General features: G+C 41.0%; 1 protein-coding gene across 6 annotated transcripts; it reads right to left on the bottom strand.

The window, feature by feature from the left end:
- Positions 1-36084: 36084 nt before the first annotated feature.
- On the bottom strand, positions 36085-137278 carry LOC104479118 (TLE family member 4, transcriptional corepressor). 6 transcript variants are annotated; one of them, XM_086769966.1, is made up of 20 exons: positions 136466-137278; positions 136005-136102; positions 134822-134885; positions 133368-133412; positions 103399-103461; positions 94071-94145; positions 80727-80931; positions 80322-80338; positions 50395-50514; positions 49799-49852; positions 49011-49163; positions 47627-47759; positions 47193-47386; positions 46926-47002; positions 42990-43239; positions 41659-41906; positions 40564-40711; positions 39854-40004; positions 39453-39529; positions 36085-37814 (listed from the first exon to the last, which is right to left on the bottom strand). In XM_086769966.1, exons 1-20 carry the CDS (start codon positions 136508-136510, stop codon positions 37707-37709), a joined length of 2325 nt encoding a protein of 774 aa, XP_086626092.1. In that variant the 5' UTR covers positions 136511-137278; the 3' UTR covers positions 36085-37706. The 6 variants fall into 6 exon arrangements, with proteins under 6 accessions (XP_086626092.1, XP_086626095.1, XP_086626093.1 ...); XM_086769969.1 differs by having other exon boundaries at positions 47642-47759; XM_086769967.1 differs by having other exon boundaries at positions 80727-80928.
- Between the last annotated feature and the right edge of the window lie 6901 nt (positions 137279-144179).

Here is a 144179-nt window from a genome sequence, read left to right as displayed (position 1 = left end):
AGCAAGTATGCTGCTTTTCATAGATGAATACACCCAGATCACCCTCTCACTGTTAAAATGGCCATTGACAGCCATTAGTTGACAGCTGTGAATATCTTTACTTCTGTAAGTCCTTTCCCGCATACATAAGAGTAGCTCCTGGTTCATCAGTTGTTTGCTCCATCCTGTCTGGTGGATTTATATCTTCTGACTATGATCGTCTTTACAGTGTTGTGCAGTTAATTAAGATACATGTGCATTCTATTCCTCGTGTGACTGAGAGCAGAATCATGCCCACAGGTTCTAATTTCTTTCACATTACAACAAAACATGTTTCTGTCTTTTTTGAGAAGAGATGCCTGGTTTTGCCTCATGTTTTCTGCTTATTGCTCATGTTGGCCTAACTCCTTACAACTGATTTTACAAAAGGCTTTTAATTAAAAAAGATGTTATGCAGTTCCTTGTGCTGCTCCCTTTCTTTCCCCCGTGATCCTAGCTGTCACAGACAGAATGTTTTGGAATTTTAATTTCCTTTTATTGCGAAGTTCTTCTGAATTTTCTCCGTAATCCCTGCAGCCAGTTAGTGAGTGTCTGGAAGCTGGGAATAACACATAATTTGGTTAATCAGGCATTTTTGCAAGTCCTCTGCCTCAAAGAACACGTAGCAGAATTATGCCATACAGTGCTGACTGAGCTAGAAGTTAAATAATAACCATTTGAAATAATTATTTTTTTGCCTGCTGTTTTATAGAGAGACTTTCCCTTCCCTGGTTTTATGATGTTGCAGTTAGCCTGTGAAAGCCAATCTATGGAAAGTAGGCCTTGTAATGGCTTCCTGCCTCCTGAAAAAGGGAAAAGAGTGGGCCCAGATGGGAAGTTTTAATGTCTCAATCCAGGATAGCTGTTCTGCTTAAGGAAAAAGGCAGATATAAACTTGATTTGATGTACGTGCTTCCTTCAGCTGCAAGGGGTGTTTGAGTCTTGATCCACAATATTTTAAGAAGCTTAAAGGCTAAATTTGCTTCCTTCTTCATAGTCATTATTCCTCCGAACATCTGGATGATTAGGGCAAGGTGAGAGAAGATTAAAACAAGTTTTTTGGTCTTACAAAACTTAGGAGCAGTGCTGCATGACTTTCTGTGTTGCAAACAAACATATTAGCTTGCTGTGCATACCTAGGCTCTACAGAGTATTTACTTTTGCACATTGTTCCACCAGCAGAAACAAGACTAAGAAAAGTAAATTTTGTTATATACATCACATGATTTTGTGACTTTTAATGCTTTTATTAATGAACTAACAGAATGGGGTTCTGGTTCACAGAGGAGGTTTGTTGACATTATTCTAATAAAAACAATAAGCAATAATGTTAAAAGACATAGGTAAACAAACTGCATATGGACAAAATAATCATGGCATCATCTCTCTAAAGAGAAAAGTACTGCCAGAGTCAAAAAGGTTGCTGTTTCTCTCTTATTTGAGTGAAAATTTTTTATTCTCACTCCAGTTTATGGTTGCCTTAGTTTAATTCATCCTTAAAGTCTTTTTCCTAAATTGTAGTTTCTACTACTAATGATTAAACTTGAAATAGATCAGAGCTGCTCACTCAGGATACTTGGAGACTGAGATGCCCTTGATAACAGGACAGAGAGATGTCATGGCTTTCAATTATGGGAAGTAACACTTAACCACAAGCTTCTAGTGAAAACTCTCAGGATTGGGAATTATGTTTCTCAGTGTTCCTTTTTTCAATGAACACTTCTTGTGTTTGCTTAAAAATCACTTTTGCAGCAAACGTTTCCACCAGCAAATTCCTCTGAGAGCAAATTTGTAAATGCAAACACTAAGGCTTTCTCTGGGCTGACTTGAAGCTACTGTTTTTCTATAACTAGATAACAAAAAAAAAAACAATGTTATCTCACTCAAAAATCCTAACAACAGACAAAGCACATTCACTGTTTCCTGTGAAGTACCCGGGTAAGGTCAGATCTGGACCCTACCCCTGCAGTTGACCTCATCTGATTGACCTTGTGCTAACTCTGAAAGCACTCTTTTGTATTACATTTTTGGCACAAATCAATTAATACATAGTAGTTATCTGTGTGTAAAACACTTCTTTGCCATGTAAGGCAACCACTGAAACAGGAACATATAAGACACATGCACTTAGGGATACTATCAGACTGCCCCAAGAGCAACAACTGTATGTTAGACAGTCGTACTCCTCTGCCCCATTTTGCTGTTGTCATAGAGAAGGTGTTAACAGAAACACAACTGATGTTGCAAGACTGTACACTGGCATGAGTAAAAGCAGACTCCTCTGGAGTACACTGTGGTGAAAGAATCCAAAGTGGCTTGCCTTTCCCAGTCACCCGCAGAAGCAGAAAGCAATGCCAATTATGGAGAAATTATTTCTTTTCCCTTTAGAAATTTGTGATATGTTCGGCTGACGGAAGCACCGATTTACATCCTCACACTGCTATGCTACCTGTCCTGCATCTGGCTTGTCCTAGTTAGTCCTTCTCTAGAACAGTGTTTCAGATCTTTACACATCTGTAACGCACATCCCAAAAGCTTATATTGCAGCCTTCTGCTCACACATCAAACAGTTAAGATACTGAAGACATTAACAAAAATTATATTATGTAACCAAAATGCATTATAAGATATTGTCTTTTATAGAATAACAGTTCAGAAAAAGAGGAGCAATACTCTTTTCACCCTAAAGTGTATACACATCCTGTTTATAAAATTCAATGCAGGTATCAAAGTGCATACTAATGTGTTGAACGTCTGCAGTAATTTCATGGCATGAGCTTCCAATGAGTTTCTGTGACATCGCCACTAATTTTTCTTATTAAGAAAAATTATTTCTGCATTCCATCATGCCCATTTCTGGAGGTATACACTAAGGAACTAGTGTACAGTAACTCAAATTAGATACAGCATGTCTCTGCTTAATTTACTCCATGCTGTTAATAACCCATCTAGAGAGATTTTAATGATGCCACATTTAATAATCCAGATCTATCTATGTATAAGCACACGTTTAAACTGAGTGGAACTTATTTTGTTTTGGTACATGACTGGCAACGGTAGCCTGGGAATTTCAAGTAAGAGGATGTCGAATAAGCTGATTTTTACTAGTCCTCCTACCAAAACCAGATTGATAGTGTAGAAGGCTTCCCTAGGAAGCCCTTTTTCCTGCTGAGACTCTTCTGTGGAGAGCAAAGTCACTTAATCCCTAGGCCCTTTTCATTTTACAGTTCTATGATCCAGTCACATAGACTTAAAATATATTCTGCAGAGAGCTGTGCAGTTCCTACACTTTTCTGACAGTCCACCTCGGCTGTATTTCACCGTCCTTCACTGGAAAATAACACTGATCAGAATAAAAGGTACTTCCTGGCAGAGAAGTACTGGCAGTCTACAGGGGGTCTGGCTGGGGTGAGAATCCCCTGCCTAAACAGCAGACCTGAAAGAGGAGAGACGTAAACATCTTCAAACCAAGTTTCAATATGATGATGCAGCTCTAAGTGGACGTGTCCCAAGTTTCATGTTAAATACATATCCTGGTACTTGCTGAATTAGAGCCAAGAATTTTTTCTGTCTATAAGCTGTTTCACAAATTCACGTTGCTGACAATTTCATTCATCTTTCAGATAATTTCCTTGCACCTGATGTTCTGCTGCCAGTACTGTGGGTGCAATAACGATTCCTGCTTCAGTCTGTGCTCTCCACGCCCAACAACTGCAACCCAGAACATACTTCTTCAGTCAGATGGTCATGTCCAACACAGCCTGTTGCCCACCATATGTGTCCTGTAGACCCAGGGACACTTGGTTAAGTAATAGTTCCCTCTCCTTTCTGTCACATTGCAAGATTTCAACCTCTAGGGATATTTTTTAAAGATAAAATAATGCGTTTATAAACACAGATAAGCTGCACTTAAATGAAGTTCATCACTGTGTTTTTAGGGATTTAGCCTGACAAGGGCAGAAAATTTGTTGACTTTCTTTGCAGAATGTTTCATCAGTCATGAAGATGAAGGTGAAGAGTATGCAGAGAGTAGAATTTTAACTACTGCATGAGGAAAGGTACTCAACTTTTTATTTAAAGGCAAATAAGCAAGCAGTAGGAAGACTTGTAATAGATCTTACAAATTTCACAAATAACTTCACAAATAATTAATAGTGTTAATCTATCCAGTTTCCCTCTCATCATGTCCTGTACTTTAGAGTTCTAGTTAGTGTTTTGAAATCCATAAGGATAGTGAAGTTTTTGAGTAGGAAAAAAATGCTTAGAAGTTTAAACTGAAATTATGCCAGTATACAAGATGGTTGTGCAAAATACCAAGAAATCATTGTCATTTCTTTATCCAGAGTATTGACACTGCAAACATCTTGCAGTACAAAATGTGCACTTTTTAAAAGCAATAAGAATGATTTAATGGAACATACTTCCAAACTCTTATTAATAATAGTAAACTGACCACAGAAAGATATTGTTAAAAAGAATGCAATTGCTTACATAATAATCTCTCTTGAAAAATAAGATCACAGTCTAATAAGTTTTAGAACCAATTAAATTCCTCAGTTCCTTTATCTATATGTTAGGGGAACAGTTGCTGCTCCTTCATTATTAAATAATATTGAACAGCTTTGATTTTGTATTTCTAAGGTAACCATTTGGCTTACATCAGTTTTGATACATTTAATTTTTCCTTTTACATGAGTTGGAACATCTCCCTTTTAGTTCCTCTGCGATGATATTTTTTTTTAGTCTTCTGAGGACATGAAATAGATTTTTTATTCATATACTTCCTCTTTTGAAATAATATGCCTGTCTTCATGTTTTTTATCCTTGAACACTCTGTAACCTGATCCTAATAAACTAGGCTCACTTTCATGTGCGACAATAGTCCATTGTGTTGTTCTTGACCTTGACTACTGAAGTGTCCCTTAAAAGTACAAAGGAAAACTAACTAGTCAGTGAACGAGGTGCTGTTCTGTCCTGTGCAGCCTTTTTTTAAGATTTTAATTCAGCACTTGTTTCAGGATCCCTTTGACTGGCTTATTCACACATTCTACTTGTTTAGTTTTCTATTTGCATTTGAGTAATAAAGAAAGATTCTCTTACGATTGCACCACTTGTAGTCAAGTGGTCCTCTAACTCTCTGGAGGTCAGTAGGAACCCATTGGCTCATACCAGGGTTTAGATGACCTTTCTTTTTTGGAGGGAGGGGGAAAACCAAACCCAACCAAAAAACTCCAAACCACTATGTAGGAAATTACAGAACAATTTCAATGCTAGGAAAAGATTAAATGAATTGGTATTTTAGAATTAGGCTCCTCCAGAGTAATGATGTAGTTCTTAGAAAGATTAAAATTTATGCAAACCTATCCATAATCACTTTCTTATCCAAAAGTGTTTGAAAGTGCCATAAATAGTGCAATGTTCTCTTTTAACATTTATTTAATTTAACAAAATAAAAACTGTCAAATTGTGTTACTAGGTTTTGCAGTACCTTGATATTACAATTTCTTTCATAAGTACCAAGAAGAGACTCAGGGATGTTACACAGTTATAAAGATAGGGAATAGACCTGTATTTTATTGGCAAGAAAGAGTTTGACATATAACCTCACTCTTAAATTAATCAAATTCCATCATACAACCAGAATCACTCTTGTACCATTACTCCAGTTGGGAAGCTTTTCCAGAATCTCATTTCTTTGGTGAACTCTAATGACGTAACCAGGGAGGGAAGTTTGGTTTATTTACTTCCTCAGTAGGATCTTATACAACTAAGGACAACATTTTTAAGCAAAACTTAGGCAAAAGTTCCTTTAAATTTAATATGGTCACTTTTTCGTACAAAAGGACCACCTAACAAAACACCTAATTCTTGCAGTTGTTTATTTTATACCCAAACTCTACTTAACTAATGGGAATAGGCTGTCACCATACTTCTGAAACTGTCATATTCCTAATAATTTATACTTCAGCATCCAAAGGACTTGACTAGATTGAGATATGAATGTCCTAGACATCATGCAAAGATAAATGAGAGTCCCTACCAAAAAGAACTTAGCCTTGTACATCACAGTTGCAAAAGAGCCTACAACATTGAATATTCTGAGCTTTGCACAACTGTCAGCTAAAGATATCTGACTCTGTATAGACTATAGACCCAAGAGACTGGAGATGTCTGCCTCTGTCAAGCTAGCATGAATTAATTTATTCTGGTAAATGCAAAAATATTAGCTTTTTAAGACTTCAGGGCTATACCACTATCAAGGCCTTTGATCCAATATAAATGAAGATACCTGCTCTGAGTTACAGCATAATTTAATTACTTATTCATTCCTCACTCTCCCTCTTTCCTACTAAAGGAAAAAAAAATATTTAAAAATTACATGAATATAATACATTACATGAAATATAATGTGTCTTTTGAAGAAGGACTTGCTTACTTTGAATATAGTGAAATACCATTCATGGTTCTTCTAAAACCATTTAGTGTATGAGAGAGAGGCCACCACTGTGAGAAGGTCTGCACTGACTGTCTACACCAGTAGAAATTGATAGACTACCCTGAATGACAGGAGTTTCTGCATATTTTGCAGTGTCAGGACACATGGGCAACATTTCAAAAAAAGTATCTATACTGAACTAAGCTGTCTGTAGTGGCTGGCACAGCAGAAGGTAGAGAAAGGTGGACCAATTCCAGCCCTGTGATTATGAGAAACAGATCTCCTCCACTTTTCTGCACCTCCTTTCACATTCCACTCTGCTGACAGACCCCACTAAATTGTGCTGCTGGGAATAAAAACCTTCATATTTTCTAAACCATGAGTGCTTAAGTTTTACTTTTCCTCATACAATGCTCACTATTGCACAAATGAGAGCCAGAATCCAGGGCCAAGAGTCGTCAAAAAAAAATTTCCTTACAAAGGAATTTCTCTCAGGCATTTGTAGCCTAATTACTACTTCTTTCTGCCAAACTGATGAAAGGTTTTGGCCCACTGGTATTTTTACTTCTTTCAAAACAAAAAAAAAAAAAGCTCCCACTGAACAAAAGACACATAATCAGAATATGGAGGATTTGTATTGCTTGTTTTTACCATACTAGGTGGGTTTTTTTGAGTGAGAGGAACTACAAGTTACTTGCAATCACAGTAGACAAAAAAAAATCTTAAAGAGAATAACAAACTTGCTCACAGCATGTGAAACAAATGTGAAAATCACTGAGTTTATGGCTTACTACAAGCTTCTTAAATGTTTCACATACAAGGCAGCTAAGCTGACCTATGATTTCATGCTGACATCATACAGATATAAAAGTTTTCCATGAATAGGAGATCAGATAAAACTGGCAGCACTGGCAGACCTGACATTCAACATGCAAGATGTGGGAAGGCAAATTCATTTCTCTGCAAATCAAAGAAAATGTTTGCACCAATTTTGGGGTCATAAAGCTTCTGAGTTATGCCCAGTCTGATTCAAAGTCCATTACTTCTTTCATGTCAACCCCACTTACAGTTTTGATTCACCACTACTGTCACAGAGAATATGTCATTCACACATCTTTCCTTTCCAGTCAGCTATTTAAAATAGCATGCAAAATGCATTTTGAAAATGGATGTTATATCCTAGTTCTAGCAGTAATCCAGGACCAGGCCACATATTTTAGCAAAATAAACAAACAAACAAACAAAAACAAGAAAACAACCCACCAACCTTGCAGCCGTAGATTTGGGACAGGGCGTTTCCAGCAGATAAAACGTAATTGACTGAATGATACTGGGGAATATAAGACACACTGCTTTCCAGCCTCTCCCCTGCCTTGAAGATCTCCTGCTCTGCGAAGGAAGAACAGTTGTTCTCATTCCACTACCTCCTAGAAATCTCCCCTGTGATCCTACCACAAGATTCCTGGAGAGAAGTTTTCCTGCAGTGGCACAAGTTTTAGCTAGTGGTCCAGAGGGGCCCAAAAGATGAGAGTGCCTCTCTGCCACTCCAATTTTTGAACAGGACACTTGTTTCTCCACTGCTTATTTGCTCCCTGATGGACAGTGCCTTGCTCTCCGTGTGAGCTCCCTTGTGGCACATCAGCTTTGCTGGGTTTGTTCCAGAAACAGAGCACATAAACAACAAAATACAAGTTGTTCACATTAGTTTGTCAGAGAGATATTTTGAGACAATCTTTAAGATATTTTCAGAAGCTTAATTATCTAACAGATGAGTGGGGAGAGAGGGAAAAGAAACTACTCATAGTTCATAGCTGTGTTTTATTTCTTTTCTATTACATTCACTGAGGAGCACGTGTCCAATCAGGAAACTATTTTGAACAGAAGAGTGAACAATGACTCACAGACCATAACTTGAGCTTCTGCGACAGCTTTGATGTCACCTTGACCTAAAAAACTGACATAATTTTTAGAAGTCATTCCTCCTTTGAATCTTATCCTTTGTACTGCAACACATTCATGTTTCATGCCATTGTCTGTTTTTCAAGTGCCTGGTTTAGAGAATAAGTTACTCACATAGTTAAAAATAAGTTTTTTCAAGTTTTTCTGGAGAAACAATTAGTTCAGACTCCTATAGATTTAAACAAAAAGGTTTTTGCAGCAATTAATATACCCTTTTTGTGTACAAAACACACACTTTGAAAATAACTGTAACAGTTTTTGAAAGAGTGAGAATGAATATTCTGTATTCAGTAATTAATGTTGAATCCATGGCATAGATTGACACTTCTAAAGTTTTTTTTTCTGTTTTTTTTTTTAATCCAGAAATTTGCAATTGCCATTACTTACAAATCTGCTATGCATTTGGAACAGAGGTATATTAGGAATGAACGTATTCAATGGTTGTTTGTAAGAATTTAAGCTGACTCCCCCTCTCTACAATAGGACACTCGACTCTAGAGAAGATCACCTCCCTCAGTGCAGTGTCTTGATAGATAAAAGAAAGGGAAAATGTTTCCATTTGTACTAATAGCAAAAAGGAAATTTAAAATATTGTCACACATTTCTTCTCTTTAACTCTCTGCTCTGTTTTTATTTAATTTTGGAAAATTGCTGTATTTTTGGCTTTCATTTTGGTTTTGCACCATATTCTTACAAGGAACTGTTGAGATAAATCTATAAGACTAATATTACCAGAATATCTGAAACAATGTATTTCCTGCAGTTCATCTCCTACTTCTTAATAATTAAATGTTCAATATTTTTGTTTCCTTTAATATTGTTTTTTTTCATAAAGTTGGATCTTCAATACTGTAGTTTAAATAATAGATACAATTCTGCATCTGTTTCCTAAGTTATTGTACGTCATTTAGTGATTTCACTGAAGACTTCCTAAGAGAGGAAAAGAACTCTCACCAAATTTCAAATATTGGCTTGCAAATCACTAATCTTACCGAAACTACCTGTATAGAGTAATCCACATAAAAAGGTTATACATCTGTCAGTCCTTTCTTCAAAGCTCTACACTTATGGACAGAAATGGTAATATTCTGCAGTAACATTTATCATCAGGTCAAAGAATTCATCAAGATCAAAAATTGCTTAGTCTATAGAAATAGACTCTGCTCTGATGGGTAAACTAAAAACACTGGTCCTTCAGATCCCAAGCTGTGGAGAACCAGTCCCATCATGCAGGCAACTATTGCTGTTAATTGTTTCTCAGTGATTCAGAAAATTTTATTTCCAAGGGTGCAAAAGTCAAAACAGTGCTTCAGCATATAGTGAGAAAGATTGCTGCAGTGATAGCTGTATCATGTTTCAGTATAAGGGCTTCCAACACATTTCAGAAAAACATTAATTCCTGTTGTATTTAATAATAAAGAAACAACATTTGCAATGGGGAGTTGAGTTCATTTACACTGCACATCAATATACAGTGGGATTTTTACACATTCCAGAGTGGGGTCTTATTTTAAGTCACATGATGTTTATTCACCAAACTGCTGAATTTGTTTCAGAATATATAAAATTCCGTATTCTAATTTTATGATGGTCTTAGACCCCAATACATAGATTAAGTGTCAGTTTGCATGACTCATATCTCTTATTTTTCAACACATTTGAAAGAAGTGATAAAATGCCAACCGCATCCTGGGCTGCATCAAGAGAAGCGTGGCCAGCAGGTCAAGGGAGGTGATTCTCCCCCTCTACTCTGCCCTGGTGAGACCCCACCTGGAGTATTGTGTCCAGTTCTGGAACCCCCAGCAAAAGAAGGACATGGACCAGTTGGAGAAGGTCCAGAGGAGGGCCATGAAGATGATAAAAGGGCTGGAGCACCTCTCTTATGAGGACAGGCTGAGAGAGTTGGGGCTGTTCAGCCTGCAGAAGAGGAGGCTCCGGGGAGACCTGATAGCGGTCTTCCAGTACCTCAAGGGGGCCTACAAGAAAGATGGGGAAAAGCTATTTAGTAGGGCCTGCTGCGATAGGACGAGAGGTAATGGTTTTAAAATAGAGGGGGGTAGATTTAGATTAGAAATTAGGAAAAAATTTTTTACGATGCGGGTTATAGAACACTGGAACAGGTTGCCCAGAAAGGTGGTGGAGGCCCCATCTCTGGGAACGTTCAAGGCCAGGCTGGATGAGGCTCTGAGCAACCTGATCTAGTCAGGGATGTCCCTGCTCCTTGCAGGGGGGTTGGTCTAGATGACCTTTGAAGGTCCCTTCGAACCCTAACCATTCTATGATTCTATGATTCTAAAACGGCCAGAGTGACAAACACTTTAACTACATTGGTATTAAAATGCTGTGCTGCAATACAGGATTTGCAGTCTGTGGCAATTAGTGTTTGACCAAAGAGATTAACAAGGTATATTGGATGGAACTCAATACTAATATTGATTTTGAATAAGCATGGCAATACAGTAACTGTAAAAAAACGGCAAGGAAACTTATTAGAGACAGATTCATTGAAGTGACTACCTGTTTGCAAGCATTTCTAAGTATTTTTTTGAGAAATTTATAAATTGGTCATAAGAAGTGTGTTTCAAATGGAACTCAGAGTGCCAGAATTTAGTCTAACAAATTCTGATGATACTTCTGATAATGTATAATTTTTGTTATTGTTAATATGTTTTCCTTTATTTTATGTAAAGATGCAGTGTAAAAATAACATACATCACACACAGACACATTGATGTTTCAAGATTGGTTTTGCACTTTTAATTTATGAATATCTACTTGGTAAAAAGAAACAGCAATTTTTGCAATATCTATTAATAAAAAGGAAATTACTTTTGTAGTGTTGCCGTCAGAAAAGCTGGACTCCATATTTGTTTTTCTGTAAATATTGTTCTTATTTTATTTTGTGAGAAGCAATTATACCTCCATGTATTTTTTTTATCTGTAAGGGTGCTTTTACTGGATGAAAGTTAAAAATATGGCAGCTGAAAATATGGCAGACTGAAAATATGGCAGCTAACATTTCAAGCTCTCAAAAATTTTGCTGGGATGGAAACCAGATTCTCACAAGTGAAAAAGTGGAGTGTAAGAAAAGGTCCTGTCCATCCTGAAACAGTTTTTGGGAAAAGGAAAAATGTTTAATAGAGGGAACCAAAATGAAAGAGGCTTGCTGAGCTACAGAAAACATGCACTAAAAAAGATTATTAATTAAACAAACATATTCATGGGTATGTATCATGAACCAGATTCAATAAACACTAGAGTACATCTTTAAATTTAAGCAGTGACTGCAAAGTGTCTTAGGTGCATGCTTAAGTGCTATGCCAAACAGAGATTTTACAAGTGAAGTTATGTCTGTCTGCCTCACTAACTCACAACTTGTTATATTTTCTGCAAAGAACAAGAACATCTTACTGATATTTTACACTCAGATACTTTTCTCATTGCCATTATTCCTTTTCAGCTGTGAAAATGAATTATTATAAAGAAAACATCCTTGCACCCTTTAAAAGCATCCTGTCATGCTGCTTGGAAAATAACTAAATAACTAAATGAGGACACTGACAGTAGCACAGTACAGCTCTGCAATGATTAACAAGGCTAAAAGGATTAACATTTAGTATTTATTTTATGAGGGACACAATGGTATTCTGGAAGATCACATATAGAAATTACTTGCAAAAAAAAAAATCTGGATAATTTTTTGACGAATGAAAGTTTCCCTTACCACTATTTGTAATTTCAGAGCATATGGCTGCTGGCAACCATTGAAAATGACATCATCTTTGACCCCAGAAATACAAGTGATAAATATAAGAGGATTATAAACCATTTTCCATAGTACTTTAATGCTACTTCCTAGCTTGTCAGAAATGATTGCCTTAGAAGCAAAGTAGTAAATATTTAAAAGTCTTCGTTGTTGGCAGATTTAGCTTGTTAAGTGTGAAGGCAACATTAGCATAAACATCTTCTAAATAGTACCATTATTGTTCTCTGGCTGTCCATATGACCAGGCTAGAGCTGAGCTGAGCTCATCACCACCCAACACCGGGAAAGGACTTGCTATACATTTTGGAAACTACTTCTTTTCTGTGCCCACAGCTTACTCTTCCAGCTTCTTTTTTTCTGTAGGCTACCATTTCCATCCCTGTTTTTCCAAAGCCTCACAGCTGCGATGCCGTTTACACTTGATGTCCACCAAACACAGGTCCCTTTTCCTTTAAGGGCCAAACCCTAGCTCTCGCTGCGGAGCCACCCTTGTGCACACCAGTTGTTGATGCAAAGTGCTAAAGCGCTTTAGCTCCACAGATGATGAGTGTTGACAAAGACCTGTATGTCTTCATTGTCTATCTCAAAGTGCTGGGTTTTATGCGCTGGCCAGAATCCCTGGCCTTTTTTCCACCTCCTACAAGCTGTAGAGAGCAAACAGCAGCAGCACTAGAAGACAGCAGCTGCCTGTCATATTTCAGTTTACTAGTTTACAGCATTAATGTCATCTCATGGACTGCTATGTTGAACTATCAGATGCATAGACACACAAAGACGATGAATAAAAAAAAAAACAGTGCACTTAATATATTTTTATAAAATATATAAAATATATATAAACCTTTTTATTTATTTTCCTTTTTATAGGGTGTTAGAATTAAAATCAGCGATATTCTAGAAATTTAGCGGCAGGGTATTTACATTAAGGCACATTTTCTCCTGGGGAAAAGAAAGAAAGGCTAATATATTATTTCATTCTTATGTAACCCTACACTGTTTATTTGTTTATTTATTTATTTTATTTCACATATCTGATCAAGCAAGTCAGGATCTGGAATAGCACAGTGTTGAGGACTTCAAATTTCAAGCATGCAACATTTTGTGCTGCAGTCCTATATGCAGGAGAAGAGCTGTAGAATCAAACTTCCCGGCTTATTACCTGTCCTTGGCTACTGTACGTTTCATTAGCTATATGGCCTCCCTGTCCAGGGAATATGACTGAAATCAGAGCATCTTACACTCCAAGGGTGGAGTTCTGGAAAGACGAACTTTCACAAGGAACGCATACTCACTTGGAAATTAAAAAGAGCCTTGTAACATTGTCACCACTCACATGAAAGAAACAGCAGGATCAAGCCTCATATCAGGACAAACCTAAGCGATGTACTCGTGTGTCTGCTCAGGCACATGCACAGTGCCCCTGAATTCAAAACTAAGTTATGATGCATAAAGAACCTTTGCAGAACTACAGTCGTATGTAGTGGTCTCCCTATGAACTAAAAACATCTGCCTTGTATTTGTCCCTGTTTAAGGAAAACTTGCATAAGTACGGTTGCACAAGGCTATATAGTTGTAAATCCAAGACAAAAGAGTACACGCTCGCACTTTCCAGCAGAAGTAGAGAACCAACGACTAACCGCTATATTCCTACCAAGCCAGTTCAAAATAAAGAAACTCACCAGCACTGAATGAAAGGAGCTTCTACAAAGACTAATTTTAAATAGGAAACATACTGCTCAGAATTCAATTTCAGGTGAAGGTGATTTGAAATAATTAATTTTCTCACATTTCATGTTTGAAACTGATAAGGTTTTGCAGTTTTTCACAGAATTATTTTAAATAATTGATGATGGTTTACCAATGTGAGCTCACTCTTTGATGTTTGTCACATTATTTCTCTTCTAGAAAGCACTTACAGCTGCATAGCAGGATTGTTTTGCCATCAGAAAACTGACGTATCATAGACTATTGCTTACACAGAGCTTCAGTCCTGATTTCACCAGCTCAACAGGAAATTTAAACATTAAATTTAACAACATCAAGACCACCATTTTCAGCTTCTTTCAACTTTCTGGCCAGAAAGCATACAGGATCCCCATATCCACAGGCACACGGCCCTGGGAAAGTCAAACACTACATTCTGACTCACAAAATTAACAGTATATCCTCCTACCTGTTATGGGCAGAGAAATCACACTGATGGGACCACCATTGCTATGCTATTAATTTTACCTGTGTCAAAAGAACTAGGGACTCTGATATCGAGATATTATGCAATCAATTGCTCTGCGTTTTCACCGTTTCTGCCAAAGCGATACAGAATAGAAACTGCTTTCATAAACAGGGGTTTTTGTTTTGTTTTCTTTTGATTTGATTTTTAAGTCAGAGTATCTAAACACTAGTTGCTGGATTAAAACTCATCTTGCATTTAAGAAAAACACAAATTTCTAATCACATTTTAAAATGGGCCAAGAGTACCCTAAAAAAAAAAAAAAAGCAAAAAAAAAAAGCCCAAACTCAATCACCACAGTACAGAAACCAGAAAAGAAGCAAAAAGAAGTCAGCTTCAGGTACTCAATATTTATCACACTTTGGAGTCTAGTTTACTAATATCTTAATCTTTTAGAATCTCAGTGCACTATTTTTATCTAAAACATTCTTCAAGTCTTAAACTCTTTTTTTTTCTTTTTGGAAATGTAAGGCAATTTGTGGAAATGACAAAAATGACAAACAATAATTCTACTTTGATGACATGTCTTTTCGTAGAAGAGAGACAACTAAGTTGCAAGGAGAGCCCAAGACCCACCACTGCTGAAGAGGAAGCTTCTGTGCTCAGCCTCCCCTGGCTGATCCTCAGCTCCCAGTGGAAAGCTACTGTCCCTTCAAATTTTCCAGCTGAGTTCCTAACATGTAATTTCCAAAATGAATCAAATTAGGTCCTTTTGAGCTACTCTTTGTACTGTTTCAGCCAAGCTGATGCATTGGACCCAGGTCATTTACAGAACATTCAAATAAACAGCTTTTCTAGCAACATGGGAGTTGTGAACTGCCAGATGGAGAGAGAAGAAAGACACAAGGCTGAGCAGAGGCAAATGAACAACTATGTCTCTCCCTGTTAGAGCTGCTCACAGAGCCCTCACATTTGTCTTCCTCTGTCTTTCACTCTTATCACACTCTAGGTATAGTCTCTCAGAAAAATAAAACTCTGGGTTTTGATTGGAATAACCAATTTTGTAGATAACAAAGACAGTAAAACATTAAAGAAAATGTCAAATATTTAATTTTAAGGGTCTGAAATAATATTTGAGGTGAAAATAACATGCATTAATACCTGTCAAATTAGTTTCTAATCTGGAAAATAAATACGATTCTTTAGATGACTGAAAATAATCCGTTAGTATTTATATAACACTTTGAACAGGAGCAGATCCTTCTTCAGGTCTGTGTGTGATGTATGCACACAAGCTTGCACACGAGAACATGTTTGTGTCTCTGTAATCAGCCATTCTGATATGGAGGAACTCCAGACTAGAGGAGATGGTAATCAACCAGACGAAGAGGAATAGCTAAGCAGTCTGAAACTTGCTTATGGTATATTGTGTAAAGGTTTGGAAACTTCACAAAGAACAACAGATGATGCAAAATATAGTACATGTTTGAAGGAATTAAAATAAAATGTTATCCCCTCAAAGCTAAGAAAAGTAGTATGCATATACGTCTATACGCAAGTGGTAACTGTAAGAAAGCCAAAAGTTGTAAACGGGAATAAGCTAAGAACAAGATCAACTGTCAAAAAAATCTAAACAAAACTAAACCCCAACAGCAAAGAATGCATTGAGACAAATCGGAAAGATCTGATGCAGCTGGCTGATCTAAACTAAAAACTAAACTGAAAATGTGCAACAGCAATGCCTTGTCAACACTAAAACAGAATGTGGAGCAAAATGCACAGAGATAATTAGAGATTTTCAACACCTCTTGCCTAAAGATGATTTTTAGTTGGCAATACCAAAAAGGCTGTGGTGATAGCCAATCAGGCTATGTATAGATCACCATCTGGAATGCTAAGGCTGGTGGAAAACATGAGAGCAGATGACTACACTCAGATCTTACATAGCAACTTTATGAGTGAAAAGCAAGAATGTTACGGACCTTGTCTATTATAAGCTCAAAAAACATCAGCAGTCTTCAAACCAACTCCTGCAAAGAGCTTCAGCTGAAGAATGAGATGAAAGGTCCGGCTCAAGACAGACATAATTAATGAAAGAAACCAAGAGCAACATATCTATTCCCCACACCTCCTAGAAATCTATCATTTAGTTTAATTTCCCATTTCAAAGGCTAGTTATACCAATAAAGATGCAAATTGAGACCCACATGAAGAGTAGATGCTAAGTCTGGATGTAACTCCAGGAAGGACTTTTTATGGGTTGAGGTTTCCTGCATGATGCATTTGGCTTTCCTGACTTTTCAGAACATAATAAAGCAAGCTTACACTGCTCTTAAATATTTTTCTGTATGAATCACATTTTAAAATGGTAAAATAGAAAGCTAGCAAGACTGAAAATGTAATATTACTGTCTTGCAAGAGGGATTGGCAGCTTCAGTCATGAAAATAAAATTCTAACATTTCTGACATTTTTATTTTGATTGACTGACAAATAACTTCTTATGGCTTTAAAGCAGAAAATTATATGTGTGTTTTTGAGATATAAAATACTCTGGCTAAGTGTTCAAAAATAACGAACATGACTGCTAAAGTCCAAGTATAAGGCATACTGTAAATAAACACAAAAACCCCTCCATTCAAATGTAAGAAAACAATAAAGATTTCATAAATGCAACAAACAAGACTAGTTCACTTGTCTAATGACAGGACAACCTTTAGAAAAGAAAGCATGACAAACTGTTGTATAGCTGTACTATTTGAAGATCTCTTCTTAAAGAGCTGCACTGTGTTTATCTTGTCTACAAGAGAGCTCTGGACCCATAAAATACCATGGCTTTGCCAACAGAAGATGCAACCTCTCTGCCTCTCAGTACTACATGCTGCCAGATGACATTGCAGCTTCTGGATTACTATCTCATTTGAGATAGATTACTCAAATTAGCTGCAAAAAACAGGCTCAATAGTAGGTCTTTCTGTCCTTTGGCTGAAATAGGTTAGAGAATACTCACACAAAAAGCTGTGCCAAGAAATTTGAGGGAAAAGTCATGACTGGTAGGGAGCCAGTGATAACAGCTGATAGCACAAATGAATGCACCTGGCAGAAACGTATTACAAAGAGGATGTGTTTCTACAGAAGAAAAACACCTGTCTTAGAAAGCTGAAAATACAAGTGGATCACACAGAAAAAGGGGGATAGGAAATGGTTGTTATTTTTCCTCATCTTTTTACGCGAGAAGTTAAGTAGCAGTGGAATTATTCTCTCTGCTCCATGAAACACATGTCTTGCCATCATAGAGACATAAATCTGTGCTCAAGCCTTTTGCCAAGATGTGTCCTGAGCAGTCTGCTTAAGGTCGTTGCTGGCACCAGCAAGAACAAATGCTGTGTCCCGGGTCGCAGATCAACGTCTTACTAGAAACACAGACTTTCTCTCACCAAGGAAGTAGCTGAGCATGGTGTGAAATGTCTGTTAATTTGACTATCCATACTCAACCTCTTGCTAGCCCCTAACAAAGACAGTGCTGGGCTTTATCATTCTTTAGAAATGCTGGCATCCTTTAGACATACTTTAGACTGATCTAGAAAACCAGAGGCCTATCTTGGGTCAAGCATTGGAGTAGTTACTGCAGGACACTTCCCTACCTCCCTTGGCATTCATTTCTGGAATGGCATGTTTATTTATCTTATTTTACTCTGGAAATACTAAAATTTTCACACAGTAGGAATAAAGTGTCCACAGGGGGAGGTATTTTTCAAAAGCTACTCCAGTAGTACATAGTATTTTGAGGGTATGTTGAGTGAACATAGACTGAATAAGAAAAAGAATAAACAGATCATTCAAAGAATATGCCCATCTGAATCTATACTAAGAATAAGAAAGTCCATCTATTTATGAAAATATTTAAAAGTCCTTTCTCAAGATCTAATCCACGCCCTTTTCATTCAGAAATATGGCATTATCTGTGGGAACTAGACAGAGACATATTCAGTGTTAGCCAATTCTTGGTCTGGCAGGCAAAAGTAACATCTGCTTCATGCCCATATTTTTCATTCTTGTTTTAACAGTCATGAATTCTTTCTCAACCTGAAAAAGAACAGGGCTGCAATTCAGACAAATTAAGATTTCTGAACTCTGAAAACTGCACTTAGAGTTATTCTCCAAATCAGAAGAAAATTAATTTTACTCCCAGAATGTCACACTCTATGCAAGTACTAGACAAGGTTTCAGCAGTTTTGCTCATCCATTTGCTTTTGAATTTTACAATCCCAAGAACACCAGTGATGGTATGTATTCAGGACCATACAGTTTAATCACCTCAGCCACAGTATATCATATAAGCACTCCAAAGAGCTATTGAAAAGTAGGAAGTGTTCATACTAAGAAAGTTAACAATAGTAAGCTGACCACTGATATCTTGGGAGTAGAGGACTTTTGGGAAACAAATAAAATCTTCTTAATACTCACGTTGTGGAATATTATAAATTAAGATATATGTCCAAATATAAAGGAGCAAAGTAAAATCTCTCTTTTCAGTTTCAGGAGATTTTTATATCTCCTGTTCTTTCACTCTGAGAAAGGAATTATATAAATATTTACATAGAGTATACAAGCACAGCAATATATTAACAAGAAATAAATATAACTGCCAGGTAATAGACTGTCACATAAAAGCACAGGTTCTGTAGAACATGTATAAGTTTTCTTCACATATAAGTACAAAGTTTCCCTGGACAGAAAAGGTCCAAAATATAGGATTTCCTGAAGCTGAGCCTTACATAATTCTTATTAAAAAAAAAAGAAAAATACAAACCCTCTTCTATTACAAGAGACACAACACTAAAAATACTTTTTTTTTCAACATAAAGAAACTGCCTTTCTCCTTTATCCAAGATAACACAAAAGTCCTGATACTTAACAATTCTCACTAAGATCAGGCTTCTGTTTTAAGATCTGTAGTCTTTTCAGGCTCACCTGAACTTCAAGTGCCACCACATTACAGGACTTCGGTACCTAAGACACAATTCTTGTCTGAAATATTTCACTTGCTCTTTCATTTTGCAACAGATGGAGCAGAAAGATTGAATCAGAGAACCAAGAAAAGTCCTAGGAAATCTAAAAATGTTCCACACACTTGAAATACACACAGACATGCTCTCTTTCAGTCAACAATACTATAATTACATGGCCTCATAACAATTATAGCAATGAAAACAACGATGAGTTAAAAAGGAAGAGTAACAATACTTGATGATTAAACCTGATACAAATTAGATCGCAACCAGTCTCAAAACGTAACCTGTAACGGACCTTTTTAAGCAACTGGAGGGTTCAGGTTGTAGGCAGTTTGGAAACTCCAATTTAAATGAGGCTGACAAACAGAAAACCCTCCCAGCCCCGTCTCCTTCTTCACATGGCTCCAGTTCAACTGCCATGGAAAAGACTAACCTAAGTTTCAATCTTTGAATCAGAGTTTTTCTGAACTAGTATTTATGAACTTCACCTACCATCAGCATTCCTTCCTCTGTCTAATTAATGTAACCAGTTTGATTATCAGGTTTTCCGAAGCATTGAAAAACATTCATCAAGGAGCCAGGAGTAATCTGTGTTTATTGTACTGCTAAAAGAGAAGGTCCTGGAAGCTTCTAAAGATTCAAAGGGAGAAATGGGATGAAAAGAGTAAAAAAAAAAAAAAAAAGTAGTTTCATAAACACAGTATATGATTTGCACAGTATACAGATCTCACAAGACAACAAACCTATACCATTTCATACGTGAGCTGGATGAACAAAGACTAGATGGTAGAAATTAATCATATCATCAAGCTCATATCTTAAAAAAACTTCTATACTTTTGCCAACAGCCGAAGGCAAAAAACAGCCATCAGAAAGGCTGAAAAACATTTATAACTTGATCAGTTAAAATTAAAATATCTTAGGCAATCATAGCAGACTGGGGACATGCCTGGCATGAGATGCCCTCAAAGCACCTTCATCCCTCTAAAGTGTGAGAAGCCCACAGTGTGAGAAGTCCACACTATCCAATTTATTCCTTTGATATAGTAGTCAGAAGGAATATCACTGCCATCAAGAATTGCACATGCCTGTGTTTATCTACATACAGCCTATATCTGTAATGCATCCTGCTTGACAGCCCTATTCAACATTTAAAGACACTTACTAACTTTTAATGATAGCATGGTTTCAGACTACACAACTGGCCCGATGCAGTTCAGCTTTCCAAAGAAACTAAAGCCAGTGTCTATCAAATTTATGCAAATGTCTAATAATTCTCTTCTAGACTGCAAGGAAATTTCAACAATGCAATACAGCAATACATAATACAGTTCTGGGGCGAGGGGCATGGGGGAACCAAGCAAACAAACCCAACAAAACCCACACCAAACCCCAACCATATTTGCTAAAGAAATCTGTTGCTTTGAGTAAAGTCAACACCTAAGGCACACTGGAATTGTCTCCAGTCCAGGTTGTTTCAGATCTCTAAGATCCAAAAGGTTTGAAATGCTCAAGTGAAGCCATTTACTTTTATCTTGATATTGGAAAAGGAGTGAGGAAGGGGGTCTTGAAGCACAATTTAGTAAGGTACTCTAGCCACTGTAAACTGTAAGGACAGATGTAGCCAGGTGCCTTTGAAAGTATCCCATCTAATTGCTTTCTCAAGGGGGTCTACAGGAAAGACAGGGAGAGACTGTTCAGTAGGGCCTGTTGCGATAGGACGAGGGGTAATGGTTTCAAAATAGAGGGCGATAGATTTATATTAGATATTACGAAGAAATTTTTTACAATGACGGTGGTGGAACACTGGAACAGGTTTCCCAGAGAGGTAGTACATGCCCCATCCCTGGAAACATTCAAGGCCACGTTGGATGGGGCTCTGAGCAACCTGATCTAGTTGGGGATATCCCTGCTTCTTGCAGGGGGGTTCAACTAGATGACCCTAGAAGGTCCCTTCCAACCCTAACCATTCTATGATTCTATGATTCTAACGAAATCTTATAGTTAGTAATACTTCTTGTGTCTTATTAGTGATTAACACTAGTTATAACATGAGTAAGACTCTAAGCTCAGGTAAAGGACTGTTTTCTTTATTTCACAAAATATTGTAAATATTTTTCTTTATTTCACAAAATATTGTAAATATTTTTACCCAACATGAATAGCATAAAGTAGAGCATGACCTACAGTAAGTCCGAAGAATCTCATTATTTCATCTAGCAAAAATAAAGTTTTTACACTTTAAAATGTCGTTAATGTAATCCATGCAAATAAAATAAACCAAAACACTAAAAGGATTCAGTGACTGTATTTAATTGGTTTTCCACAAACCAGGATATATTTCCAGGGGCAAGTGTTACTCTTTCTTGTGGTAACAGACTTTCTTTTGTGGATCCTTTTCCTGAGCTGCCAAAAACATTTGCCCCTTGGAAAGCAGCCAGCACTGATTTTAAGCCCACAGCGGGAGCTATTCTCTAATGTGGTGCTTTCGCTGAGAGGAGCTTTCTCAGCGTTGTACTGGTGGTTTCTGCAACAGTCAGCGCATTCTTGGAAACATGCTTCAGCTGTAAATTAGGGATGAGATGCTGTAATACATTGCTCTAAATTTTGCACACCTGTCAGCACTAGCTTTTGAAGCTCTGAAAGTGCTGCAAGATGATCCTCCTTCTCCACTGCCTTCCTGCAATTCAAGGTCTCCTTGAAAGTGGCAGCAAATGGCACCAGGGCCAGGTATCCACTCACCCAGTCCATCTTCTTGGTGCAATGCCTCTTCCTGCTCTCACATTGCACTTCACCTAGCAGTCTCTCTCAGCCAGCAATATTGGCTGAAAATCAAAACATGGAGTTATTTTAACAGCCACAGTAGATTAGTAAGGAATAGAGTTCTTTTTTTTTTTCTTTTTTTTTTTTTTAAATGCAGAAAAAAGTGTGAGGTGGTAGTAGGTTGAGCTGCGGAAAAGATACTCTTTCCTGGGTGGTTAAGAGCAATTTGAGACAGAAAATAACTTGTTTATTGCTCTTTCAGTGGGCAGATTACTGCTGCAACACATGACCCAGTACTTGGTAGCATCTGGTGAGAGTCTTATATACTCACAACTCTTCTTATTTTGAGAAGACAAGTTACCAGGATTTCAGTGTGACTTGTAAAGCACATCTCCATATTTTGAGAAAATTGCTCAGCGCTCCTTCACGACCACTCAAGCTCATCTAATCACACATCACTAGCAATCACTAGGTCCCTGCTGTTCCAACACAAGAAAAGGACAAGAAATTTTATGAAATACACTTTTGTTAATAAGCGTAGTTGCAGCCAAATTCAATTCTCTTAGGCTCCAGCCACTTATACCACAAGTGTGGTTTTGCATGGGTTAGCTCTTGATCTTCTGCTGTTTCTGTGAATGACTTGATTTGACCTAAAAGCATTTCAGGTTAAGTTTATTGGTGAGTGCATGCAACAAAACACCATCTCATAATCAATAAGTAGATGTCTGAATGCTGAGAAAAACCTCAAACTACTCTCTTTAAGACCTTTGGCAGGAATTCTCAGGGAACAAGATCAGATAAGTGGCATTTATCCATTCTCTTTCTGCTGAAGAAAATAATGCATCTGTGAAATCTGTTAGAGAAAAATGTTCTTTTTCTTCCTCTACTTCCATCACCACAAAAAAAAATGTATTAAAATAGCCTATTAAAAAATGACTGTTTACAATATTGCAGGGGAAACTAACCAAATGAGGCCTTCACCCACTTAGATTTGTCTCCAGTATTTATTTTTAAAAATGAATGTTTAAGAAAGAAAAGAAGCTTCAAAACCACATTCATCTGACAGTTTTCTCTGGACATGAGAAAGAGAAGAGCAGATAAACAGAATAATCCTATTCCAGTCTTATTTGACTTAAACAAAGAGCTCCTTCTTTACCTGTGAGTGTCCTTTTGTGTTCTCTTTTTCAAGTCTTTCACAGCAAGCAATTACACAGATTGAACTGTCTTGAAGATTGCTGATAGCCTTACAACTGGTCCAGTTACAATAACAACTATTTTTAACATCATGAATCTATCCTCGCTGATAATTGCAATTAGATATTCACCTATTCTCTGGAGAGTGAAGACCTACCTTTTTGTGTACAGGTATTATGTCAACATTTGTATGTTTGAATTTCCAGATACATATTCACATAACATACAGATTGTATGTTTGAGCACTCCTTTCATCAACATATTGTTTATAAGAGAAAAAGGAGGGTTTATTGTCATTTTCCCCACCTGTGCTGTACTTCACATTTGACATGTTTCTAAAGAAAATAAACCGAAGCTCAGACTCAGTTTTCTGGGCTGTGGGGTTTTGGTTTTTTTTTTTACAGTTCATATTAGAATTCAAAGAAGGTACTTTTCAAACGCATTTTCTTACCCCAGGTAGTGGTTGCAGAGCAATATGAGCAAAGTTGTTTAAAAGCGTAACTACAAAGCCTGACTGTATACTCTAGTCTTGGCTCTAGACCTGAGGCTTTCTCCGTAAGCAAAAACACATGGGAGTAAAAGGTAATGATGAAAATCAGAGGACTATCCCTTTAAGAAAAATATATCATCCTTTATCACTCTGACTGGTTGTATTACAGCTCTGCTACTTTTGTGCTTCAGTTGAGCAAGTTACAGATATTAAACAGAGTGGCACATCACAATAGGACATGAAATGAATTATAACATAATGAGTGAACACATCTACTGTATTATTATACATAGCCACCTTTTATGTATTATGTAAAAGAACCCAACTTGAGAGATCTAGCTCATTTTTCATTTCAAAAGAATTTTGTAGAGAACAGTTATAGTGTCAATTACTTCAGCATCAAATAACAGATTATTTGAAAGCTGTAACGTGCGGGAGGGCCAAGCAGAGGCAAGTACACCACCAGTCACTTGGACAGCACTGATCTTAACACACAGCAACGGAAAACAGCAACAACGAATTTCAACTCTGTTTTGCTATCCAGCAGCGTAACTGCTCCGCTTGGGATAAATGACAACGCAGTGTCAGGGCTCCGACAGGCTGCACAGAGGTCTTACCTGTGGTTTGGTAGGATCTTCACAGTTACACTTACCATCCTGTTTAGCAGGAAGCTGCCCGCACTCATGAGGGGCTTTTATTCAGTAAAACGGCTGTCCTGTGGAAAACAAGGCAGAGCAAAGTGGGACAAAACATTCCTTTCCAGGAGAAAATTTCCAGCAGTAGTTGCAAAAATAAGGCTGCCTTCAGCAAAGAGGGAGGCAGGTTAAAACTGATTGCATCTTTAGAAAGAGAAGACAATGTTTTCAAGATTTTCTTACTTCTCACAACAAAGGATCATCACATCCTTGACTATCAGACACATGTTCAAGCTAACGCCTAGGCCACCCATAGACTATTCTGCACCAGCTCAAACCTATGCCCATCAAGATTTACAGATGCTGGTACAGAAAATAATGTTTCACCTTAACTTCTTGAATATATAATGTCTCATATGAGCTTGTGATGTTCCAGTTATTTAAAAAAAGAATTCAGCTGTGAATAAGCTATCAGAAAAATGTAACAAACAATGGACACTGTACACTATAGACAGTGTCTCCAAAGGAAAGTGATAGCATTTTTTTTTTTTGTGTTCAAGATAAAATATTTGGTTTATACGTGTCATTCATTTGTAGCTTATCTGCATGCAATTCAAAGGACTATTGGCTAGGTGAAACACTTAAATAGGTTAACCATTTTTATACAGGTGATAGTGGTTTAACAACTTCAAGAAATATAGTTCTCTTTAGAAGAGTAACTTCATAATCTTTTATCTACTGAAAACTAAATACACTTTAAGGAAATTATAAATATTCCTTTTATCTTACCATGATAAAGAGATTTACTGCAAACATTAGTGTATCTACTCACCACACATAATTTATAACAGAGGAAGAGCTTGAAACGCTTTTATGTAAACAATCATAGATTTTTCCTATGGTTACTGAAAGGCTGTTAAAAACACTTTAGTAGCAGGGGATCTTGAAAAACTGTTCCTAACAAACCTCACAATTTCCTTTAACTTTTACACAAAGTTTACCCTGCTGACAGTATTTTTGTCTCAAATCCTTACATAAACAATGATTGTAATAAAAGCAAATATATTTTTACCAGTTTCATATAAAGCCAGCCTTGGAATAGAAATGCAAGCAAAGATACCAGTGTAAATTAATGGAGGCATCTTCCAACTCCTAGTGCTCATCAAGTACCTTCAATCATCTCCCTTTACATAAAATGCCACATTTACCTTAGTTCATGGAAAAGAAAAAATACAGGACTTCAAATATCACACAACAACCAAACTTTCATAACTACCACCACCTGTTTTCATAACCGATGAGCAAGGATGGACTGGAAAGAAAGAAAAGAGACACAGTTACAAAATTGCCCTATGCCCTCTATTTACATAACAATGTCTGGAGAAGGCTTTCAACTACAATGCAGTCTTTCGTCAAAATTCACCCATCCAAAGTTCACCATCTGGATTCAGAAAAGGAGAAAGGAGACTGCAATTGTGATAATCTATTTATTAGAAGGATGTTTAAAGACTCAGAGTAAGTTTAATATTTTAAGTTTCTGGTCTGCCTGGGAAAAGACTACAAGCCTCCCTGTTACATTAAGTCCTCCTAAGAGACTAGTACCTCCACAAGTAACATCACAGTAAGCAGCAAACACCAACTGACAGACGTGATGATATCCCCCAGGGAGGTACCTCATTTTACACATGATTCTGCACAACGAGATACAAGGTGCAAGCGTTCTGGATTCTGGAATGGCTATAGATGTGTCAGGTTTTCGCACTACCCTGTCTTTCAATCTCAGATTTCCTGAAGCAGATATGTTAAAAATTTGGTTTTGCACTCTATGTAATATTTCACAGAAATAATGCTACATAGTTTATAAACTATTATCTAAGTAAAAGATAATAGTTACACTTCCCACTTCTAATCCATAGATAACAGTGTCTCATAAAGAAGCATATTTATCAATCATATTTTAATAAGGGACAAAAGCTAAGCTAAAGTAGCTTCATGGGAAAATTTCCATAGGTTTCAATGAAGGACATTATCAGAATATCTGATTAGGAGCCACAGTGGAATAATTGATCCATTACAGCCATTGCAGAAAAAAAGAAACATGATTTACATCAGAATCTACTATCCCATACTTCACTGAATTCACAGTTTTAGGCATATGTAATGTAATAGAAAGCAACATCAAACACACTTTTAAGATATTCTAGCTTGGCCAGAATAGGAATGTAGGAGTTGACATTATGTCTCCTAACCACCAAGAAAGCAAAATACCAGTCCCAGACCCACCATAACCAATTGATGTGGAAGTTTATTGTAACAATCAACTGTAAAACAGAGTAAAAATTGGCAAGTAGTTCAGAGGGACCTTTAGGCCCACAGTTCGGTCTAGATCTCTAGAACCAGCAACCAGGACACAACTTTGTTTAGATTTCAGAGAGGCCCAGGCACAGTACACACAGAAGAGAAGGCAATCCTCACATCCAAAGAGGCTGCAACCTAGGAAACAAGATAAGAAAAAGATAACAGCCACATAGATGTCTATCTGATGGTTAGAATCAATAGCCTGCAGTGCTGTCAATAGCCAGAGCACAAGCTCTTGCTCTGAGTTCAGCAGAGCAGACCACTGAACATGAATTGCCTGTCTCACCGGGGGTCACACTCAGGGTGCCCTCATACAGGAAGGGAGCTCGTCATTTCAGCAGAAACTGAGCTGTGAGTCATCAGAAACCTTCCAGATGAAAACTTGTCTAAAACATAAATTTTTATTTTAAAAGTGAATTAGTATCAACTATCTGAGGTTTTCCATTAAGGAAAAACAGCGCTTTTTTAAAGTTACTTTTAGTTTGTTTGGGGGCTTTATTTTTTTTTTTTAGGTATTTAACTGGTTGTAATTTAGAATCAGTGAATCATAGAACATCCCAAGTCAGAAGGGACCCATGAGGATCATCAAGTCCAACTCCTGACTCCACAAAGGACAACCTAAAAGTTGTATATATCTAAGAGTGTTGTCCAAAAACAACTTCAATGCTCACAGGCTTGGGGCCATGACCACTTCCCTGTGGAGCTTGTTCCTGTGCTTGATTACTCTCTCGGTGAAGAACTTTTTCCTAATATCCAATCTGAACTTCCCCTGATGAGCTTTAAGTCATTTCCTTAGGTCCTATCATTGGACAACAGAAAGAGAGAGATCAGCACCTCCTACTCTGCTGCCCCTCATAAGAAAGTTGTAAAGAGCAATGGTCACCTCTTACTCTTCTCTTCTCTTAGCTGAACAAACCTAAAACCCTCAGCTGCTGCTGCTGCTAAGTCTTGCCCCCTAGTCCCCCCTTTGTTGCCTTTGGACATAAAACCTTTCCTTTGTTAAGGAAAGGTTGAAAAATGAAACAAATGACCAATAGCAGAAGGACAATCCTTCATCCTGTTGGGCTACTATATAGCATATAGTAGTATACACACTGCAGCTGAGTAGCTCGAACGGTTAATCTGGAACATGAACTCTTTTTTTTTCCCTGAAAAATGTGTTGCTGCAGACCAACACTGGGCTAAGGCTACAGAGGCATGTGGGGTAATAGGCAGAAAAATTAAATATTTTCCTTTAAATCCAACCCCATACCTTTTGAACAAATTCAGTAATATTCTTAAAGGAACTAACTGTCTCACACTCTGCTATTCAAAAAAAAAGGAAAATATTTCTACCTTTTGTTGAGCTGCAAGTACAGCAAACCCAGGAATGCCAAGCTGCTGAGAGGCTTTGGTTGCACAAAATAGACAGCTGTCCCAAGAAGCTGAAGGGAATACATGAAACTTCTTATTTTGTAAATAGAAAAAGATTATCAGGAAGTGATAGAAAAGACAAAATTTCTTTCCTCAAAGACCCATTGAGACTGTAGCTCAGAGAAAGCCTGTATCTCAGGTGAGGCGGTGATGGTCTAGAGAAAAGCCCTTGTAAGGACTCAAAATGCTCCCATTTTACAACCAATCCAGGCCACAGCTGTTTTAGACACTTTAGGACAAAGACAGACTTCCTTGCCTCTCCTGCCATTACCACAGGCATGGGGAATGCCCTTGGGGCTGGAAGTCATAGAGCAGGAGGTGAGATGCAGCAAGAGATCACCAGACTATACAGCACGCCCCTGAAGTCAGAGCCCCTCCATACACAGACAGCTAGGACTGCCAGGCAGAAAGGACCGACGGCATGTGGTATGCTCCTTTAGTTTCAAATGTTTCAGTGGCACCAAGGTGGATCAATATTTCAGAAAGAGATAACAAGAGAAACCTAAATGCTTCACAATCATTTCATGTCCTTCCTTCTCAAGAAACCTTAGTGCCACAGCGTGAATAACTGGGCTGGGAAACAGATGACAAGCGCAAGGGATTATCAAAACCTGCTCACATGAACAAGTGCATCATGGAACACATCTCTGCTAACAATAAGAACCAGCTATCTTGTATTTTCAAAAGAATATGGAGTTACTTATCCTTTAGTGCATATGCTTCCTCTGCTAAGTAGCTGCTGCCCACCAGTACGGCAATGGCTGGAGTTCAGCAATAAATATTTTTCCCTGGACTGTGCCTGTGGTTTGTCAAGTGCACTGGATGAAGGTGCTATATAAATGTCACTAGTTATTTTAGGTGATTCCCTAAGAGAATGCTGCTATAAATGATGTCAGGAGTAAGTGTTACCACATAGCTAGCAGTAGTCACATTATTCTTTTATGTCCCCAGAAAAGTATTCAGCAGTCTCCTCTCATAAGCCATTGCAACAGAGTGATGAAAAGTTACAAAGAAGCCATCAAGCACAGGTGTCTGTCTTCTATTATGTACATTAAAGGTGTAGGAAAACAGAGTGTTGTTCTTATATTTTGATTTGTTGTTGTTGGTTTGGTTTTTTTTTAATATGGTAGGTATAGTCAGCCTCATGACTATTTTCTGCATAAAAAAATTCAGCCATCCATTTGTTTCATTTCTTCAGGGTGTTCCCCTACTGACCTGCTACACTCAAGTTGGCTACCATTCCAGGTGCTTAATTTCAATCTCATCAGACTGTTTTTTGTTTGTTTGTTTGGTTGGGTTTTTTTCCATACCTAAAACTGGTGTGAGGCCAAACAAAACTCAGTTCATAATTTTCTTGTGTTGTTACCATTGCACATTGGTACATTAAGCAAGTTCTTTGAAAAGCTGCCCAGGATGGACGACAATAAGTTCTCTAGTGGACTGATGTTCAGCTTCAGAAAACAACTATTTTTGAAAAGGAAAAAAAAATAAAATGGAAAAAGGAAAGAAAGAAAAGAAGTTAGTTGATATGAAACAACTCTCACCATGATCCATCAAGCCTGTACATGCATGTTCACATTCTTTCAGCTGCAGACTTGCTCAGTCCGAAGTATACAAATACTTGGGGCAGGATCAGAAATTTTCCTTTTGCTAGGCATTAAGAAAATAAATGCCTGATCTAGAAAACAAGGCTGGTAAAATTTAGCCTGGTGCGAGAAGGCTGCCTGTGTTTCACATGGAACAATTTTGCTTTTAATAACATTTTCTCCTACTCTTCCTGACACGATAAGTGAAGGGACCCTTGGCAATCCTCATCCTCAAGCCACATCCCTCCAGCAGCGCACAGTAGCAGTCAGTTCAACTGACTACACCGAGCTGTAATCATCTTGTCTCCCTCCTGTGCAGCCAGAATCACCTTCCCTCTCTTACCTTGCTGTTATTCAGAGCAGCTTACAGCTATCAGTCTGCGTAGCTGCAGGCTAGGATACTGCACTGAACTCGAGTGCTACTAGGGACACGACCAGTGACAGATGTGGAGGAGAAGCATCTGCCAGATCTCCAAGCTCAAAAAAAAATTGAAATACTTTGACTTAGAAAAGAAACTAGATCACCTGTCTGGGCTGATGGAGTACAAACCCAGTGAGTTTAAGTAGACTGGAACATGCTGCATTAGAGCTTGAATAATATGTAGTTTTCTTTTTAACTATTGTTTTTAGTTAAGCAGTGTCATAATAAATAGACCCAGGGAGAAGTGCTCATTTTTCAGCTGCAGAGAAACACTCCAAATGAGTGATGTTTGACAGCCCTTCTCTCCTACTTTCTTCGCCCACCTTCCTCCTCTCCCTCCCTCACAGCAAACTTCTTTTTAAAAAAATAAATAAATAAAAAAAAATCATTCATTCATTACCATTACACATCCTTTATACATGCAGGTCAAGCACCTAGGAAGGACTGGAAGAGACCTATGGCCTATGGATGACAATGTCCTGCTATCGCACGCACCTCTATCATGCTTCATCTTAAAAGCGGCCTGCTTTTTTCTCGGTAGTTTCTGGATTTGAAACCCGCTCTAGGTCCTCCTTGTTTCAGTGGGAGCCTCTAAATCCAGACTACACTGTTTTCCTCATTTGCTTTGTGTGCTACCATTATCTTTCAGTTGCAATACCTTTTCACCCTTGATGAATAGACATTCGAAGCATTTTTAGATCTCTCAGTCTGCCATTTTGCTACATTAAAAGGACGTAGGCTTTTCCTACATGTCAAGTTCTCCATCCCCTTGATTTTCCAGTCTGCCTGGTAGGCCCTTCTTCCTATCAGTCCCGTTTTTCAATTAGGTTTTCTGAACACAGGTGACCAGGTTTGTACTCACTGTTCCAGGTGAGGTCTCACTGGTGCCTTTTATAATGGCAGCAATACTTCCCTATCTCTGCTGCAAATGTCTCTCCTGACACATCCTAGATCACATTTGTCTTTTTCATGTCTGTCTCCTGCTGGCTTGCTAAGCCCAGATAGGACTTCCAGCTCCTTCTCCTCCTCCGTCATCTCCAACTGATGAGCACCTGTGAAACTTGGTGAAGCAGAAGGGTCAGCTAGACAGAAGACTGGTCCTACAGCATCTCTTTATTTAAGACTGCTCAGAGAAAGACAGAGGCATAAATGAGTCTGTAACAGCTGTCCCAGCAGTTGTTCCAGCCAGCCGAATCCTTTGAATGCTTTCCACTCCCATTCACTGAGCAACTCCCAAGATCAAGACCACGCCACAAGCAACAGCATCTCTTGAGCACTGGACACCAGTGAACACCAACGCTGAACACCAGCCAATGCTCAGGAAGGGAGGAAGGAGTGAGAAAATAGCAGCAGTCACACAAAATTCCAAAGAACCCCTTAAAATTCATATGACGTAGATAAGCTATTTTGATTGTTTCTTAAAAGTCTGAATGAAATAAGCTAATTTGCAATGGGGGTGGGGATTTTTTTTAATCAGGCAAAGATGTGTGCATAGGTAAATGGGAGGATGACATTAATGTTTGGAAAAAAAGATTTTTATTGAAAATACTTTTGAGATTATACTGTAAAATGAGCAGAGTTTTTTTTTGTCTAATATTGCTTCATGTGTTGGAGACGAGAAAGTCTGGTAACTATCCTAATTCTTTCAGTGTCACTATTTTTTGTAAGATGGCTAGCCATGACGTCATTAATATCACAAGAGGATTCATGTTTGTTTATTCTAAAATGCATGTAAATTGGACTACATATCCAATACCTTAACACAGGTAAGACTACTATCTTTATACCATGTATTTTAGGATTTTTTTCTCTCCCCAGTCCAGAAGACTGACAGTTCATAATGCAGCAGTACAACTGCCTCATGTGCACATTTACAGTGCTTGAGGGGCTGAAATGCTTGATTCTCCAGAGGTCCTCCTTGTTCTTTCCCCAACAGAAAACTGGGGAATTCTTATTCCAATTAGGGACATATTTCAATACAGCTGTGACAAATTTTTCTAAATGACAGCTATCTAGCCTTTAGATAATGCCTTGATGCAGAAGAATGTGAAAACATGGGGGTGAACACGGGGTTCATGCAAATCATTTCACTACACACCAGGCGGCACAGAGTGGAGCCTGGAATCGGAAGTGGAGCAGCTTGTTCCACATGGCACTATCTGCCTGCGGTCCTGGGGCTTGACTCATCCTGGTGCACCACTTCTTGCATCAAATACATCCTAAAATACGGTAAAAAAAATAAAGACAGAATTGTTCAAACCCCTCAAATCTTCCCTAAGCCATACTGGACAGATATCCAAATGCACCGAAATGTACTGCCAAAAATTCTTTCTGCTTTTGCTCAGGAAATGAGGTAACACCTTTGACCATCAAGTCATGCTGATGTTTTTTTTAATGTCAATAGCTCTGTTTAAAACTTGGCTTTTAATAGCAGCTGTATCACCTGTCTCCATTTACAGCTTTACTGTGGGTTGTGCCACAGCACATTTGTTATAAAATTCTTCAAGAATCATGACAATAAAACCAAGACAATTACTCCTCCAAGCACTAGCGTTGGGATATTTTTTTAAGAACAGACTTGATTGAAAGGTAAAGATTAACTTTAAATTCCTCCACCCCTTCTTTTATTTGAATATGAAAAGAAGGTGTAACACAGATGCTTACCTTGATATGACATTAAAAGACAGTTTGGGTCAATATAATTACTGTAGAACAGCAGATTTTTAAAAAAAATCCTTAAATATTTGTACTTACTGATTTTACCCTTCAGATGCATTTTAGCATTCTGGGGTAATCGGCTAAGTTCAAACCATAGATGTAGAAGTAACTACTAGACAGTCCTTCCCTTAATGTGTGTACTATGTGTACAATATCATAGGTTTTTCCCCCCCAAAACAAGAAAAAAATTAATTTCTGCAACAACACTTTAGAACGTAACCATGTGAGCAGAAGAGCTTCTTTGAACTTGACAGCAGGTTTACGGACATGTTGTAAATGTCAGACTACACCATTTTTAATAATAAAAAAAGACACTATAATACTGTTTCCTTGTAACCAGGACAGAAAATCATTTGATAAGAGTAAGAACATTTATTGGTTTTGACATAAAAATTTCTTGCTCTGAGGTGGAAACGGTGTACTCCAAATACCGGAAGAAACGAGAAATCTCAAGGGTTATGTTCAGTAACTCTTGGTTCAAAAGCAGACGCAGCAGGTGCATTATTTAAGAGCTTGTCAGAGATGATCTTCTATAGCACGCTATTCCAGGATTCATCTCCTGCTATGCCTGGGAAGGGGATTCTCACCTAAGTCTATGGCAGAACTGGCTGGCTGCACATCAAGCCCATGCTGCCCAGCCCTCTTCCATACCACTGTGGTCACTACAAAATGTTAATATCAGAAAAGGTCTTCAGTGCCGAATGCAAGCACTGTTCCCACATACCTCACGTAACAGCAGTTACTTGTCTGAGCTCTTTAGAGTGCATTTGCTCTGAAAAATTCAATGCAACATTTTTCTCAGTAGCTATACTCAATGTTCTAAAGTGTATTTTGTATTGCTGTATTCAGTGCTAATTTGGTGTCACAAAGATGTAGTATATTCAATGCAAATGAGAAACAGTTGCAGCCCAAGCTACTGCTTTGAATTTCCTGACTCTGGCACATACAAAAACTTAAGCATATTTTATTTAACAATTTTTTTTTTCTTTTCATTCCTTCAGAGCACAAATCCTTGAGTAGAAGCTAGTCACATCAGGATTTCAGTAGGGATGATCACAAATAAACATGCTAGTAGAAAAACAGAAGAAGCTCAAATGACCAAACAGTTAAAAATAAAAATAATAAAAAAAAACAAACAAAAAAACCCACAAAACAAAACAAAAATCCCCAATCCAAATGGATTGGTTGGGTCCTCCATGCCTATAGCAGTGAGCTATATCTTCAGTTGTGTAAGCCATGGGAGCGTTGCTGTCATGAGCACAGATCAGCTCATTCGTGCAAAGGATCTGATCTGTGTCTCTATAGAAGAAACTCCAGACATAGGTAGAACCGCATAGCTACCTTTCTGTTTCTCTCAAACATCCATTAACATTTCAGGAAGAATGAATTTTCTGTGTTTCAGGTCCCAGAGTAAAAAGAAACACAAAATCCAATTTGAACTATTCCAGTACAGACTTAAAAATCCCTCATACAGGAAAATCACAGCCAGTAGAATATATATATTTTTTCTTCTTTTACATAAATGACTAGCTTAAAAAGAAATAGGAAAGAAAAATTACTTTTGGCTAAGAACAAGGACCAGAAACATAATTTAAACTTGCATATTTTTAGAAAATACTATTTGGATGGAAAGTGCTCCCCTTAAACATATCTATACTGATCAGATAGAAAGGATACAAAGATTAGAAAGAAATGGCTTTCCTAATGTAGTATTGCGCTAAGCAGTATTTGAGAAGGAAAGAGGAATACAGAAAAAGTCATGGTTGTACCTTGTACATGGAGTATGCTGGCCATATGTTTGTGGCACAAAAAACACCCAAAACAAAACATTCTGCACAAAATTGTGCTCTGCGGTGGCGAGAGAAACTAAAGAATGAAAAAGGAAGGAGACCCTATGTACGCTTAACTGAAAAACAGAAAGTAGCTACTGTACCATCTCTCACTTGCACTGAACCCTGAAGGGGAAAAAAATCAGGATGATTTTACATTTAACTGCAGTAATACTGGCTTAAAGTATTTAATTCCTAGACTGTTTACAAGCGATCAATACAAACATTACTAAACAGATACATGGCAAGCTCCTTTAAAAGTATATTGCTTCACTGTTAAAACTAGCTCTGGTACAAATTCAGAAGTATGCAATGTTATATTCTTTTTAAAGTAAGGCTTTATCTTAGGGGTTTTAAGCAATCTTTTATGCCTGAACTACTACCAAAGAATATAATCCACTGCAAACATTAAGTAGGTGGTCTCTTTTTTTTGTTAGCAAATTGAGTACACTCTAACCTTTTGAATTCTTGAATAGCTTTCAAAATAAAAGGTGTCTCCAATATAATGTTTATAACAGGTAAAATTATATCTCTTCAGACAAGAGTAACAATTAACAGAAAGCATCTGTACAATGTTTACTTTTATGAAGCATATTCTGTGATATAGTATCACAGAACCTCAATACCAGTGAGAACTTACATCATTCTAGGGGAGATGTGCTTTTCAGAAATGGTTAGGGAGAAAGACTTAACTTAATCTCCCTTTGGATGTTTTCCATGTCCACTCTTCCTGCTACAAACAGCACAACTCCTCCCGCTCCTGCCTCCAAAAGTGTATAAATTAATTTCCCTTAGTTCACTTTAACCCATGTCTTAATGGAAACTGGGTTAAATTCTTGATCTAAAACCAACTGTAGTCAAGAAAAGCCTTTCCACTGGCATACACAAGTTTTAGCTGAGAATAGGGAAATCCAGGTGTGCCACTGCAATGCAACACCACTCCCCACGTCCTGCTGAGCTCTGCGTACTTCAGCAGGCATGGGAGCAGGAATCATCCCCAATTCCACCCTCTCCAAGGTATGGGACAATGTAAAGCTTTGTATCAGATCGGAAACTACACATACAGGAGGTGGCAAACTCCTAGGTGACACGGCCAAAGTCTGTTTGGTGGCTGATGCCTCCAAGTGTTCAGAATCAACGTAGTCAGATAATTTAGGAAAACCATAAATTCATTGATTTTGCTAGCTTGGAGAAATTTTGTGAAACTCTACATTGTCTCTTGCCTGCTGTCCTTTACAGACAGCATTCTACACACGTAACTGAGATTATCACATGCGAAAAGAATGAGGGAGGTGGAAAAAAAAGAAAAATGCACCTTAGAAGTTACTTATGTTTAATGCTTAAAAGTATGAATGCACAAACAATAATCTACCATTATAGAAGTACTGGTGGTCAATACAATGCATTAGAACTATGTACAATGACACAGTTTAGTATCAAAATCTTTCTACAATGTAGAGTATTACGAAACTGTTAATGACATCAAACACTAAGCACTTAAGACACCATTTTTTTGCTACCACATTTGGAACTTCAATGAACAGTCCATTTTAACTTGCAGCATCAATCCATTTCTAGTATGAAATTAAGTAATTTTCTACTTATACAATAAGATTTATCTACACGGGTCTTTTGATTTTGATCCATAGCAGCAAAGGCACTGTACATCAGCAGATCCACAGACTTAAAGATTTTTTTTAAAGCATTCAAAAAAAAAGTCACAGATCATAGTTTAACAGCAACAACAACAACATAAAAAGATAACACGTTGTCTCTGGCACAATGGCTCAGTCTGCGTCCGTTTTAGGGACATCCAATCAAGACTTGGATTGAACTGCTGGCGAACAAAGCAAGTCCTTATCCCAATGAGAATCCATTCCTTTTTTTGTACGTCGGAATGAGTACTCTTATAAATCCTACCTCAGAGGTCATTGCTTTTGTAGTTTGTATATTGGTAGGCATCCATTCTTATTTCAGTGCAGTTTGCAAAGAACATATCAAATATTTTTCATAATCTCTTGTAATTGAAAAATTGCCCAAAGACACATATCCCCATTTTCAAGGAAACATTGCAAAAGTTTCCAGAAGTAACAAAGGTGATTCTTTGAGGCAACTTATTGTACTCTCTACAATATAACAAAGAGAGGTGTTTATATTAAAAAACCTAGCTTGACACCAAAATGCTTTATGTTTAACAACAGAAAAGCATTGAGAACAAATCTGTACACAAGATGCTATTATTAACATTGCAAATATATAAATTAGCACATTCTTACTTAAAGTGAATTTAATTTATATGTGAACTGAATTTGCCATTCATCACAGGCATGTAGATTACTGGCTACAGTTTGCAATTTCCTAAGTTTTCAAGACTGTCTAAAATAGTTAAGATACAGCATCTTCCCACCAAATAATTATACTGTAATAACACTTAGAGGTCTCATCCAAGAACAGGACTAAAAAATATAACAAAGTTTATTTTTTTTAAATAGAAACTACAAGTCTATTTAGTGTAACTTTAACTATCTCCTGAACATCCTTCTCCAGGATCCCCAATTTATTAACCTGCAAAAACACAAAGTATACAATGCACCTTTCAAACTAAAGCCGGGCCAGACAGCTTTATTTAGTCAGTTCATTGTTAGAAAGCCTTCTTTAAACAAAATAAATACATTACAGCTATAATACATAATTAAAGAGTCAAGCTCACTGTTAAGTATGCTTATTCCTTCTTCTTCTAAGTAGGTATCTGAACAATTTCATATCACAAGTTCTTAATAAGCACTCACAAATCAATAGCAAGTTAAGAAGGTAAAAATAAATTCCACAACTGTGATGAGCATTTAAGTTCTCGGTTTAGAAAGAACATTAAAAAAAAAAAAAAGAATATACAGCAAAGTGCTAGGAGAAGGAGTTCTGTCTGCATTCAGATTTGTCTCTAATAAATAACTTCGTAGACTGTAGCCTTCTTGTCTCCAGAGCCAGTGACAATGTATTTGTCATCCACAGAGATATCACAGCTAAGCACAGATGAGGATTCTTTGGACTACAAGAAAGAAAAAAAAAAAAGTAAAAAGAAAATTACGTCTTTCCAATCCTTCAATCCAGAAGGGCTTGAAGATTATGGAAGAGTTATAGAGAGGGAATACACCAAAAGCTCATCTAAATATCAGTACTGTAGTGGCATCTTTTGTTACAAGACTATTTCTCCAAAGTTGTTCCACCTAAAGCTCTATGACAATAAAAAACAGCAGCAGAAAAGGAAGTGAATGTTATGGACTTAGAGACAATCTATCAACCAAACAAAAAGAAGCAGTCCTTTCCATACACTTTACAAGCAATAAGCACTTACTTATATTTAGCTTTTGCATAAAAATAAATGAGAAGCCATCTCCTTCTTCTTCCCTCTCTTTTTTGTTGTAAACCAGAAATCCACACAGAGAAGCACTACAAAGCCCTATCCACACACAGGTATGAAACAAAAGAGACTCCACGGAAGTAACTGTATGTCCTCTTACTATTTCCCCAACACAGAAGGCAAAAGCCTTGCACAAAAGAACTTACATTATCAGGGAGGATGCCAATATGAAAAGATACTGTGGTGGAACATGATGTGCAACAGTGTACAGCAGGTGAGGAGGAGACAGGATACACCAGGATGCAGTAGCTCTGTCTCTCTCAGCTTTTCTGGCTTTTCTGACATGATGTGTTTGTGGTCTCACATTTTACTTCCTGTTCTAGTGAACGTTTTCCTTAGATAACATATGTCCACTTTCTTTTCTGCCTGTCACTGAAAGAGCTAAACTCTTCATGCTAAGTTTTTGCCAAGAAACCTCTGTTGCACTGTACAGGAAGTGTCCTTCTATTAAGCAAGCTGCACTGAGATTTTAATATCACTTTTAAGGGAGATGTATTCCTGTCAGGATGATTTGGGCTTTCTGTGGGAGGTGGTTCCAGGGCTGAACAGCCTCCACTATGAAAACTCAGACCTCAGCTTTCTCATGTCGAGGCAAAGTATGTTGTCCCCACAGGTGGAGACGTTGCAGGTTTCAGTACAAGTAAGACCTGACCATTTAAACTGAAACACTAGCTAACTTAAAAAAATTCCCAGTCTAGAGGTACTTGTAGGTGAAAGAAAAGAAGGATAATGCCAAAAATCTCAATCTTCTTTAACAGCACCCATTAAAATTGGGCACAGAGGGATTAAAGACTACAGAAAGGTTACAACTTCAGTTACACTCCATGGGGCTCCTCCGTAAGGATACAGTCTTCAGCTCAGGAGTCTGTCTGTCTGATCCACTCACTTTAAGCAACTCATCCAAGAAAAATACACATGTTGAATATGACTTTCACTGTTTTAGCTACATTTTGGACCTTCAGTGAATGCTCACCTAATGACATCATGTGGGTACTGTATTACAGCAATATGCACAAGAAGGTGAGAAAGAAGAGTATTAAAACCAATTTCAGATTAAAGGGCTACTTTACTGTAAGAGCTAAATTACTCAAATCTTACAAAGGACAAAAACATACCTCTCTTTAATTACAGACCAACTCTAAAAGGAACATAGTAATTAGCGAAGAATTTCCATTTAAAAACTCCTTAAGCTAATGACAGACACTGAGATGTGCAGCTCTACTGCACTATAATGTATGTGCAAAACAGCTTTTAGGAGATTATTACCTGGAATATACTGGCTCCATAAGGTGTTCTCCAGGCATTAAGAAGATTATCTTTTCCAGTGCTTACAAACCATTTGCCTGTAACAGATTGTTTAAATATTATTGCTGCATTTTGTTTTCAAGGAATGCACCCCGAGAAACAGATTAATCACAAAAACAATGCATTCACTCATAATGAAAAAACATACACAAAGAATAGTCGCATTTTCATCTGGTTGCACTACGATGTTTGATCATAACATAAGCAGTTCACACAAAAAAGCAGTCATATAGAATTTTTAAAAAAAAATTTAATGTTAAATTTAAACACCTAATTTTTACCTATATCCCTACTTTAATTTATAGGTAATCTTGAATGAATTTCTCAGGAGGGAAAACACTGACATAGAAAGATTTGCTTACCACAGTGAGCAAATTTGAGTGACAACACACAGCTCTCATGAAGATGTAGCTGATACTTGTCTGGCTTAGTAACATGCAGCACCTCAACGTTACTGTTCTCCATTCCTACTGCCAGCCACTCACCAGTTGGACAATAGCCCAGTGAGAAGATCTGGAATTAGCACAGCACATGCTTCAATCAGTAAAGGAATGAGGTTGAGATATTCAAAACGAGCTCTTGCTACGCTGTTAACACTATGCAAAAACACATTTCGGTCTACTACAGTTTTAAAAATATGATAATCCAATTACTATAGTAATCAAGATAAATTTGTTCATGTAAACAAAGCTCAAATAAAAATGTAATAGTAAAGCACTGAATCAAGCAATAAAGGTTAATGTCCTAGCTTATCTGATAGCATTTAAAAATATATTTGTAAAATATTTTTGAACAAGAATCTAAAGAAACAGGAACAGAGAAACACTTTAATTTGGCAATTCTTTTATAAAAAATATTCTCCACTAATTTCATGGGAGAAGTACTAATCTGTCAAATAGTCACAATCCAGACAGATAAAAGAAAAAAAAAAGAAATGTGTGAGATTAAGTGAAAAATTTTTTGAGTTCTCTTTGAACTTGCCTTTTTTTCTTAAGAAAAAAAAAAAAAAAGTCCTCATTCTAGAAAACCACAACAGACTTTTCTTAACATGCCAAAGCTTCTGAGATTGAACCTGTGATGTGAAGTCATGCTGCTGTAGCTGTCTCCCTTCTCTGAGATCCCAGGATCTGACTGTATTGTCCAAGCCTCCCGTCCATAGTTTGGTGCCGTCATTAGAAATGTCAATACAGCTCGCTCCATCTGTGTGGCCCTGAAATTGCCTGAAAATATTGAAAGAAGATACGCACATTCTCACACTAGAAAGAGCTGGTTCTGAGCACATATACAAAGTACCTCTTTTTTCTTTCAGTCCCTGACACATCACCATTAAAGACAATGGTAAGGCAGATTCCAGTAGCAATCTGAGATTAATATAAACTCTGGCACAACCATGTTAGTTTTGTGATGAACTGATGAAGCAATCAGGCCAGACAGCCAAGCACCGTACACACAAAAAGTACACTTTACGAGTCAGACACTCTGGGGATCTTTGCTGCTGACTGTGTGATACCCACTATTCGACTGAAAATACCGCACTCACCTCAAAGGAATGTAGCATGATTGTCAAAATTCACTTAGTTTAAGAAGAATCTGCAGGTCACCAACAAAGTTGGACCAAAAAAAACCCAGTCTAAATGGGAATATCAGAGAGTAAAAGCCTGCCTTTACATGCAATACTGATATATTACATAAAACAACAGAGTGCAGTGCACTGACAAGCTCTGTACGACTGGCTCCTAACTTACTGTACATTAGTGTTGAGCAGCAACCTATACTCCTAAGATGCTAAGTTTGCAATGCACTAGTTTACACACATCTTTACCCAAGACATATTTGCTGAAGCACTGATTAAAGAGATTGGAGTGTGAGCACAGTGGATCACATGGAAACAAAGAAAACCATCTGTTCAAAGAACCTACAGCAGTATCAACACCAACTGATCTTAGGAAATGGGCTGCTTAACAGGCCTGGAATTACTAAACTCTCAAAACCTATAAACAATTATATAGACTTTTGTCAAGGTATACCATGGCTATTGCCTAGCAATGAAATACTGGAAGCAGCTATGCAAACACCATGGAAAAAATAGCATATGTATACAGAAGAGCAAGTAAGGCTGTGTCTAATTAATTCTTCACAACCTGATGATCCAGTTGTGTTGACCTACCTTACTAAAGTCTGGTTATGCAGATCCCACACTGCAATGTTCCCATCGCTGCAGCAAGAGAAGCAGACCTTGGAATCAGGGCTGATAGCTAGGGCATAGCAAGCTGGAGCAGAAGATGTCAGCTCTGCTTTGATGCGAGGAGTTGGAGCTGCCAGGTCCCAAATGGATAACGTGCTGGCTTCCCCACCAACAATCAGGGTGCGGCCGTCGGGGAGCAATCTGCAGGAACGGATGTAGTTATCTCTGTTCTGTGGAGACAGAAGCCATCAAGAGATTACTCATGAGGAAAGGAAAACAGCATTAACATGAGAGCAGAAATCCATAAAAGTATTGTATTCCCTCCTGGTTTTAATGAGCCATTTATACTTATGACAATGATAAAGTGTATTAATGCCAGAAAATTATATGACATTAGGGAAGTACTTAAACTTGATCTACAAAATTCAGTAGTGAGAGCTATTTAATCTTAATTAGCATCAAAACGCAAAGACCTGAACCCAGCCCAAAATAATTCAAGATAGCTGTATTCGACAGCTTGTGTAGAAAGTTACGTTCTCATACTCTGTTTACTTCAGCACATTAACCTCTCGGCATGGGGGAGTACCAAATTCCCTGCACACTCCCCCCACTTCTGTTCCAGTGAGACTTGCTGCCACCATCTAGGAGATGTCAGAGGGAAATATTTGGGCAATTTTCTTCATTTGTGTAGCAACTTGTGTAGCAATTCATTATATGTCTACTAGTGCTGCACAGTTCTCATTTTACTGCCTCTGTAACAAGAAGCAACATCTTACCAAGAACTGGTAAATGACACGAGAAAAGCTGCTAACAATGGTTCATCTTGTTAGCACGTTCAAATAATTTGTGAGTAACACTCAGGGATATTTTTAATTGTCACATTAAGACAGGGCAATGCCTTCACACACATATACAGACACAAAATACATGACACAATCTTCAAATATTCTCCAAGAATACCGCTGCGAGACAGCAATTTTTAGCATGATAGGATATCAAGCCTTAAGATTGCCAACAAATGTCAAAGTTTATAAACAATATTTGCTCTGCTGTCTTTGATCTTTCCCCCTACCAGTACAATTTTAGGATATTAAAGATGTTTTGATTCACTGGGGGGGGAAACTGCAAGTATGACAAGGAACATACTTCAAACTCAGTTCTGAAAGAAACAACAAAATTGCAAATGAAATATCAAGCTTTGATACCAATGACAGCACTCAAATAGCCACTGTTTTTTGTACCTGAACGATATAATCTCAATCTTAACACAACCTGCTATCTTCTTCCACTGTCGTATGCTGCTGTTCACTTACCAAGCAGTCCAGCTGAGAGACAGGGCTCTTGTTGCCAGGGTGGCTGATGTCCCAGACTTTGACGCACCCCTTCCCACCCGTGTACACATGTCTGGTGGGGTTGCTGATGGTAACTGCACACACAACTTCCCCATGGTTCAGAGTGTTGATCTGACGAGCATGGCGAGGGATTCCTGGACCAATGAGGGCATCAGGAGGGAAAGGAACTGGCTGCATCTGACCATCTGCACTTACATGAAATGAGTATGCTCTGAGGGGAAAGAAAAAGGATAGGGGGTGATTTAAGAAGTTTTTCTTCAAGTCTATTTAAGAAAACAGAATTAAAAGTGTGTTTCCACTGCAGACATTCAGATTGTGCACTCAGCTCCTTTTGCAATCTTTTTAATCATGTGAAGAAATTACTTATTTACCTAGAGCATGGCCCTCAAAGCATAAACTTAGGTACTCTTCTTTTTAACGTGGAAAGATAAGCACTATCTGCCAATCAAATGAGCTTTTACAACTCATGCAATGATGATTTCTGGCATGAGTGAGGATACACAATGCTACTCTTGGGGCACGAGGAGATCACTGCATGCAGAGAAGGGAAGGAAGGTTGGGTCAGGGCCGCCTGGAAGACAGAAACAGTTGACTGGCTGCTGCAGAGCATGGCAGCTAGCTGAGTGCCAGGGGACATTTAGTTGCTCCTTTACTGACTCTAATGTGCAAAACTTCAGCTGGACTGCTGCCACACTGCCCCAAATGCATCGTGGGTCTCATATCCCTCGGGCAAACTGGCCAGCACTGTACCTACGGGTGCAGTGAAACCTCCACCACCAAGGAGTTAAGTCCTCAAGGCACGGTTGCTGACATCTAACATGACAGATCAGCAAAAACGCACTGGAATTTTCTTCCGTCTTTTGGGTTTGCTGTCTTTTTTCTTTTCTTTTCTTTTTTTTTGTGCGTGGACCTGACACAACAACTACAAATCCCAATTTCTCTTGCCAGAAACAGGGCTCTCGCTGAGAAAGAACGTGTTGTGTGACTACGAGTTATGCCACCTGTGAATAACCTATCAACAGCTTCATCTCAAAATAGTTTCCAGGGAGAACAGTTAGGTTGTGAAATTGTCTTATTCTGATATGCTACCTGACACATCACATCTATTACAAGAGCACAAACTTTATAAGGGGGTTCACCTACACATATTGAGGTATGCTCAACGGAAGGCTTTAATTTCCTTAGATCTAAAAAAATATCAGAGTACAGATGAAAAATCCACAGTCAGAACAGTGGGATAAGAAGAGCTCAGAAAAAAATAATTTTATGAGAATACTTAGGAAGATCACCTTGTTAATTGTTGCTTCAAAGTCACCAAAGAAGGCACTCTTCAGAATTCAACTATCGAATTTGTTATTTAAGATTCATAGTGCATTAACACTAGAAAAATAATTTTCAGTGGGCTGAAATGCAACTGCATTTTCACCTTTCTGCCCTATTCACAGAGCTTTACACACTCTTATAATCCTGTGCTCTGTTTCTTGTTCTGGCAGGCCTGAGTGACAGATCATATCATCATTCTCAATTTTTTGACACTAAACGCATTCAGGAAAGGGTAGGACAGATTTCTGTGGCTATCAGAAGCAGCAAACTGCCTATACGAGTAGAATTAGGTTTTGATTATAATCGCAGACATCTGAATTATCTTCCTCATTATTGCCCTAATTCCTGTTTGCTGCAGTACAGAACTGAAAAAAGCAGCTGATGGTCACCCAAAAACTCTAACAAGTGGAACTTCATTATCATCCGTTCTGATTTCTGCACGCAGTCACTTGCAGAGCCATGTTGAGTACTGAGTGTATCATGCTTTTACCAGCCAAAGTCATTTTTAGCATGCTTACAAAGTACACAGGGAATATATTTAACAATTACAGAAATACAGCTTAGATCTGGAGTTGTTGTAGTCTGTAGTTGACTACATTGTTCTCACTCTATTCATTACTCCATACCAGCATGTGTGATTAAAGTGTTGCTTTGTTGCTTGGTTTGGTTTTGCAGTGGTTGAGTGTTTGTTTTTTTTTTTTTCACTCTGAGAACTAACACTGCATGTTGCTTATCTGAAGTACTCTAAATATCTTACAAATATCTGACAGTCTAAACACCTGGTGAGCACTTTTTTCTTCTTTTCACATTAGCTACCTTTCCTATTTATATATTGTACAATCCTCAGTGTTTTGATACATCTCCAAAGTGAAAAGAGAATTACTAGGGGCCAGATCCCTGATGTGCCACACACTGCCCGCTCCATTTCAACAGACACTCAACAGTGCAGAGAATTTGCACAACTTTTGCTCTAGGGGAAAAGAAAGAGTAAATGAGAAGGCAACAATCCTGAATGATAGCTGTGAAAAGTACTGCACTCAAGATGAAGAAAAATCAATGCAATCATGCTAAAAAACTCACAGATTTCAAACGTTTCAGGCCCTACGGCAGACAAATGGTAGTTACATTTCGATGTTTAAAACAGTCATCAATACATCGAGAACATTAAAAAACCTTGGAGATGGACCAGAATGGAACCAATTTGATTTCAGTTTGCCTCATGTTTTATTTCCCCCATCTCTAACATGAGTGACATGTTAGCAGGCAGGTCTCTGCACCCCTGGTCTTGCACTTTCTCAAATCACAGCAAGCAAAGCCTGGTAGAGTCAGTCACCCTTCCTTCCAGGCAATCAAGGAGGAACTTAAACCAGTGAACATCTGAACATTACTTCAAAACATTTCTAAGTGCTCACTGCATGTGTAGGATGACCTGTGCCTCACAGAATTTTTAATGCAAGTGGCTGGTCCAGAAGCTGTTACACACCGATTTCCATACTCGCCTTATGCAGCCACCTAACAAGGCAGTGCAACTCGTGGTAAAGTCAACTTCAGGTGTTAACTACTGTGTCACATCTGAGAGAGCTGGACATGGCTTATGATTTGTGAGACACATATGTACAAGAGGAGTTACAGACACCGGGACAGATCCCTTGCCACTGTGATATGTTATTAATCCTGTGTGTCCAGAAGCTCACTGGCAGGTAAGCATATGCATTTACTCACACACATACAAGCGTGTGACTACCTACCAACTGCTCCTCCACAAACATGCTCATACATACAAGAATGAGAGAAGGAATGGCACAAACGTCCCCTGCTCTTCAAACTTTCCAGTATTAGCCAGTCACAGTTTCCCACAAGTGTCACATAAGAAGTGGAACTGGACGACCCTTACATAAACTCTGGATCAATACAGTTTGCATAGCTGTTTTATTTTTTCCCCCTCTCTAACTCAAGAGGGATGTGAGCAAAGAGTTCTTCATATCTGTGTAATTCTTTTTCCAAGGCTCACAACAAGCAAAGCCTGGTAGAGCAGGTCACCTTTTACGGTCAGTTCCATCAAGGATGAATTTGAACATTATGATACAATAATTCTTCCCAGTATTTTCAATCAAACAAAACGTTTCAGTGTTCCTTTCTCTGCATACTGCTGTTTATAGCAGCTGATAAGTTTGCAAGTAATTTCAAGCTTTTGAGAACAAAGAAATCATTTTTTTAAACTGAAAAGCAGAGTACGGTAGAGATGGAAAGCTGAGATCCCGTTTCAGTTCGCATTTTCATATAAGACCAATCAGTCAGATTCAGCATGTAACACTTGAAAGTTCAGCTCCTTTTTCCATTTATTTCTGTCTCCTTTACTCTGTATCACACAGTCCTTGTCGGCTGCTATTAGTCTTCAAAACAAATTTACAAATGCAACTTTAAGATTAAACAGTGTTTCTCCTGCCCTTGCCAAATAGCTATATTTATTTCTATTCACACAATAGTCTGCAGTAGCTAAGTGGAATTCCAACTGGCAAGGGAATACAACTTCAACAGATGATTGACTTTTAAAGTTGAACGTTTGATACTCACGGTTTTCCTCCTGGGATGCCTGTGAGATTGGGAGGGATGCCTGGGACTCGCATGTGATGATGTGGATCAAAACCAACCTATAGTTTTCCCCAAGCAAAACAAAAAGGTGTATTATAGATGGAGTTAGGCAGAGGAAGACTGATTAATTCATGTTCTCCATAGTATACTCCCCAAATTACAAAGAGAATGAAGTAGATATAACCCCGCAGGTCTTACATTTAATAGAAACTGCTCTGAACACTGAACGCAGTAGCGGTAAACACTTACCACCGGAGATCTCCCATAAGCTGCTGCTGCTGCAGCTGCCGCAGCTGCTGCACTCATTTGAGGGGAAATATTGTGTAGACCAGCATAGGCAGCTCCAGGGCTGGTCAGCTCTCCATTCATACCAGCATGTGGCACAATCCCAAATGGAGTAGGATAAGGACACGGTACTGCCATAGGTGTCCTTAAACCTGAAGCTATTGAGAGGAAAAAAAGAGAGAAGTCACAAAGCCAGTCCAGACCCATCAAATGAAATATGAGTTTGGCAAATAGTAATATACATATACACACACACTCTGTATTAAAGTGCTGAAGAACCAGCTCAGCATCCAGTTTAAGCAGCTGTAATACACTGTCTCGTCACTGTAGATTTAAAGGGAGTCTGGCTATGGATCAGTGGCCGCCATTTCACACCATCAAAATACATGCACACTAACCTAGTGGGTCCACACCTGGGGGTTTGCCCGGCACTGGCCTCAGTCCGGGAGTGGAGTTGCTGCCTGGAGTTGGGGCATCAGTCCGTGGAGTTGGGGTATTTGATTTAGACACAGGAGTGGTAGATTTCTCATTCTAATCACCAAAAAGGAAAAAGCAAGACAGTTTGTTAATTACTTTACATTTTTAGCTAGTAGTTGGAAAGAGAGCCGATGACAACCAGAGTCTGCGTGCTTAGTGATACTGAGCTTTTGAGTTTGGGTTTCAACAGTCCCTGGCAATATGGAGAGAAGCTGCAAAGACACTGGGAAAGACAGAATGGCTTTGGGAATTAACAACGGTTGCCACAGCTCTCCTCGTTGGGGGCATCCGTATGATTCAGAATGAGGTCAATGACTGAAAATCACTGCCATCTAACAATTACATTGGCAGCATGTGTGAAATCCGTTGGTGGTCTCACTCTGCTCGTGGTGGACATGCTCTCATTACGAGCTTCTGTGAGAGGACACTGCTGGGTGGACAAGAAGAGCAGAAAAAAGCCCCACAATTGACCAACAACTCATGCCCAAACGTGGTGCTGGAAACACAGGACACTGACAGTGGACAAAGTCAGGAACTGTGCAGTGCCACTGTTGTGACAAGCTTGTTCATCAGACAAACCGCTGACTCCTGGGCTTGAACTTGTCATTCCATCACCTTTCCTCAGCACCATATTCACTTTAGGCTTTCCTTTTATTTTATTTCTTTCAATAATCACTTACCCTGACCTGTGAAAGAACTGAGAGTGGAGCTACTGTGCAGCTCAAGAAGGTGATTAACTGTGGTCACAAACAGGAAAGGAAAGAACACCCCTGACTTGCAGGCAGCTATTTTTTTTGCATTGTAATTTGCGATGCAAGTCAAGGAAAGCTCTTGTAAATGACAGATTACTTTTTAGATAGAAAATAAAAATTATTGTTGTTGTATATGGCCCGGTAATTCAAACAAAGCTAACAACCAAATCACATCCAAGGAGGGAACTGAATTTGCTATAAACCACAGCACAGGAAAACAGCTCAAGGAACCCCTGTGTACTTTTATTTATTCTCAGAATGGCAGTTTTTCATATGGGGGAGGAGAAAAACATCTCTCAGCACAACACATCTATCATCTACCTACACCACCAGTGAAAATAACTGCTTCCTACCCCAAGAAAAGGCTGTGGACTTTCTCCTTACTCTTTTTTTAACATACTCTTGAAAAGATAAATTTAAAAAAAAAAATTATATTGATGATTCATAGTGCTTTACTGGTAGCTGTGGAAATCCAAATTGTGTCCAGACAGAAATCCAGTAAGCATGTGTTTCAGCATATGATCATGGGTCAGGAGCACTCTGAAGCACTTACAAGGCTAAGTTCTTTGGATTTGGAGGAAGGAGTACTGCTGGAGGATGCAATAGACGCCGGACTAATTGGTGCATCTTTCTTCAGCAGTCGAGTCTTGTCCAAGCCATTCTCCCGTGGAGAGTGTGCTGGGCTCCCCCGGGGAGAGGAAGGATCCTAAACATCAGCAATGCGGGTTAGTATAAAAACTTCATACTAGCCTCTAGTGCTTGTCTTGAGCAATTCTCACTTTGGAATGAAGATCTGTCATAAAAAGTGACATCTTCCTTCAGTTCTTAATTGATTTAGCTGATAAAATTGTAAAATTTAGACAGATAATGAAAGACAACTTTTTTTTTAAGAAATTGTTAACATTTGATGCCATTAATCGTTAAAAATCTACAGAAGCTGAAACAGAAAATTAAATCTCATTTGTTAGGTGACAGACTGAAAAGGTTTGAGGTACCTGGCAGACCTGAAAAAGTTCACAAATGAAGTCACAGTCAGAGCGAAAGAAAACACTGATATCGTTTACAAGCCGCATCCTATCTGCTGTGCTGAGCTGGCTTCAAAATCTCAACTAGACCTTTGGTTCATACAAGAAACAAAAAGGCTCTTTGTAGAAATAAATGTTACAGATCTGATTTACATTCTAAAGAAAGATAACCTGACTGGATTCCCTCAGGCATTTCAAGCTCCTTTACGAAGGCAAAGGCTGTAATCTTATTCATGTACCCAATATGCACAGAAACCATTGAAGACACCCTCCCACCACCACCACTGTAAGGCAGAAAAACCACCACTGTGTATACCTCATTGGAAACATCAACTACCAAGTTGTCATCACTCTTTTCACCATCACTGTCCTGCAATGAAAAATCACAATGTGTTAAAAACATTTATTTAATATCCCAGCGTCTCTTATGTACTAAGAGAAAATAAACCAATGAAATGCAAGGCTGCTCACAACTATGCAATGTAGCATTTACTTTTACCGAGCTTTATCTGGTAATACCTATACAGCTTCTGCTTAACAGGTTACCACAGCTATTAGCATTCTGCCCAGTTTTCACAGTGGCGATCAAGGATATAGGATGAAAATCTACATCCAAAGTTGCACTGCACTGAAAAGCAGAGCCCAGCTATAGTCCTGATCTACCAAGCCCCAGCCTAACTAATGCTCAGTCCTCCTGTCACGTGCCTTCCAGGTGTTCTGTAAGTATATTGTTAAAAACACAATCAATCCTACACACCAAAACCTTCCACCTAGCGTAGATGTTAGAGGCAGGCAGTAAGAACTCATTAAAAATTTGATTTCAATTTTAAAATTAATTATGCAGCAGGAATCAGGTGAAGTTACAGAGGAACACTTAAGTTTGACAACATACAATGCAGACAATTTACTCACATAGCGAGCTGCTATTTCCTTCTCTTCTGTTTTCTGTTTTTTACTCTCTGAAGAATAATCTGTTGAATTTCTGTGCTTTTCTGCTGTTCTGAAACTGGCTGAGGGAGATACAGAAGAGCTCTGCAGTCAGAGAAAAGACAAAGAAGAAAACATCATCAGATGCTCATTCAAAAGAGTGCCTCATTTGTCGCTATCCCTCAATATAACTTAACCCAATATCATGGTTTGGAGTTGTTCTCACAGACAGCACTTTGGGTTTTAATCAGTGATAGCTACTCAGCAAGTGTCTTGTATTAAAATTGCACAATGCATTGCAAGAGACAGATAAAGGCGATCAGCCGATGGATCACAGCTGCCAACTGCAGTGTCAACGGGATGAATGTAGAGCTACTTTGGACCATTTGATGAATACAGTTCATAGGTCTGATTTTGGCTTGCTTCCCCTACAAATATGCCAGAATAGGGGGGTGGGTGTGTACGTGTGTGTGTTTGTCTTGTGTAAATCAAGGAGAGCAAAGTGGCTCAAGGTAACTCACACTTCAGCAAATGTTTGAATGAAGTTTTCAAAAGAAGCAAGCTTCTAAACCGTCTTCAAGCAGGGAAGAACAGGGGAAAACATCTAAACTCATTTTATTTTGGCGCCTTTTACCATTGCAGACTGTGTCTGCAGTAGACGGAAACACAACGCAGTGGCCCAGTGAGCCTCTTCCCGCTCTGCAGCCCTCACTTAGTAACAATCATTAAAGAGCACACATACGGGACAGGAGAGAAAGGAAGACAGTATGTACTTTATGCACTGTCATCCAACAATTCTGCTCTACTCCTTTAAACAAGGTAGGTGACATTTATCAACTCCTACCATATTTCCAAAGCCTGGTGGAGCCTGTATCTTGTTATACAGAAAAAAAAAAAAGGAAGTAATGAAAGATGCAAAGTTCCCTCTGGGACTGATTTTAGCAGCAGCAGCAGCTTTTGGCCCTAGTTCAAGAAAGCATTTAAGCATGCGCTAAACTTTATCTCACACTGAAGTCAATGGTTGAACGTACATAAGTAAGGATGTGTTCAGGCATTTTGCCGAATTGGAGCTGACAGGAATGAAGATGAAAGTAATTCTCATCTAAAACCCTACTGACTGCTTCCATCTCTCTATTCTCCTTATATAAGGGAGTGGGAGGAACATCACCCAAGTAAGGCCTTACTGCCAGATCTTAGATCCTCCCATTCATCCAGAAACACTGGGTTTGGGGTTCTTTCTCCATGCGCTACGGACAGCTGTTGTTCCGCATAAAACTGTACAACACAGCAATTTCGTTTTGGAGTTTTCAGCACACATCTCCCTAGGTTTCTTTTATAGCCACTACCAGGAACACAAACCAAGAAATTTGCATTTACATTGTGCAACTTCTGTTCCATTGCTATTACAGAATTTCTTCTCTTCCTTAACTTACTGCACCACAAACTTCTGGTAAGGATTAAGAACACTTAACCACAGAAGTTAACTGTGGTTGTTGCCCAAGTCACATGAGAGAAAATGTCTCCCTGCTGGGACACTCAGGTCCTTCTCTCCACTTCTCTAAAATTTCCACTTCTTGTCAACAGCAGCTCAGATTAATGAGTGATGGAACTTGCAAAAATTTTCCATATTTTTGATTGGTAATTGTTAATTATCCTCTAAATACAATGAGTAGAAATAAAAATGTTAGAACAAAGCTATTGTTGAACACAGCCTGTGCCTTTCCCATTTGCCTGCCTGCCTGTCTCACTCTCTCTTTCTCCCTGACAGTATAAAACAGATAGACAAGGATTTCCCATCCTGGGCAAATATATCTTCAAATATGTTCCCTGATTTATCTTTAAAGTAGATCATTAATCAGCTATTATAGTAAATTACACAAACTAACAATGTTACTTTTTGCTCTGAAGAGACAACACATATTAAGACATTTGGAGACAGTAGTGGTAGTACGCACAGAAGCCCTTAAAATAAAGGCTAGGTCAAAATACAACATTAAATGAATTGATGGCTTGAAAAATGTATTTGTTTACTGCAAAGATATAGCATAGTCTTTTGCAAAAGATTTTAATAGTATGCTCCTATTACATTTATATTCATTTACAATTTGGGAGGCAGTAGCTTGTAATGTGAATTCAATTCATTATTTCTCAACTTCACCCTACAGAAAGCAATTTGCTTTAAAACGAAGAAAAATAATCACCAGTAAACTACAAATTAGAGTGGTGTCTAAAGAATTAAAGTAAACTACTGCACTTATTTAAACAGAAATATTTATTTTCATAAATTTGAAACCATATAGCTTCATTTTTCACAATCTAGTTAGCTATGTGCTGCAGATACCATTTTAATCTTTGATTTCACTGCTTAATAAAGTAATAAATTAAAGCTCCCTACTAGAATGATAAAGTAGCTAATTATCACTAGCACATAAAGGAAGAGCATCACATTGGGCACTGGGGCAATGCACACTGGCTAATGGTTTTATTGCTTCAAAGATGGATCAGACCTAATGCCAATATGAAAAGATCTTGCTGCAGTATCTCACCTGACATTAGCAGAAAGCAGGCAGAATCTTGTTGCCCAAACTGAAAATTTGGTCAATGTACTAACATTTTGCCTCAAGAGTAAATTCTAAACATTCTTACTTTTAGCTGTCCTACCCCTCTCCTTGTGTGGAGCCAGACAATCAATACCCCTGCAGTAGTAGCATCTTTTCCCTTCAACATGTAATGCACCTGCCACATAAAGATCTCCGATTTCATGGGATCGGTGGTACTGGTGTTGACAGATCTAAATTTATCTCTTACATAAAGCCATGTCATGTACATAGCCAATGAGCTATGGTCTAGATCTTCCTATGCACCTAGCCCCTACACTATTTTCAATGTGCAACGGACAACACTGTTACCCATACCGAGTTTCCACTACTGTTTGCAATAGCTGTTCCGCCCATGAACACTTGTAAGGATCTATCTTCAGTGAGAAATACCGGGATGTAACAATGTCCTCGTGGTTTCCACTGACACTAGACTCCTGCATGTAATCCTGTACACATCCACACCTGGGTTCCTCAGTGTGCAAGCAGATATTTGGAGACCAAGCAAGAAAACCTCCATCGAAGCACACAGTTTAGCTGTCAGACTCTGTCCAGTTCCTTGATTAAAACACCAGTGCTCTCCTAACAGCTGCCTTTAAGAAGCTGGAATAGGATAGCTACTTAGAGAAATTAAGTGATTCAGCATTATGACTTGGCAGGCTGTAACTTAATGGGCCGGAGTCCTCATTTTAGTAACTATTAAAATTTATAGAGAAATAAAGTCTTTTCACACTGCTGTTTTCTTCAATAAAATACATTAATCTACTAGAGAGTAGCATTTTCATACTAACCAAAACTAAGTATGCTCCCATATAATAATTAGATCTGACACAGGAAAAAATACTCTGTGGTGAAAGTAGGTTATATTTAGTTTCTGTTTTAGCAAAACGTACTGGTTTTTCATATTCTGCTTAGGTAGAATATTTTTATTCCCATTAAATACGCCACAAAATGCTGACAAAAAACAACAGAACACACACATTTATAGAAAGGCTGACCACGCTGCCTTGTTCACATAATTTGCCTAAGAAGTGGAACAGCATGGTTCCAGGGCTGGACCCACAGTACCTTTTGCACTAGGCTGTAAAGTACGGCACGCTATGCTTCAGTCGCTGTTTTGGGCAGTACTGAGCAGTGTGCTAACTGGAAAGACCTCTCACCACAAGGACCGCTCCATCCTCTCTCCAACACTGGCACGGCACTGCTCCTGGCAGTGCCACACAGGCGCAAATCAAATTAACATACAAGCCATACAAGCCTTTTTCAGGGACATAAAATTCTCACCAGTAACAGGGCAAACAGTAGTGCACTGACTGTCAAATTACTAGGAAAATAAAAAAAAATTCATCGTTTTACCCCCAGCTTCCACAGGAAGTAACATGCATTAACATAGATGACTCACACAGTAACAAGGCAGAGAAAAAATCAGTATGGTCAGGTTGCACAGCCATCCAACTGCTCTCCAATCCTGCAAGCCCCAACTGCCCATATGCTAGCTCCTGCAGATGAAGACCTGGCCTGAGCAGACTAAGTGATAATTAAATGAAATCAGTGTTAAAAGTAATGACTAGAGATGACAGGATCAAAAGCCCTCCCACATGATAAAGCTGGTAACTCTTTAAAGCATTCACGAATATGACCGTTCCCCAGTGTACCCTTACTACTATGCCAAAATGATGTATTTGGAGTGTAATAATTAAAACAATAATTCCCAACAAAGTGGGAATTACGAGATAATTGACCATCCTGAAGTATTAAGCAAACTGCAGTAAAAGCCAAGGATGCTCAATGCTAAGGTCAATTACAGTATAATTATCTGAATGACATTATTGCTGTTATAAAGTCTATTGAAAGTATAAAAGAAACTATAAAAATTGATACAATATGCATTGCAGGGAAACGAACAGGCAGTAATGCTGCTTGGTTGGCTGGTGCCAATGCTATAGATGGATGTACCGGCACCGGAGCTTGGACTCAGGCACTGCTCCAGGCTTGGGCTTGGAGCACTGAGCTCCCCAAGACAAAACTGTACACTTAAATCAGAAACATACACATACACACACACACACACACACACACAAAAAAAACACCAACAAAAACCCCAGATAATTGAGTGCTGTGACTTCAGACACAGCCAGTGATGAGATGCAGACCATTCTGGTGAGGAATGAGTGGTTTGTGGTGGGAGAGGTCCCACCAGCGAGGTGACAGGATAGGGCTCAAGTAACAGCTGCAAGACAGTTCAGCACAGCCCACCGAGACCATGTTTCGAGGGAGAAAAATTGTAAACAAGAGCTTCCACACAGCAAACCTTCTGCATGACTCCAACTATAAGGCAACACTCATCTGTCTAAAAAAAAAAGCATTCATTTACATACACCTGTAAGCAAAGGTACATTACTTTTATTAAGCTGAGGGAGATGATGTGAAACGCTCTGGGCACTCTATAGACACCAAATGGAGTGTTTGCATAGTGGCTGTGCTCCTGAGCTCACCCACATCTACACTGCTACTATGCCTTTTTGTTACTGTCATTATTACTATTACTACGTTACTCTTATTGCTATTACTACATCCACTGGCGTGTCCAATCCAGTCTCATGGATTTTATGCTCTTTGCTTTTATTTTCCAACATCCCCACGTTGCTGTCCTTACTCAGGCAAGTGGCTTCTCCTTACCACGCCATTTGCTTTAGGAAATGCAGTGGGTCACGACCAGGCAAACACAGTCAGGCAGTACAGCCTAGAGCGCATCTCTTCCGAAATGGCTCACCAAAGAAAGGGAGGCTGGTAGTCAAGTATTGTTCCCATATGTATCACCCATCACGGTGAACTTTTTTAATATTTTCACCTCCCTCTTTTCCAACCGGCTTCTCTGCTTATCCAAACTGAAATCCAACTTCCACTCAACCATATCATGCTCAAATTTTGTTGTGTTTTTCTGTCATTCGCTGCCTTTTCCCTACAGCTACATTTTCAGGTACCAGACAGTCTCAGTAACTGTTAGTGAAAAATGCTACTAACTAGCTAGGAAAGATACAGAACAAAGCTGGTTTTAATACCACATGACCCTGTCTGAGCCAACTGGATTGAGTTTAGTAATCAAGCGTGTGATAATTATTTTTAACACAAACTATGATTAAAATGCAAACTTTGAAGTTTTATATAGCATTTTTACCCACTAATTAACTTCACTAATTGCAAAATTAATGAAGTTAATTAGTGTATAAGAGTGTCATAAAAAACATCAAAGTCTAGATGTGCAGTGCTGCTGTAAGAGCAATGAGATGGCCATAAAGGAGTCCAGAACAGAGAGAATGTGTAGGCTCAGCAGATAGTCTTCAAAACACAAGTGTTCTCAAAAGGTTTACATGCACAGAAGTATAGATATGTACATAAATTGTGTATATGTGTGTGGCATTTCTTTAAAAATATCCATGTAACTGCTTACACTGGTAATCTGCTTGCCGTGGTGGCTACCACCGCAATACTTAATCTAAGCTAATTAAAAGCATCAAAATCTAGATGTCATGAAACGGGTGATAAAACAAACAATGAACCAGTACAGTTGCACATGTTAATTCCGGTCAGGTATTTCAACATACACTTATAAATTTGTTGGAGGAGCTAAGCGGGCCACACAGTAGAAGTTGGAGCTACCTAGCAATTTCGACGTATAATCCCATCAGCATGTACCGTTGTTTCTCCGGCCCCTCCTGGTGTCCAGGTGCACGGCGGTGGCAAGAAAAGTAGGTGTTTAAAGCAGTGGTGAGGGCTGCTAGCTAGCCTTTCACAGATGGATTTTTCCAATAAACCCTTTAAAATACAGCTTCTCCAGTAATCACTAGCTGAAGGACATAACACACATAAGGCCTAATCACTACTGACACTGCGAGGGTCAAAGGATGGAGAGAAGAACCGATGCAGCTTAAGTACAAGCAGTGAAGCAGCAGAGGAACACAGCTGTGAGGCAAAAAGGAAAGACAGGTTTAGGTTAAAGTATACCTTCACGCACACACATGAAGCTAGTGAAATCAAGGAGTGTGGCAAGAATAACAAGCACCCTTTGGTAAGCAAGGCAGTTTGAACAAAGGGCCTAGTTTCAGCGGGGAACGAAAGAAAAAGGAACAGATGGGCAGGAAAAGGAGTTAAACACTTCTGATAGGTTTACAGAAGCTTCAAAGTTCACAGATTACATTTACCACCAAGTCTGCTCTCATCCACACCTGCCAACTCGTAAATATTAAATTTAATTGATGGTAACACAACCCAGGCATTGTGAAACATCCTCCCCTTTAATCCACTGAGCAATTCATCTGATCCATTCTCCATTCACCACCCTGTGCTTCAATCCCCTCCCCTTTGAACAGACCCCAGACTAAGACCACCTGCTTCAGCAGACAGCAGAGCAGGTAATTTGGACGGAGTGAAAGGATTGCAAGAAAGTGTTAAGGCACAGATTGCAACTGGTATAAGCAATACAGCAGGTAAGCTCCAGGGCATACGCAGGCTGCAAAGGAATTCTGTCCCTAAGAGCCCCAGAAAAGATAAAGACCTCCCAGGTAACAATGGCACAAGTGTGGAAATGCTACCAGACAGAGAAAAATCATGCCGCTGGCATTTTAGAAAGTAAACACCAAAATCCAGGACAAACCCTCGTGTTGGTCATCACAGCATACAAACCCCTAAATGTTACTTTAACCAAAATCAGACACACTGAAACAAAGGGGTCAAAGGCCACCAAGTTACAGAGATTCGGAAGAACTGAGGGTAAACACAATCATCTTTGGAAATCTGAGGAACAGACCAGCGCCAAGGAAACGCGCAACTGCAGCTCTCCTCTCCTCAAATATTTATTTGTGGTTCCAATTACTGATCTTTCATGCTATTTCCTTCAGCAGAGACCGGAAATGGTTTGAGCAGATCTAGCAAAACAGAAACAGAAACAGAGAGAAGAGTATTTGGAGTTAACCAGGGAGAAAGAGTGAGGGAGAGCACGCAATCACAGGGTAAGAGAAAAAGCTCAACCAGCCGGAGCATTCAATGCAGCAATTTAATTGTGGGCTCACCACCATGAAAGGGAGCGAGCAGGATAACCACCAGCCTGCATTACGGGCTTTGATTCAGCGGTGTGCCACGACGCAAGGAACAGCAGCAGCGCTCTGTGAGCACTCTTCAAAAGCCAACGACTGATGCGCACAGAAAATTCCCAACATATCTCCAGAATAGGAATGCTAATTACATTTTCATAGTGACTGAATTTAAACAGAAGACACAAGGTAATTCAGTTACTTTTTAGAATAGTAAGAAAACACTAAAGAGGGAATGTTTTATGATAGCCATTAAAGGCCTGTGTCAGTATGCTTTACACTTTGTTAAAAAATATCGGCAAGAATCACAAAATCCCTCTGAAGAATAACTGGCTTTTGCTTAGAGCCCTCTTTTCAGACCGAGTACCACAGTAAAACTGTTATCCTTTCACTTTGCACAGTGATTAAAATGGACTGTGCGGCACCGAGCCAAGCTGAACGCAAACACTATCCTGCAGCGGCTTAAGCCACAGGGGTTATAAAAATCTCATCAGTACCGGCAACAGAGGTTAGGAGGTAAAAAATACACACACCTACGCCCCTCAGATTTTCCATGTTAAAGTAGTAATGATCAGGCTTTAAGTGTTGTCTTCTCCGGGGAAAGTTAAGTGGATTCAGTTTGCGTGTGACAGGTCCTAACAACTTTCTCTTGGGATTTATGTTCCCCATCTAATTCTTCATTGTGACCAGAAGGACACAACCTAGTACTAATTAGCCTTTTCTTGTTGCTTTAAAACCACAGAGATCATGTCTGAAGACAGTCCCACGAGGGACTCCATTTAGCTGCTTTAAATCAGGTACTCTGCCCCACATTTTCAGTTTTGGTTACATCTAACGTAGGCCATATTCACGGCAAAGGCATCAGTTTTGAGTTTTCATAATTCTGTTCCCTTCCAACCTATCCATATGTATCAACCCTTCAGGGAAAAACATTTTCATTTTCTTTCCTTCTGCCTGCTTGTCTCTAAAGGATTTTATAGTTGTTTTGCTGCAGAGATGACCTAGGAGACGATAAGAAAACAAAGCAAATCATTATTTTAACTGAATACTTCACGGATAGAGCTGACGATTCTTTCTACACTTTCTGACTTATTCCCTCCCTTCCCCCCATTTTTAATCCTATTTGTTCCTGACGCGATCAGTAGAAAAGTGATGGGAAAAGAGGCTGCCTTCAAGAGGCCACCATGATTACAAATGCCACCCTAAAATTCAATAGAAACATTCACTCCACATCCCGATTGCTTCAATCAGCAGAAACATTCTCACGTTTTTCTCTTAACTAAGACACTGGCAATCCGCTCATCTCAACCCCTGCCAGATCTTGTGTGGCTTCTGAAGACTCAATGTATTATATGCTTTTCTGGTACCCTACACCACTTAGGAAGCCACTGCCACTGCTAACTGCCCAGTGACAACAGAACTCATTATCCAACCAGTCTCTTAACTGGGCAGGCAGATAAAACATGGCCAGGTGCTATTAAATATTTGCAAATTCCAGTTCATGCTGATTCTGAAGCAAAACATTCTCTCAATCACCTATAAAAATATCTTCCAGAAATAAATCTTTGAAGACTACTGTTCGCCTCTCTGCCCAAATAACATCCAAGGCCATTATATCTGCCTCACTTCATCTACACTCATTTACTTGTGTTCCCAAGACCCTTGTTCAGGAAATTATCCCATTTCCTATTCAGGAAAGCACTTGAGCAGATGCCAGATTTAAGGCACACACTTTGATCTCAGGAAAGTCACAAGGCAGATAAAGAAATCTGAGGAATGTACATATGTGTTGAACTTTAGATGCCTACTGCGCGCTACCCTGAATGCAGACCTCAGCCTGCTGCAAAAATAATTGCCCCTAGTCTCATTCTTCAAATCAAGGACTCTGGTAAGTGGAATGGACGGAGGAGTGGTGGGAACACAGATCCTGCAGTCAGCCTTAAATTGCAGTTACATCAGTATATAATAGCACATTATACGTACAACACCTACTTTCAAGACTGGAAAAATAAAACATGCAGTCCTTTCTGCCAGATTTTTAGATGCATTACAACTCCTGAACATCCCACAGCTTTGCCAAGAGAAGCAGCAGTAGCTTTTACTTTTCTTGGCCTTTCATTATTTATATTAGACAGGTCACGCTGTTAATTTTTTAAACGTTAAAAGCACAATCAAATACTAACTTCAAGCTAGATGGAAATGTTTTGATGTCAGCAATGAGCATGAATGAATTTTTAATTCAGGCTAGAGGAGAGCAAAAGCAAAAATCTCCCTCTTGCGCTCCCCCTACACTCTGCCAAGTAGTTAAGTGTGATAACTGGCATGCACACACATGACCTTCTGTTCTATTCAAATGAGTTATCTCAGATAATTTGTGAAGACTGTTCTCTCTCATTTAAGTACTTCATAATACGATCCATCTTTCCCTTCGCTTTTGTTAAGGGAGGACTACAGTAATCCCCTTAAAACAGAATTCTGGCAAACGCTCCTGAATTATGTAATTCACTAGGTTCAACTCTACTGTTACAATCATTTTCAAGGAAGACGGGTATAATACATTATCATTATAGCTATACAATCCTGAGCTGAATTTTCCTTGGCTGAATTCCTAACACTTTAATGCTGAAATTGATCTGTTTTAAAAACATCATGTGAAAGGTTTTTTAAATACCTTACGTGCTCAAGCTCTTTATTTTAAATGGTTTAGAAATGAGCTAGTGGAAACAGGAGGCAAAAAAAAAAAAAAAAAAAAAGTCTTATGTTCTCTAATCTAGCATTAAGTACATTTTAAAGAACAACAGGCATGTTTTCAAACAAACTATTGCAGTGTACAAATTACCCAGCAGGGATGGAGATAACAATACCTATGGTGTGGGTTTAGATCTGAGAAGAAGTTGACATTTCATCAAGGTTGTCTAGGAAACCATTTTAAAAATTTATTTATAAAACAAAATGAAAGATGCTTACTTCCATTTGAGATGCTTCTAGAGAAGCTGGCAAGCAACAAGTTTATTAAAATGACAAGCTCAAGGTACTTTTCTTTTTGACTATAAATAACCTCCTGTGAGCCAATTAAGAGTGTGGAGATCAAAGGCCCAAGCAGCACTATAAAACCAGGAGTTAAAGGGTTAAGAGAAAGCCTCCCCAAGCTTCCTCAATATGGAAAATTTCCTCTAGCCACCTTCACTGGGGTACTGCAGCAGTAAAGACAAGCATTTTTGGACTTGCTTAGGAGTACATGAAAGACCAACACCCAAATTTTAATGGACACCTAACCAAGCAGCTGGATTTCATGCAGTTAGGAATTATTCTAGCTGTAAAGACCAATCCAGATGACACTGAAGTAGCTGGTGTGAAGGAAAAAAAAGGAGCTGGGAAAAATGCATGGGATAACTTGTAAAACGGGTTTCTCAGTTGGGAAGGGTTATTAAATCCCAAATTGCAGTAGTTTGTTAGTGCCTGTCTTCTCCTTACTAGCTGCCAAGACCACAGCTTTTCAAGGCAGAAGTGAAAATAGCTAGCAAAGTGTTTCCCAATGCAAGGCTTGACTCCTATGATGATCTCTGCATATATCATCTTCAAATTTGGCATCAACATAGGCTACGCTTGTCCTGATGAGTAAGCGGGGACTCTACATCGAGTACACAAAGCAGGGCCCTCAAGTCCCTGGCTAGAATCTAAGAGTCTGAGTTGTAAGTCATACCACTGTTTACTAACCAACATCTGGGCTGCCTGAGCAATACCTGACTCTGTTTTCTTGCAATGCCACCTTGGTTAGTGTCAGTAAACAGCTAAATGTCACCCTAAGACAGAAAATCCTGAATTTTAAGGCAGGTCTTCATTAATGCTTCCTGCTATCATGGGGACAGATTCTGAACCTGCCCAGTCCGTCCCCCCCTCCCATTTCACTGTCCTTCCCTGCCCCTTGTATTACAGGGTGGGAGGCAAAGGAAAGGCTTTCAGCATTTCTTGTGACTGCTAAGACCACCAGACTGCTCATTGTGTGTAGACTTTAGTTCTGACAGTAAACGTAAATTTCCATTTAAAGACACCTAAAGCACCAGATGGAGCCCTTACAGTGAGAAAGTGTAACAAGCTCTTTCACAGCAGGCACAATTGTATCCGGAGCTCCAGCCCGCAGATGGAAATCCTTCTTCCCTGCCTATGTGCTCTCCCCACAGGGCACTTTCACTCCTGACAAAAATCACATTCTCATATCCACCTCTGGGGCTGCTCCCTCTGCAGCAGCACTGGAGGAAGCCTGCGAGGGTCCTCCAGCTGTGCAGCAGCCCACGCTGGGCACCTTGCTAGCTGGCAGCAGAGCACCGTGCTGACAACTCTCATCTGCAGCTGAACAATCTTGCTCCACGTATGGCAAGCGGCAGAGCCCTGTTAGCACAGCCCCAGGCCTGGGGTCACACAATGGGGAACAGCTCAGGCACAGCATCAAGCTGTTGGAGTCGCGCTGCTGGTGGGTGGTGTGCTACCAAGATGGGGTAGCACTGGCCCCAGGGTTTTGGTGGTGTGCTTTGTGGCATGCTGTACATATGCTGAGTGACGGCTGGTTAGGCTGAGGGGGGACATTGCGTGCATCCTTCCCTTGACACGCCCCTTCCAACAGTGCAGCAGGCCTCCACCAATTCTGCTACGTCTACAGCCCTGTGCAGCACTGAAGGATCCACATCACATGCAAGAGCAATGCAATTGATCACCAAGGAAAGATGAAAATTCAACCAAAGTTTCTCTTCTGAAAAATCATACAGAGATAAGTAGCCAACTGAAACCAGAATTAACCCAAGAGGATCAAGCTGGCAAACTAGCCCACATGAGCTACTGGAAAGAGGCATGCAGGCACTTGCCATGAATGGGACTCATATCCACTGAGAGGTTTTAAAAAGAAGAATTATGTAGAAATGGATCACAAGGCAATGCTGATGCCTGAGCAAAACACTAGAACTGGGAAGGATGAAAAACTGCTTGTATTTTGGAAATCTAGGTTCAGGAGTCTGCTCTTTCATCTGATTGTGTGAAGCCAATTAAGCCTCTTCATGCCTCAGTTCATTATCTATAAAATAGGGATAATTTCAGAAGCCTAGAAAGCATTTCTTTCCCTTACAGGGTTGTTGTGAGGATTAACATATTGAAGATTCAGAGGTACTTCAGAATCAGAGGGATGGATCCATTAAATATCCTAGACTGAAATGGAAAAATAAAGGGGGCGGGAGGGGAATCAGGCTTCCTTGTATCAGCAAAAACGCAACTAGATGACAAGAGCAATTCAAATACTACAACAGAGTGTTTATACTAAACTCCATAAACTAATATGTCTACAAATAACAACTTTAGCCCATTCTCAGTTTGCATAAATCTGTATTACACAGGCACAGGAAATGCAAAAGAGGAAACACTTCTACATCATCTGTAAAACTATCATCAGCTAAACTCACAAGAAGCTAAAGCCACTGCATCTGAGATCTAACTAACTTAATACACTGAACAAAATCTCAGGAAGAAAATACTGCTGGTGGTTGTTGTTGTTGTGGTTTTTAAATTACCCATGGGTAACAGAATTAACTTGGAAATGTGCTATCTGGAAGCTTGTCTTTGAAACGATTTTTCTGAAATTAACCTTAGGTATTTGAAATGAGAACTTGCAGCTGCCTAATAAACTCAAATTTGTACTTCAGAATGTGTTCTTAAAGACAGCCAGATGTCAGATAAACCTCCCTGATCTCAAAAATGCAGAGCCAGTCTTCCCATCGCCATTCCCTTTATAACCCACCATGTACACAGTCTTTTATTGCTTTGCGCTATGCAGTGTTTGCACTTACAGCACTCCATAAATAAGAAAAACAAACAGGGTGTGTGCTTATCTGATTAAAATCCAATGTAAATTATATGCAAAATAGGTGCAGCCCACTGGCTGGTGGCAAGTTGCCAGTAAAGACCTTCTGTGCTGAAGGTCATGCACCACTGATTTAGGGCACCATCTCTCTGTCATACTTCTACTTCTGCCTCATTATTTTACAGTTTCCTGTACTACATTATTGAATGCTATTTCCCAAGTCCACTCTTATTCCTACCTGGCCAGTTTAGCACTCCTACTGACACCAGACTACGCAAAAAAGAAAAAAAAAAATATCCTGCATTGTGATGCATAATCACTTTGCGATTTGGGCGAGCCCAATCCAACCTCAGCTTATGTGGTACACCACTTCTCTCTCTCCTTCTTGTTCCTATAATCATTCAAAACTATGGTTACTCCAATGCAAATTCTTTTGAGAAACATTTTCCTGCTTCCAGGTCTTGGCTTCCTGAAACTCATGCCTTCTCCTGGTAAAGCACAGCTTGGGGCCCTTCTTACACGCCTGCAAGCAAAGCAGATTAGCCTAAAGAGCTAACTCTCTGTGACCAAGTACAGGGGAAAGTGCATTTCAAAGAAAATAGAAAACTAGCCAAGTTTGATTAAAAAGCATCCAGGCAACGCTGCAGAACATTCACAAGTTATTTTTTCTGAATTCTCGCACAATTTAGATGATCCAAAACTGGACTTCCCAAATGCTGAACACACATCATTATGGAATATATTTGTTTTGATTGAGCTTTAAGTCCCTACTTTTCAGAGATTTCTCATTTTTCCTTCATTCAAGGTTGAAATTTGCTATGAGAATTTCTTTAGTGCCCTGCAGAATTGTTCAGGGTATTCCCCAAAGAGGAAGACAAAAAGAATTGGAGATTTATCATGCACAAGCTGATATTTACAGTAACATCACTCCCAGTACATGTTTGCTGGAAATAGCTTGATATTTCTTCACTTTCTTTTAATATTTGTAGGATTAATAACAAATTCAGGCCCTGATCCCACAGTATTTAACATCTGGGCAAAACGCTTCTTGCTGACGTCCACAGGGCCATGGTTTGGCACAACAAGCACACTTGCATGTTACAAGAAACCTTAGCAATGGCAGCAGTAAAAGGCAATTTCTTCCTTATGTCTTTTAGTGCTTCCCTTCTTTTCTTACTGTGAAGAGACTAGGAACAATATGGCAACCATAACAAAGGGGAATAAAGAAAACACTCACTGATGATTGCTCAAAGTGGGTCCATAAACGCCATGATTACCTTGCTACCATGTCGTCTGGTTTCAGGACAACATGAAGCTGCATGAAGGCAGGCGACAAAAACAATACCTGCATATGACAACTCTGGTGCTCCAAAACCCTGTGGGCACCTCACATACCACCAGACGTACACGTGACAGCAGAGGCAAGGAATACCTTCGTCTGCCTTCAGACAGCAATACAAAACTGTGCCTTCTCTTTCCATCACAGTGGTGTTTTCACCCCTGTGAACTCTATTTGCCACTTTCCAGTTGACCTGCACAACACTCTGAGGTTGATTGCTACAAGAAAACTATAGCCAGAGTAACAAATATGAAGCATCTCTCCTGCCAAGTGGTAAGACCTTCCAGATCATACACTAACTTCCTCCATTACCGGCCAAGGTAACCATATTTCACAACACACTAAATGTATTAAGGGTCCCAAGCAAACAATCCTCAGGCACAAAACTCAAGAGCCAGAGATGGCTAGAACAAACCTGCAGCTCCTCCAGGGCCAAAACTGTCTTTTCAGCAAAGATATCCTAACGCGACTCTATTCTTCTGCCTTTATTCTCTGCCATCCCTCAAGACAGACTTGAAAAGAAAGGACAGCTAGGAAAAAAAAAGCAGTGACAAAACTGTGAGTCAGACAGAGGTAAAAAGGTTAGTCTCCAGGAGCCAGAAACCACAAGGATAGGCATCTTAGACACGTATTTTTAAATGCTTTCTTTCTCTCTCCTTCTTCTCTTCCTGAAGGACTAAATGCAAAATGAAATCATCTTACAGAAGGACAGCCGCTTCCCCTCTGTGCTCAATCATTCCAGTCACACTATGTTGTCCAGTAACCTGCATTGATAATTCCTCATGAATAAAATGCCAACATTATCATCCACAGCTATGTTGTTGACATGCTTTTGCTATTTCACTAAAAATACCATTAATTTTCTGGCTTCACAACAGCTGAGCTACTCCCCATTTGAATATACAAAAGAGTATTTTGTTTAAACCAAATTAAAAGCGTTCCAGTAAATGACTTCAATTTTGTTGGCTATACTACTTAGTGTATACTGTTCTATTTAATCCTCTCTTTTCTCAACTCTACCCCTTCTACCTCCCCCTCCTTTTCTTTCTTTTTTTTTTTCAGCCTCCCTTCTTTATACTTAATCCTTTCATGCCAGGAACTGGCTTTGCCCAGCAAGACATCCACAGTCAGAGCGAGCTTCAAAAATGTGGTGCCAAAGAGTTAAAGCAATGGTGAAATTGCCTCTACTCTGTTTTTATTCACCTGTGTTTGCCAAAACCTGTTAGGCAGTAAGGAAAGGAAGGGAAAGGGGAGGGGGAAAGCACAGAAATGCTGAACACACCTTCCATTTCCCATCCAGATAAGTGTCGACATTCCCCATTTAAGTCGGAATGAAAACCACCATTACTGCCAAGCCCTCCTGGCATCTCACCACTGTATTTGTTCCCATTTGTATCTAATGCTTTTGTCAACAGTTCAGCAAAAGTCAAAGCAAACAACCCACTACAAACACTGGGGGTAACAGCAACAAGCATGAATCCTTCACAATTATCCAGCCCAGCTGCTCAGTGCCTGTCCAGGCTGCTTTCATTTACAACAGTGTCAACAAAAGGCTGAAACCCAATAACTAGGTGGGTCAATACTACCACTGTAAACCCTCTGGAGAAGGAAACGCTGTTCTCCTACTTAACTGCTTTAGCAAACATGCAGAATAATTCAGTTAGATAGACAAGTGCTTGCCTAATCATTTGTTGTGTGAATTATTCAAGGCTTTTCCCGTAAACTACTAAACGATGGCTCTTCAAATATTTCCAAGGAACCACCAGATGTCCGACAGGAGAAAAGGAAAGATTAGGCAAATTCTGACATAACAGAGGACAACGGTAACCTATGATCTTGGAAAGCCTTCACATTCAGAGGATTAACGCCTTCTGACACCTTGCTTCTGGTGTCACCGCGCAGAGCGTGCACGGCTCCTCACACACAAGCGCTGGGCACGCATCGCTCTACACGCTGCCTGATCTTTATACAGCATAATCAAGGCTCCTGCCTATGATTTTTCCTTCCTCTTTTTTTTTTCCACGGGAGTTGTAAAAGAGGCTCTCTTCTGAGAATACACAAAATGTGGATGAAAATAAGCACAGTAGTTAGTCAGGTGGATGCAGAGAGGAAATATGCATTTATTCCCACATCTCTCTCTCTCTCTCTGCTCCCCCCCATATCGATTTGATCTCTTCTTAATCACTCACCTTAGCGTTTCCTTCTCTGCAGCCACAAGGCAAACGTTCACGTACTTTTCTCCAGAGGTTTCACCAGGGTTCATGTTTATACTTTCAAAGAGCAGTGCAAACCACTCATACGCCATAGAAACAAGTGCTAAGCATTACATCTTTTACTTTAATTGCCTCTTTAGTGTGGGAAACAGCCACCTCCAGATGTCTGCTTCCTCATTTTTGTTGGCTTTTGTCACAACCATATCATTACATTAACATATTCCTTTCAAACTTTAAGTAAATTTTAAGAAAATGGGCAAATTAGATAACAAGGGATGCTTGTTTTGATTTAATCTCAGTATTGGCAAGAACAACCCTGGATATGAACAAACATTTTTCCTAAGACCTGTGTACATATACATCACAGTGCAGTGTTGGATGGATACATATCTTGAGCCAGAACACAGTATCAAATACACTTATAAATATTTTATTTTTGACATCTACAGTAGCAGTTGTGCATGCTGAATAACTATTATTCCACAGAGAATCCCTGGCAGTTGAAAGGCTTACCAAAATGGTAAAAGAAATTCTTGTCTGTATGTCAAATTAAATTTTGTTTTTATAATTAGAATCTGTAACATATTTTGTTTGTAAAACAAGTGGTTTTACAGTGATTGCACTGCAGCAATCTTTGGAGTTCTGTGTTGTCAACATAAAGAGCCTTCTTCAATCAAATAAAGTTTTCTTCCTTTTTCTGTCCAAAACTATTATGAAACACTTGTCTACCCAGTGAGTAGCTGCAGCTCCGACACTTTGTTAGTGACGAAGCTGCTAGTACCCATTGCAGCCCTACTCCAGTTGGTGGGAAGCTTCAGCTAAATTTACTGATGTAAATCAAGTTACTGCTATTCGCAATGCTAAATTTGTTTATTAGTATTAGCAGGACTATTACAGTCATTAGCAGTATTTGCAAATTCGTTTAGGGTCCATGAAGACCAAAGGCACAACAGAGAGGTACTACAGCACAGAAAACATTTGATATCAACAGGGATGCAACTTGCACATATTAACTGGGAAAAACTTGCACAGCCTGATGCTAGATACTCTAAAAAGAACAGGGAAGAGAGACAACACCACACAAAAATGTGTTCTCTTCCTCATCCCCTGGAGCAGGAAGAAGGGTCCAAAAATGGCACCTCCAGCCTTCACCATGCCTGGAGGTAATGCAGTGACCAGAAAACCTTCACGAAGCACACAAGAGTCCTGCAGAAGGTCTGCTAAATTGCTTTCAAATATCTGCAGTGTGATATGAAGCTTTTAGGCTACCTAGGTGGTAAGCACACAGTGCTTTTTACAAAGGCACCAAACCAACCCTGGACAGGCCGGCTTTATGCTGAAAGCAGAGTGCCTCTGCTGCTCCAACACTAACCACGCATTCTGGTAGGGCACTTGGAAAGATACTGTACTTCAAGGGAACGGTAGAAAAAGGGTTTCTCTCACCCCACAAGGTTCACTGTAATTGATTTTAAAGGGATTATTTAAAAATTATTCAGACACTGAATTCCTCTCATATTTTGCAGTATGGGACAGCAAAGCTCATTACAAAATAATATTTGCAGGCCACTGCAAGAAACTCTTTTCTCAAAGCAAGGGAGGAAAAGCAAAACATTAATTTCCTTGAGGGCTAAAATAAATTGCAGTTTGGTATTTTAAAAAGAAATAGAGACGTGGGACAGAAATATAGTATCAACAGGTATGGTTTCACCGAACGTATCAGGGAGAGACAAGAATTCTAAACACACAGCTATAATTACTGCAAGCCAAATACAATGATTTCCTCATGCCTGGTGTTGTAACATCAGAAGCAAAGCTCCATGTTATTTAGGTCAGCATTGGGTTTTCAACTCAACGCAAGCAATGATTTCTACATAGCCTGGCCACTTCATTACCGAAACAAAATGAGCTAAGGACTCAGAAATACATTGCTGTAGCTACCAAGCGTTGTGTCATGTGTAGTCTGTGCCAAACTCATACCACACACCCCTGTGGACAACCCTTCTTCTAGGGGCAGCTGCAACCAGGGGACACCTCTCCTGGCCCTTCCTCCATACACCTGTGCTGTACCACTGCAGTGTGCACCAGTCTGACAACACAGGACACCGCCAGCAAAATCGGCTTTGTTATTTACTTTGACCTGGCAAGACTAATATAGCAAAGAAAATACTGTATGCCTTCCTTCAAAAAACGTAGTGACTTGAAACGTGCCAGCTTTACCGCATGGAGAACCTACAATGGATCGCTCACCCTACGAATGAAAAACGGAATGGACCATGTCGAAATTTTTCCCCTCTCCCTCCCCTCTGCCTCACTTACTCCTAAGTGCACATTAAGGAAACTCTCCCAGCTGCATTCGGTGCTTCTCCAGAGGCAGAAAAACAGAGGTACAGTTGTGGCTCCTCATATTCGTATGCAAACAAGGAGCCTCTGAAGCACCTTGGTACTCTTTGATAAGCTTGCAGCTCAAAAAGAAGCGATGCAGAGCAGTCCGCCGTCCTCTTAATGCAATTAGCAGATTAAAGCTGTGTTTCACTCCCAACACTTTATTAAGACAGGGACCACATCCAGCGTTCGCCGGGGAGTGGGCTGGTGCAGCCTCTTCCCCACAGCCCTCCCGGAGACTGAGACGTGCTGGCCAGTGGCGGGGCAAGGACAGGAGCAGCCAGACATGACATCCGCACCCCAGGGCCAGGGGAAAGAAAACTCTGCGCCCCAGCACGGGTGCAAACGGGACACACTGGGAAGACCCCAGCTGGCACGCACAGTAAGGGCTGCAGGAGGCGGTGGCAGCCACCATCCCCCAAGCTCTGCACCTCTCAAGGGCCTCTTGCCTGGTCAGCTATCACACTGCTGACTTGTGCTACACATCTCCATTTTGCGCTTGGCGCCAGCCCAGCTACCCCTCGACTTCGGTTTCCACTACCATCCAGCAAGGGCGAAGTCCAGTACACTGCAGCGCGGAAGCGAGCACTTATCTCAATTTTCCCCTCAGATTACTTCTTTCACGGCAGACCAACAAGACAAATAACACCTCAAATTAGCAGAATTTTTTTTTTTTTTAAATTCGTTCCCCCATGCAGCCAAGAGTAAGCTCACAGCATCCCGGCGAGAGCGTCGGCCAAGTCAAGCCGGGTCCCTCCACTGCGGGCAGTGCTGCCGGGAGGGACTCAGCTTCACCCTCTCTGCCAGGCGCTGGGGGCATCCCTGGGGGACCCTCCAGCTCTGCTGCCAGCCCGCGCCGCTGCCAAGGAAAGAACAAACTAAAAAAGATTAATTCGCAGATGTTCATGCATTTCACACACAGGGTGCCCTGTGGTCCGTTGCCAGGGCAACGGGAGACCACCAGTGCGCGCTTTATTGGCTTTATGAAGTGCGTCTCGGGGGCTGTAGTCCGAGAAATGCTGCATGATAATCGTCAGGCTTTTTTGAAGCCTTGTTTTGTGTTTATCCACATTTAACCCTCTGAGTGTTATTAAGACCATCACTATGCACATCTGGTTCAACCAAGGAAAGCGGAGACAGGGAGGGGGGAGACACGGAGACACAGTCTCCACTTCCAGCCTAGAAACCCTGGAAAATGTGTCCTCGGCGCCTGCTCCCACCTGCCCAGTGTTGAAGTTTTTGCCTACAGGCAAGCTGGTCCCCAGGCGGCTGCGGTGGTGTGGGGCTCAACACAGCAGGGTCTGGGGACAAAACTGACACCAGCAAGTGCAAAGGCAGCACAAGTGTCGGATTAGGCTAACATAGTACTGATGGCAGGCACAACATGTTTTCTCAGCAATTTTGAAAGAAGAAAAAAAAAAAAAGGCCCACCAATTTCCTAGATGCATTACGAGAAAAAACACACTTTCATTTTGAATCCCAACATGTGACACCAGCAAGCCAGCCATGCCGAAACCTTTACCACAGCCCCTCCAAAGCTACGGTCCCTGTGAAAAAAGGAAAAGGGAAATCCCATGTCCAGATGACACTTGGTCTCACAGTGTCAAGGGCTACAACATCATCTATACATTCACACAAATGAGCTGGACCAAGAAGCTGCCCAGGACTCGGCTGCTCCATCTCCCCCATCGCCCACTTCCCATCCTCTCCCGGCTCCAGGCCAGGATCGGAGGTCTTCTTCCTCTCCTCCGGCTGTCCTCTCACCACCCGAAGCAGGGCTTCAGACTGAGGGACGGGGGTTAAAATCAGAAATGCCACAACGCTCCAAGCAGCAGCACCAGCCGCGCTGCTGACATCAAGTGCTAATCCAGCAGGAGAGGAGAGGGAGAAAGCGAGGGTGGCAGAGGGGATCAACAGAAGAAACGGCTTGCATTCAGGCTCGCAGGAGAAAGAGCATGCAGAGACAATCATTTCCTGGGAAAAGCTAAAGCCTAACGAGAATTTACTCTGCCTCCTTTATTCAGACAACCAACCCTTTTGTGGCAGGGGCTTCCTGAGTGACAGGAACCCAGGGCCCCCTAATAGGATTTCCATATTATTTCCAACACCTGCCTGGAAGTTATTTGTTTACATTGAAGGAGGCGAGATTCTCAAATCAGACATCTGGTTCTGGTTCAGGCATATCTTAGGAAACCATCTAGAAAGAAGCTTTGTTGCTATGGAGACATTTTTATTTTCTTCCCTTAGTTGGCTGAAAAACATTAGCATTTCCAGTTTTTTGTTCTTCAAAAGGCCAAATGTCACTCAAGAAAACACAGAACTTTTCAAATTGCTATGCAGAATAGGCTAATCGAGCTTTAGATATTTAATTAATTATTCGACTCAATTAGAGTTGTACCGGAGACAGAGGCAGGAGACACAGTGTAACTTTCCCGCAAATTCCCCTCAATGGCCGATTCCTGCTGGCTGGCCTAATTGCTTCTTCCCTCAAAGCACAGCTAAAACTTTGTAATTCATGATGTACTCAACAATCTTGCATAATAACTTGGGAATCCCTCAGACTACTCATTTCTTTCAACTTCTTCTAAAACCAACCTAAGAGACTGACAGGACTTTGACTGGGAAAATGCCTCTTTTCCCGTGCCAGGGAAGAGACAAGACAAGAAGAACAATACAATTATTAATACAAATATTAACCTACTACTAGCACTCGGTGACTTTAACCAGAGGATAGAAACTTCCAAGGCATGTTATCCGTGTCGCTGGTTCCAGAAGATAATCCTGTCCTCCCTCCCTCCCTTTAGCAGATAATCAGCATGCCCAGGGAATCCACTGATTTTCATAAAAGTCAGGGATGTTTTGAGTTACTTTGGATGTAAGGGTTTTAAAGACAACTCAAAACCAAAACGCTAAGTGCTCAATGCAACAACAACAACAAAAAAAGTATCACAGCATCAACAGAGATACGTAAGGCAAAAAGTAGCCATCTAGTTTGTGTCCAAAAATTGGTAAGTACTGTTTATTTTCTCCCATTACTTTGACTAATACCTATTTAACCCGACCTGCAAAAGTGTTCTTCATTCCAGACACGTTTGCTATGAGTAAACTGGTGTAAGCCATGAATGTCAGCCTCCAAAGTATGATTTTAATTGCACACTTGCAGTGAGGAGAACTTCAAAAGAGATAATAAACAAATTCATTCCCTCCCCTTACTTCCTTTTCCCCAGCTATTACATTGTCAAAGCCTTTGCGCTGGAGAAGACCTTTCCACCCACCTCCTCACCCCAGCAAACTTCCTCTTCCTACCCTACAACGTGAAGTCATAATCCTGTGTTATCAACATCACAGTCTGTTGCCATGGAAATAATTAGACATGACTGCTCAGGTTAGAAATTACAGCCCATGTAAGTGTTTGCCTCCTGGGTGAAGAGAGCATCCGGAGAGAGAACATTTGAGTTACCCTAAATCACCAAGTGGCAAAATAAAGTTTGACAGTGAGAAGCATGGCAGGAATTTGTCCAAATGTGGGCACATCGCTGAATAAGAGTCACCCTGTGGTAACGGGCAAAAGGGTGCAAGGGAAGAGGCCAGCGTACAGTTAATACACAGAAGCAGCGGAAGAGCCATTGGGTAAAGGAGGTGAAGCCACCAAAAATGGCAGAAGCAGCTAATTCTTTGATACCAGAGTACATGCTGTTACTTTCATACGAATATACTAAATTAAAATTCCCAGACAACCTCATTAAAAAGGCAAATGATGTGACACTGAATGAAAGAAAGAAATGTAAGACTCAGTTTGGAGGTGGGGGTGGGGAGAGGAGGAAAAGCGGGGAAAAGAAAGAAAAAAACACACCAGGGAGATACATACCTGAGGTTCAGCTTCGTACTCTAAAAATCTGTTAAAAACCACAGGGCTTGAATGACGTGCTACAAGGCTAGCCATGAAAAGGTTATTAAGAAAAAAAAGCAGTGCCAAAAAATCAGCTCCATAAGATAGACCGAGACAACAAACAGGACCCTGCTAATTAATATTTGTTCTGCTTCAGCAGACAGTTACTGGACGAGACTGCAACAAACAAGCATGTCTCACCCAATCACATCATTAATCCATCCACGTTCACCACCTGAGGACCAGCTATGCCCCACAGATATTTATTCATCTGTTCCACAAACAAACAATTACAACACATTTTCTGGAATTAGGGCACCTGTTACATTCGGCACAGCTTACACGCCTGGAGGCAGATATCAGTTAATACTGAAAAAATTACTGTATCGCAAGCCAACAGAAGTTACTCATTATATTTTGATAACTCTACCCCCAAAACACCCACGAAGATCAAAACCACAACTCTTGCAGAGCAAATTTTAGTTCAAATATGCTCAGCTTAAAACCACCACTTCATCATTACAGAACACAAAAGAGACGCAACGCTGCGTTTCTGAATGGAGACAGGCACGAGCAGGGTCCACGACGTGCATGTGAAACGTTGGGATTTTAACAAGCCTGCGAAGTGCTTTTCAGCTGAACAGTATTCAAAGTGGTAAAACAACAAAATGATCAGGAAACAAATTCCGTAACTTTTTTTCAGGTGTGTAACAGATAACTATGTTTCTTCGGCAGGTTAAATACATACTGAATGCAAAGGCGGGACACTCATGCCACTAGAGAAGTCTCATTTAAAAGAAACCTGACCATTAAGACAGAAGTCCATCGCAGTACATCCTGGCAGTTTACATGCTGCTCCTCTATCAGTAGAAGAACAAAGACCAAGTTACATTTGGTAACTCTGATGATATATGTTGGGCATTCTGATTTTAAACTACCTTGTTCTTTCCAGAAGCATTACACTCATACAACTTTTTTTTTTTTTTTAAGTATCAAATTACAGCTGTGGGAGTAAGCAGCTTACTCTTACTTACATACTAAATGAACAGGGGTCTAAACACGTAACTGTGGTTAACGCCTCGAGAAGCTAAATTGAGAAGCACTGGAGCACCTCCCACCACAAATGTAAATGGAACATGGGAATCGCACCTGTCCACTTTCCTTGTATCTGCCACACGTGTAATTATTAGCCTTTACCAAGATGAAGGCAAAAGTAATCTTATTGCTAAGTCCACTTGAATTTGCCTTGACAGACTTCTAGTTCACCAGCATGTTGGAGAAAAACTCACCTCAAATATGCATTTGATGCATTTTTTCAGATCTTTTAATTTAAAACTCTTATTTTTCCAGAGGAATCTTAAATAAGCTATTTTATTCCTGCTACAAGACTGCATCTTTTAACTACTGGCCCTTGTTTCTGCTGAAACAGTAACCTTAAAATGACAAAATGACATCTTTGTCTCTAAACTAGAGAGATACGGATTTGACGGATGGACCACTTGGTGGATAAGGAATTGTATGGACAGTTGCACTCAAAGAGTTGTGGTCAACGGCTCGACGTCCAGGTGGAGACAGGTGATGAGTGGTGTTTCTCAGGGGTCTGTACTGGGCCTGGCCCTGTTCAACATCTTTGTTGGCTACATGAACAGTGGGATCGAGTGCAGCCTCAACAAGTTCACCATCGACACCAAGCTGTGTGGTGCTGTCGACACGCTGGATAGGAGGGACGCCATCCAGAGGGACCTTGACAGGCTGGAGAGGTGGGCCTGTGCAAACCTCATGAAGTTCAACAAGGCCAAGTGCAAGGTCCTGCACATGGGTTGGGGCAATCCCAGGCACAAATACAGGCTAGTGGATGAAGGGATAGCGAGCAATTCTGAGGAGAAGGACTTGGGAGTGCTAGTGGACGAGAAGCTCAACACAAGCCGACAATATGCATGTGCAGGCCAGAAAGGCAACTGCATCCTCGGTTGCATCAAAAGGAGCGTGGCCAGCAGGTCGAGCGAGATGATTCTGCCCTTCTATTCCGCTCTGGTGAGACCTCACCTGGAGTACTGTGTCCAGCTCTGATGCCCTCAAGATAAGAAGGACACAGACCTGTTGGAGCGAGTCCAGAAGGCTCAGCACCCCTCCTATGAGGACAGATTGAGAGAATTGGGGCTGTTCAGCCTAGAGAAGAAAAGGCTCCAAGGAGACCTTAGAACGGTCTTTCATTACCTAAAAGGGAACTACAGGAAAGACAAGGAGAAACTCTTTAGCAAGGCCTGCTGTGACAGGACAAGGGGTAATGGTTTTAAACTAGAAGGAAGTAGATTCAGATTAGACACCAGGAAAAAAAATTTTACAATGCGGGTGGTAGAACACTGTAACAGGTTGCCCAGAGAGGTGGTAGATCACCCATCCCTGGAAACATTAAAGGCCAGGTTGGAGAGAGCTCTGAGCAACCTGATCTAGTTGGAGACGGTCCCTGCTCCTTGCAGGGGCTTGGACCAGATGACCTTTAAAGGTTTCTTCCAACCCTAACAATTCTATGATTCTATGAAAACGAACAGAGTCTCCACCACTAGAGTCTTACTATGGGCATGGTCTCTGCCTCAAATAATTTAAAATTCAGGTGAAAAAAATCCCAAAACGAAATGCACCACATGAGTATGAAGAACAACAGATCTAGATTAACAATACATGCAGTAAAAAGTTACACATGTTGAATCCTGTGCCCAAGGCAGTATTTCAGAAGACTCTGAGATTCTTGACTAACCTGCTCAGGGACACCCTGGCTACCTCTGGCACGCCGGAAACCTAGACAGCATTTAGGGGCTCCTTCACTCCAGCTGCTGCAGTGAGAGCCATGGGGAGAAACTGCTAGTGAGACTACTTTCTGCCAGGTGGTGCTTTTGCACATAAAATGCTTCCGTAGCTGCTTCACGGGGCATGTTTTACAGAAAGGACTTTGTTAGGGACCAGGGAAACTTTTGGCACATTTGTCCCAGAGCGGGTACCAGGGCTGGAAAGAACGACATGCCTCCTGCATCAGCAGTTCTTGTAGGAGGTGGAAAAAGCAAAAATCCTTGCAGGATGCCATTAGCAAGCAAGAATCCACTACAGAATATTTTTTTTTTTTTGAAAAAAAAGAAGTTTTACTGCTTTGAAAAGGGGACACAACAAGTCCTCTGTGAAAAGCTGCTCGGTTAACTGAAGAGCTGTTTGTCTTTCTATCTAAACACAGTATATTCCCTCAGAGCCCTTAAGCCAGGGCTGCATTTTGAGCACAGCTCTGGCGCTTGCCACCCTTCCCTTCCCTTTGTCCTCTCCGCAGCCCTGCCGCTGCACAAAGAGCATTCCCATGAAACAGTTTACTGCATCCAGAGTTTTCCCACACTTTGAACTTTGCAAAGGATTCGGGGGACTGAATCCAACGTGGAATCAAAGAGCTCCCAAAGCTGCCCTTCTCCACAGAGCTTGCTGTGCCAATGCTGATCTATTATTTAGGAGCACCTCCTGGACAATCTCTTATCTGTAAGGTGACTACCCGGTTTCAGCAGCGAACCGCTCACTCTCAGTAGGTGCTGGGAAGGATGCAAGCCTGGTCTGGCTTACCAGGCAGAAAACGTCACGCGTAGAAGAGTGATGCAAACTGCCTTTTCCCTGGGGTGAATCAGGAGGATGGTCAGGACCAGCACAGCTGGAAACAGCAAGTTTCACAAATCTAAAGCGCTGGAAGAGGTGGCAAGCAACGGGACACCTCAGCCAAACTCCTTTCTTTGTAGAAATGGGTAGGGTATCTCTGTTATCTGAATCATACATTAAAGCATAAATTTACACTTTATGAGCTATTCTGAAATCTGCCCTGCTTAATAATCTGTATCAGCAAGAAAACACTTTAAAGTGTCTCTCACAATTAAACCCAGGCACAACCTTGTATAAATCAAAATTTTGCTACCATATCAAAACGTTACACTGGGGCTGTATAACACTGCCCATATCCTCATTACATGCTACACTAATTACTACCAGCAGATTCAGAATTTTCTGCACATTAGAGGCTTTTAGAGGAGCTATAAAAAATTTCAGGCACCATTAATTTAAATTTGTATTGAAATTTCTTTTTGACAGATGGCCAAAAATTACTTACTATTTAGAGTACCAGAGCTGCCTGTTTGCACATTAGAAGAGGAAAGGGAAAAATTAAAAGCGAGAAGGAAATTTATGTCACGTTCATTACCTGTTAAATGTTAAGGAGCATTATCCTGCATGAATAAATTATTTCATACAAGCGCACAGACTCCAGCTGCTGGCAACTGGCACGTTCTGGCTGACAAAAACCATCTCAAGTCACACAGCAGACAATCATAAAAAGCCTCTCTTAACCAGGAGCCACTTAAGGGACGACAGATTGATCGGACAAGCAACTAACTGCTACTCTGGACATCACTGAAAACATTTAAGGAAATTAGCAAACTATTTCACCTTGCAGAGCTGGCAGCAAGCCCCATAATGCTGACACACAAGCCAACTCCCAACCTGAACACTGTGCAAGACAAACATCTACTTATAATTTCAAAGTAAATTAGCACAAAGTAGCAACGCCCTCCTCTCCCTCTCCAAGCCGTATAATAGTGCCTTTGAATCATTCCCAGACAAAATCAGCCTTTTTGGTATAAACACTCCCCGTCACACCCATGCCCGTGCAAACACCCCAGCATCCCACAGACATTACAGAAACACAATTAGCTAGTGTATTTTGTTTAAAAACAGCAATTAGCATATACTAGCAGTTCTCCTCATGCACTTTCTTGAGTGAAACACCCGTGGTTCCAGCCACACAGGTACACAAACTCGCTGAAGAAGCCAGGCAGGTTTGTGTTCCCACATTTAGGTATCTGCCCTACCTGTACTTGTTTGGGTGCAGGAAAAAAGAAAATGGACTAAACTTATCTGTTCACAGTGAACAGGGGATGTTCTAGGGAAATCATCATTAATCTGCACCCCGCCTCACCCCACAAAGCAATAATCCCAGTTTCCAGCCCTTATGACAAGGAAGCTGAAGTGAAATCTGATGCGCTGTTGTCCTGTGTTGGCAGATAGACAGCTTCAGTGCCTTTGCTGTTCACAGGAAAAACTGACAGTTCCTGTCAGCCCCTGGTTGTTATGCAGAGCCATGTGGGTAACAGCAAAACTGACAACCATCGGCTCAGCTGCGCTCGGCTGGGACGCGGCGGAGTTGCCAGCGGCAAAACGGGCAGCGCTGGGGAAGGCTGCAGGACACGTCCCCACCTAGAGATGCCCGAGAAGGAAAGGCATTGTCCCTCGCATGGCAGCGCCAGCCAGCCAGGTCTCTGGTGGGGGCAAAGCCTGCGCCTGGCACTATGCTCCTCCCGATGCCGTCAAAGACACATCAGTAACATCTGCCTGGCAGGCTGCTGGTAATCTTGTCTAATGCACCCAAGACTCATGCTGTGAACGCCTCTTTCTGCCATTTGGCCAACCCCAAGGAAAAATTACACCTTCCTAAAAAAAGCACTACTAAAAACTTGACAAATTGGTTGTAAGTGCTCAGTAACGTGGGCATAGGTCTTGCCCTTTGTAAGAGAAGTGTATCTTTCCTTTCCCACTCACCATCACCTAAAAAAGCTTGATCTTATGCTCCTGAAAACTGTGCAAACCACTCAGGCTCCATGCTGTAATTACATCCAGCTATCCAGAGCTGAGCTGGTCGCTGCACAGCTGCCAACAATTGGGTCGGCTGCAAGCTGGTAAATTGCCAGTGGCAGTGAGGAGAGCAGGCTGATTCAGGAGAGGGCCAGGCCAAGACGCACCTCCCCACCTGCAGCATTAAAACCCCAGGAGCCTCTGAGAGGCTCTGGTGGCTATCCAGTACGGACAAGCACCTACTTGGCACATACGCTGAATCGTAGTCATATGCATCACCAAATGCTCGAAATTACATGGGCTGCAACATGTGTATTACCTACAAACACTACCATGCACAGGATGGTGTACACACATACGCTGCAGAGTCATTCAGAAGTGAAAATTAACTTTTGGAAAAGGAAGGCAAGATCCTCATTGTGAGCACCACCTCGGTTGGGCTAGGGAACAGCACCTCGCTCCTCCCCAACTGCTTCAGCAGGGGTGGCTGGCAGCTCCCACCTCTCCCCTGCGAGTGACAAGAGCTCTCCTTCTGTAACTGCATTATTAGGAAATATCAGAGGTACAGTTTACAGCCTATGAATGACTGAAAACTACTGGTTAATTCTTTCTGTCTCATCAGTTTCCCCAGAGACTCCAGGCAGCCCTTTCCTTATACTCAGCAACAGCCTCGGTGGTGTTCCACCAAACCCACTGGAGAGCACGGCACTTGACATCCTAGCTGCCCTACTATCAGATGCTTTTTAAGTGTGACACACTTAAAAAAAAAAAAGTGTTTCTGCTAATCAACATAAGCATCACAACCTGGTTTCACTTTGTAACTTTTTCCACCACTCTGGGCCATACTTCACAAAAACAGCGTGCAGCTCTTTCAAGCCACCCCTTGCACCTATGAAACGGAGTCTTACCTTGATGGAGTCTCTGTCTGCAGGCAGAGCAGCCCCCGTGCACAAGGAGGGGAGGAGGCAGTAGCACGGGATGGCAGGGGTGAGGTGAGAGGGTCAAGAAAGAGAAAAGTACTAGTTAGTTTACATAAAATTATACATTTATCACACTGGGAAGAAAGAATCCTGATGTCTGTTAAATAATAAATTGCACAGATGTTAACTTTTCTGTACAGTTAATTATTAATACTGTACAGCCAGATTTATAAAACTGGATCTCTAGCATTTGCACAGAATTTCTGGCTACCGCTAGATAATAAATACTGGAGCAATTAGCTAGGAATTCTTCTGAAAATTCCCTTTTTTTCCCCCTCTTTTTAAGGAAAGAACAGAAACTAAGAAGTCACAGCCTCATCGGGCAGTGCCTACCTCTTTGGTGATCGTTATCATGGTGCTTCTTTTCGTCTTTAATTGGGAGGTGTGACTGCCCCCCCAGCGCACTGGACAGTGCCAGGAGACCAGCACTGCTGCCAATGGGTGGGATGGCCGGAGGCTGCAAGCCTGAGGGGTGTGGAGTAAGTGGCACGGGAAGACCATGTCCATGTGACAAATGCTGGGCCTGGAGTTGTTGCTGCTGTGAAAAACGAAACACAGATATTGAATTTGTTCATGGAGCCGGGGGGTGTCCGATTGATCCTGTCTATCAAACGTGATTGATCAGATCAACCAATGCATCCAATCGATCCAGTTACCAACTCCCACAAACATCCTGGTGCTTTAAAAACATCCATATGTTTGGACACAACACAATCGGGAAACTTCAGGCTGAATTAAAAGAACAAGAATTTTTTTTTAAAAAAAAAAGAATAAAGGAAAGAAATTTTATAGTTTTTAATTTTTTTATTTCTCTGACAGAGGTATTACATTTTACTCTTTCTAGCAGAAACACACCACATACACGTCTAATCAAAACATATGTAACTATAAAAGCAGTTATATAATGCAAAAAAAAAAAAGCTGAAAATTGAGAAAATTAGTGTTAAACAGTTCTCCCAGCGCTACTGCACAGCATGCAGTGAGAGTTAATTTGAAAGAGAAAACCTGAATTAACAATCCAGAAAAGGAAACTGGTTGCAGCCACCGTTTTAAGCCCTTTAAGTGTCCTCAGCGGTACTTGAGCAAATTACTAAAGAAAATCTAATGTAGCAAGGCTTGGGTCCTCCTGTAGGCTTGCTCAATAATGCTGAAATAATTGGGCACTCTGTGCACGTTTAGTGATGCTCGAATGAAAAGCTAGAGGCCTGCCCTTGTACTCTTCTCTAGCTGCTGACTCTGTGTTGTGACAGGTTTATTTGAGTGGGACTGTGATGCATGCACCAGTAACTGCGCTGACAAGAGTTTAAAGTCATTTTTACCAGTACACTGGCAACACACAGAGAAAGCCCTTGAGAGGTTCGAATTGGAGTGCTTGACCTCAACCAGGGCTGCATCAAGCTCTGTGCTATGCTAACCAGAGATAGACTGTGTGCTGCTACTCGATAGGAAGGTGCAGGGGACGAATGATACGGACACCAAACAGGTGAAAAAACTATGTTAAATAAATCCCAAGAGAGGTCTGTTCAGGTCTAAGGCTTGCCCACAAACTGTCCAATTACTTTCTGTTCATACAGCAACTAGATTAGCTCTGAAATTTATTTTTGTCTTTGAGCAGTCACTGCTCAGGACTCAGGGTACATCAAATCAGAAAAGTCCTAAGATCACTTTTGCCCCCCTGCACGTCTGTATAAGGACTTTGGAAGAAGAAGAAATAAAAACTTAACTTGCTTTGCATGAAACCATTCCACTTCAAATTCCCGATTGTGAAGATTCAAGTCCTACTTTTGCTTGTTTTTCATTTGAACCTAAGTTCACTTCCCACCTCGCAACCCAGCTTTTTAATCACTCAAGAGGCAATAAGCTGTTCACTTGATTCCTCCCCCTCCTCCCTAGTGTGAATCTGTACATAAGGGTGAGATGAAAGTACAAGGCCACGAGTGACACACTGCATGCTAAGGAACTCGTGCAGCACGCCGCACGCGCGCCTTCCTCTGCACCCTCCTGTGAAAGTAGAGATCCGTCTCTTACTCTTGGAAATACAACCCAGGCAGTGGAATCACAGTGGCAAGGAAAGAAGGGGGACCATCCAAAAGGAAGGTGAGAAAAAAAAAAAAAAATTAAATACACAAATATAGGGTGGGGTAGGGGGATATATTAAAAAAAAGAAAACTGTAAAGAAGTTTCTTCCAGGTGGAAGAGGGAAGGCTTAATCCTTCCCTTGTCTGCAAACCCACGTCATTCCAGCAGGTGCTCCTTGAAGAAAGTATCAAACACATTTCGCTTGCTTGATGCTCTTATGGAAGGATGCTTCATCTCTTGGAATTCTAAATTAAGCACAACGAAAGGAAGCAAGAGCCAACAGTGTATGGTTTGGCTTCAGGGTTTGAGTGGGGCTGCCTTACAGGAAGGGAACAATCTGGCATGCCTGATTTGGGGAGGGAGTAGGAAAGCGAGATAAAGAAAAGGAATGGGCAAAATAATCTGTGTTCTGGAGTCTCTAATTTTAAAAAAAGGAATTTCCCATTCTTGTTGGAGAACGTGCTATAAATCACTGCAAGAAGATGTCTGCCTGAATCTACTGGTGGCACTGGCTTTGAGAGAAGCCAGAGAATATCAACAGTGACAAAGCTTTCCCCAGGTTAACTACTTCACTGTTGACTAAAGACTACCAGGTAAGGGACACTCATTGCACAGTGCTGTACAATCCCTACCGATCTACCTAGTGACCTATTCAATTTGCACCTCCTGTGCGAATACAGGATGGTTTCTGAAGAGCTTGAAGAAAACTGCACTGTGTAATCCTCTTTTTTACTGCTCTTTGTTGGGAACCTGTCTATATAGCTCAAGACAGCAGCACAGACTCCATTTGGATGTACTGAACATCACTAATGCCTCCCAGACATAATAGGGGCATTAAGGGTCATATGGGTAATAACACCATTTCCAGACCTTTGAAATCTACTACTGTGTTCAAAGGTCCACGACATTCACAGATTAGTTTTTCTTTTCCACTGCCCATGGGTGTCACTGGTGAGCATCAGCTTCCCCGGGTGGCCTGTATACAGCTGCTTGGTTACAGGGAAAGTTATAAAAACATGGGCAACTCCTTAACCCACTGGGCATCAGGTTAGTGCTACAAAGTCATAAAAAAGGTGGTCTCCTCTAGTCATCAAAATGCCAAAGATATGGAGGAGTAAGACAACTGACAGATATTCTCCCAACAGAAACATTCCACTGTGGAAGGAAGTTTATATTTGTTTCTGTCTATACTATGAATTTAGACCATAAAATCTGACACAATTTAGAAACTTGCAAGGAAAGCCTGAAAATGAGCCAACTGAGCAACCACATAATTTTTTTTTGATGTCGCTGTAATGCTTTCACTTCCCACTCCTCCATCTTCTCTTTAATTTGTTATCCTACACCATGTCATTCATGAACTGTTAGCATGTGGTTAACTTTAGACAATCCCATCACAGTTGACTACAGTATGTTTAAAGTCAAGCGTACATTTCCAGCATCAGTGCATAATAGGTGAAAACTTGCAAAGGCAGTACACCAGGGTTTATTATTCTGTAAATTCTGCCAGAACTATTTAAAAATAAAACCAGCAACAGTTAGCGACCAAGAAATATGCCCTACAGAACTGCAAAATAGATTAAAATGGTTTTAAGAAACCTCCAACATACAAGAATATAAGACCAAGGGTAAACCCAGCAATCAGAAAGAAGCCAAAAAAGACGACTGAGTTCTTTTTGGCAATGATCATTTACATCAGCTCAGTAGTAAAAACTGAAGTAAAACTTTCAAGACATATTAACACATGCCAAATAAAGATAATAGCTGGTTGCTATTAATCTGGTTTGGGTTGAGTTTTTGGGTTTTTTCCCCCCATGTATATTCTTCTAGGCAGTCTACAGTAAGGAGTAAAATAACTTCAAGGATGTGTCTAAACAAATGGGTAAAAAAGCTTTGCAAAAGGCTCTTATCCAAGTATCACTAATTTTTACAACTGCAATTCTAAATATTGATGCTTAGCTTAATTCTTTTCCCAACACATCTTAAGAGATCAAATTTAAAGTAAAATGTGATAATAAACCCACTAACAAATTAGCTTCTAATGCTCTCTTGTTATAGTCAGCACATTCAAAGCCTATTTTCCTGGAAAAGGTTCAAGTTTTTACTGGATACTTTCCAAGCAGCTCTGTGTCACAGTAATCTACCATTTTTTCCTCTTACACACCCTGAAAGCTCACAGCCATTATCCAAACAACCTAAATACACTCCTCTAACCTGAAGACATTTCTGACATTAACAAACTAGTGTCTCAAAAAGATATTTTACATTTATACACATGTGCACTACTCATGCCTGCACTACTGCTGGTAGGGGGCCTCAAAAAATCTGGATAAAGTAGCTTCATTGTTTGTTTGAAATTTGTTAGATGTAGTGATTGATTGTTCAAAGTGAATCATTAGTAAGATAGCAGAAAAACAAAAGAGAAACCAAGATGAAGAGGAAATAAAGACATAAAAACAATGGCTCCAGAGTACACAATATCCATGTTAATGGTTGAAAGACCAGCAAGAAAAGGAAGTCCTTTGGCACACACAGTTATGAGTGTGCTTAGCATGATATGAATTTTTATCTATCATGCCTGTTCGCACCCCTGACATGATGTGCACTGTTTGTACTTCCTTTGTACAGTTCTCTCTCTCCTGGCATACCATTACAAAAAAGGTTTTTCTGATGTTAAGATAAAACATGGCAAAACAGCCTACAAAGAGAGTCATGCAGCAGTTCCTCCAGTTGAATGGTCCTGGAGCTTGGTGCATATATATCATATGATTGGTCTGCCATAAAGAGACTGTGGTACAGATGGAGAGCAGAGCAATCTACTGTCCTTCCTCTTTTAAGGGAGAGTGATCATTTTGCAATTGAATGTGCCCAGCGTGGAAGAAAGGTATCAGAGTTTGGTGGGAGCTCTAAACACTCATATGCGGCTGATCTACTGGAAAACACAGGCATTGTTTCTGTTCACAACGGGGAATGACTGCACAGGTTAGACAAAATCTAGGAAAAAGAACGAAAAACAATAAAAAAGGAGAGAGAACAAGAAAGAGACCGATAATCATAAAAATTTTTTAAAAACTTTAAAAAAAGGCAAATGTCAAGCTTTTACTCTCTGAAAATCACTAATTTCTGCCTTTGAGGATGCTGATTCTACAGGAAGCAAGCAAGCTCCACTGAGAAAACTATGGGGGGAAGGAAAAAAAATCAATAGCTGTCATTAATCAGAAGGGGAGCATTTAGAACTCCTACATAAATAACAAAGAAACTATCAGAATCATATCTCTACAAATTGCCTCAAAGATCTTTTAAGTGATCTAGGAACAAAAAGTCATCTTCCGAATCATATTGTGGGATGAAAGGCAATATATGCAGAGCACATTTCCATTCTTAATCATATATACGGGAACATCTGTCAGGATGCATGTTTCACCATTTGTCCTCCCTTCCCCCCTTACAACTATTTTTCACTCAGTGAAACAGCAGATAGAGGACAAAAGTAACAAATAAATTCATACAACCCAATAGCAAATAACAGATTTGTGGTAAAAAAAGGCCAACATTTTAATAAAGGAAAAACCTAGTTCCCGGCAAAAGGCCAAGTACACCTCCCCCCAGAATCCTGAAGTTCAGTAGTTCCTTCTGCTTGCAGGACTCCTCTCCATCTCTGTTTCACGGCGGGACGGAGGAAGGAAGAATTAGCCTCTTCAGAATCACTTTCTATTATAATTTAATAAAGGGCAGAAATTCTTGCATAATCATGCCACACAGGCTTCTCTTCTCCTTCCTTCTTCCCCATCAATTGCTAGCTAAGAAAAAGAAAATCCACATCTCCTGCAAGAGAAGGCAGAAAGCACCAGACCCAAGTCAGCTCAAGGTCTTACAAAATGGAGCACCGGTGGTGTGAAATGTGCCACACATACCAAACCTCCACTTCAAAACCTTTTCACAAAGATCAATGCAGAGGAAAGAGTAATGATGGCAGCAACTGTGTGTCTTCTGTTACAGATGAACAGATGGCAAAAATGAGCTCTGGATAGGTAGGTGCACACTGGTTCAAGTACCTTATTTTAGCAAGTGCTTCACTCATGTCCTACTCAGGGACACTGGGAAAAGATTTTTCTCTCCTCCAAACTAAGAGTAGGAAAACTGTGTCACTGTTGTGACCTTGCGAATCTCGGTCCTTTTCTTTAAAACGATGCCTATGCTTTTCCCAGCAGAATCCTAAATAACCTTCTTCTAGGGTCCTCACATGAAAAGTTTATGAAACCCTGGGCTACATAAACATGACTGAAAAGTGAAAAATGTTCCATCTGAGATGTATAATGAGTCAAACACTAAAAGCCAGAAGAAAAGTTAAGTAAGGCCACCGGTCACAGAGAGACCCGAGTTGCTAAATCTATAAGCAGTTCTATCACCAGACCTTTTAATGTGGCAACTATAATTAACTTCTAAGGTTCCTCACAAGGTATAGTCCAAAAGCTCTGTAGTCTTAGCGTAAAAGAGATGCATGTTATGCATCCCACACATGCATTTCTTTAATGCATCTTTGAAAGTAAATCCTTAGCAAGTACAAATTTCTGGATAGCAACTATGGAGAAGCACAGGCTCCATAACTCTCTAAGTGCTAACACTAAGTTTTGTTGTGCTTACAACACACAAGCACACACACTGTGTTGGATTTCAACAAATTATCTTTGCTTGGGATAAAAACTTGCATTGCTTGGACTGATCCAATCTTTCCAACCCATTCTGTGTCTTTAAAGACTGCCATTTCTGGTGCAGCGCTGGTCCCGTGCAGTGCCCTGTAATGCCTGCTCTTCTCGGCAGTGAGCAGCCTCTTCCCACAGGTCCACCTTAGGTGTTAGGACACGTGGATACCATTCTCCCTCTCCAAGCAGATTTCACGGAGAGATGCAGTGTTCTGTCTCTTTAATGTAGTGCCTATTAGGCAAGTAACTGAAATTTGAAGTGATTTCTCTTGCTTTAGTGCAGTTTCCCAGTTACAGTTGCTTTGATAAAGGAAGGTCTTGACAAGGATCAAATCACCTGAATTTAAGTCACAGCTCTGAGACCGTGGAAGGACCACTTGTTTTCTTGCTTCAGCCTCTTCCAAAGGTAGAACAGGGAAAGCAGTACTCCCTTGTTTCGGAAACATTACTGCAGTAAGTACGTCAATGCTTGTGATGCATTCATATACTAATGAAGAGTCTGTGAAAAGTTCACCAAACAATAAGCAAGGAACAATCTCACTAGCAAAAGTCAAACATTTTGAAATATCAGACAACTTATAGATTTAAGACATCTTAAATTCCTTCCTCATGGATGAACTTAACATGTGGAAATATTTTCTTTATGCAGTATTTCAGTGTACATCCCAGTTAAGCACTAAAGCCCTTGCTTTAGCCTACGTTTAAGACTGAAGAACACCAAAAGAGCTACCCACGCACCTGAAGAAAAGCAAATGCTTAACTGAGCCACTGTATGAAGTCCTGGTCCTCATTCATAGCTGTAGGCAACAGCCTACAAAGCGTGGTTGGGAAGAAGTCTAGATGACACATACACAACCTTGTTTAGGGGTGATATCAAAACTCTGTGCTATGAAACCATGACACAATGACATCTGCCTTTAGGCTACACTATACAGCAAGAGTACAGACTTAAATTGCATGCAGCTCCACTGAACACATAAACATTGCTGATTTTGCAATTAAGCATTTTTGGGAAAGCCATGCCTTCACAATACTTCAAAACCAAATAGATCCTTTGTACACTTTATCTTCTTTTCCAAAGCACTAGTATAAAGGCCATCACTGAAGATAATATATAGCACATAATGGACCAAGAGTGTGACAGAGTATGGCCAGTCAGTATTTGGCTGAAGACAGCTTCCATATGCTGGGTACAGACCACCTTGGCAAGAGTGTTTTCTCCTTTCTACTGTGTGTGAAGTGAGAGCGTAGAAAAGTCAGTCATAAATAAAATATTGTGTTATGTTCATGCTGTAGAACACGAAAAAAACCCTGCATAGGACTCCTCATATCTGCACTGTTTAATCCTAATTCAAAAAAAGATATGATGGTCACACAGGCATGGTGCTAGGGTTTGGGAGAAACATGGAGGCAGAAGTCAGCTCTCCTGCCTGATCAGACAGTCTGTGAGCCACGACACTCACGTCATATGCACTTACTTAAGCATAACAAGCAGGGCCTCTGGCATCAGCATATTGGCAGTGAGATGTAATAAGTGGCCTGCACTTCACACTGCAACATTACTGACTGCTCATACAGGGACAGACCAATATAAATTCAATAGCTACTGAAAATAGGAGGAAAAGAGGAAAACAGTGACAGCCCACTCCAAGCGTAGCAACAGTATTGAAAAACCATCTTCAGAGTGGTTTTTTTTTTAGTAAATATGGAACCTGGAATTATTTACATGCTAATTAATTCCCTTAAAAATCCCTAAAAAGATCCTGTGTCTCATCTTCAGCTTCTTTAAATCAGGATAATGCTGCATATGGAAGAGATTTATTTAAAATAGTCCTCATCTGCAAGGTGCTCTCTCTGAAGCTGGCACCTGGGAATAAGGGGAGAAGAAAAAAAATCCCTGCAAAACACTTCTTTCCTCCCAAAAATCAAAGTGCCTTTAACCTAGCCAGACTTCAGATGAATAATTCAAAACCAGAAGCGCTCACCCAAAAGCCTTCTGTATCTACAGTTCAATTCTAGGCACTAGGCAGCATAAAAAAAAAAAAGTGAGACCATAGCATCACACATCCTCAATATACAAACAGCAAACAAGAGTAATTAAACAAGGCAGAATGAATTTCCACATTTCTTTAGGGTACACAAACAAACACAACTCAGAGCGCCTATCCATTAAGTCAACTTCCCCTGCCACCTTCCTGAAGCTCCCGTTTCTGAACACACCCACTTGGCAGGAATGACTTTGCCATACAAATTGGAACCAAAACAATTCCCCCTCTGCCGCACTGGTTCAACAAAAAAGCCCTCACTCCTCCTCATGGTGCAAGCACACACGAGAGGCAGAAACAAGCCACCCGCCGTGAGGAGTGCAAGATGCCCCTCTACGTTAAGTACCAACGCAAAGAAGTGCCTCCGCATTTGGCAGCAGGAGCCCTGGACCACCGGCGTCACGGCAACGACAGCACGCATCGATGCCAAGGTCTTATTACAACTTGTGTGAGCTTATCCACAGCACTCCGCTTTCAAAGGCTTCTGCGTCTGCGATGGCATACTGTTATTCTTTTAAACAGGCATTGTTCTCCACAGCTGTAAAATGGACTACGCGCTTGGAAGCAACCAAAAATTACACACCTTCAGAGATGGGTCAAACAGACACCTCAGCCTCAAATGCAGGGCAGAAATTGTGACAATCAATGTATTAAAGAAGGAATTTTATAGCTTGATGATTATATGTGACAATGCAGAAGGAGTTCTTTCTTCCAGTAACTGTCATTTGCTTATTTTTAAAGAAGATAATAAAAGTGAAATAATACAACAAAATGCTTAAAAATTAAACCAAAGCCATTTTTTTTTCTCTCAGATGTATAGAATGGTAAAGGAAAAATAATTTAAATCATTTCCTTAGTAATACAAGTAATATTTAAATAAATTTAATAGTGCTGCTCCAAACCAATGAATTATGAGTTTAAAACCTATTAAAATGTAATGTTTTTTTCCTGAGCTGAGGGGAGAGAGATTTAAATCCACTGAATTTTAATATTTCAGCTTGAGCTGCAGGAGGTAGAGAAAGTCCAAATGAACTATTCCATCAGCACCATTCAAGCATGAACATTTTAATCAGTTTTACTTCCTTGGAGTTCTCCAACACAGTTTACGCTGTCATTCTGAAAGCACTTAACACAGAGGGTGTGAAAAACCACCAAGGCTTGTTATTGCCTTCACAATTGATGGCGAATAATTTTGCAGACTTCCTATCATTAAAATGTCACTGCTAAAAATTGAAGTTCAGCATTTCTTGTGCTAAACTGCATTTTCTTTCAACACCATCACATACCTGTTCTTAAGTTTTTGGTACATTTATCTCTCTCCGTGTGATAAACAGGCACACAAGCAGTAGCCTCCATTTCTGCCTTACTACCCAATTGCAGTTGAAAACTGACTATTTCAAACAGAGGGGAAAAAAAAAAGACTCTGATAAAATTCTTATAAAGTTACAAGTTAGTTCCCTGGTTCCCTTATGAAAACGTAACCACACTCACACAGCACGTTCCGATTATATAGTATAATGGATTAAAAAAAGAAAAAAAAAAACAAAAACAACATTTTAAGAGAGTTAGATGACTCAATTTAATAATACAGGAAATGAAAACATCATTTCTAATTAGATCATATTACTGATTTAAGGCTACAATTTGTGTGTTGTTCCAACAGTGTGATCTTGCAGATTCTAATTTAAAAACACGGCTATGACACGTGATGAGATCAGCTAGATATATCACACTGCTCACCTCAGTACACCCAGCCCGGAAAGTAGCTCTGGATACGCACTACAAACTGCTCCGAGCCAGAATGCTGTACCATGCCATCCATGGCAAACACCAGATGCAGAGCCTGGATGCCTGCAGATTTACAGTCCTCCTGCAGCAAGCTTATGATACCTAGTTTTGGTTTAGTTTTTCGCCCTGCATCTCTCCAGAAGATAGATGATATTTAACTTGTTTCAGCCCGTCAACAGTTTTAAACTGAACATGACCTGTGAAAGAAGTCATTATAACTGTGTTTCATTCCATTAAACACAACTAGTTTACTGTCAGGAGAACAAGCAGTCTCTCCGGGTTCCAGGCTCACTTCAGTATTTTGCATTTAAACTGCATGGATCAGTGATTTGGTTCATTTACCAATGAAGACAGAATAATATTACAAAGTTAAAAGGTGCTTCATCAGATTCCATTAAATCAGAGCACATTCATACGAAAATATATACATATGAAACACAAAGAGAGACATGATTTCTGCACATTCAGTTCTTTTCTTGTGCCATCCTCCATTCTGGTAAAATCCATTTTAAATTCAAACCCAGGGTTCCTCCGTTCAAACCAAAGGGGTTTAGTGTGAGTGAACAGGGCCCCCTCAAAGCATAGAGAAACTTAAGCTACAGTTGTATTTCAAAAACTCAAATGCTGCTTCTGTCTTCATCTGATCCACAGCTCAATGGGTAACTAAAAGACATATTTTTAAAAACTGTGAAGAGCAAGTGAACTTTGGAAGCTTTTAAAATATCACAGGGTTAAAATAACACAAACTCTGTCAGACTTATCAAACAGCAAAATATAAGACAACATAATTAGAGATGTAGAAGATCTGTGATTTCTAATTACATTCTTTGTTTTGTTTTTATTTACTTTACAAAGTATGATAAGCCATTTTCAGACTTTAAATCTCTCCTAGTGCAGACATAACATTATTGTGGGTACTCATGCAATTAGAACTTAAGCCTTTATGATAACTTGCTATTGTATTTATACCATTTTTTAATGAATCTCTTAAAGATGGGATTAGATTATTTCTCTTTAAACCTGATGAACACAAAATTTTCAGTCGATATTGCTCCTGTTTCTCTAAAACTAAAGAGAGGGTCACACAGCATTTTCTAAGTCAACATAAAACAGGAGAGTAAAAAAAGGCAGTAGAGCAAGGTAAAAATCAGTCTTGTGAGGGAGATGAAAGCTGTTGCATTTTAACGCACAAAACCAAAATTCAGACACTATGAAAATTTGAGGCAATAGAATTTCAATTGACTTGAAGAAATAAATTCAGACAGCAATAAACAAAACAGAAAATTTACTTGTGTCTGGTGGGGGGGAAGACCAACAGCAGTTACTGCCAGCCTCGCAGACAAGTCTCTAGTCTGTTTATAGTTATTCTGTGTGGTTTAGTGGTTCATGAAAGCAGGATAAACTTAAACAAGGAGCACAATAGCCAGCGTCTATAACATCACAGGTTTTACATCAATCAACTTATTCTATACTAGAAAGCAAATAGTTTTTTTGCAGTTTCCCTAATACACACAGAGGTGAATGGCAAAAACGTACACAAGTAGACTGTGAAGTATTCCTACACATGCATGTACACCCACACACACACAAAACAGAACGTGCACACACACACACACTACATGCACACATGCAGCACACACATAAAAACTTCTTTAACAAAGAAGCCAACCTTTAGCTACTTACTTTATGCAAAGAATGTTAATAGAACGCAATATTTTTGGTTAGGTAACAAAAACTAATTGGGAAATTATTCATCTCCCACTCTCCCCAGTGGAGCGTAAAAGACATACAACAAATGTTATTCATGATTCTACACGACTTGCTCTGATTCACCCCCTTCTTTCTAACGGGCACTTCAGAGGAAATAAAGGTTACTCTTTTCCATTTATATCTTCTAATTGACTACCAGTGTTTTCTTGTGGTCAGAAGGATACAAAACAGCGTTAGAAACAGCCTATTAAAAACAAGCTACAATCAGACCGCGGCTCTACACTACCGTCAGCAATGATCAGAGAGCCCTGATTTCCTTGTTAAAAGACAGAGGCATAATTGAAGCAATATCTTCACTTCAGATTGATTATTCGGCGACCCTTATCCACATCTTCACTCAGCAATTTGAATTTTAATGAAAGTAAATGGAATAATTAGCATTTCAAAGTGTGTTTGATACACTGAATAAAAAAAAGGAAAGGACTTTTATGTATAATCTATACACAAAAGAAAAAGCATTTGGGAGGGCACAGAAGATGGGAAGTACAGTTGTAGTGTCTTCATTAGAATACCTTAAACAACTGCTTGCACCAGCTGCATAATTATACATGTGAATAATGTGCTATTAAGCTATGACTTCTCACCTTTATCTTATGTAGTGTGAACAGCCACTGCTTTCCTTGTTATGCCTTTCCTCTCCAGTTGTAAAATGTAAACACTGTGGCTGCCCACACCCATAAAATCTCTCAGGACCGCTATACTGGGGTAACACTGCTGGCAGTAAAGCTTTCATAAGAGGGGCTCCACACACCCGTATTTTTAGATGGGAGTGCGGTGCCTATGAGCATGCTGGTGATGAGTTATTTTGCCATCGATTTTGGTTGTTTGGTTTTTTTCCTTAAGTAACAGCTGCTTTTATAATGTAAAACCAAAAAGTGTGGTCAATATTCACAATCTTGAGGTACCACCCAGATTGGTGGGGTAGCAGGGACAGGAAAAACCCTCCTAAAGGACAGTGTGTCGTACGAAGGCTACCTGCGGCTGCAGAAGGAGACTGCCACGTGGTAAGCAAAGGAAGCAATGTTACTTAAAAAGGACAACAAAAAAAACCAGATTCTGACCCAGCTTCTGGGTACAGATACAATACAGACATTAATGATCCCATTAGTCTTCTTGGCACAGTGCAAGCAAAAGTTTTCAGGTAGCAACCAGCTTTTATGAAGATAAAGGTACAGAACTTCACCAGCCCACAGCTTCTGGCCCAGCTGATGGAAACGAGTTCATACAAGGGAGAAAGAAAAAGAAAAGCTATTTACAAACACTATTAAAGCTAAAACGGAAAGACCACATACCCCAATGATTGCGTTCAGTTCTGCCATGGTCACTTGCTTGGCACGCTCCACAGCCTGCACCACTTGTTGCTGGTGCTATAAATGAGATCAGAAACAGAACAAAATTATTTGTTTTCTAAATTATTAAGCACAGATTCTTCCTTTTATCTTTTTTTCTTTGCTTTTCAAACACATGTAGGACTTGAAATAACTGTTCTCTAACAGATAGTCACATTCTGTGTTGATCTGCAAGAATATCAAGCATGAGAAGAGGTTTTTTTATGCCACTACATGCCAGAAATTAAACCTCTGCTGCCCAAACAGCTATTTTACAACCTGGCTAAACAGGGAACTGTCTTCCCTTTGTCCATCAGCACAGTGTGCCCTTGATTTTACACACCAACTTAAAATGCAAGCCACTTTCCTTACAGCCAGATAATCACTCTGGTTAAAGAAAAAAAAACAACAAAACCAAACCTGAAAAACAAAGGTATGTATATTCAAGAAGCACATGGCACCCACATCACTGAAGGATATACAGATTCTCCTTCTAGGTACATTTCAAAGCAGCTCAACCGTAAGAAAGAAATTTAAAATGCCATTCACAATTCTGTCAAACACGTGAAAGAGAACTAATTATTTCAATCCCCAACATGTAAATTTTAATAGCTTTAAAAAGTCCATCAAAAACACATGGTCTAATTAACAACACAGTTTACAAGCTTCAGTGGTTATATTATCTCAGTTTGAGTGATACTGTATTCCCGCAGTAAATTCAAAATTGCTGTATGCTGAAAACCGATTGATATTTATTTGAAAACATCAACTGCAAATGAAATAAGGTCTTCATCTTGCAACCAGATCCCTGCCTGTTACCGGTGGCAAATTCAACTGCACAGGCAGCCTCGCAGGATCAAGATTACATGTGACGAATTAGTGCAAAGAGGGGTCAGGGAGAACTGCAAGCAGGTTGTGTGATCTGTACCAGCAGTGCCTCATCTTTGATTTACAGCCATAGGTTGAACACAGGGAGGAGTGTGCTTCTGCCTATCTCAAGAGGTGCTGAAACCATTAACGATGCACCAAAACCAACTTCTAGATGTTCTTTGGAGCAAAGTTTAAGGAAAGGGCTGAGAGGGTCTCTTTAAAGCCTCCTGTTTGCCTCCCATGGCTGTGTATATGGGGAGAGAAGACCTGAGGTACAGATCATGCAGCAACACCCGCTATGCATCCTTACCAGGGGCAGAAAGCTGCATAAAACCCAAACCCTCAAGACTTCCTCCAACACAAGAGTAGGTGAAGAGCATCAGGAAGACTCCCCAGGCAGCGCCCTGAGCCCCAATGGGAGACGGAGCCGTAAGGGAGGGCCCCGCTACCTCAGAGGATTGGTGGTTCTCAGTGCAACCCACAGATAAAAATGGCATTTTTACTTACAAACTCTCTCCCACAGAAGTGCCCAGGGTGAGAAATGGCAAGCCTAAAAATCCACCTGTAACTGTAAGACATGTTGACCTCAACTACAAAAAATGGATAAACACAAATAATGAAGGAGGTAATTTAGAAACACTCCTGGAAGGAAGAAAATGGTTTTAAGGTTTGTTTGGTTTTAGGCAAAGAACAAATAAATGAAGGAAATGCCAGGACAACAAATAACATACTGCTGCAAAAAGAATCACAGCAGTCCCCTTTAGAGTTTTGTAAAGCTACAGTGCTAATGTAAACCAAATCTGTCACCGCAGACATGTAAAGAACAAAAAGCAGGCCAAACACAAGCAGATTTGTTCTTAGCATTCGGGGAAAACAAAACAAAACAAACGAAACACAGTGGTGTATCTCCATCACAGATAACTAGTAAACAGGAAATGACAATACTCAAGCCTCAGGTTCCCGACCATGTGTTACCATGTCCAGGTCACACCACATGAAAAGAACAGATATAGCTTCCATCGATTATGTGGCTGAAAGCCCGCTGACATGTGGCTCTATATGGCAATGGGGTGATCATAAAAATTACACCAACATTTTCTGGTGGAGGTCAGTCACATAAAAAAGGGTCAAAGCATTTTTCATCAAGTCACTTAAAAAATTCCCCAAAGGTGGGATTTAAAATAAATCATTTACTGAAAAGTTTATAGTCATCTTTGCTTTCCTACCATTTCCACGCAATGCTCTTTGCACTGAGGTAAAGAAAGGGAATTAGCTCCTGATTTGCATACACAAGCATTAAATTGCAACACCTGTTGACTTAAATCTTGTTCCCTCATCTGTGGGCAGGAGAAAAAAAAAAACCTTCTAAGGGACCTGCAGAAAGCCAGCCTGAAAACATCAAAATTATTGTAGAAATTACTCCAATTTTCATCCAGGTTTTGGAAAAGTAAGTCAACTCCACAAGAGTTTGAATGTTTTCCTTTCCTTTACAGCACACACACAAGAATGGCTCTGAGGAGCATTTGGGAAAAACATGCCTTCATTCCCAGGCAAGGAGAAGAGAACGTGGAGGGGTAGAGGACAAAAATATCACTTTAAGATTTCTGCTGGAAAGCACTAAAAGATAGAAATTCCCTGAGCAGCCACACAAGGCATCTTTCATTGACTCTAACAGGTTTGGGATCAAGCCTCCATAGAGAGGAGAAAACCCACGGGCCTTATAACGCTGAACCTAAATTAGGTACGGTAGAGACAATTAAAACTCTCCTATTGCTAGCTGCTTGAACACTGATTTACTCTTCAGTGGCATAGTACGCAGAAGACCCAAAATAGATGGTTTGTAATTAGCCTCTCCATCACTTTCACCTCATTGCAGCAACCAAGCAGACTCCCCCACAGCTGCCCGAAACCCCCCAGAGTGAACCTGGGGCTACTCTGAGTCACAGGTGCAAACCACGCACTCCAGTGGATAAAGACACAGGAAAGCAGAGTCACCCCGCGGTGCGACAGAGCCCACTGGCTGCCCCCAGTGTGGGTGGGAGGCATTACCAACCACAGCTCTGTTAACGGCTGGAGATCCCTATGCACAGAGAAGGAGCCAAACCAAGCTCCAGTGATCCACTGCAACCCAAAATCAAGGTGAGGGGCAGGGAGCCCAGGAGCCTGCAAGTGGGATGGCAGCTGACCAGCCCAGTCTGTGTGGGTACCCAAGGATGGCTCCAGTGCAAGGATGGATGGCTCCAGTGCTTGCCGCGTGCTGGAATACTTTCCCCGGCCTGCGCACGGGTAACAAGCAGCACTATGTTAAAACCAAGCAGTATGCATCAGCCTGCCCATCAAGTGATCACGTAGTGATTTACAGACAAGTAAAAACAGCAACAAGAAAAAAAGGGTCACTTTTTTTCCCAATCACGTACAGGCACAGGGTTGCGGCTTTCACACACGTTTAATGCTAGTCGCCTTCTGTGCACACAAGCAAACGACAGACCCATTTTCTTCTGTTATGGGAAAACAGTATTTTGCATTGCATTTAACAGGCCAGAGCAACGAACTCAATACCCTGCCTCGCCTGTCACGCAGACTAGTATCATTTCTCCTTTTTAACTTCTTCTCTGTCTCTTCTCTTCATCCCTTTTTGCTTTCTGTAATGAGCGGTGTGTCCGCACTTGCCTTGTGTTGGAAAATCACCTCCTTTCAGTCTCACAGTGGGTAGCAACAACAGAGACCAAAAGAAGGATGTAGGTTTTTTCACCATCACATTGTCTCAACACACTGTCTTGTCACCTAGCCCTGGCTCCTACACAGGCACTGCAGCATGGTGGAAAATACCTGGGCTTCTTACACCAGGTCAGAGCTCCCTGCGACAGGAGAGCCGTGCTGACAGCAACTGAGCAGCCGAAATTCCCTCTCAGCACGCACACAGATGCTGCTGAATTCCAGTCTGTCTCCAGCATCACCAACAACACAACATCCACAGCAAAACTCATTAAACAATTCACTTTGCAGAAGCAAGAGGGCTCTGCTATGTTTTATTCATATCATTTTGTTGTATTATGTGTTTAGAGGGAGTACAGACCAGGTCTTGCTTAAAAACTGCAGTGGGGCCATTTTGAAAAGCCCAATCTAGAGACAGCACAACGAGACGAGGCTGCACCAAAAACATCAGTGAGAACTGGAGAGCAAACACACATTTACCGTGGAGTGCAGCACACTCTTAGAAAACTAAAAGGGACGAGATGGGTCTGCATCCAGGCACCGTAACTCAGACAAGAGATAATAACCACTTCATAAAAACATAAGAATGTTATTAGCAATATATGCATTAATTGGTAATAAGATGCCTTTCTTGATAGAAGGATTACAGATATCTGTCAGCTTCCTCATACCTACTATTCCAGCTCTAGTCTGGGGCAGCTCTAAGATGGAGGAAAATAATTTTGTCTTCTCAGTCCAATAACTACTTCCTTTTGAACAGCATGTAAGGACTCCTGCTCTGCTTCTATAACTCGCACTCTTCGTCCAAATTTACTGAACTTTAGAAGCATCTGTAGGGAATGTATGTACAGAGAAGAGTAAGCACATATGGGCCATATAAAAGGAAAACCATTGACTAATATTAAAGTGTTTGAAAGGAAAAGACTGCATACAGCATTTCCTTTTTGTAGATTTGTTTGTGTGTAAGCATGCCAGTGCTTGGCATTTTATTGTACTTCTAAGTGTATCTGACCACCTTACTGTGCACAGGGAACTGACTAGGGGTAATGGTTTCAAAACAGACGGAGACAGATTTAGACTAGATATTAGGTAAAAATTTTTTACAATGCAAGTTGTAGAAGACTGGAACAGGTTGCCTGGAGAGGTGGTGGATGCCCCATCCCTGGAAACATTCAAGGCCAGGCTGCATGGGGCTCTGAGCAACCTGATCTAGTCAAAGATATTCCTGCTCCTTGCAGCGGGGGTTGGACTAGACGACTTTCATAGGTCCCTTCCAATCCTATCCATTCTATGATTCTATGATTAAAGAGCAACCCTTCTAGCTTGCTATTAGCTAGTTCACTGGCAGTTGGAAGGAAAAGTACACCTTCTGAAAAAGTTTATTACAGCTTCTTCCAGCCTACGTGATGCTTGCAGTGTGGCACGGAAGTTGACAGCGGACAATACCATGAACATTTGTCTGGCTTCTCGAGCTGCTTTTGCAGGTTGTGCTGAGCTCCAGGCTGACACAACTACATCGTTAGCTGTAAATCAGCCAGCTTGTGTGTGTCTCATGAATATAAACACAGTCAATATTTACTCAAAAGAAGGTAACCGTGATATATGAGTATCTCCAGCCACACTGAACAAATATCACTATCCAGCACACGAGGTCGTTCAGTGCTCGATAGCCTGCAGGGTCCCACAATGACAGCCACAGGTTGCAGCGAGCCACACACACCACCTTGACCAGATAGGAACCAGCCCCAACTTGCAAGCCACAGGGCTGTGCAAGTGTCACACTGTGCTGCAGCTGGCAAACTCAGCCGAGAAGAAGCATAAACGAACAGAGGCATGATCTACAGCTTTAGATCCCAAATGATGTGCATCTCACTGGCTAGGATCATTTGATGATGTGAACATTGAGCTACCTACGTGAGCTGCAGCAGATCAAACTAAGTTAACCGAGTGCTAACAACCTCCAAGTATTTACCTACAATCCTGCAGGCACCCCCTTCACCTTATGCAATAGGAACTTCTTTGAGCACACTGGTATCTCATAACATCACAGGAGGTGGAAAACGACTGTTGCAACACAGCAAGGCTGCAACCACAGCAGAAACTGAACACACTTTGCCCCTGAGGTCCACCTCATGCCTCAACCACAAAGTCACTCTTTCCTATCAAAATGGGAAGCTCGTATTTCTTGGTGCTGTTTTTTGCGGTCTGTCTAAGTCAACAGTCAACATAAAAACAAGGTACCACTTGCCCGTGTATTTAGGCATGTTAGGAACTTTATTTTCAATATATGCTTAGATGATGTACAACACAGTAAAACTGACTGAAGCCTGGAGAATTTCCTGAACACTTTACTGGATTGCCCCCTGAAACAAAGCAGACACTAGTACACAGGAGAGTGATGTATTATAACTGCATCCTTTTCACAAGATCTCCAGCGATTTTGGCCACGATTTCTTACTTCTAAGTGAGTTATCACAAGCCATTGATTCCTTACAAAGTTAACAAGCAATAAGACAAGTTAACCTAGTGCTATTATGAGGCAATAATGTTGCCATCAGTGCATGTAACCACGGTATTTTGTTCATTTTTCCCTCAGGCACAATACAAAGGAGCATGATGACATTTTTCAGCCACTATTCCAAAATTAGACTGTATGCAAAATGCATAAACAGCAAAAGCACGCTGCAATTCAATTCGATATTAATCTAGATGATGAAATAAAGAGACTTCCATTAAGATACTCACTTTTAAAAGACACAAATTAGATAGAAACCAAGACCAGCAGAAAACTGAAATCTGGAGATCAGTTCTCTTTTGCCTCATCAGCATATGCCAACATAAAATGTTTTAAATAAATACTTCTACTAAGAGAGGTCAAATAAGTGCCAAGACATTTCCAACTCTAGTATGAAAACTACCACAATTATTGGCACTATCAAACACGTGAGAAGTTTTTTTGTGCTTCCCCTTTCAACCCACCTCTGCTGTCTAGCCCCCCTACCCTCTTTGCTAGGTGAACTAAAAAGCACACTTGCCTCCACACAAGATGAATGTGTATGCTGGTTTTTTGGAAGTGCTCCCTTTTATCCTTGTCAATGCATGTAAAAATGCTTAAGTTATGAATTTGCTGACCTCTCCATCTGCTCTGTAGCCCAAAGAGCTTTGACACCATGCAACAGGCACAGAGGAGGAGCTGTAAGACTTGGTAAACAGACATGCAAACAGGTGAAGGAAAATTTATGGGCCACAGATTTAAGAACCAGAGGCTCACTAGTACAGAAGCCATATGAGAGCCTGTTTTCAGATCTAAAACTGCTTAACTCAAAGCTCTGATCTGCCGCCTAGCAAAGTAACCAGCAGACATTAAGCACACTGACGCTGCTGCGCTTAAGCCCTCACTGGGTGGTAGTGCACCCATGACAGAAGTGGGACAAGATAATTTTCTAAATTTACAATCTGTATCATCTCAGTTGTCTACTTATATAGTTCTTATAACTAGCATATTAATGACAAGCTACTGCAATGGCTAAGTCCAGAATTGCTTTAAAATCGCTCTCCATGCCTAGCTTGATGGCCAGCAGGTTTAAACAGTGACCAGGGCCCTTGGCTCACAGTTCACAAGTTACTGCATGTGAGCACCACATGGGAGATTCTCCTCAATGGAAGAAAAGAATGAAGTACAATGTGCAGCCTTCACAGTGCCTTCTCCCTCTAAGGCAGGGAGTTAAAATATACCAACAACAGCTTTCAGAAGAATGACTCCAGGGCGATTTAGCTGCACAGACAGGACAGCACAATGCATAGGGAGCAAAGAAAAAGGAGAAAGCCTGTACTGACCTGACCGAGATGCCACTAACATCAAGGCTCAAAAACCTACAGACTTTTTTTTCTCCCCCTCCCCCCAATTCCACGTGACCACGTAGAGGAGGTGGAGGCTAGGATTTCCAAAATCAAAGTGCACACTCTATCAAGCCTCTGTGAATCAAACACATCTTTCTTCAAGTGTGCTCTAAGCCCGTGTAATCCTTTTGCTTGTCTAATTGGCAGGAAATACCTACTCCAAGAAAGCACACGGGCTGGGTTTGTGGAAGCAGGGCAAGCAGAGCAGTGTAACTTATTTGTGTACAGTAAAAAAGTTCTGTTTAGCATTCCAGCTGAAAATAGCAGTGCCAGTACCAGCAGTAGTATACTGGTACAGAGTATCTAAACACAGTATCACATATTCTTGAGTAGATGCCTGTGTCATGGAAATGCTGATGCCCATGTCTTTCCCAAGATTATAGCTTTGCTTGTCAAGTACTCACCCTTGCCTTTGTTTCCCAGGTATGTAATTTTAGTGCTCACTTTAGCATGAGTATGAATCAGCTTTACACCTCATTTTTATATGCTGTCCTATTCCTGCACAGCAAATAAAAACCTGTAACTAGATGTATAGAGATTCTGTCAAAGTACAAAATCAACTGCTGCTCATTTTAAATCCAAGCAGAACTTGAATTCTGGTCCCCCAGCAATGTAACTATATCATTACACATCATTTAGTTTCCACACACCCATCTTTAAAAGCAGAGAGTTCAGCGGCACTCATGAACATTGCCAGGTTCTAGTTTTGACAGCAGTATTCTCTTTTCAAACACACAGAGGTGCACACGCGCGTGCACATACGCAGAGCATTAGCTGAATGCTAACATCCAGCACACAGCCTCTCATTTGCTGCAGGATGAGCAGCTCTCTTGAAAAGCAATAGCACTTTATGGAACAACTGAAAAGTCAGGAGAAAAGAGTCACAGCGTGTTCTCAGGCATGATGTTTTAAAGATGCAAAGCACAGAAATACACCTTTCAGCTTTGACTTCTCAGCCACCGATTCTGCTGAAATGAAACCATGCATTAAACAGACGCATGCCAGCCTGTGCCAGCAGACCCCGGTCTCCAGCCCCTCTCCTCCTATGGGGTGGGCAGAGGAAGCCGTTATGCAGCCGAGGCCGCCTTTAATGAACCATGCTTTCATTTTACTTCACACACGCCTGTGGCTCCAAGGCTCCCCACTAGCTCCCACCAACTCCCCCAAATCCCAGTGCCCCTCAAAGTATCCCTCAATGCACTCAAAATAATACCAGCAAATCATAATTCAGAGAAAATTAGTGCTTAGAGAAATTAGCTCACAGAAAGCTTCAATTTTCTGTCTCTATTCCCCAAATACACAGAAAACATAAAAGGATTTAAGGTAATAAGTAATCTGGGATGCAGAGAGAAAAATGGAAAGTAAAAAAAAGCTGCATTTGTACGCCTACTGTGTTGAACATCACTACTTAGTATACCAAAATAGAAGTTTCTGCTGAACTTTAATGCTGCTGCCGAGAATGCAGCACAAATCATGCCTTTCTAGCATTTTTGCAAGCTCTCCTCTGATTTCAGATCGACAAAGTCATGACTGTGAGAAAAACTGCATTGTACTTAAGAGCAAAGTATTTAACCAACTAAAACCTTGCTTAGCACATTATAACACATTCCATTTCCTAAATATGTTTAAATTATGTTATAATGGACTCAGAGAAGATAATGAAGTTACAGTGATGACAGCACAGTGGAAAGTCATCTACAAGTACTAAGAGATTCACAGAGAAACTGTCTCAACACAAAGTCCTACTTTTGTAATAGATACGATGAGGCAATCACTTAGATCAGCACCAGTACAAACGACTACCTACCTCTTGGGACAGGAAGGGAATGACTTGTGCACATATAGCGTTCAGCCTCTTGACAATTTCTGCCTGCAAGTGACAAGAAGAAAGAAGTTCAATTATATAAATTCTTAGATGCGATTGTCACCCACGAAGACAGAAGATATATTTGTTTGCTTTTTTTTCATCTCTAGTCATCCTCTGGTCAGGACAGATTATTGAAATAACACAAGTATTTGGACATCAGTTCAACAATACCTAGGAAGCTAATCATTTCCAGCCAAAACGTTTTCCTTAAAAAACACAGTTTAGAAATGACACAAAGAAAAATTAATTCCGATTATGCAATCAAAGGCTTATAAAGAAAAATTTTTCATGAGAAGTAACAAAAAACCCAAACAAAATACTGTGTATCAAACTAAACTCTCTCCTAAGAGGCAAAAAAAAGGATCATTTCAAATTACAGCAATGCCACTGTAAGCAAAGGGAACAAATAAACCAGTCACTTCTACACAAACACTGCATATCATGAGACAATTAGCAACATAATTCACAACTTCCCTGATAATGATTCTACCACGTTTTAGAAAGGGACACTGCAGTCTTGTATCACATTTATGCTGCAATCACACCCAAGGTTAATAGTAGTTACTTTCATGTTGTAATTGTGATCAGAAATGAATAATAAACGATGTTCTATTTCCGTACTGGAGATCAATTCTTATTCTGTGTATTTAATTTGCAAACATCAACAGAGACAGAGGAGATTTGGAGAGATAACACAAGAATTACAGCTCCAGAAACAGAATATTTAAAGTCACACAGTCTTTCTTACAATAAATCGTAACTTTCTTACAACAAATTGCAACCAGGATCAGTTCCTCATTATATGGTAGGACAGAATGCTCTTCCTCTTGCAAAGTCACTAACCGTATGACGAAGGCACACAAACTTGTGCAATTTAGGCTTCCTTCTTTTATCAGCAACCCTTCCAGCCTTTTTGCTCTGCTGCCGTTCAGTTTGCAAACGCTTAGAAAAGAACTTATAGAACAGAAAGGCTCAGAACTAGCAGCAAAAAAAAGTCGGAATCACATACAAAATAAACCAGGGTTCAAGGAATATTGCCATTACACAGAAGAAAGACATGGTACGCCAGAGGTAAGGGCACCCGCAAAACTCACTCTGCCCCCTTGTGCACGCTGTGATACACTCGAGTTCACACACCCTGCTTTGCAATACAATTTCTTCATTTCTCTGAAATACATCTAAACTCCCGCAGGTTGTTTACGCAGCAATGTCTACGTTACGCTGTCCCAGTATCTTCTCTCTGGTCTTCATTGTTTATGCAAGTCCTCATCTTGTTAAAGGTCTGCGTTTTAATACATTTTTTACATTCACCTACTACACCTTTTCTGTTTATTCAGCAGCACAGACACCTTAAAGGACACTTGAGAATATGTTCTGTTCACCACAAAGCTAAATTACCTGCTAATTTAAAGGTCTATATGTGCCTATAACATCAGATATCCTGCCACACAAAACTTAAATATCCCGTTAAATAGACGGTGCTCACTACAGTAGTTGAAGCAGAGATTTAGAAACTGCTTGTTCCACAGAGCAGTACAGGAAGCGACAACATGTGTGTGCATCTAAGCTTCAGTCAGAGAGGCCGCACGATCCAATACAGCATTACTTGTACTTGATTAAGGACTTGTACACTGTAATACAATGCACAGCTGCAAAGTACCTGTGCTGTAGTGGTTCAAGCACCATTAATTTAGTCATTTCCAAATTTCAGGTCTCAGCCACACTGCTGTCTTTTTTAAAGGAATCTCCCAAGTGCCGTAAAACCAAAGAGAAAACTACACCTCCTGCTCTTCCAGGCTTTTCCCTATGAAGGGAAAACTTCAAAGTGCTGTCATCCCACTTGAGCTGCAGCCCTTCTGACCTGCCATTTAACACAGATACATGCCTTAGTAAAAAAGGGCACGTGATGCTTTCCTCTGCTGCAAAACAACTCCTCCTGCCCATCTTTCAAATGCAAATGTAGCCACCTCCTGTGCAGCTCCTGGGGGGAGCTTTTGCCCCGGCTGTGCACAGCAGAAGACCACTCTCCCATCACAGCCACATTAGCTGGATGCCTCTACCGCACTGCTTAGGAACTGAAAATAAAACTGGCTCCAAGTGCCATGCAGGACCTGAGCATGTAATTTTAAAAGGCTTTTAGATTCACAGATTTTAAGGCCAGATGGAACTGTTACAATTGTCTCATCTGACCTCCTGAGTAACACAGGCTGTAAAACTTCACCAACTTCTCCATCAAACCTGTAAATTCTAGTTCAGCTAGAATATAGCTTAGTCAACAAAAATAATTTTATTCAACTCGCTCCAAGGCATTTCTTCTCAATTAATGTACTCAATCCCAGCTATTTGAAGCTATTTCAGCTATGATGTTTTCCTTTTGATCACTTCCCTCCCCTCTCCCTAACAGAAGAAGGATGTCTCTCTTCTACTGCTCTCCTGGACAAAAAGTGGTTGAAACATATTTCCTCAGTATTTACACAAAAATTCACCTCCAGCAGATTCTGAGCCTGGGAAATGTCAATCTAAAAAGCGTCTTCCAAAAAGCCCTAAGTAACTGAAAACAGGTGACTGAATATGAACAGTTACACAACTGTAATAAACCTCTCTGTATCAATCCCACTGGCATGCAGAACAGCGAGTCTTTTCACTGTATGCAGGAAAGCGAGCTGATGGAGACAGCACCTAGCTCAGCCTACGGAGAAGAAAAAGAGCTCACTAACAGCTTCAAGAGACGCCAAGACGTTCCCTAGCAGCACTTCTCAGCTAGGCAAGGGGCCCACTAGGCCAGTCACAACAAAGCCGAGAAGCCCTTGCTATGCTGAAGCAGCTGTTTATGCTATTTCCTTATTAAAATGGTCTTCAATTCCCCTAAAAATGAGTGTCCCCAGTTGTGTGGTTGTGCATACAGTTATGTTTTATCACTCTCAACACTTGCACAGCAAGGAAACAGCCCAACTGAGCAACAGCAGACAGCAAAGGCACAGCATGACTGACACACAGCCTACCTACCTTTGGAGACCACAGGCAGTCGGAAGGCGTGAAGGAAAACACTGTGTACACCCACAAATGATAGGAAGTACATAACACATTCTGTACCAAAAAATCTTGTATCAGACATTCTCGGGTACTCAATACAAAGTACACTCTGCCTTGACACTGCAACTGTGTCTGCAATTAACTGTATGGGATAATACCTCAGCAACAAGCTTGATCTATGTTTAACACAAAACGTACAAGAGGAGTTAGCTGTCTGAAGTTAGCTGGAGTGGGTTTCTTGCAACGTTGCCCTAAAACCTGAAGGTGTAGGTACTGGTGTCATAGGTTAGCACCTCAGTAGACCTACTCCCACTGCCATTGGAAGGAGCCTGGAAACTCGTTCTTCTTTGCATAAGGTACAAAGTCAGACACAAAATAAAACACGAGCCCACTTTGCATTTCTACACTCATACAGATTTTTAGCCATCAGGTCAATGAGTTTTTCATGATCAACCCAATTGGCAGGAGAAGGAAAAAGTATGATTTCATAAAATCAGTCAGCCGATTCCTCACATAGAAGCCAAAGTTGCCTCGGAAACACGGCTGCTTCCATGGTCATCTAATTTTGCCTCTTTTGTCCCATCGGACCAGGCTTTAGGGAGGCATCATTTATTTACAGGCCTTTCCACCGGACTTCAGTTACTGGCCAACAATACTGTGGACACAAACACTTTTAATGGCCTATGTTTTGAAACCAAGTCTAATCTGATGGCGCAATGCCCAAACTCCTTTTCCAGCATAGCCATTAAAGGATGTAGGTTATTGCTGTTGTCACCATTGATATTTGTCATTGTAATGTAATTAGGGCCCTAAAATGATGCATTACAGCCCTTGGCACAGCTTCTATTAAAATCTTTTCTTCTGCTCACTGAACTGCGACCTGCTTTCTGATGAATAACAGACAGACAGCTTTAGGGTGAGGAGCAGATTCATCAAAGAAGTATTTTTCAGCTCTGGAAATAAAATAAATAAATAAATAAATTACAGAGGGCAACCTAAGAAGAAAAGCACAAGGAAGAGGGGGTGGGAAAAAAGCACACAGCACATTTGAATTTCATCTGACCACTTGAAATTCTGATTGCATCTGATGAATCTTTCTTAGGACAATATATTCCCAGCCTGTGAATCACATGGTTAATCAGGGCTCTAATCTGCTATCCATCAGCCTATGCCAGCACTGTAACTTCCAATCAAATTTATAGGTTATGTGGGTCACGCATCCCTGAACAACTACATTCACGGATATCCCATTTAAACCAGCACAGATTCTGAAATGCTGTTGTTAGGGTTACGGAATGTTATAATACTATTCAAAGCTTTATGAAAGCTCCTGATAAACAGCTGCTAAATTATTGCCTGTGGATACAGTGTGATGCTCTGAAATAGCATTAATGGCCCAATAAAAGGGCAATTGTTCATGCCAAAATATAAAAAGGATGGCTTTTGCTGCCATAGTTTGTCAAATATGTTAACAAACACCGACACTTCTATTATTCCTTTCCCTAAACACAAAAGATGTTTGGTTTTCCATAAAAACATGCCAGCACAGAACAGAAAAGATGAGGGAGAGATAGGAAGGGAAGGCTCAAGCTGGAATCATCTTTTTACTTATCTAATGCAAGCTTGTATTGCTTGCATCCTTTGGGAGACACCCACAAAAGACACTATTTTAACAGTTTTGAGCTCTTCTCATAGCCACTTATGCGGTATCCTTTTTAAAAAGAGAGAGAAAGATTAAATATGTATTAACAACAATGTTAGTAACTTTTTTTGGTTTGTATTTCTTTGCATATAGAGAGACAATAATAAAACCACTATGTCAGAATCTGATCCAAGTAAAGGAATGAAGACTTGTATCAGTTAATAGCCCCTCAGCATTATTGCAGGGGTTCAACACAAGAGCAACAGCTTAGGTCTCTGATTCAGCCAACAAAATCTTTTTCTCAAATGGTACTTAATTGCCTAAATATGCATAAACCCCTGACCTTTAAGTTCCTAAGTGCCTTTAAAGCATTCTGAAAAACGGCCAGAAGATAAGCCTGTAGGCAAGGCTACACCTCAAGTCCCGCAAGGTAACCCAGCCCCTGAAGGATGCTCAACAAGGCTGGTCCTTGGGGTACAGCCATGGCCCAGCAGCCACCAGCTGTACACAGAGGGGAGGAGCAGGCGATAGATCATTAGACTCCTAAATTCCTTTAAGGATGGCAACATAGGTGTTTAATCCAATTTACCTTTGCCACATACACTAAAATAGGATGCAAGCACAAGGTAAAATATGGGAATGTGTTTAAGTGCTTTGATAAGTATTTTAGCACATGTCTGAATTGTCAGCACAGATGTGGACTAAAAGAGAAGCAAAAGTCATATAAACTCCAGATATTAAAATACTCAGAAATGTTCTAATAGATAGGGAGTTCAGAATCAATTTGTTGCTTAAAAATCTCCATTTGCATTCTTTTTTTTTTTTTGTGGAGGGAAAAAAAGGGAATTGGGATTTTATTTATCGTGTATAAACTTCAGGAAAATATTTCCTCTATATTTCACAAAGTTCCATGGTTATTACAATTATAAAAAAATTGCTGGTAAAGAATTACCACTGGAGGCTGTAGGTCTGTCAGTGGAATGGAAGCAAAACTACTATATATGTATTGTTGAAATAAAACAGAATAATAAAACACTATTGGGAAACCCATTTCAGCAGCCAGTAGGAAAAAGAATATATGCAATTACACTTTCAGAAAAATAATCTGAAACAACTGTTATTTCAGGTTTAATTTGTTCTACATAATGCAGCCTTTGCCAAAAAGATCAATCTAGTTTATTAAGTGCTTACCAAGAACACATGCACACACCCATAATATCTAAACAGGCATTTCACAAATTAGTGAGAACAAAAAACATTATTACACTGTATGAGACATATCACAATTCCGAATAAAGCAAGCAAAAAAGCTAATCTTAGCATTTCACAGAAAATTAACTCTTCTTTCATAAAGAAGAATGTGTTTTGTTTTAATTACAGATTGTTGTCTGGAAGTGCTTACTCCAGTTCTACAGAACTGGAGGAAATACTGCAAGCCCTGAATATAAAATTTCTCTTCAGCCCTAGAAGAATGGTGATTGGAAACTGAGCCACAAAGAGCCTAGTCCTGCAATCGAAGAGAGCGGAGAGAAGAGTTGGCTGGTGAAAAGGATACTAAACAGAAAACTTCTTCCTCACTAAGCCAGTTGCTCAGGTTTAGGGGACGTAATCTGAGCATGAATGTACAAGTTGAAAGAAAGCAGGACCATCAGATTCTGAAATAATCATGGGTACGTTCTCCACCCCACTTTCCTATCAACCTTCTTTACAAACATCCCAGTTGAACTCAGGAAGTACTGTAAACTTGATACTTGCCCTTTGAAAGTTAATTTAGGTGCTTATTTTGCACAAAATACTGCAGACAGCAACATAAGCAATAAATCGGAGTGGCAGAATTTTCAAAACCAATTTTCTAATGTATATCCTGATCCACGGGCTGCTGAAGTGAACTGATAAGACATGGCTTTTATTTAATGTCTCAAGAACCACGTGGAGCTCAACTGTGCAAGAAAGGATACATATTGAATCATTCATGATTAACACAATAAAAAGCAAGTCAAGTAAGGTGACACATAAACATGCTTCAAGCCTGTCACTTGAGGAAGTTGATGGTTTTTGTTAATATTGACTTCTACCAGCATAGAATATAGATAGAATATAAATGAACAGCCTGGAGATTCCCATAGTCCTTCACGTATTCAGGCTGCCAGCAGGTACTAAGCTGCATGCTGCATCCTGCCCTGCCCCAGATGTACCTGCACAATATCCAGAAAAAATCCTGCAAGTGGAGCCTGAATAGCAGAGACTAGCTTTATTTCCCTTCCTCGAAGGCAGCAGAAGACACTTGCTGAAAAAGCAGGCAGAAACGAGTAAGAAGAGGACATGGCCACAGGAGGTGCTGTCTCCATCAGTAGAGCTTCGAAGTCCTCTATAAGGGACTTTCACCTACCAGTAAGCCTCAGCATTTCAGAGCAATACTTGTCTTGTGGAATATAGCCTCATGACACAGGGATGAGAAGTTTCCACCACTCTCTCCATCAACTGAAGAAATTTTACTTCATAGTTTAAGAAAACAAACAAAACTTTTTTTAAGCTTATTAACTTGTGGCATCATACCAAGGCAGTTTCAGCTATGAGTTCAGTCTTTTGTATCTGTCTCCTAGCTGTAATTGGGTCAGAATTTCCCATTTAAATCTTTCCCATAAGAGCTGAAACACAGCAGCACATGCACGACCCTCCCCTCCCTTACTACTCTGCACCTCTCCTCACACATCCCTCCAAAGAGTCTGCAGTTCTCCTGCACCTGCTGGAAATGGCACAAGCCGGTCTGACCCTGTCCTTGCAACTACGTGCATACAGTGGTTCTAGTGCGCAGTTTTAATTTAACTGGATGCAGAAAGTCCCCTATTTATTTACATCACAAGTTCATACTCTGTTTCTCAGGCAGGAGGAAAAGTAGTCAGAAAAAAAATACTGCAGATCAGTGGTTTCAATGTGTACATTGTGAAGAACTGGGGGCAAAAAAAAAAAAAAAAAAAAAGGTGAGAGATAGTCAACACTTGTTCTCAGTAGGCTTATGTTTAGCTTGAGGTGTCCTTAACTGCCCTTGAAAAATATTAAGGAGGCAGCATTTCATTACAAAGCTGAAAACCTCCAGCAGGTGAATCTAAAAAACCCCATGCTTTTAAAATTCACATATGTAGTGCTTAGGAAAGGTGGCTTTGACGCTCTTTTTAAATGTTACCACAAAATAAACACTAAAATCATTTTTCCTCTACAAAATAGAGTTCCCAGCATCCACCTGCAGACATATACAAAGGACAACTCAGAAGTAGCTACAGGCACCCAGACTCCCACATCTATTCTCTGTATCACGACTACAGTGCTTGCTCTGAAGCAGTATGCTCCAAATGTTAATCATGAGAAGCTGATATGCTGCCACAGTTGAGAACTGTGAACATTGTGCCAGACTTCCAGTTACATCTACAAGGTTGAACTGTTCAGTCTTGAAGCTTGTGGAAAACTGTGCAACAAATGGTAACATGTAATACAGTCTGACAAAAAAAGAAGGAAGAAAATTCAGTTTGTCCAGCAAGTGTTGTGCTCTTCCAGGTTTTAATGAACTACATAAAGCTGATCAATAAACTTACAAAAGCAGCAGAAGTCCCCCATTAAAAAAGGAAAAGCAACGTTATTGCTGAACTCAATTTATTTTCTTCCAGATTCATCTGCAGGCCAGGCGTCAGTTTTTCTGCATCAGGAACAAAGTCCTTCTTCTCTTCCATCTCTGGTTTCCTTTGCTTACCTGCCGCAGCCCTGAAGGTCATGAAAGGTGGAGCCCATAGCCTGTCCAATTCATTGATAATCACACTTGACTATATTTGCTTCCAGAAAAGATAAATACTAGGAATCGGCACACTGATCTGTTCAGTGGATTTGTTAGATCTGGTTACAAGAATTCTTACAGTGTTTGAAAACTCTGTCATGTTTCACCTTCAATCCCTCATCTCTTCTTCCTACCCAGCAATTTCATATCACATGGTGAAAAGCTTAAGAAATCCAGAAAAAAAAAAAAAACCACTTTGGTATGTATTTCAAGAAAAAGTAGTCTACACAAATGAAGCAACATTTTAACTCCTTTTCCATTGTAACTTCCTGTTGTACTATGAAATTAAGCAATGCTCAGATGCAACTTCCATAGATTAAAGTAACAGATTTTTGTATTTGACATAACAGATAAAAATCCTGCCCTTTCTAAGTAGTACACAACACCGCAAAAGAGATGGAAGAATAGTGTAGTGGATTTTTTAAGTAAAACATGTGCCACAATGATTAGCTGAATAGGACCGGATTCTTGATGCAGCAGAATGCTGCTTTCCTGAGAGCAACAATAAAACAACACTCTTGTACCTCTGACTCCTATATTGATATGAATTGTCATGGCTCATAATTTCAGTTATTGTTGAAAATAACTCTATTTGGACCTTAGCATTTCTGCAACTGGTTTTTCTTGCTTATTTTCACCTAAGTGAAGGAGGACAAGGAAAGAACAGGTAATTTTATCCTTCAGCATCTGAATATCTAACAAGTGCTAATTTCACTAGTGAAGTAAATCTAAAATAGTCAGGCAGTTTACAACTCTCTTTTTAACCTTCTTAAGAAGACACAATTGCAAAGCAAATGTTAAGAGATTTGTAAGACGTACGTGCTTAATATGTTCAGGAAATTCACTTGTCCAAGATAGTTGGATACACCAAGTATCTTTATGTTCAATTCATTTGAATGGCATTCTCCCAGTAAAATTCCTGCCAAGACAGACCCTGAGTCAAGCAACACTAAATGTCATTTATCTTTAAATTACATCAGCATTATTGAAGTTTTCAGATACTCTTCATCCAAGAGGGATTCCAACTTAAAATAACTTTTTAGAGAAACACAAAGTTTAAGAAAATGCCATAAAAAGCAGAACAGGAGGCAAGGAGCAAAGGAGAACTCTCTGGTTGGGATATGTAGATTTCATTAAACCTTTTCCAGTGCTGTAACTCCTTCCGTCATCACACTTTGTGTGGAGAGCTACTATGAACTGCATTAATTTCAGACAAATGCTTAAAATGCACCATATGTTAAGTGCGCTCTTCATCATATTGCACCTACAGACTTTAATAAAAACATCTAGAATGTGTAAAGTAGGTCAAATGTAAGCAAATGAAAAGGGTAAATAATCAACTCTGTAAACAGATTAACCATGTGGTAATAATATCAATGCATTTCTCCTTAAATGTGCTCTTACCAGAAAAGACATCTATCAAACAGGATTCCTTCATAAATTCGTTCATTCCTTCACCATGTCCCGCTCCCATAAAAAATTCTGGGCCAGAAACACGGATTATGCACCCACCAATTATGCTGTATCTGCTCTTTAGACAGAGAGAAGGCTTTCGCCGTAGCTTCACATGTACTTTAAATTGCACATAAACAGGCACTGAGAGGCTCTTCCCTACCTACTCCTGCTCACCCCACCCTTGTGCTGCTAGCATTTTTCTGGCTATGTGGTGAACCAAGCAATGAACTTATCCAAGTTAAAACCCAGATCCTCACAAAAACTTTTTTTTTTTTTTTTTTTAAATACAAACCCCATCCCAGACCCAGTTTACCATTGGGTTAACCCAAATGTGGGATCACCCCTTTCATTACCAATGCCGCCTTCTGCCTGCTGGACGTGCACAGGAACCCTCAGCCGCTGACACAGAAAATCTCTACACAGAGATTTTTTCTGAACACTCCTTTGAGTCAGAAAACAAGAGCACAGTTAGGAAAGCAAACCACACAGCAGCACTCCTGGCAAGCACTCATCTTGTTACAGACAGCAATACGTCTCTGGGCAGGGGAAGGCACTCTGTTTCACTTCCTCCACTACCCTGCAACTAAGACATATTGCTATCAACCACATCCTAAACTTTTCACCTCTCTGGTTAACATCACGATCTGGTTTAGCTGCAAGTTTCGACTCGTCTTTAGAGTCATCTGTTAGACCATCCGGTAAACCAAATCACCAATACCCAATTGCACAGTGAATTCAAAACAATAAATAAATAAAAACTAGTGTATGTTAGTGGTGGATGTTCTAGCTCTGTAGTGGTCAGATGATGAAATTAAATGCTGTGGTCAAAACTGTGCAAAAACCACACTCATAAAACAATGTTTGTTTTTTCTCTTATAGTAGACAGTGTGACAGAGAGCAAAACTACATTTCCATACCTGTTTTTCTTTTTTTTTTTTTTTTTAATGAATCATTACTTTTTGCTATGGAGTAATTTTATGGTTTACCAAAATGCAGTCTCTGGGCTTGTTAACTTCATATTTAGTGTGCTAGGTCTGTAACCCTGGGATCATAGCATTGTTTAAGATCATCAAGTCCAACTGTTAACATAGCACTCCAGAGTCCACCACTAAACCATGGCCAGAAGCCCCATGTCTACACATCTTTTAAATATCGCCAGGGATGGTGATTCAACCACCTCCCTGGGCAGCCTGCTCCAGTACTTGACAACTCTTTCAGCGAATAAATTTTTTCCTAATATCCAATCTAAACTTCCCCCGGCACAACCTGAGGGCATTCCCTCTAGTTCTAGTACTTCCACCTCACTACAACCTCCTTTCAGGTAGTTGTAGAGAGCGATAAGGTCTCCCCTCAGCCTCCTCTTCTCCAGGCTAAACAACCTCAGTTCCCTCAGCTGATCCTCATCAGACTTGTGCTTCAGACCTCTCACCAGTTCCGTTGCTCTTATTTGGATGTGTTTCAACACCTCAATGTCTGTCTTGTAGTGAGGGGCCCAAAACTGAAAACAGTATTCGAGGTGCGGCCTCACCAGTGCTCAGCATAGGGGCACGATCAGTTTCCTACTCCTGCTGGCTACCCTATTTCTGACACAAGCCAGGATGCCATTGGCCTTCTGGCCACCTGGGCACACTGCCAGCTCACATTCAGCCAGCTGTCCACCACCGCCTCCAGGTCCTTTTCTACCGGGCAGCTTTCCAGCCACTCTTCCCCACGCCTGTAGCGTTGCATAGGGTTGCTGTGGCCCAAGTGCAGGAACCAGCACTTGGCCTTGTTAAACCTCAAACAATTGGCCTGGGCCCATCGATCCAGCCTGTCCAGGTCCCTCTGCAGAGCCTTCCTACCCTCAAGAAGATAAACACTTCACCCAACTTGGTGCTGTTTGCAGACTTACTGAGGATACACTCAATCCTCTCATCCAGATCATTGATAAACATATTAAACGGAACTGGCCCAGATACTAAGTCCTGGGTAACATCACTTGTGACTGGCCACCAACTGGACTTAACTCCATTCCCCACAACTCTCTGGGCCCAGCCATCCAGCCAGTTTTTTACCCAACCAAGAGTATGCCCATCCATGCCCAGCCATGAGCAGTCAGTTTCTCCAGGAGAAGGCTGTGGGAAATGGTGTCAAAGGCTTTACTAAAGTCCAGGTAGACAACATCCACAGCCTTTCCTGTCATCCACTAAGCGGGTCACCCTGTAATAGAAGGAGATCTCATTAGTCAAGTGGAATCTATCTTTCATAAACCTGTGTTAACTGGGCCTGGTCACCTGGTTGTCCTGTATGTGCTGTATGATGGCACTCAGGATGATCTGCTCCACAACCTTCCATGGCACCGGGCTCAGACCAACAGGCCTATAGTTCCTCAGATCCTCCTTCTGGTCCTTCTTGTAGATGGCCATCACGTTTGCAAATGTCCAGTCAACTAGAATCTCCCTGGTTAGCCAGGACTTCTGACAAATGATGGAGAGTGGCTTGGCGAGCACTTCCACCAGCTCCCTCTTGTACCCCTGGGTGGATCCTATCCAGCCCCACAGACTTGTGTGTGTCTAACTGGTGTAGCAGGTCACTAGCCATTTTGCCCTGGATTATGGGGCTTTATTCTGCTCCCTGTTCCTGTCTTCCAGCTCACAGGGCTGGGTATCCAAAGAACAACTGGTCTTACTATTAAAGACTGAGGCAAAGAAGGCATTAAGTAGCTCAGCCTTTTCCTCATCCTTTGTCACTATGTCTCCCTCTGTATCCAATAAAGGATGGAGATTCTCCTTAGCCTTCCTTTTCTTGTATTTATAGAAAAAAAAAATTATTGCCTTTTACTGCAGTAGCCAGATTAAACTTTAGTTGGGCTTTGGCCCTTCTAATTTTCTCCTTGCATAACCTCACAACATCCTTTTAGTCATCCTGAGTGGCCTACCCCTTCTCTCAAAGGTCATAAACGCTCCTTTTTCTCCTGAGTTCCAGTCAAAGTTCTGTTGAGCCAGGCCAGTTATCTTGTCAGTTCATCTTTTGGCACATGCAGATGGCCTGCTCCTGCACCTTTAAGATTTCCTTCTTGAAGAATGTCCAGCCTTCCTGGGTGCCTCTGCCCTTCAGGATTACTTCCCAAGGGACACTGTCAATCAGGTTCTTAAACAGGCCAAAGTCTGCCCTCTGGAATTCCAAGGGAGCAGTTCTGCTGGCCCTCCTCCTCATGTCTCCAAGAATCAAAAACTCTAACATTTCGTGATTGTTATGCCCAAGACATCCTCCAAACATCACATGACCCACAAGTCCTTCTCTGTTCACAAACAACAGGTCCAGCAGGATGTCCTCCCTTGCTGGCTTACTCACCAGCTGTGTCAGGAAATGATCTTCCATACACTCCAGGAACCTCCTAGACTGTTTCCTCTCTGCTGCATTGTACTTCCAGCAGACGTCTGGTAATGTGAAGTCCCCCATGAGAACAAGGGTTAGCGATTTTGAGACTTTTCCTAGCTGCTTATAGAATAATTTGTCTGCCTCTTCATCCTGGTTGGGTGGTCTATTACAGACTCCCATCAAGGTATCTGCCTTGTTGGCCTTTTCCCCTCATTCTTACCCATAACACTCAATCCTATCATCACCATCATTAAGCTCTAGACAATCAAAACACTCCTTAACACACAGGGCTACTCCACCGCCTCTCTTTTGCTGCCTATCCCTTCTGAAGAGTTTATAGCCATCCATTGCAGCATTCCAGTTGTGCGAGTCATTCCATCATGTTTCTGTAATGGCAACTGTATCGTCATTTTCCTACTGCACAAGGGCTTCCAGCTCCTCCTGTTTGTTGCCCATGCTGTGTACATTGGTGTAGATGCACTTTAGCTGGGCTATTGATCCCATCAACTTTTTGAGGGTAGAAGCCCATCCTTTTAATTAAAAAGGTTTCAGGCAAGCATTTATATGGAAAATACTCATTCAAACCCTAACATTTTTACCCACAAAAATACACAGAAGTGGTATCCACTTTGGTTTATGAGAATCTGTTTTGCACAAACTATTATAATTATTCCTTTTCATAACAGCAGCTTCCCATGACAATTAGAGACTTAGTTGTGCTATTCTGTTTGCATTAGAAATTTGCCAGAATACAAGAAAAGAAACCTTAAAATCATTGAACTGCCTACTGATTTGTTTGCAAACCTGTTTGTGTATAATGACTATCTGTTTTTCACAAAGACAACAGAAAAAGCAAGGGGGAGGAGGAAGGGAAATAGGTTTGATGACTACTGGATAGCTCAGACTATGTTTCCTTTGTGTAAGCTTCAGTCAAGATAAAAGAACAAGTTGGAAAATATTAACCTTTATTATAAATGGAAGGTAGTTCAAAATGAGTGATTTCTCTACTGAAATAAGACAGTTTTCATTACTGTAACACAGCATGATGTGTAGGTGAAAGCAAAGGAAAGAGAAGTAAGAAAAAGTTTATTTTTTTAACAGTCACCAACCAGGGATACAGTGACTTTACCACTGCAAGTGTAACTTCAGCTCATGAACACAAACCCAAAGTTGCCTTAAACTATCTGCAGAATTGCCCAAGAAGTTGCAGAAATACTCAGCACAGTAAAACCTTGGCAGCTCTTCAGTTAGCAAGACCTAAGCATGTCTATTCAACAGTGGTTAAAGCACATCTGTGAGTACTTCAGTCATACTCTCAAACACCATCCACATGCTCGAGAAAGCACTTTATCTTAACTCTGTACCTGTAAACAGAGTTTTAAAAAGAGATGCCATTTTCCGCCAATGCAGCCCAAAGCAATACAAAACTATTCTCAACACCCATCGCAGAACTTTCATAGAACTAATTTGATAGGGTTGTAAATTACGCTTTATCCAGCTCTGCTAAGTGAGACGACACACTGAGAGATATTATAGTTTTGCTAAATTCACAGCTGTTCTGCCTCCAAAATTGGCACCCTTCTGAGGAAGGGTGACCACGAAAGGTAGCGGCAAAGTGATGCCCAGATAGAAAAAGTGACCTACTTCACCATCTAAATCCCACTGCTTCAACAAAGTGGAAGAGCACAGTAGTGTTTCAGTGGAGAGCACCAGATACCAAATCTTCCTCCTACATGAAGCTGAAGACAGCCCTCAGACTAGTAGTTCTTTTCCAAAGTCCAGCTTGCATTTCTGCTTAAAACTACACTTACAGCTTCTCACACATGTAGGGTATTTACATGCTGAAGAGAAAAGACTCAACCAAGGCTGTGATCCTCACTGCTGAATACCAAGCTGGTTTGCCTAATCTTTTGACAACTCACACTGTCATTATCTTCCTTCAACTTCTGCAACAAATATATCAATAAAGTGCCTTGCAAATATTGTCTAATGGGCAGGCAGAAATGCAAATAAGGGTAAAAAGAGACAGGGAAACTAGCTACTTGAGACCTACACCAAGAGCCTACCTCAGACTAGTTCTTCATAGAAACAGGAGGCACAGAAAGATTTAACAAACCCCATACTCTACCCTAACTTTACAATATAATTGCTTGCACCAGAAAATCAAAGTCCCGCTGTGCTGCAACCACTGCACGTATAGCAACAAGCCCCACCTCGAGCATTTGCCAAGGTCTGGGCATGCAGGAAGAAGGTAGGGACACGCTACCGGGAGGTAAGAAAGTTTGTTTTGGTTTTCCCCCAAAAATCCCACACAGGTAAAATAGTAGTATTATCCCATTTTCCAGATGAAGAACAGAGGCTGAGAAGATAAGATTACCAAGGGCGAACTTCCTTAATACAAATCAAAGTGTTGACTGCATTACTGCTAAAAGGTACATCACTGGAGCATGCTAATTGCAGCCGGGATGGCAAAGACAGCAGAATTCACATGAGATGCAAAACGAGGACAAAACTGTCTTGGGAAAGAGTACCCTGCCCCAAGCATCTTACAATCCAGAGGGATAAAACACAGCCACTTCTAAGTGACTCCTATGTAATATCTCACCTCCCATTTCTTAACATATTGCTCTCCAAAAACTCCTCTGTGGTATAGCTTGTGCTTCAGGAAACAGTATTGCTTCCACTTCCCAGGCAGAGAACTGAAGCAGTGAAAGCCAGAGGTGAAGTCTCCAGAAGGTATGTAATAGGACTTTTAAAAATGCCTAAGCAGACTAGATACATAATTCAGGCAGAAAGTCTGCAGACAAATGCTCAAGATTATTTTCAAGACTTCCTAAGCACAGGGGGGCACCTACCCATACCTGGAGATACATAAATGTACCTTTGTACCTTAAAAAAAAAGGCACATCAAATATAAAGGCTGGAGCACCACAAGAATTTAGGGATTACAGTCCCAAACTACAATCTTTACCTCCTTGCCTCCCCACTCAGGAATGGTGCTGTGCTGAAGTGACCAGAAGTGCACAGGAGTTTCCATTTCCAGCACTGAAGCTCCCCATTAACCCTGCTGAGTCCTTTCCAGACGTGTTCAGAAGAGTCTTTGGCTTGACAAGACCAAGCTTTTTGGCATCCAGCTCTCAACTAAGCAAACACCCTCCCCCTACAACTCCCCCAACTCAATGCTTCTCCACCCAAGTCCCTCAGGGAGCTGAGAACCATTGCCAGAATTATTCCCACATAAAGTACAGCAGTAGCACACTAAAAAAAAATAATTAAAAGGGTGGAGAACAGATCGACTTCTGTGTAACAGCTTAGTGGTTAAAGAATTTAATCAGAGCATTATATACATGACTTTAATTCTTTCTTTACTTCTCCTTCCCACCTCCTAGGAGAACATTCTAATAGGCTTCTGTGAACTCCCAGTCCTTCCACTGGAGAAGGAAAGTCCCTTTTCTACTTCCTGCTCAGAATCATCATACACGAAGCATCACCAAGGGCTAAAAAATGTAAATGGCTTTGGGGAAGGGACTGGAACCCAGCACAACTCCTTCCAGCTGGCCAGAGTCTTTCCAGCGTGACAGCACAGCATGCATCTCTCCTCTTTCAGCTCTACTGAACCATTAAAAATCTCATGCAAACCGGACAGCTTTCTGCTGGGTAACCCAGTCACTCTCCTGAGAAAGCAGAATGCAGGTCTCGCTAGTAGACAGAAAAGTAGCTGAACTAAGATGAACCACAAGTATTGCCTTCTCCAGCTTTTTTTTTGTTCATTTTTTGTTTAAGAAAAAGCCACAGTATGCTCACACTTTAAAATAAAGTTTATGTGTCACTCTTCAAAAAGTGATTCTGAGATTACCAAGCCAAGGCAGCATGTCCTGGCAGCGCCAACTTTGGTGTCTCAGCCTCCAAGCAATGAGAGACTTAAGACACACCCGTGACCACAACATTTCCCTAGGAGTTACCTTCCGAACGTGCTGGATTTCTTTGGCTGAATCACTTAACTCGCCCCCACAATGCAAGCATCGCTCTGCCCTCACTCAGCTGGCTCTGCAGCCCAGTGGTGCAAAAGTGCCCGCAGAATTGGTTCCATCTTGCTGCAGACAGTGGTCAAAGCAGCTTGTCCAAGGCCTCACAGGAAGCCCTTGACAGCAGAGTCCAGAAACTGGCACCTGGATCCTCCTCAAGCCCCCCGCCCCAGCAGCTGCATGTCATCTACCTGGGAGCTCTCTGCTTTGGTTCACGTTAATAGAGAGAGGTGTTTCCTGTGCCTACAGATTTTCAGGCTCTCCAGGTTCTGTTGCAGGCTTAAACAAACCTCATGACCCTTAATACAGTGCATACTTACACTAGTATTCTTCTTTGAAAATGTGTAAACTAAGATTATCCCGGGATTCTTCTCACCTACACAAAAAGACTTGTTAAAAATCAATGCTTTAGAAGAAATACACATCTGAGTGCCAGGCAGAAAACAGAGCTAAGTAAACAGCAACTAAACAAAGGACAAAACATCATCATTTCCTACATTCACAAGGCCACACAACCATTTGGCTGACAGTGTATTTGAAAAAAAAAATGTTGCATATGCAAAGAAGCTGGACGTTTGTATCTGCAAAGGAAGTCCTATGCCGCTCTACAGAGGTAAGTTTTGACAGTGTATCACTGCTAATGTTGGTTTGAAAAGCATCTTGTATACATGGTTGAAAACTCATCTTCAAGTGGAAAACTACAACCTCAGGAAAAAAAAAAAAACGCCCCACATGTATGCTCGTGGAGGCTCTCTTCTCATACAGTCTTGTGGTGCTGTTGCTCTTTACATCACTATCTACATGATCAAACTTAAGAACAAGAAAAATTCTCATCCTCAGTCAAATGTTGTTTTAGAAAAAATGTCAGAAACAAACCACTGCCCAGAAACTTCCAGGATGCCACATGCACGGAATCGTAATACTTTTTCTTATGCTGCCAACAAGTGAAAGAGGACACATGTTTTGGTTTCACCAGTCCGTAGAGATAAACCAGGGAAAGTTGTGAGGGGGAAAAGAACTAAGTGACTTGCAGAGATACATGGAAAACATCCTTCTTCTCACGTTGGCCACGTTAAAGATACATTATTAGTTTTGTTTTCCTCAACAGCCATCTCTAAAAGCAGATGGAAGTAGAGAGATACAAAGGAAGCAGGACGTCAGTCTTGAATGAATAAAATCAGGAGCTTATATGCAATCTACTTTTCAAGAGGAACATCTCCCTATTTACATATGGGCAACAAGTAACTCTGACATTAAAAGTCTTTGGCATTTGGAGAAGCAGGTGTCTCTTTCGCTGGTAATGTTTTAGAACAATGGATAAGCAAAAGACTCTCATCAATGCTTGGATTTTGTCACTGTTGTTATAGCTGTTGCTTAGGACAAGGCTGAGAAAGAAAACATACAGTTTGTCCCCATAAATTGAGAAGTACTGATAAAAATTGTAAATAAGCAGCGTGCTCAGACTGTAACAGCTTTCTGCAATTAAGACAGAAAGCCTACTGGTTAAATTTAGCATAGGAGTACACAATCCATCCTTTGTCAACACACTGACACAAACATACGAGGGGTGTTTTCTGCACAAAGTCTTTCCAATCTTCTTGTGTTATTCAAACACTACGGACTGACACTTTAAGAAGAGGCACCTACTTTGTATCTAGTCACATGCTTTATAGAGTTACAGAAAGCAGACAGTAGTGGCGTTGTAGCTGACTCTCTTTCGCACATCAGCACAGGGCCATCCTTCAAAGGGGGCACTGTGAAAGCGGATGGCTGTCATACAGGGTGAATGGTACTGCAGGGAAATGTGAGACGTGAAAAGAAAACCAATTAACGAGCTTCTTCCAATCACTCCTTGTTCTCTGCCTCCTCCTTCAAACCAATAATCCAACATAAGCGTTTTGGCCAGCTTTGGCCTTATTCTCTTTGCTTTCTATCTCCAAACACTATCACAAGGCCAGCCCCCGCTATTTCCAACTTTTATCTCCAAATACAATTAACAGAGTTAACAGGCAAGCGGACAACTAAAGAACCTTTAGTATTATCTCCTGGTAACCTCTGGGGCATAAGAGCAATGGAAATCCCATAGCAGTCAAGGCACTGCTGGACCTGGTTACACAGCTGACACAGGTTTGGAAGGAGGCCTCTTCCCTTCAGAGCAAATACATATTCATTCAATATTCTGTGATTCTCTAGAGCCTCTCATCTAATAACAGACATTAACAAATCAAATCTTACATCACTCGCCATCATGTAAATATCATCACCATTCAGAGAGGGAGACAGAGGCACAGAAATATTAAGAGACTTTCACAAAGGGCTGCTGAGCACGAGCTTGCGGTCAGAGAAACCACAACGACTAATTTGTCATATGCTTTAAATTAAAAATGGCCTCTTCCTCGGATCCGAGGCAGTCAAGCCCCTGGGTAGGCATCTGCAGGTATCCAGATCAGGAAACAGAACAGGTATCAACACTGACTTTTCTCTGTAGATCCACCATGCTTCACGAAGGATGAGTACGGAACTTCATCCTGCAGCCACCACAAAAATCCAGTGGAGCCCCACACCCCTCTCAAAGCCAAAACCATGACATAGCTTGGCTCAACTGCTGGATTCAAACAACCACGCAGAGTCCACACTGCCACTGTCAAGCAGCCGGACGTGGCTTGTCCACCTCAAAACCAAGGCAGGATCTCCCAGGGCAGAGCGGCAGCCGGTCAGACACCTCCGGAGCTATTCACAGAATCCCGACCCTACACACCCCTTGATGAAGCGGCTTTCATGAAAACACGTGGGCAAGCATTGCCAGGTTCAAGTGTGGCCCCTTCCCCAACCCTTCACTGGGCTGCACTACAGTTACTTTTGTCTTCTTTGCATTTATTAATAGGACAGCTTAATGGGAAAACACCAGTGTTTTCAAAATAAAGTCCAGAAGCGTTTCAGCTACGAGGCATGGCTCAAAATTCCTTATTCATCCCTGTGAAAGGTTAGAAATGGGAAAAAGTGTGTACTCAAGATAAAAGCTTTCCTCAATACTTGCTCCACTTTCCCCAAGGCTCTAAAAGGTAAAATTTAAATGAAATGCTAAATAGGACTAATTGGTTGACCACCAAACAGAAGTTGCTGAGAGAGACAGGTTAACTGGATATCCAAATATGTTAGCCTACAAGCCCTCAGTTAGCTATCCGTGTTATAAAGAATAAGCAAAAATTAAGCTTCACCTCTCCTGCCAAGAAGCAGAGAACCATGACAACGAAAACGAGTGATCAAAATGCTGCCCTCTCCCTCAACCCCCAGGTAAAAACTCCAATTTTAAATAATGCTGTCACATTAACGTGGCAAATGATGGCTTCAGCCATTGAGCAACCACCAAGAAGAACATCGTGCAACCCAGGCTTTCCAAACACTGAGGTACGTGTACGATCAACGCAAGCCCCCTCCCAGCCACTGCAAGGGGGGACCTGAGTATCACACGACTGTGCCAGCTCAGTGGGCTTCAGGCTACCTGCTCCTCCCTCATTCCCTGCTGACCCCATGGGTACCTCATAATGGGTTCTGAGGAAGCTCTCTGCCTTGAGGACACAACAGACCCAGGCTAGACCTTTTCGGTGCTCTTCGTGGGTTTAAAATTGTCAGTGTTAAATTTCAATAGCATTTGCTGTCACTGCCTACAAGTACCACAATGTTTTATTCAGTATTTGTAGAGAGCATGTGTTGGCCCTGCTGTATTTTGATTTGTTGATTTTGGGTTCAAAGTCGGAACAGATAAGGGGAAAGGGGTGCCTTTGCTTTCTGAAGTACTCTTCTGCCATAGTATATCTCCATCACCGGTGACACCTCTAATTGAAACCCAGGTGATGCCTCAGCAGCAGCCTCACCATGCCCTCTATAAGGTGCTACTCCATCATCAGCTACTCAGTCCTGGGGCAATCGCTTCTCTCTGGGGTAATCCAGGATAGGGTCAGAGGGGGTTTTCTGCATTTGCAAATTTTCCGATCAACCGAGACACTAAGAGAAGCCAGGCACACAAGCAGACAGAGTCAATACAAGCAACGAAGTTTGTTTTATGTAAGATGGAGGAAAGAGTGTCATTTTTAAAAATTAAATGCTCTCAGTGATCATACAGAACAGGCGCACAACACAAAACAACATATGCCAAACAAAATCTACTGGCAGGACCTATTGTTATGCAGATCCTTTATAGCATGAAGGAGACAGATTTTGACTTCCGCTCAAGTGTGAGACGCTCTGCTGAGGTTTTTAAGCAAACACAAGAAAAAAAGAAAAGTGCGCATTCTCACTGCCAGTGTTCCACATCCCAAACATAACAGTGAAAGGTTTTTCTCCTTTCAAGAAGTTGAAACTCATCCAGCAAACATCAGAAACCTCTGGCGGTATAAGATCCTGCTGAGAAACCATTTAAGCAGACCAAAAGAGAGAGGCCAAGTTAGACGACCTCCACTCAAAACTATGTCCTGTTTTCCCTCCTCTTCTAACACAGAAAGGGGAATTGCCACCAGCATACCTGTGCCATCTTAGGATATATCACAAAACCTTAATAAGCTATGACACACAACCCACAAAAACTTTACAAGTAATTCCAGAAAGAATATGTATATATTTTCAATTTGTTATTAGTTTTCCTTAGGAATGCACACCTCACACATTTTCCAAGGACAGGAAATTATGACAAAGGCTGCCAGATGTATCTCATACCCAGCTCCCTTGACTTTATTGTGAACCTTGGGATGCTTCACTCCTTACTTGCGAAAACTATTATGGAAGAATACTGGAGGAAAAATCCAACAAGCATGAACCAAGCGCCGTCTGACAGCTTAAAATTAGAAGGGAAATAAAAAGAACCCCAAATTTATTATTTTTATCTCATGATTAATTTTAAGGCAATCTCATGATTTCCTAGGGACTGGCATGATTTAACATGTGGAGTTGGCAATACAGCATACCATACAAATACAAAACCATAAAGAGACCAATTCAGGTTTACTCTGGGGACTATAACTTTGACTTGCCTGACATCTGCACATTTAAACGTCTTAGCCATAACACCACAGTGTTCAATACCAGAGCATTACGTACCTGTCCTGGGCTAGGAAAGACGGATTCCTTACATCTAAATCCTATCCACGCCGGCAAGAAAGCACTATTTAGAGTTCTGTTTACTATTTGTGACATCTTTCAGTTACATTTAAAAAAACATTATTAAAAAAAAAAAAGTTACGGACACCTGCTTTTGACACTGCACCAATCCGCTTCCTGCTACACTGAGCTACACAGTTTGTGTCACCACTAAGATAAAACAACATCAAGGGAAAAAGTTTACAGAAGTAGTACTTCAAAGTATCAGCAGAACTGTAAAAACATCACCTTGAACCAAGACAAAAGCTGCAAAAATATACAAATAAACAGAGACACAGATAGGTATTCTTAAAACCAATTCATACTTTGGTATTTTAAAACAAAGATTTAATTTTTAATTGAAACATTCAATTTCTTTCATAGAACAGAATTTCTTGAGTACAGATAGGTTCAGCTTCAAGCATATTGTCATCTGGTAGTTAATGCAAGTATTGGTTTATACATCCTGTGTTTCACATTATCATCTTTGGTCTGCTCCTGCTGTGCCTTGTGGCTAAATAGGTTTCCTGAAAGTCAGTGGCAACAGATGTGCTCAATCTGCAGAGAGCAAAAGAAGTGACTTCGGTAACAATTATAATCGCACGGATCACAAACTGGCCTACATCTGTGATAAACCCAGTTCTCTATTACGTCCACAAACACTACATCATATCTTCTCACACAAAAAAAAAAAAAAAAAGTAAGTAAAACAACATATCTTCTCATTAAAAAAATACACAATTAAGACCAAATTGTTAACTCTGAATTCTGAATGTTTGACAGCCTTGGTGTTAAGAGTCACAAAATCTGTTTCCCAGCTTTCACGCTCTGAGTCGGTGGTATACACTGTGACTGACCTGCGCGAGCACCCCCTTCACTCTGTGTAACATAAAACAAAACTAGAATCCCTACCTCGAGGAGCTTACAATCTCAATTACTTCACATGCCTGAATCCTCACTTTCAAAGTTGTTTCAGTTGCCGACCCAAGGAGCTAAACATTTTGAAGCCAGATTTACAACCGCCTCTGCAGCCTTAATTCTACGTTCCTAATGTGTGTTTTGTGCACTGAAATGAGGTCCCTCTAGGAAAACCGGTAATGAGATCAGCGAGTGTGTAACTGAAAACTGCACCATGGTGCACATACACAACTTCTGTGAAGCCCGGGCATCCCAGCATCCCGACACCTCACGTTGAAACCTATCTGCTAATTAATGCTTTTTCCTGTGCTGAAGGACCTCGGCGCTTCTTTTTTGCCTCCAAAAGGAAGGCAAATCTCACGGCACAAAATGGTGCATAGGTTGTTTTACACAAAATGGTGACACAGCCTCCCCTCTCCCTGCGGGCAGCAAGTTCTGACCCTTCAAGCAGGAGCCTTGTGCTAGAGCCGGATTTCCAGCCGCGCTGGCTGGACCAAAGAGCCAGCGGCAGCACCGGGCGGGCGGGAGGCCTCCTGCTGCTCCCTCTCCTTGCATTAAAGGAAAAAAAAAAAAAAAAAAAAAGGCAAGAATTTTTTTTTATAGGGGAAGGTGTTAGGCAAGCCTAACCACAGAGTCACCACTGGCCTCCTCTGTAATTACAAGCGGGCCCATAAACTAACACAGTCAGCGAGGCAGCATCACGGCAATTAGCATCGTTCAAAGACAGAAAAAAAAACGCTTTTATGTTTAAGCACTGTAGAGCACAGCCTTTTGCCAGTAAAAACACAGCGTATGTCTTCATTTAAAAAGTTTGCTCAGCATGTTTTGTGCTACTTCCTGTGTCTTAAGCATCTGTCTGAATTGCCAAAACAAGTGGGGGAAAAACAACACTTTCCTTTTTTTCCTTTGCTCACCAACGGTAAAACCGGGGTGAAATGGCAGTTCTTGTCCTCATGCGTGTTATTCCGCAGTTGTGGGGGTAAAGGTTATTTCAACAGTAACTCGCAGAGAAGTGGCAAAAAACTTCCCCATAATTAAGAGGACCGCGGAATGGCTGTCTAACATCTCTACCATCAGGAAAACACAGGATCTTGTTTTATAACTTAGCAGTTACTACCAAGTAAAAGGTTTCTCGTTTAACTGCAGCATAACACATTTTCTAACTTTTCATAAGCTTCTGAGCTTTTCTGCTGGCTTCAGAGGCTAAATAACCTAAAACTGGGACAAACAAGCCTCAGTTGTCAAACTGATTTGACAGCCTATTTTTTACATTTTGTGACTTTGATGGAAAAGCCACTTGTTTTTCTCTTCCTCCTTAATAGTCCTGTGTGAGCTGCAGTCTTCAAAATTTCACTTCTAATCTCTCTCATTTTGAAGTTTTCCAGTTCAGTTCTGACTACCCACTGCCTGTATCTCTATTAAATCTTTCCTACTGTTTATAATGGCAAATAAATTCAGCCAGTATAATTTTAGCTGGCTCTCCAGCTATTCTTCAAATGGAAGACAATATACACTCAACTACTGACTGTGTTAAAAAAAATAATAAATGTGCACACATCTATGCACACACATTCATGGCGAGCCCAGACCACTGCTGAAAAAAAAAAAAGGGAGAAGAAAAACAAGAGTATTTTCTATTACACAGGTAGCGCATATACAAACTAATCCTCGACGATATATGCATTTTACGGCCGAGAAGATGAAAAACGGTCAAAACTCTGCCCTAAATTAAACAAATTGATTCCCATCTTTACCCCTTTACCAAAATAATTTACTAAGGCTTAGAAGCAAGCAGGCTCAAGGCTGGGATGTCGTACAGCCCATATATTAACTCGGTCAGCAATAAATCTCCCCTCACTCTCCATACGACTTTCTTAAATAGCTCACTATAAAGCCCCAACCTAATTAAAAACAGCTTTCTCGGCAACAGTGGCCTTGATTTCACTTATTTACACATTAACTGCAGCCTCCGTTTGGCCAATCCAGTCTATTCCCTGTACCACGCAGGGCCTTTTATCTGCCCTGGACAGCATTTTCTCCAGCAGATGAAGTAGATGCCGATTGATTTGCTGTCAAGCATGGTAAATTAATAGCAACAAATTGCTGAGGGCCCCATCTTGCTGCTCCACCATGCTTCGGCAGTTTTGCTTTATTTGCTCCATGATGGGCAGCAGTCAGGCCTCTTCAAGTCAATTTCTTCTTAACAACCAGCAATACTTTTCAATGGTGAAAATAGAGCCGTTCCTTGTAAGTCAGAAATCAATATCCTATTGCCCTTAGAAAATGCTAAACAAGCAGTATTGGCAATCCACTTGGTACTAGAGGGTATCAGATATAATGCAAATCCATACTGCTTCCCTCCTCGTAGTTATTACAGTTTGCTAAAAGGTTCCTAATGCCATTTATCATCATTTACCATCGACTACTGCAGCTATGATTATGATATCCTATCAGCTAGCAGAGCCCTTTCATTTCTATCCAATTAATATTTTAGCAGCACTCAAATGGTTGTTGCCCAAGTCTTGTAATAAAATTTACATGGATTGGACTGATTTTTTTTTTTACTGTGATCTTAAAAAGTCATTTCATTTATTTTTTAATACCCAGCTTCTTAAAAGATCTGAATTTTCTTTCAAAAATGCCGAACTCCCAACATTCCAGTATGTGAAATAGTTCAAAGACGGACATCTAATCAAAAAGAGCAACTCAGAATTTACGTATTGCCACCTCCACAAAACATAATCGAAGTAAAAAGTGAATGCTGTATCCTATTTATGCTTTCCATCAGTCCCATTCACAAATATCTATTGTCTGTAGCCAAATACAGACACTTACTTTAAGTGATAATTACACCTCTGAATTAAAACCTTCAGCAAGCATGTTTGATTACAGCAATTTAAATAAACTGTTTACCATAACATTAAAACAGCCTAATTTCAGAAATTAAACCAAATGACCACCACTACCAAGTAGCAACAGCACATTAGAAACACGGAGCAGCACGTCAACTATCCATTCACAAAGTATCTGCTGAGCCTCTTAAAAATAAATGTTAAAAAAGCAACTGAGTTAGAAACGGGCATCTTCGGACCACATTTCAACCATTCGCATTCAGGTTAACACTGAAATTTAGACCTGTAGGGAAGCACCTGTTCATACTACAACCCAAAAATCCTCAACCCAATGCTTTTTTTTTTTTTTGGAAACAGTCTGTTTTGAAGCTCTATTGATCCTAGAAGGGAATATCAAAAATTAGCTTACTATTTTAGACTATAACACCACATGTCACAACATACCCCACACTTGTCTTAAAAAAAAATATAAAAGTGACTAATTCTACCAGTCTAATGCTATTTACTCAGTTACCAAAATTTAAATTAATTATGTTCTCAAACATAATTGTTAAAAATTGGCAACATTATGCAGGCTTAATTAAGATTAAATCCAATTTACTAAATGTACTTTAATTGGTACTAATTACATTAGCTTTCCTTTCAGAATGACAAATTCCCCATAGGTTTCACTTTAATAGTCTTCTATCAAAATCAACACAGGATGACTGATGATGAGCATCACACGGGGGGTGGGAAAAGCAATGCTCTTCCCCCCCTCTCCTCCCCCCTCTCCCCCCCTCCCCGCCACCGACACGCAGGCACACTCGCTACCGCTGCTCTCTGCACGTTTATCCTTTTATCAATTTGCTAAGTCACAGAGTCATGACTCCATCACCACCATCATTTTCTGTTCCAGTGAAAAATTTCTCTAAAAATAAATACTCTGTGGCTGGGAGCAGCCAAGAAGAACAGAAGCTTTAACAGAAAAATACACAAAGGTTTCAAATATCAGGGCCACCAATTACTAGGGTACTTCCAAGGACTCCAGGGAGTCCTGCTCTTGAACCCGCTGAGACGCAAATCTAATAAGTGAATAAGCCTAACCTGATCTTGAGAACTAGGCCCAATTATGCCGAAGGGCAACTTCACTGCATTATTGCCTGCTTTCCATTACAAGGGCATCCAGCGAGTACATCTGGAAAAGAACCTGAGAGGAACCAAGGCTGTCTGCCCAGAAAAACAAATAAAGACAGATAGGCCTCTGTGCTAAAGTGAAAAAAAAAGAAAGAAAATATAATAAGTAGGTGGTTTGCAGGGCTGTCTGTATTTCATAATGTGATAAACTGCCCTCAGGATTTTTTATATGATTGAATTTAGAAAGCTGGGGGGGGTATGGGGAGAAGGGGGGGAGAAATAATAAAAAAAAAAAAAGGGTGAATCACTCAATTTCAGCCAAGTAAAATTCAAAGATGGGAGAGGAAGAGAAGGGAATTTAAGGTGCAAGACTAAAAATGCTCTATACACATCAAATGAAGCAATCAACACTATCTATATAATATACCAAATTGGACCCTAACGCTGTGACCATAAAGCAAGATGGGAAATATTCTGCAGTTGCCGAAGCGAGAGAAGAAATGAGGAAAAAAAAAAATGCTGTGGCAATAGAAGAGGAGACATGAGAGAGATTAAATTAATATCAGATTTAAGAATGATAGCAAACAAGTTTTTTAGCCACAGCTAATTTGAATCAACATCTGACAAAATATTTAAGTGTTTTGCATGAGAGTATGATACTTAAATTACTAATTTGGATAGACTGAACAGTGATGGAAAAAGGTGTTTAATTAAAACCCAGTCCTTCATAATGCCCAGACTTAGTTGTAACTAAGTATTCAATTTCTCTAGAATATCACTGATGACTCCACAGCCATAACTGTATGCAATTTCTAAAGTAAAGCATTTAGGAATTAAAAGGGCTTGCGCTACAGGTTTTTTTTTCCCCTGCTTAAAACAATTTAATTACACATTGCACTTGCAAGGTGATTTTGTCCCACAGAATTTTGTACACTCAGTACAAGTCTACATACAACTAATTGCTGTAAGAACGGCATACCTAGAAATATAAACAAGTCTGACTGCCAAGCCTGCTTTCAAATGCCTGTAAGAATTTGCTACGTAGGTGGCCTGTAAGGACTCTGGCCTTTGTGAATTGTTTCCATATCTACTACTTTACTGTTTGGGATTTTTTTTTTCTCGTTTGTTATTTTCCAAACAATCTGGCTCTTCATTTAAGACCAGACCCAACACCTCTGAAAGTCAGCGACCAGTCTTTCCATGAGCACCTGCGTCCTGAATCAGGTCCAGAGCCAGCACGTACCTATGGTACAACCTGGCCAGCTGCAATCACAGCCTTTTCCTCTCAACCATTTGTTAAACACACTTGTTGAGTCTTCACGGTCAGGTACCCATGAGGAGAACATCTGAATTCAACAGGTCTACGTATATGCCTGTAAAATAACCTGCACGTACAACGTCCCGTAAGTTCGGAGCTGCGGATGCAAAATGCTTTCAGGCAGGAAATCCCACCATCTTCGTATTTCTACGCCATCTAGCTCAAATGGCCCTAATCAGTCCTGCGGCATTGGGACGCTAATGGAATACAAAATATAATAAATAAACAACATGAAAAAAGCATTTGATTTGTATATCTGCTCTCAACAAGATAAAGAAATCCTATTTCCACAACCCAGAGAAGTTCCAAATCCCTAACTCTGGACAGAAATGCATAGAAACCAATTTTCAGACGGTCTTTCTTCTCCCGTCCAACCATTTCTTTATTTCTGCAGTTTACACTCCCCAGCAACGCTGGCGAATTGCTCAACCGTTTGCTAAAATGAGTTGTCAGTATTAAACTCCGCTACATAAGAAGTTCCCTCGCTGGAAAAAGAGGTCAGATGTTTAATTCATTCTCCTCCAGAGAAGGTTAAAAACACACATTACTGAATAAGAAACTCTGATTTACGCTACCATGCTCCATCTGACTAATCTCCTGCTAATCTTGGCCTAAGTGCTAGACTTCAAGGCACAAAACTGAGCTTGCTGACATCCTCGCAGAAAGCTCATTTTCTCTCCTGTGTTTGAGACGCTAAGATGCTGGTTTTGGACAAAGGTCCAAGTAAGCAGCCTGAGGGAAACAGGAATAAGGACATGCATCAATTGCTTCTGTAGCTCCAGCTCGAATCAGTCCAGGTTAACCAAAGAGAACAGTCTTTTCCACACGCAAATACAAATCCCTCCACACCTAATAGGCTTTTGTGATGTAGCTATCATCCCAAAAAGTAAACCCCGAACGTGTGAGGCCAGACAGATCTGAAGGCACAACCCGCATACCCATCCCTACTCGCCTACACCCTCTCCACGCAGCACAGGACCGCTCGCATGTGCGGAGACTGCATGTGGAAAGCCAACCGAATAACGCATAACCGGTCGCCAAGACCGCAACCAATGCAGAGCCCATACACTATACACAAGATGGAAGTTTCAGGGCCAGGTTCAGTACAAAAAAAATTGTCAGTGCACTCAAGCATGCAATTAAAGCAAGTCACAGAGAATAGACATGTGGTTTAAGACTGACAAGAAAAATTACGCAGAGCGTTCTTACTTGAAACAAAGTATCTACCTACCTGTTTGTGCATCTCTATATTCAGCCCATAGGACATCTCATAATACTAAGAAAGAAAAAAATTACTTTCATTAGACCTTGCAATTGCAAAAAAAACATTCCAAAATGCACTTTGACTCAAACATCATCTGTACAAGGACATATAGACCTAAAAACATTTACTGGCCTTGAAGAGCTCCTGGAATTTGAAAGAGCATGTTACAGCAATCTTTTTTTTTTTTTTCTTTTCTGCTTTTACGCTTTATCTACATTGCTTCGTGTCAAATTTACAAAGAACAGCCATAAAACAAGAAAAAAAACCAGACAACAACAAAAAAAAAAAATCATGGAAAGTAATCACAACCAGAGTTGACGATTAGAAGCAGAAAAAAAGCCACACAGAAAATGCTCAAGATTTTATTCCCTAGCACACATAAAAGATGCCAAGAAAAACACCCAACGTGCTTGAAGCCAGACACACATATATATCAGCAATGTCTAACAGACCGGTTATTCAATATTTTAAATTAAAAACACAAAAAAAAGGCACAACTAAATTGTGGGGATGCAAAAAATGGAAGAGCATGGAAATCTAGAGCTAAAGTACATACACCCATGCAAGTTACGTCCTTTCCTGCCCGAGTACTGCGGGGAACTCGGTTCAGTGTGTAATGTTAGTACCAAACAATCTCCAAGACTTAGGTGTATCAGGCATGAAAAAGACAACTGCAAGCCTCAACGTTTTCTTGTGCTCTTGGTTCAGAATTTTTCAAGGTTATTTACTCTTTTTGCAAATACAAGAGTGTTATTCATCACAGACGTATGGAAAATGGCTAATCCTTCATAGATGACATACAAGAGAGCAGATAGCAAGAGCTCCTCTGGACTTACCATGATCCATCACACAATTATGTATTTAGAGATGTCTTCTTAGGCATGTTATTTAACCAGGCAGACCACAACTACTGAGGAAATCCCATTCACAGCAGAGATCCCTGCCATTCTCAGTTTAGTGAAACAATGAACCAGCTGCCCAGGTGGAACAGTTCTTCTAGGAAGTAGGCTTCGGGTTTGTACATAAATGTACAGCTCGGGCTTAGTCCCATCACAGGAAAAAATATTATCTCGAACCGTTTTACAGAGATATGATCATTGGGACAAGTGAAAAAAACACCATCCCTAGGTACACTACGAAAGTTGTGCACAGCTTTAAAGTGCTGAAAAGTAACCTGCTAGCATCCGTAAGAAATATCCCCAATCGCTTAAAACGTTAAAAAGTAGGTTTCGTGCGGAAAGTAACTGCCACAAAAACTCACAAACCCCTGAAACTAAAGATTTATAATGGAAGCACTGATGCAACCTCAACAACAGCAGCGCTGCTGTAATCTTTCTGTTCGCCTCCAGCAATCCGAATGTATTTCGGTCTCAGTATACCAAACTAATAGACATTTTGAAGTTGTTATGCAGCTTGCTTACCATGACATAATGTCGCTGCATCTCTGTCTTCTCACTGGCCAGTTTTTCACATTCTAGCTTTAAACTGTTCAAGACATAAAAAGGAAAAAGCATGGGTACTTCATAACAGAAAACTGACAGTCTTCTGAGCACAGGCTACTCCCCTTTTCAAGCATTTCTCCAACACACATATAGAAATGTGCATTCCAGCTCTTGCTTGGGAGTTCAGGGTGGGGTTTGTACTTTTCCTCCTTCGAGAGATACTGTGCAGCATCCTCATCTCCTAAGCGCACTGCACACAGTATACGGGAGAGCATTTTTCTCTGACAACAAAAAACCAACACTGGTTCACAGAAGAAGCACGCAGGGGTTCACAAGTGTAACACTTAAGTTTGAGAAGCCACTTACAAATCCATCATTTGAGTTTTGGAGTTTTTATTTAAACGAGTTTTAGAAACACCTCTTGCTTTGACTCAGCCCACAGAGGAATCAAACGCATATCACCACTTCAAGGAGCAAAAAAGTTGCTGGATTTTTTTTTTTTTTTTTTTTTGCAGTTAGCGATGACAGAACCACAAGGAAAATACTGCTGGTAATTTAAGGAATACCGTGGTAAACACGCACACGTCCGCTTTTTTTTTTTTTTTTTTTTTGTTGGTTGGTTTGTTTGTTTTCAGAAGCCCGCTAAGCAATCCTGCCAGAAGTAGCTTGTCACTTTGAGGACACGGCGCTCTTCCACCTAAGGATAATGAAGCAGCTCGCCGCCTCACTTCCCGGTTATCAGCACTTGACATGTCAATGGAAGGCGCGAGGGGGCCGAGCCAAGACAAGATGCGCGTCCTGAGCGGCATTTTGAAGAAAAGCAGAGGACGAGCCCAGCCAGCCACGTTTTTCCACCCACCACCCCCACTCACCCCTCAAAAAAAAAAAAAAAAAAAAAAAAAAGCCAACCACAAAGCGGAGCGTGGGGAAAACAAGAAAAGCCGCTGGCACCACTCGGCTGGGAGCCTCTGTCAGCCCCCCGCCCCGAGGGCCGGGAGCGGCGGAGGGGCCGGTGGAGGTGCGCCCGGACGGGGCAAGGGGAAGGACAAGGGGAAGTGGGGGGGAGCGGTGTCCGCGCCGCCGAAGGGTCCCACCGCCCCTGCCCCGGGCCGCGGGGGTGAAAAGCGACGAGGCGAGCCCGGGGAATAGTAGGCAGGATTACCTGTGGTACTGAGCCTGCAAAAACTGAAACTCCTCCTTAATCCGATCGCAGGACTCGGAAATGGTGAATTTGAAGGGCTGCGCTGGCTGGTGAGGAGCCTGCAAGCGAGAACAGCGGGTCTTTTAATCGCCTCCTTCTCGCCCGGCCGCCACGGCCCTCGCACCCGGGCTCGGCGGAGGCGCAGCTCCCCCTCGCCCCCTAGACCCCCGCCCGCCACGGGCTGCTGCCCCGACGGGGCCGCCCCGGGAAGCGTCGCCCGCCCGGACCCCCCGCACCGGCCGCAGCCGCGGGACGCGGCCGCTGTGGACCGCCGCGCACCGTGCGGGGGCAACTCGGAGGAGCCAACCCCGGCCCGGGGCGGCGGCGCGGCGGACAACAATAAGAAAATGGCTACAACTCCGCGGTGCCCGCGTCGGAGCGCTGCCCGCGGGGCCGCGGCCGCCGCCGCCGCTGCCACTCACCGGGTGCCGGGTCTGCGGGTACATCTTGCTCAGGTCGCGGATCATCCACGCCGCTTCGCGGGGCGCCGGCGGCCGGACCGGCGGGGATCAGAGCTGCAGGCGCGGCGGCGACGACGACGGCGGCGGGCAGGGACGCCCCGGCCCCGCCGCCCCGGGGCTGGCGGGGCACCGCCGGCAGCGGCGAGGCGCGGCGGCGACAGCGGCAGCGTCCGCGACGCGCGGGGGCCGCTGCCACATCCCCCGGGGGCGGTCAGCGGGCGGCGCCGACCGACTCTCCCGAGCGCCGCCGCTCCGCGGGCTCCGGCGGGCTGCGAGCCCCGTGCGGCGGCGGGCGAGGAGGAGGAGGAGGAGGGCGGGGAAAGCCCCTCCGCCGGTGCGCGCTCCGCCGGAGATCCCCGCCGGCAGTTTTCTCCCCTTCTGCAAACTTTTACAGCTGCCGGCGGCTCTCCCGGCGCGGTGCCTCTGGCGCGGCGGGCCGGTCCCCGCTCCTACCGGCCGGACCGCATCTCCCCCGCCAGCGCTGCCGGGCCGCTCTTTTCTCGGTTTTTTTTTTTTTGTTTGTTTGTTTGTTTTTTTAATTAAAAAAAAAATCAAAAGAGAGCGAGGAAGATTAAAAAGAAGGTACGGTCCGGGCTGCTTTATTCGTGTCTTTTTTTTTTTTCTCTCTTTTTTTTTTTTTTCCCCTCCTCGCCTTTCGAAACTCCGCGAAGTGGCGGCGGCGGCGGCGGCGCCGCGTGGAGCGGACCCTGTGCTCGGCCCGGCCCAAGCCCAGTCCTGCCCGGCTCGGCTCGGTCCAGCCCGCTGCCACGACCGCTCCGCGCCGCTCCCGCCGCACGCTCTGGCGAGGTGACTCCTTTGACCAAATTTAGCAGCGGCTGGTCATTAACATTCTGATACATATTCACAGCAGCCGGAAGGCCGCCGCCCGCGGGGCACCCTGGGAGTCGCAGTCCTCTCGCCGCCTTGCCCCGCCCCGCCCTACCCGCTCGCCGCCGAGCCTGGGACTTCTCCTCCCGTCGGGCACCGCGGCGCCGCCCGAGCGCCCCCGCCGCCGCTCCGCCCATGAAGGGCGTCGCCGGCGACCAATCGGCTGCGGCCGCACATTAATCGCCGTTCTGTATTAATGCCCATCATTTCGCCGCTGACAAATGGGCACAGGGGCCCGAGGAGGGAGAGGAGGGGGGGGCGGCCCCGGGCTCAGTCCCCACGTGGGGGCCTGACGCCGCGCGGTGCCCGCAGCCAATCAGGCGGCTCCCCCGGCCTCTCCGATCCTGTTTGCCCGCCGCCCGAGGTGGAGCCTCGAGATCGCTGGCGTTCCGCGGCGCCGGCGTTCGAACAGGGGAAACATTTGTTCAGCCGTCAATCAAAGTAACGTGGGCCGGTGTCGGCTGTCGCCGCCGCCGCCGCCGCTGCTCCCGCCGCCTCCTGCGCGCGCGGGGCGGTGGCGCGGCGGGCGCTGGGGGCGGCTGGGGGGCGCCCGCCCCCGCCTCCCGCCCCGCCCGCGGCCACCGCCGCCCGCCCGCGCCGCCGGGGACGCGCGCTAATTAGGGGGCAACGTCGCCTTAAAGAGACAGGCGCGCCGCGGCTTTCCCCGTACCCCGCGGGCCGCGCGTCGTCTGCGATCTCGGGTTCCCCGGCCCGACGCGGGGCCGGTCGGAAGGCGCGGTGCTGCCTGCCGTCGGGGACGGGCGCGACGCGATTTCAGGCTCCCCCCCCCCCTCCCCGCGGTGGCTTGACGTGAGGGACTCGGTCCGTAGTCTGGGGAGCGGTGAGAGGGGCTCAAGGACTCGGCCTTCGAGCGACGGACGGATTGCGACGGTCCGTTGACGTTCGACGGGGCGTTTTCTGCCGCTGGGAGGAGGGCGGCGGGGTGCCGAGGGCCCGGTTTCTGGCGGTACAGTAAACGCACCTGGGAGTCACCGGTGGAGAAGAAGGGAGAGGCCACGACCCCCGCCCCTGAGCGGCTTGGCTGCGGCTTCTCTGCTCTGCAGGCCGGGGAACCGGCTGCAGGAAATGTCTTCCCGTGCCTGCTGCTGCTGGCAAGCCGTGGCATGAAGGCCTGATTTCCCCGAAAAAAAAAAACAAAACCAAACCCAATTCTGCACATAGTGATGCTGTGTCCTAAAAAGACCCTAGAACGATGTTTTTCTTTCTAGTCCAGCTTGCAGACAATGCCATGTGGTGATGCACACGTGAGGGATAGGCTCACATTCCGCCCCCCCCATCCCTACCCCGTGCCTGTCATGCTTAGGTTTGCTTTCAGGCAGTTTGTATTCCTGATGAGCTGCCGTTTAAACCTGCACGCAAAATAGATGCGGTTTTGGCACGCCCTTTTTGATCCCCGTATTCCAAATCTATAGTCTCAAAACTTGTGCTCAGCAATTAGTGCCCTAACGATGGCAGCTAAATTATACGTGCTTAGATTTTTGGTCGTAAATTCCCTTTACTGCTCTAGCTAAGCCCTGCGGCTGCCGAGCACCTTGAGGTCGTGATGAGACATGCCACCCAGGTTTTGCTTTTGCTTACCTCACCTCTGAGGACTGGTCCAGAAGTCAGGACTGGTCCAGTAACCCAGGACTCTGCAGCAAAGTAGTGGTGGCGCTCATGAAGTTGGCCATGGCATCCATCTTCCGCCACTGCCTAGGGCTCAGAGGTGCATGAGGGGCAGGATGGAAATTCCTGCTGTTTCTGAAGTAGAGTTTGTAACCAAAATTGGCCTCCTCCTTGATGGGTTCTGTAACCGCTAGCATCTGGAGCAGTTTGTGGCAGCTGATCTTGAGTCATTTTGAAGCCATTTTTTGCCTAAAATGGCAAGTGGTCCACTGGGAAATGGACCAAAACATGTCCTCCTCACCTTCTGTTTTCATAGCGTCAAAAATATCTGCAGATTAGATACTGCAATACTCGGCCTTCAGCCTACTTGTACATTTAATTTCTCCTGAAATTTTCATATTTACCAAGCTGATAATCAGTGTTCCAGTGGGATTTAGACCTCTAAATATTGTTTAAAGATTTGGAGGTACAACACCTGCCTAATTACAAAAAGAACGCTTCTTGTGTGTTTAACTCCAAAATGCCTGTAAAAGGTTGGTCATGACCACCCTTCACTAGGCAGCAGAGCACTTCCAGCTCATCTGAAATAGAGGATGTTCACCATGTGCCAGATCAAGTCTTGACATTCAGAAGTATGGCTGCCAAATCTGCAAATGCTTAAATGCCCATCACCCAGGTGCTTCAAAGCTGTGCAAGAGCAGAACAGACCAACTCTCTGCAGAGCTGCAAGTATCTCTGGAAACATGACAGGAGAGCTCAGTGGATTTTACTGTCAAATCTACAACCTGGAGAAGGACGAGTCCAGCTATAAAATAAACACAGTATCTGAAGAAATTGAATTCTGAGAATAACAGCAGGATTCAGTGATCCTTGTTGCCCTGCGTGAGTTTGGCGTGAGGTACCGAGCTCCAAACTGAAAGGTATTCAACACTATAGAAGGCAAACACAGCTTTTTGGTCAAAGCAGTTCCTCTGCTTTTGGAGGGCCATTTGCCAGCAGTGTTCTTCAGCAATGTTCACTCTTGCTTGGCCATTAGTCTTCAGTGAATTTGTGTGACTAGAAGTAGGGCAGAGTTTGGTTTACTAAGCTTCAGTAAGATGTATGTATCTATATACTTAACTCTTTATGTAACTTATTGCTGTGTGGTTTTGCACAGTTCTGCAGCACTCTGACAAGATCTGTGAAACCCAGAAGGTTAAGAGAAAGTGCACTATAACTTGCCACTTTTAAATGATGTGAATTAAGATCAAAATGTCAATGTCATTCTATTTTCCTATCTTTTGTCACTTCTGACACAGCCTTGATGAGTCTTTAAATATAGGCTGTTTTGTATTTAAAATTCCTTGTTTTTTCCTTCTTTTATGAAAAATCTTTTATGTTAGGTTATATAACCTGTACTATTATCTAGCAAGTGGAGAAGGTAGCTTTTAAATGTTTTACACATCTTGCTAAAGATTTCTCATAACTGAATCGACTGGAAGAAATATTTAGGCAGTTTTATATGCACAGTAAGTGTACTGACTTTTGACTGGTGTAGAAAAACCCTCATAAAAAAAATCACAGAGGAGCTGGGGTTGTATTGCGTCCATTCTTTCTCTTGTTATCAAAAAAGCAACTGTTTATTTCAGTCCTGTTAATTCGGAACTAGTCTGATTTTGTTCACGTTCAAAGTCTAAGGTCTGAAATGAACAAAGCAATGTATGCTTATATATGTATTTTACAGAATAGGTGAAAAAGAAACACTGTTTTCCAGGTGAGATTTTCTAACCCACTTTTAGACTCTGGTGAATTTTTTGCAGTCGTTCATAACCTTACTACAGAGATTTATCAGTGCCAGATAAATCGGAGCCTTGATTGGTCCTTTATCAGACCCTTAATAAAGGGTCCAATCCTGACGCTGTTTTGTGTGTAACCCCACAGATTCCCTGTCTGGAATGACTGTAGCTGAAGACCAAGAGCTGTGCCTAGTGCTGCAGCTTATTACGGTTTATTTTGGGACTGAGTTACTAGGTCACTGTGCATTGTCAGCTGTATATGCACACGCGCGCACACATGCACAAAAATAAAGGTTTTAAACTGATAAATCAATCAGTTCAAAATGCCTCAGAGTAAATCTTACATCAGTACATGTATTTAAGCGCACCGCATAACTGTGTTCTTCTTCCCTTTCAAAAAGATAAACTCAGTGAGTTTTTCAGTTGAATTAGCACCAAGTTCTTTCTGCTTAAAACTATTAATGATGGTGTTAAGCCAGGTTTTACTGGTAGGAGAATGTAACAGCATGACACACGGTTTATGTTCTTGTGTTTTACAAGTGCTATCAAATGACCCTGTCTCAGTACATTTTTAAAACACTCCCTACCTACAACTTTCTAAATTAGTCATTAGTGACCTTATGGGTATGTTGTACCTAGTAAGCACATTAAGACAATTTATGATATTATGTATAATACAATGATTTATATATCAACTTGTGTGTAGCGCTCTCACAAAACAAGAGTTTTGCATGTTCCAAAGTGTTTTTCAATGAAGGCTTTGCATTTTTCTTTAACATTGCCAAAGTCCCATTTTATTTGCTTCTTTTGTAGGCATTGGTGTTTTGGATTCATGGTCTTGCTTTGTTTATTTCTGCTTGATTCATTACATGCAAACTTCTTGCAATGACACAGTTCCACTTACAAGAAACTCATTTGGGATGTGGCAGGAAAACCTCTGTTAAAGTCCACAGATGTTTTTTTCTGCAGGAAGAATAGCAGTTTAGGGCCTGTCGTATCCTGGAAGCTGGATTTGCAAACCTAGGCAGTGCAGAATGGCTTAGGCAGATATTTGAAATTAAAGTCATTTTTCCTGGACAATGCTCCCTTTCTCATCTAAATCTATGAACTAGCAGTAAGGAGTATTTTCTTTCCATGGCAAACTCATGACAAATTCTTTGGGAAAAAAACTTAGCTCCCTCGAGAAGTCTCGTAAAGTCCCATGCCATCATTAAGTTACATTTACACCTTTTTATCATGTTTGAGATGTGAGTCACCCCTCACCCGCATCCCTAAGGGAGTGACTTCGACTTGAGGCTGGCCTGCAACCTTTCTAAGCAGTTGTAGCTGTAAGGCTGTTTATCCCCCATTTTGTGGGAACATTCATCTAGCTTGCAGTAAACACGGAATGAGTGTGATACAGCTTGAACTCACAAAGCTGGCCCTGAACAAAGCATTTTCACACAATTATACCTTACAGTCACATTGCAGCTAGATAACACGTTATACCCCTGATGAGAATACAATAATTCTCAGTGCACTTTATTCACAGAAGCCATGTTAATCTCAGTTAATTTAAAGTCCACCAGTTCGTTTGCAGCGTTGGATCCAAAACTTTCTTAGCTTCCAAAAAATTAATCGAATGGTTTCACAGGAAAATGTATGGGCTGGTCTAAGTGCTGAAAGCCAGAGGTCTAACAAGGAAGAAGTCACCCACCCACACGACACAGCCTCCCTTGCATTCACTTCCAGTGTGAGAAGAAGGATTTCTGTCTCAGGAGTGATGAGTGTATGAAAACACACGGCTTACCATTTTGCCCAGCCTTGCGACTTCTAACCAGGTTTCAGTGCTTCCTGCAACATTAGGATTCTGCTAGCAGTATTAGAATATAAGGAGAATGGATTTCACGTGCCTTCTTGCTACCTAAGATGCACTCCATGCCTCTGAAGATAAAGAAAGCTCTCCCAGCCCATGCAACACCATTAATGAAAGTCATTATTTAGCTTCTGGCACATATTAATTACTGAACAAATCCAGTTCTCTGAGTTAAGTCTTTGACTCAAGATTTCTTGGGTACAATAAATACTATTCTACATTTTTCAAAACTTCAGCTTTCAAATGTAAATATTAAGTTGGAAAAGGGATTTCTGTCACATAATTTTGATAAAACAGGAAGTATCGCTGTTTGGAAGTTAATGTTGTCGAATTATTTGTATTTTGTCATGCAGGAAAACTATATAAACCAATTTAATTTTACGAGTTCAAAGTGCATTAAGTAGGATGAGGAAAGTCATAATGAAGGGTAAGAGGCCAAAAGAAAGAAAAATAATTTAACATGAATGTCATGTATCTTTAGTGTAATGTTCTTTATATTGACTCTATCAGCGTTTCTGTACTTTGGCAAAAGTGAATATACCGAGCAGCACAAAAATATTATCTAGGGCAAAAACTCAAAAAAGATTTTAAACTTATTTTCAAAGTGTAAATAACATTTTGAACTTGTTTTTTCACATCATATAGTGCAAATTTCCTGGTTGCTCTGAAAGGATAAAGACACCATTTCTCTTTTAATCTTCAATTATATATTGAAGTTGACTTGCATGCTATCATTGTACTGCAGACTCAGCAAGCACAGGGGATCGGAAGTTTAGGCACTGTGTATTGTGAAACAGTTTTATTTTCTTCACACCTTTCTTAGAAGTAACATTCAGGAGTAAGATGTACACACCTCTCTTAGTAGCTATGGAAGTACTATATAAAAAGATTCATGTCTTTAACAGAGACTGATTTCAACAAATAGCTGCCGTATAAGTGTTTATTCTTCTAAAGCAATGGAAAACTCCAATTCAATGGCAGTGTGTTTTCATCTGATGAACAAGCAGGGTCATTCTCACTTTTCTTTCCTAAGGAATGGGAAGAATAATTCTCCAGTTATTACTCAGAATGGAAATAGTCAAGATGATGTGCTTCAAGTTAATTTATTAGTTGTGATGTAAGCTTCCTACTATCTTACAGGAGTCCAGGCAGTTTTGAACTTTTAGTGTTATTTCAGTGTTGAAACTTTTAAACAGTAAATGGATTTTAAGAACCACTGAATGTATTTTGCTTCTGTTTCTGTGTTTAATGGATTTACGTACAGTGACCTTATGTATGGACATGGACATATCCATGGAGTCAGCAATCCTTTCTTCAGAAAATGGTCAACATTAGGCTGTTGTGGATTATATGCATATCTTGAGGTGATGTGAAAAATATTGCCAAGTCATCAGATTATGTCAAAGCAGCACATGAGGCTACCTTTCTGTTATCCCTCTTCACCTGGGTCTGGGGAGCTGAGAGTTCATGCTCTCCTAACATGAATTACATCATCATGTGGCAGCCTTGCCTTTCTTGTCCTCGATACATT

Source organism: Chlamydotis macqueenii, chromosome Z (assembly GCF_036417535.1).
Source record: "Chlamydotis macqueenii isolate bChlMac1 chromosome Z, bChlMac1.mat, whole genome shotgun sequence".
In the NCBI taxonomy this organism is placed as follows: domain Eukaryota; kingdom Metazoa; phylum Chordata; class Aves; order Otidiformes; family Otididae; genus Chlamydotis; species Chlamydotis macqueenii.
The sequence above is the reverse complement of the archived record's forward strand: the minus strand, read 5'-3'. Positions and strand labels throughout refer to the sequence as shown.

Coding starts and splice junctions, on each gene's coding strand:
- LOC104479118 (XM_086769966.1), bottom strand. CDS start 136,510: ATGATCCGCGACCTGAGCAAGATGTACCCGCAGACCCGGCACCCG. Junction 80,932..94,070: donor AACTGAACGCAATCATTGGG/GTATGTGGTCTT, acceptor CGTTTTTCACAG/CAGCAACAACTCCAGGCCCA. Junction 49,164..49,798: donor TAGTTGATGTTTCCAATGAG/GTATACACAGTG, acceptor GCTGATGTTTAG/GATCCTTCCTCTCCCCGGGG.